This window comes from Pantherophis guttatus, chromosome 1, assembly GCF_059756535.1.
Source record: "Pantherophis guttatus breed Tessera chromosome 1, ASM5975653v1, whole genome shotgun sequence".
Lineage (NCBI taxonomy): Eukaryota > Metazoa > Chordata > Lepidosauria > Squamata > Colubridae > Pantherophis > Pantherophis guttatus.
This window is the reverse complement of record NC_142063.1, coordinates 135289442-135433620: the sequence shown is the minus strand read 5'-3', so window position 1 is coordinate 135433620 and position 144179 is coordinate 135289442. Positions and strand designations below refer to the sequence as shown.

Sequence of the window (144179 nt, the reverse complement as noted above, 5' to 3'; positions counted from 1 at the left end):
ATGTTCTGTTGTATTTCTAAGATATGCCAGAACACATCTCTATTCTAAATAGTATTGTGAGAATTGTTTGTAAATGCTTGACCTTACATTATCCCAGAGCATTTGTCTATATGTTAGAGATAAGAAAATAATTGGCAGTCCTACAAAGGCAGTGATTTTGAAACTGCACTAAGAAATGGTTCAGACAAGCCAACCAATAGCTAACATTGAGCAATCAGCACAATAAAGTTATGAAAATGCTGAGAAGGGAGGGGAGGGGAGGGGAGGGGAGGGGAGAGGAGGGAGGGAGGGAGGGAGGAAGGAAGGAAGAAGGAAGGAAGGAAGGAAGGAAGGAAGGAAGGAAGGAAGGAAGGAATCTGGGTTTAATGCTTCGCTCAGTTTTCAGTAACCAAGATATTCAAGTGATTCCTGAATTATGAGTCTGCTGAGAGAAAGGGGGAAATGTCTGACTTCCTGGAGGATTTGAGAGAGGCATGAAACCATTCCAGAGATTGAGGGGAAAGAGGAGGGCGAGGGCTTCATTTCCCTTCTGCCCATGCTCCTGGGGGCTGCCCAGGCCTTTGGACAGGCTGACATGACAAGGGGGAGACAGGTGCAGGGCTTGCAATAGCTCCTCTGAGAGGCAGCTCCACCTCTCTTGCCTTATTTACAGAGCTACCATCTGCTCGATCTAAAAGGAGCAACCATTCAAAAAATGACCCTGCTGCTGGAGGGGAGTTGGTAGAGCAACGGCTGCTGATGCTAACAGGAGCAAGGTGGCAGCTGCTGGGCATAAAAGTGATGGAGCTGAAGGGCTGCCGGCTTGACCATGAAGTCGAGCGGGGGTGCTGCATCCGATCTGGAGGAGCTGGAGAGTGGCAGCAGCGAGAGCAGCTCCGGCCATTCCCTGCCTGGCACCGGGGCCCAAAGCAAACGCAAACGCAAGAGCCCTCGGCTGAGTGGTCACAACAAGCAGAGGCAGGCAGCCAATGCTCGGGAAAGGGACAGAACCCACAGCGTAAACAGTGCTTTCAGCGCCCTCCGCACACTCATCCCAACCGAGCCTGCAGACCGTAAGCTGTCCAAGATCGAAACCCTGCGCCTGGCCTCGAGCTACATCTCGCACCTGGCGAATATGCTGCTCCTACAGCAGCAGCAGCAGCAGCAGCAACAATCCAGTGGGAACTTGGCTGAGGAGGCCTTGCTTGTGAGGCAGCCCTGCCTGCAGTATCAACCTCTCCTGCAAGGAAGCCCTGCCTCAGGGAGCCCAAGATCCATCTGCACCTTCTGTCTGAGCAGCCAGAGGAGACTGGTAAGGTTGGCATGCAGAAATGGCCACTGCGCTACCACCTCGAGTCTAGAAGGTGGCAGTGTTTAAGCATCCTTGCCCCATATTTTAATTCAACTTGCTTGATTCAGATTCTGTGCTTTTGCACAGGCAGAAAAGGGGTACCTACATGAAACAGATGGGAAGGTAGAACTTAATCTTTGTATTAGCAGCATGCCAAATATCATATCACAGACAAACCTTCTTTTAAGTGTCTTGGGGTGCCTTCTCATTCTCGAAAAGGGAGTGCTTCTGACCTCTTTTTAAAAACAGGTAAGGGTTTGTTTTTTTTCATGCCTTGCATATAGAAATGAATGAACAAAAGCTGCATTTGCTTTGTTTTGTAGCTGGAAAAGTAACCTTTATTATTATGTTTTTCCTTTTTATAAGCAATCCTTAGATTGTTCAGGACTTTGAGTAGTATTCTTTTACTGTATTTCTCACAGAGACTGTTTTATCTTACCCTCCCCATTTCAGGGTTTACATTAAACAAACAAAACTAAAACAGCAAACTTAGCCTTGAGAATGAACATGACTGACTGAAGGTATAAGTAAAGATCTGCAAGTAAGACTAACCAGCTTCAATAGATATCTAGATAGATTAGAGAGAGGGGGGAGGGAGGGAGGGAGGGAGGGAGGGAGGGAGGGAGGGAGAGAGAGAGAGAGAGATGGAAATAGGTGGGTGGATATAGATAGACAATAGAGAGACAGACAGACAGACAGACAGGGATGGATGGATGGATGGATGGATGGATGGATGGATGGATGGATGGATGGAAGTAAGTAGGTGGGTGGGTGGGTAGATGGATGGATGGAGATAGATAGATAGATAGATAGATAGATAGATAGATAGATAGATAGATAGATGGATGGATGATAGATACATATATATATAGATATATCATTTCCATATCGATATATCTAATCTTTCTGTCTGTGTGTGTACGTGTCCACAACACTGGTGTGATCTCCTCTGTCTCTGATAGAGCAAGGGAAATATTCATTGGCCATGGGCAACAGAGATGAAAAAAACATAAATGTATGTGTTTATGTATCCTGCTGTTTAATAATGGATGCTTTTGGTCCTATTTGCAGCACAGAGAATGGGACAAACACCTGTCACTTTAAAAATTTTATGGATGTTGATTCAGATGAGCTACTTGTGTAAATGCTGGACTGGTTACAGAACAGCTCTAGGTAATGGCTTGGCACTCGTGTCATAATATTCGTGTTGAAATTGTGCAGTTATTTGAACCTCATTTTGAAAGGCAGGGGCAAAATAGTAACCACAATTTGCACTTGGTTTTCCCTTGCAGCAGACCAGTTCCAAGGGCCTTTTTGCAGATGAAATTGAACACGGTGAGGAAAGTTGCACCTGGCGTGGCAGCTATTTTCGTGCAAGAAATGCTAACCCTAAGCAGCCGATGCCTCCCAAACTGATGTCACATGATGGAACTTGAGCTTCCCAACATCCAGCATCTCCTTATTGTGGAGATTTCAAGTGCATCAGAACTTCTAACCACAACTGAACACACCAAGGAATGGCATTTTTCTCTTTTTCTTTTTTCTCAAGGGCTCCCTTGAAGCCCAAAGGTTTCCACTGAGATGGAAGGTCTGTACCCAAATTGTAGCAAGAATGAATACGAGGTCCCAGTTTATCCAATTTCAATGCGAAAATGATGCTCCCTTAGTTCGCTCTTCTGATCCTAGGAAACAATTAGTTCCTGTTTAAGCATATAATCCTGTTCTCTCTAGCTACCATGTTTCCCCGAAAATAAGACCAGGTCTTATATTTATTTTTGCTCCAAAAGACGCATTAGGGTTTATTTTGGGGGAAATATGGTACTAAATGCATCCATTTGGCTGACAATCTTAACTGGGGCTTATTTGGGGGGTAGGGCTTATATTACAAGCATCCTGAAAAAAATCATACTAGGATTTATTTTCCGGTTGACTCTTATTTTCAGGGAAAACAGGGTAAGTAGTCCAAACATCTCTGGAAAGCATCAGGTTGGAAAAGTCTGCCCGAGCCAGTCACTGTGTTACAATGTGGGGCTTCCAATGCCAAAAAAAAAAACAAAACCCAGTGTCTTTTCTTGTTATGGGAGATCACAAACTCAGAGTATTGTCACATGATGAAAATGGAGCATGATTTTCTTTAGATTAACTGTGAGTCATATACAGGTAGCCCTTGATTTACAATAGTTTGTTTAGTGAACGTGCGAAGTTACAACAGCACTGAAAAAGTGACTTATGACCCTTTTTAACACTTACAACCAGTGGGTGCAATCCAATTTTTTTTTACTACCTGTTCTGTGGGTGTGGTTTGGTGGGCGTGATGTGGTTTGGTGGGCGTGATGTGGTTTGGTGGGTGTGGCTTGGTGGGCGTGGCAGGGGAAGGATACTGCAAAATCCCCATTCCCACCCCACTCCTGGGGGAAGGATATTGCAAAGTCTCCATTCCCACCCCGCTCTGGGGCCAGCCAGAGGTGATATTTGCCAGTTCTCCAAACTACTCAAAATTTCTGCCACCGGTTCTCCAGAACCTGTCAGAACCTGCTGGATTTCACCCCTGCTTACAACCATTTCCAGCATCTCTACAATTACATGATCAAAATTCAGATGCTTGTCAACTGGCTCCTATTTATGATGGTAGCAGTTTCCCGGGGTCTTGCGATCACCTTTTGTGACTTTCTGACAGGCAAAGTTAATGGGGAAGCTAGATTCACTTAAAAACCAGGTTGCTAATTGTACAATTGTGGTGAGAAAGGTCGTAAAACAAGGCAAAATTCACTTAACAACCATTTCACTTAGCAACACAAAATTTGGGTTCAATTCTGGTCCTTAGTCAAGGACTTCCTGTGCATTCAGATTGTTATCTAAGAGACAAAGAACTGCATTGTAAAGTAGTGGAGAAAGGAAAGTAAACTGCTTTTGGACAGCATAACTTAGAAAATTATTTGCTTTTTAGAGTTAGGGTTATATGATACACTGGTCATGGTGATCAGAAGAAACCTTCTCCCTTCTCTCTTCTCAAGCCTTGTCCTTTGGGAAATATTACATAATAAGGTTTCCTCTCCCCCCCCCCCCATTAATGGTAGGAGAAACTGGATATATAATGACTCCATGGCTAGTTCTGAGCAACTACTTGACCCATATACAAAATTTGGCATGAAGACCTGAAGATCAGTAGCAGACATAACATCCAGGATTGACACAGATATATTTGAAAAGCGAGAGCTGTTTCGTGAAGCTGAGACATGATGTTGAGGTCTTCCTTATAGAGATATCATAGTAGCGAAACTATAAACAAAGCTGATATTGCAGTATCCAATTGGGTCAGTCACCAGGACCAGAGGTGCAGTCTTCTGAGTTTTCAGACTCAAGCTGGAGCCCATCCTCAGGGAACTTCTCTCTAGTAGACACACCTGAGGATGGGTTCCAGCATGAGTCTGAAAGCTCAGAAGACTAAACCTCTGGTCCCAGAGACTGACCCAGATTAGATCCCACAACAGTATCCTGAGACACATATATTTGCCTTCATTCGTGAAAGTTGATGTTGTCCAAGTGCTTTGCAAGACACTCTATCCTTTCTTTCTTTCCTTTCCTTTCCTCTCCTTCTCCTTTATGGGAATAAAGGAGACCATCTCCTTTATTGGCCACCTCTTTGATGTTATCTCAGCGAGGCTGAGGCTTCAATTATAGGAGCGGTGTTTTTTCATTATCAGCAGCAGAATGAGAAGATACGGGTTCCCTCTACCTAAGAGATAGATTATTTATGCAAATTAGATTACCCGTGTTTCCCCAAAAATAAGACCGGATCTTATATTAAATTTTTCTCCAAAAGACACATTAGGTCTTATTTTCTGGTTAGGTCTTATTTTGGGGGAAATACAGTACTAAATGCATCCATCTGGCTGGCAATCTTAACTGGGGCTTATTTTGGGGGTAGGGCTTATATTACGAGCATCCTGAAAAATCATGCTAGGACTTATTTTCTGGTTGGGTCTTATTTTTGGAAAAACAGGGTATTTATTGGCTTGTATATTGAACCTTTCCAGGGCTAGGAGAAAATTCTGGAAATTAGCCATACAAGAATAAAGTGTGACAATTTCTAATAGCAATTCTCCCTCCGCCCCTTCCCCGCCCCCCCAAAAAACCTGTAGTGCCTTACACTTGGGTCTCTACGATAATTGTTCCAGGGGATGGAGCAAAGTATATGCATTTATGATACTTGCTGTGTCCTAGGGTCAGGTGATCCCATTTGCGACCTTCCCAGCTGACATCTGACAAGCAAAGTCAATGAGGAAAGCCAGATTCACTTAACAACCACGTGGTTCACTTAACAACTGGGGAGATTTGCTTAATATCCATGGCAAAAATGTTGTAAAATCGGGTGTGACCCACTTAACAACTGTCTTGCTTAGCAATGGAAATTGTGGTCTCAATTGTAGTTATAAGTTGAGGACTACCTGTATAATATCCAGCCAGGTTCCCCCTTTCTTCCCTTTTGAAGTTCCTATTAAAATCCTTTACATTGTCCATTCAAAAGCTCTGTCACAGTTTGTATGGCTCCAGCCCTATATAAGAAGAGATCTCTGCTCTTACCCATTCTTTACATCAGCTTGGCTACCTTGTGCCCACCGTAGCACTGCAGTAGGAAAGAGGTGAGGATGAATCCATTGCAGGTGAGCCAACAATGTTCTCATTATCCTTCAGAGATGGGCATCTATGCTGCTAATCCCCATGCCATTCTGGTAGTGGAAGAGGTCAGAGCTTCTCCCCCCTCCCCCCCTGTAATGCAACCCCAGCTCTTTACCCCTTTCCCACCCTGATAAAAAGCCACTGACTTTGATAGCCTTCTTCTCTAGGAGATATTTTATATGAGGGAAATATTTAAATTTTGATACTTGTCTCCATATGCATGATGACATGTCCAGGCCAGGAATGGATAAATTAATGAAATGGAATTCTAATAGCCTTTTTAAAAGGCCCTGGTTCCTCTCTAATATATGGGCACTTCACTCTTACAGCTGATTTATGCATTTCTAGCAGCTTATATATCAAATATTAAGTTATTGCTTCTACAGATTTTCCATTACTTGTGGCAGGAGCAATATGTGCACCTTTTTGAGTCTCGGCCACAGATGCTATGGAAAGCCTCCCTCCAATAGGTCAGCCTACAAAAAGGCATATAAATTTAGTAAATAAATAAATAAAATAACTAGGCACCTTCATACTGAAATGAGCCAAGCATGTCAGAGTCCGCCTTGCAACAAAGCTAGCTTTAGCCATAAAGTTGAGCCCAAGACTTGTATCACAGATTCCTTGACAAACTGGCTTATGAAGTAGCTCTTGTGGAAGATGTCTTTTTCCAGAAAGTCCAGTTGCCTTTTGAAAAAAGCACCTTTGGGTCTTATGAAAGATATAGCCCAGGGGTCAGCAACCCGTGGCTCTGGAGCTGCAGATGGCTCTTTCATCCCTCTGCTGCGGCTCCCTGTTGCTGGTCAGCTCCACAATTGATAAAGCTTTTGGTTAGGACAGGTAGAGGAAAAAGGATGCCGTGCTAGGAGGAGACTCTATGGTGGGAGAACCGATTTCCGGTCAGCAGAGGATAAAGGACGCTGTGCTAGGAGACTATGATGGGGGTCGGCTCCAGAATTGAATGGGGGCTTCCATTTAGGACCTTTGTGGCTCTTTGAGTTAAACACTCAAAGGTTGCCGACCCCTGATATAGCCAGACAGGAGCAGGCTCCTAGATTTGAAATTGGAGAAGGGCTATGCGGTGGGTCACGATTCTTGAAAGAATGTAGGATCTTTCTAAATTAGTTCATCATTGAAGTGTGGAGCCGAAAAAGTTCCCAGGGACTCTTTATTATTGCTCCTAGGTTTCTCCCACATGGTCACTATACATTATATTTGATGTCATCGCTTTACTGCTTGTTGTGTAGGCCTGCACTCTTCGTTTTGAATTAGACTAAATCTGTAAAATAGGTTTTACGTTTTCAAATACAGGCAGAATAAACCAAAATAAAGTGGAAATTATTAGAGAAGAGAGTTGTGAAATGAGCCTCTGAATATATGTAGGGCATGTGTACACATAGAGCAGTGATGTTTGGATTCCTTTAATATATTTCAACACCTAGTTTCTTACTTCAGTCAAAATTAACAATCCCCCAATTACAGTTTCACAGCATTTGTTAATTTTTAATTTTCTCAATCAATACTTTACAAGTGGATTCTTGTAAAAGTAATATGCTGTAACATATATTTAAAAATCTAATTGAATATTTATTGGTCCTGTTTCCAAGGAACAATATAAAAGAGAAAGAGATTATTTTTTAAGTTTTAACAACAACAACAAAAAAAAAAACCGAAGCGAATAACATGCATTCAAATTTCTCTGACTATTTCCATCATTATATTAAATAAACTACCAATCTTGAAAACTATATCTATATATGATTTATATGCATTAATAAAGCTTGAATTCAGACAAATTACACATCTCAGCAAGCTACAAAGATGCCAGAATAACAACATACATCCACACATACGCAATTACTCAACTGAGAATAGAATAGAATAGAATAGAATAGAATAGAATAGAATAGGATAGGATAGGATAGGATAGAATAGAATAGAATAGAATAGAATAGAATAGAATAGAATAGAATAGAATAGAATAGAATAGAATAGAATAGAATAGAATAGAATAGAATTCTTTATGGGTGTGATTGGACACACACCAGTTTTGTGTCCCAAATACGCAGTCATGGCATTTGTGTGATATTGTCACACCATAGCTCCCTGAGCCATAGATGATCATGATGACACCCTAATTTTTATTTCAGAAAGTTAGTTATTTCTCCCCCTCCACCATCCTTCATGCTTTGCTGGACATGTAGCTGCCTTATGTGATACTCAGCAAGTTTGTTCACCACCACACAATGTAACTTGTATGATGTCTGCATACTTATGATGAAGTCACTTAGAATTGGTGGACAAGAGTAGACCTGCTCTGTTTAGCTTTCTACTTAGGGGGACAGATTTCTGATCTAGCAAATGTTCTTTCTCCTGAGACTAGACTAGAAGTTGAATATACTATCTAAGATGTGCAAAGAACCAAAAAGAACATGGACAAACTGGCATGGACATACCTCTATTTGTTATTCAGCAGGATCTAAGCCAAAAATAATTTTGATATCTGCAAGTCACCACAATGAGAACAAAGAAAAATAGCTGTTATATGGAACATACTTTTGCCTACCAATTCATACAATCAAATTCTGGTCAAATATCTCTTTTTCATATGTGTATATGGGAGTAGTTTTCAACATCATAGGGTGATCATAATGTGAGAGATTAGGACTCTTATATGTTTAGAAACTCTCCTTGATCATTATGAAATAGGACATGTGAGGGAATATATTAAGGCATAACCTAGTTCTATTTCCTTCACCTTTAATCTTAACATGGTGAGCTCAAAGGCAGAAAGGATGAAGGTGGAGTATACGTTCTTATCTTGCTTCCAAGCTTCCTATTATCATGTCTTACAAGGGTGACAATTTTGAAAGAAAACAGTTGTTCTGTAGATGTAAATGGCATTCTGTTCAAAAGTGGCAAAGGTTACAGGTTTGGCTTCAGTTTGCCTTGGTAAAATGCTTTTTGACGGGGATGTCATACCATCCTCCTCACCAAGGAAGAGAAATGATCCCATGAGGTGCTTCACATGAGGTAACTATCCTATAGTTGGAAGAGGCTTTCCCATCTGTCGCAGATGGCGACTGTGAGGCAAAATAATAATAATAATAATAATAATAATAATAATAATAATAATAATAATAATAATTTTATTTCTATACCGCCTTCTCCCGAAGGACTCAGGGCGGTGTACAGCCTAATTAAAAACAGAATAAACATCAATTTAAAATAATTTAAAAATATTAAATAAATTTGGCTTAATTTAAAACCCCAAAAATTTAAAACATCCAATTTAAAATTATATTGCTAACCCAGCCTGGCGGAACAATAGGGTCTTGAGTGCGCAGCGAAATACCCGGAGGTCAGAAATCTTACGAATATAAATATAGCTTGTTTGCTATGCATTAAAGGGAGGGTGGGGGTACACATTATTTTGTGTTCCATTTTCGGTGCAGTGATCTAACTGAATCACCTAACAGATCACCCTTTTAGAAACCTTTGCCATTTATTTTATTTATTTATTTTGTCGCATTTCTATGCCGCCCCACTCCCAAGGGACTCAGCGGTTTACCACAGAGAATAAAACAATGCAACAATATCCCATACAAAAGTTACAAAAAGACATTAAAACATTAAAATGTTAAAACGCCATCCTATTGGTAAGGCTAAAATAAGATTTTACAGTTACTGGAATACGCGTTGCTTGACTCGGTCTGAAAATGAGGAGCCTTTAATTACAATACATTTTGGTCTTTCACATGTTCTCAGCATTTATAAATAGGGGCAATAATGTCTTGTTAGTTACAATCTTCCAAAGAAACAATGCCTGTACTTTAAAATTCTCTCTTCTGTGATTCAACTTTATTCTGATAATTGCTGGTAAAAATGAAATGTTCTCATGGCTTCCACAATGCAGGGAGAAAAAAAGTTTACTCTAATCTTGAAAACAAAAATAAATAACATATTCTTCTCGGGTGGGTATAGGAATTTTTTTAAAGACAAAGCAAGAGAGTTTTATTAATTAAAATCCCCCCCCCCGGGTTTAGGAGATGATATTTTTAAAAAGGTAAGAAGTTAGAGGAAGTATGAGGCAACTTTCTCAAAGCATGTATTGGTCACCATGAATTTTAAATCTACATTGAACATATTTAAACATATTTTATAATTCGCTGTTCTACGTAATGGAGGGTAGATGTTGTAGTGGTATAGAATGTGTGTGGGTTTTATCAAAAAGGAAGTCACATACAAAGTCTTCCAGCTCTCAGTTTGAATATGGAGGTCTGTTATCTAAGAGAATAACATTTTAGGATATCTTCCTGCATCACAGCTTTGCTGTAATGAATGAAGCCATACAACACAATGTTGTCTTGAACAAGAGAAAATCTAAAGGATTATGTCCTCTAGTGCTTGTCTTCACCTAGGTGCTATCATTTTAAACTTCCTTCAGTGAACATATAAAAACAGAATTGAACATCCTCTTATAAATAGACATAACAGAGTATATTGTGTTCTGAGGAAGTAAGTGTATTAATTTTCACACCTACCCTCCTTTTTCATCTATTTTTATTTATTTTAGACCTCATTTGAAAGCACATTGGAGCCAATTAACCAAGAATGTTTATGAATAATATGTTATTACAATATTATCCTGGATCCTACCAATTAGAAAAAAGGACTGTGTTTTTAATATGCTCTATAAATTTTCAAACATACTACATGATTTCTTTGTCATTGTTAAGTGAATTACTTGTATCACGCCTCAATGAAAACCTCTAGCATTTACTATACTTTTAGCATTAATTATAAAACCTGCATTAAAAATCAAATTTGTTTGTATTCTAATTTGATAATGTATCTTAAAATAAAATGTATTTTTGTAACATAGATTAATATTAAAGTCATTTTTAAGACTGGTTTTTTCCGCATATTCACTTTGATGTTGGAAACATTTTATTAGCTAGAATTCAGAGAGTGAAGTACTGTGGTTCTGTATGTTACTATCGTTACTATCTACTGGAAGAAAGGAAAAAAATGATTCACAAAATCTCCTTATTCCCACAGAAGGTTTTGGGGGCAGCAGGAAGGAAGGTCTCTTTGGTTTCATGCGTCGAGTAGAGTTGTTGAGAATAATATTTGAAGATCTTCAAGTCCTCTTTGCATTTCCCTGAAGGAAAACAAATAATTGTGGGAAATGTTCTTGCAAGTTAGAAAAGTTACACTAATGGATTTATGAAGAAGACCATAACATAATGGATTATCAGCAGTACAGGTAATCCTCAATTTATGATCACCATTGAAGCCAAAATTTCTGTTACTAAGTGAGATAGCTGTTAAGTGAGTTTTGCCCCATTTTTCAACCTTACTTTCTTTCTTTCTTAAGTGAATTACTGCAGTTGTTAAGTGTAACATGGTTAATAACATGGTTGTTAAGTGAATCCGGCTTCCCCATTGACTTTGTTTGTCAGAAGGTCACAAAAGGTGATCACATGGCCCCAGGACACTGCAACTGTCATGAGTTGGTTGCCAAGGATCTGAATTTTGATCATGTGATCCCTGCAACCATTGTAAGTGTAAAAAACAGTCATAAGTCACTTCTTCAGCGCCATTATAATTTTGAATGGTCTCTACATGAACTGTTGTAAAGTGACCTGTATGTAACCTGTATTTTCCTTACTGTCTGCACCTAGGGTGGACACACCTATACACCTTTGGTACCTTACTAACATCCAAGTTTAAGGACAGGTTTCTTTCAGTCCTCATAACCAAACCTACCAGATAGGAATTGCTAGGGAAATCCACTTGTGTTCTGCAGGAAAATCCATCTAAGAGATCACTCTTATTAGGGGTCATATATTAAGGTCTCATATATTGCGTTAGAAATAGATAAAAAAAAAAAAGAAAAAAGAAATAGATTCCAATGGCGGGGGGTTGGGGGGGAACCCACACTGATAGGCTACAACCCATTGTTCAATTTGCATCTGAGCAATGTTTTGAGATTCTTTTCTCCCTGAAGTGAGAATGGCCTTCCTTCTTTCAGAAATACCAGTAAGTTAAAATCATTCTCTTTTGTCAAGCATTTTGACAAAAGGTGATAGGGATGTATTGTCCTTGTTGGGTGAACTTTTAATGCTTTCAGGTGTTAAATCCAATTTTTTTTAATGGAGAAGTTTTATTATTTTGATTGAGGTGACAGGCATTTCAAAGGATGCCAAACAAATAAATAAGTAAAATTCAGCATGAAGCACCAAGACCAGTGGTGGTTTGCTACCGGTTCGCCCAGGATCGGGTGAACCGGTAGCGGCGGCGGGAGGCTCCGCCCATCTGCCCGGGCACTCCTGCACATGCACAGAAGCATTGTGCGCATTCGCAAGTGTGCGCACACAAGCAAACCAGTAGCAAACTAAATTGAAACCCTAAATTGAAACTGACCAAGGCCATATGGGATATCCTTGAAACAGTTAAAGGTTGATATTGTAATCACTAAGAGTTGAACATAGCCTGATATTCCTTATCACTAAAGTCAAAATTTTAGGTGGGGGGGATAAGTCACTAAAAATGTGAGAGAATAGAGCCATGATCCAAGCATCCTATCCTTCCTCAGATGGTTTAAATTATATTTTGTAAGCACATGTCCTTCCATATTCACTTAACTTGTTGGATGCATTTTTTTCCTGGTCAACACAACTGTGTGCCCCAATATTCTCTATTCTTCTGCCCACGATTGCTCTCATAGGCCAACCTTTTCAAGCCATGCACCCTGACACATTAACCAAAAGGCTGCACTTATTGAGCTGGCCTAATAAAGAACAATGATGTCAAATGAAAACATTTGCCTGAGGAAAAGGCCAGGCAGTTTTCAGATGAGATGGGATGAGGCAGCTGTGGCTCCACCTGAAAGAGGACTTTGAAGATGAGCTTTCTGAGGAGAGAAACGTAATGTCCAGAATGAGGAGCAGCAAAGGCACATGGGCACGGAGCCAATAAAACAAATGCAAAACCCTCCAGGCATCAGGAAGCATTTTCTAAATGGATGGAGGCATCGATAGCAGACTCATGAAAAATGCTCTTTATCTATATGGATTTGTATATGTATATGCTGTCTCATTTTCTCAAGGAGGGACACACACACACACACACAAATACAAGAACTCTTAATTTATAGAACATGACCTTCATCGGGACTAAACTTAAACCTGTAGTTAAGCAACTATCTACCATCAAAAAGTTGCTGTTACACTTTAGAGTCATAACTACTTCTCATCTTTTTACTTACTGAAATCAAAAGGAGTAATTTTTTTTCATCCGGCTAATTGCTAGCAGGGAATTGTTATCTGGATTACAGTCACAGAAAACAACTATTTACAATATAGGTAGTCCTCAATTTACAGCCATAATGGACCCCAAAGTTTCTGTTGCTGAGACAGTTGCTAAATGAATTTTGCCCCATTTTACTACCTTCCTTCTGCAATTGTTAAGTGAACCACTGCAGTTGTTAAGTTGTTAAGTTTCCCCATTGATTTTGTTTGTCAGAAGGTCACAGAAGGTCATGGTGGATCCCATGACCCCAGGACACAGCAACCGTCATAAATATGAGCCAGTTGCCAAGTTCCCAAATTTTGATCACATGACCATGCTGCAATGGTTGTAAATGTGAAAAACGGTCATAAACCACTTTTTCCCAGTACCGTTGTAACTTCGAACGGTCACTAAATGAACTGTTGTAAGGTGAGGACTATCTGTACAGTAATGCCTCAGCTCTGCATCCTGAAGTCCTGATAGAAGTTATTCTCCTCTCTTTTTAGGCTTAATTTAAAGAAAAACTCAATACAATATAAGCAAGCAATGAATATGTAACATATACTTTTGGTCCCTTCTTTCAGCCCCAGAAAGGGGTGAATGAAGAGATTGTGATAGGCAAGAACAAGAGAGAGGATGTTATTTTGTTACATTTTCTTGTATTTCTCTTTAACCACTTGTTTTCTGAAATTTGAAGACATGTATAGATGCTATGGAAACGAGTAGGTCAGAAAGTAATTTTTTTTTTTTAGTTTACATACAAAGATTTTAACCTGGCTAAGAAAAAATACCCTAAAGTAAGAAAAAAGTTTTCCACAATAAATTAAAAATAAAATAAAACATAAATAATGCAATAAGGATCTCTAAAATAGCCATAGCGGTTTACTGAATTATAATTCATTATAATACATTAATTGCTAAATTACACTTACAAGTGCAATGAATATTCCATTGGATTTTTGCATTTTCCATTGGAAATCAAGCTGGATTTTTAAATCTCCAGATTAGTATACATTATTGATATGGATTTGTGAGGGTTTTGTTTATTGACACGCAATCCTTTTTGAAGTTGCTATCACCTTTTTTTAGTGTAATATCCCGGACTTTGGGATGAACAATGGACTGTAGTAGAACTATTGGTGTCTAAATTTAACATAGAAAATGTTTATATTCCTTTTTCCTGTTGCTTTAATAAAATAGGCACAATCCAGCACAAATTGCATATTAAATGAACAATAAATTAAATGAAAGAAGATTAATCCAAATTTTTACAATTATTACATTTGGATTGCATCATAGTTTCATTCTTTCCATAAACAAAGTCTATCTCTATAGATTGAGAATTAAGTTAATTATAAGCTATGATTTAAACATTTACTTCTATCAACTTAGATGTTGACCTTCAGGAATTTAATTATAAACCTGTAGTCATCTAGCAATTAGGTCAAATAAGAACTGCAGGAGCCTTTCACATTCACTGCATGGGTAATATACCAATATACTTGGCTGGCCTAATAATTGTTTTTATTCTTCTAGTTTTTTATAGTTAATTTTAATGAACATGAATACTGCAATTAAAGAGATGGAAAACTGAAGTATTGGTTTTTATTAACTAAACTCTTGTACTATTTGGTAGTTCCTTCTCAATAAGTGGCTTCGTTAATCTATTTCTGTTTTGGGCTTCCTAATATTGATATTGTTTATTTTTTCTAATAGGTCAGGTTGTATCTGTTGTAACTCCCAACTAGATAGTGCTCCCTTCTACACAAGCGTAAGCCTGCAAAGGTCAGAAGTTAAGTCCAACATTTTGTTCAAGTATGGAGAGGTATAAATAGAGGGTAAAATGATCGTTCTGCATGAACAGGTGATGTGTGTTAGCCTTGAGGGCATTACGGATGGGACATATACAAACCCACAACAGTTGATTGATATATTAATAAAAACATAAAAAAATGACATGGGGATATTAGAACTCTACAGATTTTATCAAACAGTTTGTGACATATTACAAAATGCCATAAAATATTTTCTATGGTCAACTTCTAATGTTTGAGCCCTACAGCTCAACCTGGGCTATTTTTAAGACAGATACATCTCTGTCTATCTCCCTAAATTTTTAAGAACTTTAGCAGGGTAAGAAGTACATTAGAGGTTCTGCCATTGCTGAAGGTATTGAGGAATCTGGTGAGGAAATAACTCTGAAATGAGGATCTGATATGGGTCATGTATTGTCTGGTTTCCATTCAGACTCAGACTGTAGATTTAAATATGTTTCTTTGCTTCAATATGTTTGCTTTTCCTTTCCTTTTCTCCAAAGTCTTGTGGTGCACTATGGTCAGAAGCAGGTAGGTCTTTCTATAGGTAGTCCTCGACTTATACCATTGAACCCAAAATTTCCATTGCTAAGCAAGGGAATTTTGCCCCAGTTTATGACCTGTCTTGCCACAGTCGTTAAATGAATCACTGCAATTGTTAATAACACAATTGTTAAGTGAATCTGGTTTCCCCACTAAATTTGTTCGTCAGAAGGTCGCAAAAGATCACATGACTCCAGGATGCTGCAATCCAGTGGTGGTATTCAGCCGGTTCTATCCAGTTCGGGCGAACCAGTAGGGGCGACTACAGGATTCCCCGCCCACCCACACGGACATCATGACATCTGATTTTTCCACGTTTTTGAGGTTCTGCACATGTGCGTGTGAACCAGTAAGGAAGGTAAGTGAATACCACCCCTGCTTTAATCATTATAAATATGACTCAATTGCCAAGCATTCAAATTTTGATCACATGACCATGGAGATGCCGCTACGGTCGTAAGTGTGAAAAATGGTCACTTTTTTCAGTGCTATTATTACTTTGAACGGTCACTAAAAAAATGGTTGTAATTCGAGGATTACCTGTATTTAGATGAAGCTTCCCTTTCCTTTTGCTTCTGCAATTGCAAAGTACTTATTTGAATGGCTGCTGTTTTTGCCATAAATTAAAATGAATGTGGAATGAGAATCAGAGACAAGCAAATTATACAGAAATAGATGCAAGCTGGTGGGAGAGAGAAACGTTACAGGACAGTGAGACTTTTTGAAGACCCAGGATGTACAAAAGGTGACATATTCCTTTCTTCGTCTGCTTCATTCTGTCTGTAGCTCGGTCCCCAATCAACACTTTTAGACATGATGTTCTTCAAAATTCTCCAGGAGGCACTCATTCTCCTTTCTCATTGTGCTTCTGCTATTCTGAAGTGCCTTGGAGACAAATACCAACTGTAAGCCATCATTCTGGTCTGAGGATCCAATCTGTTGCCTTTACACTGAATTCCCTGCCTAGCGTAGCTCTCTCTACTTCTGTCGGAAGGTGAATGTGTGGGAGAAAATCAAACAAAAGAAGCTGTTGATTTCCATGTTTATTGAATGCAAGAACGTGTCTCCTGGGGAGCTGCACAAGAAAGCAAAAACTGCACAAAAGATGCCGTTTGCAGGCCAACTCAGTCTTGGGAGAGGAAAATGAGTATAATAAGCCAGGAATTGGGAGGATGCATAACATCTAGTAGAAGAGATTTTATTAATCACTCAGTATACTTGAGGGGCTAAATTGTAATAATCTGCAATATAATCATGATCAACAGTATAAAAAGAGCCTTGGTAGTACAGTGGTCTAAAGCACCCTGTTATTAAGACCAGCTGCCTGCAATTACTGCAGGTTCGAATCTTGCCAGGCTCAAGGTTGACTCAGCCTTCCATCCTTTCTAAGGTAGGTAAATTGAGGACCCAGTTGTGGGGCAATAAGCTGACTTTGTATAAATATACAAAAGGATGAAGGCTATTGCTTAGCACATTGTAAGCCGCCCTGAGTCTCCGGAGAAGGGCGGCATATAAATCAAATTTAAAAAAAAACAAAAACAAGAGGAATGCCTAATTACTTAAAATTGCACAATGTTTATAAATCAACCACATCCTAGTTTCTTAAGTGAATGTACGTGCAAAGCTAGACAACATAGAATTGTTCAGTATAAAGTACCATAGGCTTTTGAGAACATACCAACATGGTTTCAAATGCTTTCGTTTAATAACTGAAAAGATCGATCTGGAAACCCCATAAAGAGGAGACAGTGACAAGACAAGTGTCTTGAGTGCTTTGTGAGATCAATTACCCATGCATTTCTCTAAGTCTCCTTTCAAATCATCTAAGCCACTAGCTGTCATCACATCATGAGCCCTGAATTCCTTTTATCTCTCGTGCTTACTGGCAATACATCAGATACTGGATTCATGTCCTGTTTCAAAGGATTCCCTTAACCACAAAGGGGTTGATGTGTTGTTAGTAGAAACCGAGGTATGTTTACTGAAGCCAGCTCTCTTTGCGGAAAGAACACTGGGGAAATGGCCCATTCCTGCATCAACATCTGAGTGATTACATCAAGGTTTTTGATGGCGCAAGACTGGGCCTGCCTTTAGCCCAATCCAAATTTTTGTTTTAAAGCACAGCTCTGCTGGGGCACACATAAATGCAACAATGGGTGAGGGTGAGAACTTCCTTGACATTATGCTATGTCACTGACTGGAAACAAGAAGGGAAGAGAGAGAGAGAGGGGGGGGGGAGAGCACAGGCTTCCTATTGGTAGAGCAAATGTAAAAGTGTATTCTTCATTACCTACACAGGAAGAAAAGCCATTTAAAGCAAAATCTTTTGTGCCAAAGAGCGAAGAGCAAATGGAAAGTGTAAGCATTTTCTAAAAAAACTTCTACTTTGTACATTCTTGCACTAAATAATGACTTTTCAAGCATACTATTTGAATTATCTCAGAAAGCAGCCAATTCCGGCTGACTAAGAGAATTTCTACAAGAATGCAAGAGAGCTTTTTCTGTGTGTGTGTTTAAGTAGGCTACCTTTGTCCATTACCAGTCCCACACAAAATAGCTTTTATTGAAACAACCATTACATAAAATAGCATTTTAGTAGGATTTTTTCAAAAGAAAAAAAATTATTGTAAGTCAAATAGGTAAGAAGTTGAGTGGATGACAACCAATATTTCCTTATGAGTGTGTGTGTGTGTGTGTGTGTGTGTGTGTGTGTAAGATAGCACTTCACATGCACGAATAGCTTGGTGCCCATCCCCTGACACTTTAATTTCATAGTGTATAGAAAATACAGATATTTGGAAGCTGGATTTTTAAAGACAAAGAGTGAGATAACAGGCAAGTTCCTTTGCATGGCTTTTTACTGTAAATGAAAGGCATATACTTGAAAGGGCACTTAACATGATCAAATATCTGTTGGCAATTCTAAATTGCTCTCCAGAAAACAGGAGTTTGCATTAGTCAATGTTTAAAGACGCTCTCTCTTGCTCTCACTATCTTTTTAAAACTTGTATGCTAATCCAATAATTTTTGTCATTTTCAAATACAATTGCTACTTATTAAAATATTCACACTTACTATACATTTTGAAAGCCATGTATCTGAATATACTGCAGAACTGCAGAAAAAACAATTGCTACCAACCTGCCTTCCATTGAGGACCTGTATATTGCACAAGTCAAAAGAGGGCTGTGAAAATATTTACAGACCCCTCACATCCTGGACATAAACTGTTTCAACTCCTACCCTCAAAACGACGCCATAGAGCACTGCACACTAGAACAACTAGACACAAGAACACTTTTTTCCCGAACGCCATCACTCTGCTAAACAAATAATTCCCTCAACATTGTCAAACTACTTATTAAGTCTGCATTACTATTAATCTTCTCATCGTTCCTATCACCCATCTCCTCCCACTTATGACTGTATGACTGTAACCTTGTTGCTGGTATCCTTAAGATTTATATTGACTGTTTCCCTATGACTATCATTAAGTGATGTACCTTATGATTCTTGACGAATATATCTTTTCTTTTATGTACACCGAGAGCTATGCACCAAGACAAATTTGTTGTGTGTCCAGTCACACTTGGCCAATAAAGAATTCTCTTCTATTCTATTCTATTCTACTTAAGATTCTAAAGTTTTACTGATAATTCGATAAGGGTTTTGGGAAAAACTGAGTTTGTTAAGGGAAAATAATCCTTTATATTATACAAATGTTATGATCTTCTTTAAGAGAAGCATACAAGTATGTATGCAAGAAGCTGATTTATATGTCTTTATCACTGATCCTTTGCAGATACACATATTTTGAACAACTACAATTATAGTTTTCTTTCTTTTTTTTTTCTTTTTATAACAGCAGGTATGTCACTCTGGCACATGGAGTGGGAAATCCTTTAATCATCTCATCTGGTAGTAAAAATCCAAAATCAACAAATCAAATATTTAAACATCCAAAATGGATCTCCAGAAATGGTTCTACTCTTTGCCTAATGACAAGACATTATTGTTCCCATAGGCATGATGAGCTTTTCCAACAAAAGTTTGAAAAAGAAAAAAAAATGAAAAATATCAGGAAAGGAATGGACCTCCATTTTTTTAAAAAAAGTACACACCCATTTTCTTCTGGTAGTGCCGGTTTTAAGGAACTAATTGCAGAATCTAAAACATGACTGTGAAATAATAGAGCAAATCCATGATTTTATCCTTAAGCAAACTGAAAATAATTTCCCAAAATTTTCAAATGGAATTCAAATGCACGCTACAGTGCCTGATCGTATTTTACAGAAAGTGGAATAGGTTTTTGAAAGACATAATGGAAGCTCGAGGTGCATTTAAAGAGAAAATAGAGTTCTATTCTAGCTAAAATGGGTTTATAACTATGATTATAATAGCAATCCTTATTTTAACCATGAGCGACTCTCCCATGCTTTGAATGTTGAGTTTTCAGGAATATCTCAAGTCCATTTTTTCCTTCCATTTCTTTTTTCTCACTGTTTTGTTATAGAACATCTTCCCTATTACTACCTGCCATTCACTACTTTTCACAGTGATAAAGCAATTCTGTCTATCAGCATTTTACAAGAGCAAAAATTGTTAAATGATTGGAGAGAGGAAGAAGGAGGGAGAGGGAGAGGAAGGGAGAAAGGAGAGAGAGAGAGAGAGGGAGGGAGGGAGGGGGAGAGGGAGATCAAATATGATCAGTTTTGCTTTTTTCTTCTTCTCCAGAAAAAGTTTATTTTTATTTATATGCATTGCAAATATTTCTAAGTTGCAGCCTTTTCACTGTAAGTTGCAGTAATAGATCATCACCAGGGGTGGGTTCTACTTACCTTTACTACCGGTTTGCAACGGGATCACATGCACGCGATCGCTTCGCTTGTATGAGCACCTTGTTTCTGTGCATGCACAGATTGCTGATGACGATCTGTGCATGTGCAACCAGTCTGAACCGGGGCCAACCCACTACTGATCACCACCCAATTTTAGGTAGTTAAAAAGAGAAGAGATCTTTTACAAATTATTTAAGAATAGCCAGACCTTATATCCCTATAAACTTAAAGAAAGCAAGTGAACAGGAATATCACCACTAAAACCCTTCTTCTAATATCTCACAACTGCAGAGTTAGAGGCAGGGTTGTGAAAATTGTTGTAAACCAAAGGCAGGTGTATTATATAAGAGCTCCATGGCTTAGGACCTGGGTACTTATGGGACCGCCTGCTGCCACCAGTAGCCTTTCACTGGCCAGTACGCTCTCATAGAGAGGGGCTCCTTAGGGTGCTGTCGGCCAAACAGTGTCGACTGGCAGCCCCCAGGGGAAGAGCCTTCTCTGTGGGGGCACCTGCTATCTGGAATGAGCTCCCCCCGGAGATACGGAGGATCCCGGATTTACGCACCTTCCGCCGCGCCCTCAAGACCTTTCCAACAGGCTGGCCTGGCCTAACCTCCCATTTTTAATTGTAAATTTTAAATTTGTCTAAAACTTTAGGGGGTTTTAATCTGTTCCGGGCCAAACTTATTTAATTAGGTTTTTATACTGTTTTTAAATTTTGAAATCTGTGTGTTTTATCTTTTGGCTGCTCACCACCCTAAGTCCTTCGGGAGTAGGGTGGTATATAAATCTAAAATAAATAAATTTTTAGATATTTTAAATATATAAAATATTTTTAAAAATATAAAAATATTTTTATTTTTATAAAATAAAAATAAAAAAAATAAAAAATAAGAGTATCCTAATCAATTAAGAGTGAAAAATCAATGTTTCAAATTGGGGCAAACCTTGCATATCTAGTTCTCTCTGCATGCTGTGTTGTGTGCATCTGTGCACACATGTGTTCTATATACATTTTTCAGGCAGCTTTCTTCAAAAGCTTCTTGCAAGTTTTGCACCCAGAAATATCATTGGAAACACCTACCGGTACTTCAGAGGACTTCGCCCAGCATGGATTCAATGGGCACAGCCACAGAATATATGGCTTGAACTGTTAATAAGGCAACTTTCTACACAATTACATGTCTAGGTGGGAATTTACTCATAGAGTTCTACATAGGGGGCTAGAAACGGACAAATATGTATTTCTTCTATTGGCATTCCTTTTCTTAGAAAGCTGGTGTAGCAATGATCGATGCCATCACTTTTACAGTGATTTCACGGACTCATAACACCTTACCTGATTAAATATCCCAGAAACTCTTATCTCTTTTATGTACAACTACTTTTGTCGGATCAGTATGATTCAGTTTTTTTCTTAACGTAGCTATGTTTTGTTACACTGTCTGTAAAATTAGGCAGACCATAGTCACTGATGATTTCACGATCACCAGTGAAATATCATATTGAAAGGTATTATTATGCCTTGTTCTGTTCTGTTTTGCTTTATTTTAATGTTTAATTTTTTATGCTGGTCTGTGACTAATAAAGGCTGAATTGAAAAGATGAATTGAATTTACAGTGATTTCCAGCAAAACTACATCAGAATTAAAAGTACAGGAAACCATAACATACATACTTGCACTAATCTGGGATAAAGTCATACCACTTATCAAAGGAAGAAACAAAATAGTATTAAAATCCCATCCTAAGTTTAGACTGGAGATAATAAACCAAAAGCTACCATTGCTTAGTTTTTACAATGTAATGTGATATGTTTTTATCTTGCAAATTCCGCTTGAGCTAAATGATGTTTATTGCCAGATAAACATTATCAGCCTTCTTATGGATTATATATTTAAACATATGATTTTTATATTATTTTTAAACATGTTTTGTTTTTACTGTAAAATTTGGATGAAGTTTTCTGTAATTTTACCTTCATTATATATACCATACTGAGAAAAATAACATACCTTTCCTTACAAACAATCATCATTTTAATTCAAAACGAAGTCTTTGTTTTTTCTTTGTCATGCCTAAACAGTATACTGTGTTGCCGAGTTTTCAAACTTCTAATTCGTATTATATATACCATCACATAAATTTTGATATGAAAATGTACCAGTAGATGGCAGTATAAAGCTATTATTTTACTAGTTATTGTTAAAATTATCTGGCACTGGAAAACAAACAGGTGAGGAAAAAAATACTCATGGCAATAGTTTGGGGATTTACACCTGGCATGACTTCATATTGTTTAGTTGAAGTTTTCTGAAAATAAAGAAGCAGAGTATGTTGTTATATGGGCAATTCACAAAGAGTGGTGAAAACTTAATAATTCAAATCTAACCAAGGATCTAAGGATTATTATGATAGCATCTATGGAGATAGGCTCAAATACTTTGCCCACCTAATGAGAAGGAAGGACTCACTGGAGAAGAGCCTAATTCTGGGAACGATTGAGGGCAAAAGAAGAAGGGGACGACAGAAGGAGGTGGCTGGATGGAGTCACTGAAGCAGTAGGCGTGAGTTTAAATGGACTCCAGAGGATGGTAGAGGACAGGAAGGCCTGGAGGAACATTGTCCATGGAGTTGGGATGGGTCAGACACGACTTTGCAACTAACAGCAACAAAAATGGAGATAGGCAGTCCCAAGCAGGGTATCTCTTTGTAAAATTAGGGTGTTCAGGTCCAATAAATTCAAATTTTCCAAGTCTTTTAGATATTGTTACTAGGGCTCTAGTCACATATTGTAGAAAGTTAGCTCCCCTCCCCCCAGAAGAATGAAATATTTTGAGGAATATTAAAAAGGCAGAATATTATGAGAATAAAATGAGAAATGGAGAAACATTTTTTTTTAGAGGCAGGAAGCAGCCCCAGTCTCCCTGCCCCCAAACAGAAACTGAGGAGGCAGCTTTTAGAAATGCAGATTTGGTGATCCATTCAAGATAGGATATTTTGAAACTCCCTGTAGCAAAGTCTGAACAAAGGTAGAATGGTAGGATTAGGCCTTCACTCAAGATCCAAAACAGGATGAAAGCCATTAAACCACAATAGGAACTGCCCAACACCCTCTCAGAACACAAGCCCCTTCATTGCACCATCCCAGAGCTGTCCAAACTTCACTTGGGAGCTCAGAGGCTGACTCAGAGGCTGACCAGATTAGCTCAGTCAAGCACCTAGGATTTGTATTTCCTGTTTTGCCTATAGAGCCAGTTATGACCCCTACATAACCCCTACATGATTCCCATAGGAATCTGACAACAACCAATAGAATGCATGTTCTTGCACAGGAACAGTAAGCTCAAATACAAAGCCCCAAAGCCACCTGTTACATATTGGTTCTGTTAATAGCAGCCTCTAGTGGCCGGGCTGGTTGCCGTATTAATTACTGATTGGTTGAAACAATGACAGCTCAGGGTATAAAAGGAGCTGTCAAGCACGGGAGTTGTTGCTATGCATGTTACAAGTAATAAACACAGGGTTCTTGTTATGGACGCCTCGCCTCAGTTCTGTCGGTGATCTCAGAATATACCACCACCCTCTCTCAATTCCATTTGGTCAGCTGCCCAGAACCACAAACCTGCTTCACCAATAAACCATCTTTTCAGTCAGCCTCCATGTTTCCAGTGTCTTTCTCCCAGCTTGGAATGGAACTAGATGGATATTTGACTCCTCAGTATAAAAGTGTTTAATTTTGATCTGCAAGTCCTAATACATTACAATTTTTTTCCAATCGCTTTTCCTCAATCCTAGCATCACCCATTATAGCAACATCAATGAACCAGACTTTCCTCTTTTCCATAATTGTTATAGCAGGAATGTTATGAACCAGGGTACCTATCTGGATTTTAAATCTTATAAAATCTAAGTCATCTTATTTTCAAAAATCTTTTCAACTTCGCATCATGTGATGTATCGTGACGTTGTTTGCCTTTGCGGAACTGGGGTGGGTGTGGCCTGTGAGTGATGCATCCGGCCCAAGGGCCGCCAGTTTGACACCCCTGGTCTAAGTGGTTCTTCCTACATTCAAATTCACACACTGTCAAAATTGCAATCTGATGAATAATTTTTGCAACTAGCTGCCAAAATGCTGCTTATAGTCAGTTTGTGAAAATTTACTGCAGTCATTGATTAAATGATTAATATTTTTTCTCATCCTTTTCATACCAAAAGCAACATTTACTATTGTTTGTTATGTGATGAATTTTTGCTTTCTTGCAATTAGTCATCAAAGCTTGAGCTGGTAAAGTAAAGTCTTCAGTTTTTTTCTTTAACACTCCTAATCATAACAAACACTATGTGAGGGGTTTTTAAATCTTCTTTTCCTTCTATATTCTTCAAGTATTGACCATGCATTGGCTTATTTTTACAATTAACAAATCAGTTTGTAATTGCTTCTTTTCTATATTTGTCTTTTACCTTTGCTGTTTTCAAGAGCTCTCCTTGATTGACCCAAAGGCAATGATGGGATTCAGCCGGTTTGGGCCAGTTCGGGCGAATTGGTAGTTAAATTGCTGGCTGGCCCCGCCCTGCCCCACCCCATCCAGGAGTTTTGGATTTTGGCTCCCAGGTAAGTGCAGGGAGGCCTACTAGGCCCAAAACGAGGCGTGAGGGGTACGGTGCACATCCCCGTGGACCGTTTTTGCTCCCAGGAGGCTTCAGGGAGGCCTACTAGACCCAAAATGGGGTGCAGGTGGTGAGGTCCCCCTGCGGCCCATTTTCACTCCCAGGAGTCTGCAGGGAGGCCTACTAGGCCCAAAACGGGGCATGGGAGTATGGCACGACTCCCCCCCGCCTGTTTTTGCTCCAGGATGCTGCAGGGAGGCCTACTAGGCCCAGAACAGGGTGTGGGGGTGCAGCACTTCCCCCTGCAGCCTGTTTTTGCTCCCAGGGCAGTGCAGGAGGCCAAGTGCTGCACACCCACTGGCCATGCCCACCCAGCCAGTCATTAGGGCAGAGAAGCGGTTGTTAAATTATTTGAATCCCACCATTGCCCAAAGGTTCTTTTTCAAAAGGCAACTGGACTTTGTTTTTCCTTGAAGACATTTCACTTCTTATCCAAGAAGCTTTTTCAGTTCTTCTCTTCTCCTCAGAACTGAAGAAGCTTCTTCGATGAGAACTGAAACATCTTCAAGGAAAAACACAGTCGAGTTGCCTTTTGAAAAAGCACCTTAGGAAAAGCAATAACCTGGATAACTGAAAATCTCCATAGACATTTCCTTGACTGTCTATTTTCAGCAAGGATTCTCATTTTTTGTTTTAATGTAATCATTCAGGCCATGCTTTCCTTCATCCACAGTTTGATTCACCTGTAAGAGTCATCTACCCTCTTTAGGTCTTGGCAAGCGCAACTGATTGATGTAGCTTTTGGGGTATAGAGCATGCATGGTATATTGTCATTAATTTTCTTGTCTTTTGATCCAAGTTATCAACTCCTATATGGATTTAATCAACTATTCCAGCTGTATAATGTATAATGGGGACTGTCCAGATATTGATTGCTTTGATGATGTTTCCACCACTTTGCTTTCGTTTAAAAATGTTTCAATCTCATCTAATATATTTGGCAGTAGTGCTTTTTTTGACTTGGTTCTTTAATAAATCAGAAGGTTCCAAAACTTCCAAATATTTGTATATTTACAGATATTCTTCTGGTACTACTATTTTAACAAATCTTTATTATCAAACTCTATTCCATGGTCTTCAACAATTTTGCCTGCCTTTATGGCTATAGCTATATACTTGTCAATGCCAAATTGTATCCCAATCTCTTTGCTGAATTCTGTTGTGCTTTTAATCAAGGAATCTACTTTGTTTTTCCAAATAGTTTTAAATCATTCATATAGAGAAAATGCAAAAAAAAAAAAAATACTCCTGTTTTAGCCAATTCATATCCACAGTTTGTCTTGTTCAAAATTGTTGTCAAAGGGATCACTGATAGCATAAAAGGTAAAGGTCACCTTGAAAAAAATCCACCTTTAATTTCAATTTCTCCTGACTCTTCCCCATTTGCCATCCAAAAGTTCATTTGCCAGAACTTCATTTAAGTATTCATAAATTGCCAAATGATAATTCAAAAACTTTCAAGATATTTCTCAGGCCAGCTATGTGGAACAGAATTGAATGCCCTTTGATAGTCCGTCCAAGACATAAACAAATTTGTTCTTTCTTTTTAATTCTTCAAAACCAACTTATCAATCAATAACTGGTCCTTCGTTCTCCTTGAATGTTTGCAGCATCCTTTATGTTCTATAGGGAGTAACTTGGTTCTTTTTAAAAAGCTATAAATTTAATTTCCAATTATGCCTGTAAGTAGCTTGCATGTTGTTGGCAAACAGGTTATGGGTCTGTAGCTTCAAGGCTCATTTCCCTTCTTTTTGTCCTTCTGAATTAGGAATGTCCTTCCAGGTGTTACCCATTCTTCATTTTCCAAAATGCTTCCAAAAATCTGTTCATCTGGTCTGCCAGTCTCAAATGTAGACTTGTTCGTGATTTTAGCCAGAATCCATGGAATCCAACAGGAGCACTCTGGTTTTTGACCTTCTTTGACTGCTTTCATAGCTTTTTCTCAGTAATCCTAATGTCTTCCAGGCTGGGAATTGTTGTGTTTTCAACTTGCTTGATCCATGTTCCATTTCTTTTGTAACTCCTGATGTTTTCCTATACACATGTCCAGAATGTTAAAGAATTGTTTCCAGTTTGCTATAAATTGCAAATTCTGCTGAAATTGAAGGTCCCTTCCAACTCTTTTATTTTGTTAAAGCTGCCTTTTGCAATTGACCGATGGTAATTGTGTCAATGCCAATGTGTTCAAGTGTTCCTCAAGGTGTTTTGGGATTGCACCCAAGGTGCCTATTACTATTGGTGCTATCTTTGCTTTCTTCTGCAAATTGTTACTATTATTTATTGCAGTTTTCAATACACTTTGTGTGCAACTCCAGGTCTAATTTATCTCAATATAGAAAGCTTCAGATTTGAAGACCTTGCAATGTAGTAAAAGGACTTGATCTTTTAAAGGCAATAAGATGGACCTGAAATAAAATGCTACAATATGGGATATACTATTTGAAGGAGAAAATTAAGTAAGAAACAGCTTGGCCTAACAAAATGGTGTAGGGTCTCCTGCTTGAGGGGGGTGGGTTGGACTAGATGACCTACAATGTCCCTTCCAACTCTGTTAATCTGTAATCTGTAAAATAGCTTTGAAGAAGTTTTAATGTTTACCAAAATACTTTTAAAACAATACAAGAATCAAATAGCTCACTAAGAAACTGAAGTTTCCGACTCAGGCACTAGTTACTTGGAAAAAAAATCAGCCCAAGGATTGCTAACTAAGCAATGCCAGAAGCTAAAAACATAGGGTTGCTAGGAGGATTGGTGAGAACCAGCTTGGCATAGTGGTTAAGGCATCAGGCCAGAAACCAGGAGATGGGGTGTTCTAGCCCCACCTTAGACACGAAGCCAGCTTTGGGCCAATCTGCCTTCCATCTCTCTCTCAACCTTGCCAAGAAAATTGCAAGAATTAGTCCAAAGAGTTGCCAGGAGTCAACACTGACTTGAAGGTGTGCATGTATATACACACACCATAGTGTGTGTACATACATGCCCTTGAAGTGATGTCCCGGTGCCTGGAGGCCATACGGATCTGGATGGGGAGGAACAGGCTCAGGCTCAACCCATCCAAGACTGAGTGGCTGTGGTTTCCGACGTCCCGATATAGTCAGCTGGTGCCATCGCTGACTATTGGGGGTGAATCATTGGCCCCCACGGAAAGGGCTTGCAACTTGGGCGTCCTCCTGGATTCATGGCTGTCTTTAGAAGAGCACTTGATGGCCGTGACCGGGAGGATTTTTCATCAGGTCCGCCTGATCCGCCAGTTGCGTCCCTTTCTAGATCGGGACTCTCTACACACAGTCACTCATGTCCTCGTCACCTCTCGTCTGGACTATTGTAACGCTCTCTACATGGGGCTCCCCTTGAGGTGCACTCGGAGGCTCCAACTGGCGCAGAGTGCGGCCACGCGGGTGGTTATGGGAGCAACGTGGAGCTCCCATGTAACACCTCTCCCGCGCGAGCTGCACTGGCTCCCAGTGGTCTTCCGAGTGCGCTTCAAAGTTCTGGTTATCACCTTTAAAGCACTCCATGGCTTAGGACCTGGTTATCTACAGGACCGCCTGCTACCACCAATAGCTTCCCACCGGCCAGTACGCTCCCATAGAGAGGGGCTCCTCTGGGTGCCGTCGGCCAAACAATGTCGACTGGCGGCCCCTAGGGGGAGAGCCTTCTCTGTGGGGGCACCTACGATCTGGAACGAGCTCCCCCCGGAGATACGGAGGATCCGGATCTGTGCACCTTCCGTCGCGCGCTTAAAACGTTTTTCTTTCATCAAGCTGGCCTGGCCTAAATCTTCTCCCCTTTTAAATATAAATTTTAAATACAAATTTTAATCTGTTTAAATTATGGGGTATTTTAAATTCAGCCAAATTATTTAATTCGTTTTTAATCTATTTTAAATTTTTGTTTCTCTGTGTTTTATCTTCTGGCTGTTCACCGCCCTGAGTCCTTCGGGAGAAGGGCGGTATAGAAATTTAATAAAATAAAATAAATAAATAAATAAATAGTGGGTTCTGTTGCCAAGGCTCAGGAAGATTATGTGGTCTCAACTCATAAATCAGCCCCGGAGATTTTTCCCCTTCATATTCAGAATCCCAATTAGTCAGCCAAGAAGTTTCATTTTACTCTCCTTTCCTTTCTTGCAATTTTGATCTTCCCTCAGTCAATAAGCATTCTACAGCCAATGAACTGCTCCTGGTTTCCTCTACATCTTCAAATCTTAGGGTTGAAGCTGGCTGGGTTTCACCTTAATCTTAAACCAACTCTGGAAAACCAAAGTCCCTGGTGGTAGATAGGTTAGCAAAAGTTCCATAACATTTTAAAGAAGAAGGAAAGTCAAGAAGGAAGGATGAACTGCTCTGAACACAGAAAAATGTTCTGCCGAGGTCAAGGGTTTCCCTCTCTCTCTCCCTCTCCCTCTCCCTCTCTCTCTCTCTCTCTCTCTCTCCCCCCCCCCTCCAGTAGCCTGATTGTCAGTGGCAGTTGCAGGGAAAGAAAAAGGGAAAGTTTAAATTCCTTAGAATTGTTTGCCAACTGCCATGTACATGTCAAAAGGAAAAAAAAGTACAAAAGGAGTTAGACAGAAGGAAAGGGGTTTTCTTGTAGGTTTGAGAGAAGTTGCTGGAATGAGAGGTGATCAGACATGGAGCAGAAGAGGCAACAGCTGGGAGAACCAGGAGCCAGAGGTCTTATGGCCAGGGAGGAGAAATAGAAAAAAAGCCTGAGGCAGCTGAAGCCAAGGAAGAAACTTGCAAAAAGAGCCAGCAGAAAAGAAAATGCAAAAACGTGGATGGTGGAGCACAAACTCTGTGTGGTCTGGGTGCTGGAGAACTGGGCAAGAATGTGTTAAGGAGAGAAGCAGTTGTGTGCCTGGGTCTGTGCAGAAGAAAAATAAGGATGATCAGAGGCAAAAATTAGCAGCTAAGCATTCGTCGTATAAAGGAGTAGACATTTAAGTCATTTAGTTCAATTTTGTTATGGTATAACAATGGTATACTGTAGTTAGAACCTATTAGCATTTGGTGACAATTGAGATAGATGATAAATAGTAGAGAGGTAGAGAGATGAAAGAAATAGAGATGATAGACAGATATAAAGGATAGACATAGATAGATGATATAGATAGAGGACAGAAAAATATAAATAGAAAATCTCACTTGTAGTTTTTGCACTTGTTTTGAAAATGTACAGTAATTTGCACTAAGCTTGTCTAGCAATAGTATTGCCAGCACTATATTCACCTGTTAATGGTGTGGGTGGATAGGTGAGTGCGTGGCTTTCTCCCTATCACTCCTATCATTTAACAGTCAAAAATGCCTCATTTTCTGTTTCTCACTTCTCATCATCTTTCACATCATGGAAAACATGTCTGAGCAGAGCAAAGAATAACACCAGTACTCAAAGCATTCTCAAGATAATGGCTGCCATAACAAGGCCAGAACAGATTGGCATTAAAATTCAAGAAACAAAGCAGAAGAGGTGCCAGGCGGGAGATTTGCTAGTAGCATGACATCATTTTATTAGGCTGCCATCTGAACTGCTGTAGTGGCCATTAAATCCCAAGTTGCCTCTGATCATCATCATTTGACTGATGATGCCAACATTACTACAATTCCATCATCAAGGTATTGGATGGCCTTTTTTTTTTTTTTTTAAATTTGATTTATATGCCACCCTTCTCCGGAGATTCAGGGCAGCTTACAATGTGTTAAGCAATAGCCTTCATACTTTTGTATATTTATACAAAGTCAGCTTATTGCCCCCACAAACTGGGTCCTCATTTTACTTACCTTAGAAAGGATGGAAGGCTGAGTCAACCTTGAGCCTTGGAGAGATTCGAACCAGCAGTAAATTGCAGGCAGCTGTGTTAATAACAGGGTGCGTAGACCACTGTACTATCAAGGCCTTGATGACAAGTGACCCAGAGCTGCCCTCCTAAAACCATCTTCCTCCCTGTTGATTTGGACTCAACAGGGGAATCCTCCAACAACTCTGTACCTCATTTCTCACCACTGCTGCAGAGCCCTACAACACCAGCATGCAATTCAGAAGGCAATTGAAGAACCACTATATCAGAGGTATCCAACCTTGAAGACATGTGTACTACAATTCCTAGAATTCCCCAGCCAGCATGGAGAATTCTGGGAGTTTGAAGTCCACAGATCTTAAAGTTGCCAAGGTTGGACATCCTTGCTTCAAATCAGGGGTGTCGAACTCGCAGCCTGCAGGCTGGATTTAATTTAATTTAATTTAATTTCCAATTTATATACCGCCCTTCTCCCTGAGGACTCAGGGCGGTGTACAGCCAAGATAAAAAACATAGGATACAAATATTAAAACATTTAAAAATATATATAAATTTTGGCCCGAAAGTTAAGAATCACAAACTAATTAAAAGAATTTAAAAATTTTAAAATTTTAAAAATTTCTTCTTAGGCCAACCCGGCTTGTTGAAAAAGATGGGTTTTCAGGATGCGTCATGCACTGGTCATGCCCATACCCAGTTTGGCGAAGGGGAAAAAAATCACAATACGTCACATAACGATGCTGTGACGGTGCGAGTTTGACACCCCTGCTTTAAATCCTTCTCAGTTCACCACAATAGTCATCACCAGCCCATTTAGTTCCAATCTCCTCTGGCCCATCTCCCAACAATCACAACAGCCTTGGTGCCATTCTGAGAACAACAGGAGAAACAAAAACATCACTTTTCTCATTTCAGCTGGTTGCAAAGGATTTTGTAACCCAAAATTTGTGTCTGATTGTGCTTTCCTCCTGCCTTCCAATTCATTTTTTTCTTTTACGTCACATTTTTATATCTCTTTGAAAATAATATTTTTAAGTTTTTCTGCAATCTTTGAGGCTGAAGAAATCAATAAAAATGCTTTCAAATTAGCAAAATTTTGCCCATAGATATGCATTCCCATCTTTCTCCACCTATATCCCATCTACTTTATCTGTGCTAAGTATTCCACACTAAGCATTACAGCAAATACCACATTCACAATGGTCTTTTCCCAGTTTTAGTTTTCAGAACTCCTAAGGAAAGGTGACATATTGCTTTCTCCGGCTTCTAATAATATGTAATAAACTGCAAGTCAGCTATCTCACCCAAATGTTCACGTTTTCCTTTTCTAAAGCTTCCTGCCTATTCAAGTCTTCATTTTCTGGTTTTTTGTTTTTTTTTAAATCTCAGATTCTCTAGGACTCCAAAAGGTAAAAATAATAAAAAAAAAAATCTTTCTGAAGTTCACATTTTAAAACAGAGGTGAAGGAGTAGCAGCAGGCATTTGAATAATAGCCCATTTAAATGCTCTTAAGTGTCCAAAAAGAAACATGCCAGATTTCTCCAGCTGTTACTTAAGGTAAATGCCAAGTTTCTATCATCACCCATCCTAGCTCTGTTCAATCTTTGCAGCAGAGTTCAGGGTTGCTTGTTCGTTTTTTTTTTTTTTTTTAATATCTTTGGATCTCCTTCCTTAAAACTGTTTTCTGCCTCTTGACAAAATAAGTAGATAAAAATCTCATTCAAAATCCAATTAAAAATCCCATAGAACTCTGAAAGTATTTTTCTTTTAATTTGGGAAGTCATTCTGCAAGACTGCTACAAATCTGCTTATGCAGCTATAATAGGAAAGGTAAATCTCCTTTGAGTCAAATTCAGCTATTGCTGATCTCATGGACACATCCATGTAGCTTTCTTTGAAACAATCTAGAAATGTTTTCCAATTTCCTTTCTTCTGAGATTTTTTTTTTTTAAATTTCCCAGGCTAATCTAAAACCCTGAGAAACGATGAACTATTAAAGCTGTAAATCTCTTACAAAATTCAGATGAATGTTAAGCATAAATTAGTATATGCTAAGTTAATTACCTCAGTGACAGATGACACAATCTTTTTCCAGTCCAACAACTTGTTCTGTATCTGGAAACTTTGATATGCTCATCTCATTATTGTGTATACAAGTTGTTTCGTATATACCTTAAGACTGGAAATTATTCAATAAATGCATCTTGAATGTATATATATAGTCTAGATCAGGGCTATCAAACTCACAGCCCATGGCCCGGATGCGTCACGCACAGGCCATGCCCATACCCGGTTTAGTGAAGGGGGAAAAAGTCACGATATGTCACATGATGCCACTGTGATGATGTGAGTTTGACACCTGTGGTCTACATAGTGGTAGCTCAAATACTGCAATGAATGGTGAAATACATGCATCCAATAACTGACATTGATTTATTAATCCTTGTTTCAAAGTAAATCCCAAATTCTTAGAAAAATTGTTAAAACCCCAGCCAATTTCAATTTATGAACACAATATAAAGTTTTTTAAGACTATAAGCAAACCGTTGCTGCTATTGCTTATAAATTTGATAAGCTGATAGCCACGTGATTCACTTGGTCAGTACCTTCCTGGTTAGATCTTGCTTCAGTAATAATATCAGCTTTCTGAGACCCATACCTACATTTCCTAACAGTGATAGCAATTGACCAATGGAACAGCTTGCCTTCAGATGTTGTGTAAGTTTCAACACTGGAGATTTTTAAAAAGCGACTGGAGAGGCATTTGTCTCAAATGGTATAGGGCAGGAACTTCAACTCCCAGAATTCCTGAGACAGCGAAGTTGGCTCAGGAATTCTGGGAGTTGAAGTCCACAAGTTGTGGACTGCGCGAGCTGCACTGGCTCCCGGTGGTCTTCCGGGTGCGCTTCAAGGTGTTGGTTCTCACCTTTAAAGCGCTCCATGGCTTAGAGCCAGGGTATTTACGAGACCGCCTTCTGCTACCGATAACCTCCCACCGGCCAATACACTCTCACAGAAAGGGCCTCCTCAGGGTGCCGTTGGTCAAGCAATGTCGGCTGGCGGCCCCCAGGGCGAGAGCCTTCTCTGTGGGAGCACCCACCCTCTGGAACGAGCTACCTCCCGGAATATGGCTGATCCCGGATCTCCGCACTTTCCGTAAGGCCCTGAAGACATTTTTATTTCAGCAAGCCGGCCTGGCCTGAATAGGTTTTATGGGTTAGTTTTTTAATTGTATAGCTTGGGGTTTTAAATTGGGAGGCCGATTAATTTAATTTATTTTTAGTTATCTTAACTTTTATATTGTATGTTATTTTAATTTTCGGCTGTTCACCACCCTGAATCCCTTCAGGGAGAAGGGCGGGATATAAATTCAAATAATAATAATAATAATAATAATAATAATAATAATAATAATAATTCCTAGGTCCTTGGTTAGGACTCGAGCTGCTGAGCTATTAACCAGCCTCAAAGGCTGTGAATCTCACTAAAGATTAACCAAATAATAATAATAATAATAATAATAATAATAATAATAATAATAAAAGAGCCACATTTGCCCACCCCTGGTATAGGGTCATCTTGTGCAGGGGGTTAGACTAGAAGACCTCAAAAGTCCCTTCTGGCTCTATTCTGATTGATTGATTGATTGATTTTTTTTTAGTGACTTGCAATTTCTGGTGAGTGTGCTGTTCAGTACCACTTGTATGACTTTGTAGGAGTTTTCAAAAAGCATAAAAATATAATGTTCTAAATATTTATTAGAATAGAATAGAATCATAGGCCTGGCAGGGACCTTGGAAGTTTTCTCATCCAAACCCCTGCCCAAGGCAGGAGTCCTTATACCATCCCATATAAATGGTTGTCCACCCTCCAAAGCACCTGAGGGCAATGGATGGAAACTAATCAAGGAGAGAAGCAACCAGAACTAAGGAGGAATTTCCTAACAGTGAGAACAATTAATCAGTGGAACAATTTGCCTTCAGAAGTTGTGAGTGCTCCAACACTGGACATTTTTCAGAAGAGGTCGGATAGACATTTGTCCAAAATGGTATAGGGTCTCCTGCTTGAGCAGGGGGTTGGACTAGAAGGTCTTCAAGGTCCTTTCCAACTCTGTTATTCTGAATATGATTTTCAACATGATTACTGTTGATGTAGCTATACTGTCTTACTGAAGCAGGGAGCCCTGGTGGCGCAGCAGACTAAAGCACTGTTATTAACATCAGCTGCCTGCAATTACTGCAAGTTCAAATCTCTCCAAGGCTCAAGGTTGACTCAGCCTTCCACCCTTTCTAAGGTAGGTAAAATGAGGACCCAGTTTGTGGGGGCAATAAGCTGACTTTGTATAAAATATACAAAAGTATGAAGGCTATTGCTTAACGCATTGTAAGCCGCCCTGAGTCTCTGGAGAAGGGCGGCATATAAATCAAATCCCCCCCCCCAAAAAAATCAAATGAAATTATTTAAAGGCTGTTTTCCCAGGCCTGGTACACTTTAGATGTGCTGAACCTCAGTTCCCATAATTTTCCATAAATCTGGAGTACACCAGGTAAGGAAGAATTCATGATGGGTTATTGTATTAGCATAATTAGGAATTTTTAAACCAAAGATTTTCATGTCTTACCCTTAAATTGCTTGCTCCCTTTAAACAGCAATGGCCACATTTTAATATGCTAAACTTTGTTCTTTCAAGTGAAAAGCAGTCAATTATAAAATATGCCTCACAAAGGCAGCGACTGAATAGGAGCCTAAACAGCCTCCAACAAATTTAGCATCTGCAAACCTGCATTATGGGCTGTAATTCTTTCATCTTGTATCTTTAGCTTTACCTATAGAAAATTAGCAGAACATATTGGACTGATGATAAAAGTTTCCTAATTACATTCCAATAACTAGAAGTTTTGCATTGATTGATTTTACTACAATGTGAAATCAATTACGAATTTAAAGAAATAACAAGGAAACTTCTATCTTGTTCTCACAATAGCTATTTCTTTTCCGCTTTTTGTGTCACATCAGGATAAGTGGATTTACTGGATTTGGGATGCAACAGTCTCGATCAGGGCTGTCAAACTCCCAGCCTGTGAGCCGGATGCATCACGTGCTGGCCACACTCACACCCAGTTTAGCGGAGAGGAAAAAAGTCCTGATATGTCACATGATGCCACTGTGACAACATAAGTTTGACACACCCTGGTCTAGATGATCAGTAAATGACAGGAAAGTGATGGAAAACAAACAATGTCTTTGCAGCCATCTAGTGGTCACCCAGATTTCTTCCACCCATATCCTATTCTCTGATCTGCCTAATCTCTAGTTTTAGGAGCCAAGTTTTAGGAATTGATTTATCAATTGGTCAATCTTTCATTTCTGCAGTAAAGCATCTGACATTTTAGTAGCCATGTTATATTCTGGCTCATGTTTAATTTGTGACCTGCTAGAACTCTCAGCTCCTTTTCATATGTACAGGTAGTCCTCGACTTACACTGTCAATTGAGCCCAAAATTTCTATTGCTAAGCGAGACATTTGTTAAGTGAATTTTTCCCCATGTTACGATCTTTCTTGCCACATTTGTTAAGTGAATCAGTGCAGTTATTAAGTTAGTAACACAGTTGTTAAGTGAATCCGTCTTCTCTATAGACTTTGCTTGTCAGAAGGTCGCAAAAGATGATCACTTGACCATGAGAAATCCGCAGTGGTCATAAGTGTGGAAAATGGTCATGAGTCACTTCTTTCAATGTCATTGTAACTTTGAACATTCCCAAATGAACTGTTGTAAGTCGAGGGCTACCTGTATTACTATCAGGCTAGATTTTTTTCTATCCAATATTTCTATCCAAAACCTTATAACTCAAGGTTTTGTTTTTGTTTTTTTCCTTTCCAACTGCAGGATTTTTCCTACAGTTGAATGATGAATTTCATCCTGTTCATTTCAGACTGGTCTAAAACTTTTTTCAACCTTCTCTTTCTCTTCAAAAGCATTAGCTACTCCTCTTTGGATTTGACATGAAAGGAACATAGATGTAGGTATTATCGATAAACATGGGGAGTCCTTATTGCAGATCTCATCAGGGAAGTACCGGGAATTTGTGACAGTATTTAAATCGATGCTGCTTTATCTTATTGATCACACTAAATATGATTGCAGCTCCTTAAAAAGTTCAATCTAGCAGCACAGGTAAGACGAGACTAGTAGGTATAAATGATTGTAAAGGTTCTTGTTCTTGACTTTGTAGGAGTTTTCAAAAAGCATAAAAATATAATGTTCTAAATATTTATTAGAATAGAATAGAACCATAGGCCTGGCAGGAACATTGGAAGTCTTCTCATCCAAACCCCTGCCCAAGGCAGGAGTCCTTATAGTATACCATCAAATGGTTGTCCAATCTCTTCTTAAAATCCTTCTGCAATGGAAGACCCCCATACAGTTGTATGAGAGGCAACTGTTTGACAAGTTGAAACAAAGAGGCATGAAACTGATTAATTGGTGGGTGTGCCAGGAACTTCCTCTTTATTTCCAGGTTGGGACTCCCTTTGAGGAGCTTCCACCCATTGCTTCTTGCTCTGCCCTCAGGTACTATGGAAAATAAATTGGTGCCCTCTTTCCTGTGACAACCCTTCAAGTGGAAGACAGCTATCATGTTTCTCCTAAGCCTTTCTTCCTTAGGCTAAACATACTTAGTACCTTTAGCCGCTCATCCGTACCCTTTATCATCTTTATTGCTCTTCTCTCCACTGTTTCTAGCGCCACAGCATCTTTTTCTGTATCGTGGTGACCAGAACTGGATGCAGTATTCCAAGTGTGGCCTCGCTAGGGCAGTTTACAGCAATACTATCACTTCCTGTGATCTTAATGCTGTCCCCCTGTTGATGCAGCCAACAGTATAAATGATTGTAAATGTTCTTGTTTTTAATTTGCTCCATTATTGCTTACTTTCCATGACTTTTCATTTTTATAAATGCAACTATTTTTCCAAACATTAATCACCACTTCCGACTTCCTCACAGCTTTCTGCACTCCTGTATAGCATCATTCTTCCCCCATTCTCCCCTTGCTGAATTTGGTAGTAAAGGAGTGGTGGGATTCAAATTTTTTTACTACCGGTTTTGTGGGCGTGGCTTGGTGAGTGTGGCATTGCTTGGTGGGCATGGCTTGGTGAGCGTGGCAAGGGAAGGATACTGTAAAATCTCCATTCCCACCCCACTCCAGGGGAAGGTTACTGCAAAATTCCCATTTCCTCCCAATCAGCTGGGACTCAGGAGGCAGAGAATAGATGGGGGTGGGGCCACTCAGAGGTGGTATTTACCGGTTCTCTGAACTACTCAAAATTTCCACTACCAGTTCTCCAGAACAGATCAGAACCTGCTGAATACCACCTCTGTAATAAAGATATTTGACCACCTGAAGAAAGGTGGTTAACAATTCAATTAACTAAGCAAAGTCAGCAGGATTAATGCTTTTTTTATTCTTCCTATTCTCCTCTCACCATTAAAATTTTCCAAAAGAAACTCAAGGAAAAAGATGTAATTTAAAATGGACACAAATATTAATATTGGGATATCTAACTCATATTAGAATCTCCCATTTTGATAGCCAGATTCCTATCCCCAGAGAGGAAAATCCATTCCCAACTTGCTGCCTAAATCTAGATCAGACACATTGTTTTGCAATGGTCACAAATGTTTCTCTGATGATTATAGACAATTTTCTTGGTATAAACTTTCATGGCCAGTATCTTCTGGTAGTCTTGAGCTGCAAGGTTGAATGCTTGTAGTCTATAGAAAAGACTTCCTGGCATTCTGCTGGCAACTGTGGCCATTACAGACATTATCAGTGCCACTTCAGAGAGGATTTTATACTTTCATAAACAGAAATACTGTTTGTAACAGGTGGCACTTAGCTATCCTTGGCTGATTCTCCTTACCTGGCAAACTAAAAAAAAGACTAAGAAACTTTGGATGTGGTTAATAGTTGGAAGAGAAACTGTCAGAAAGTTCCAGAAGAGTAAGCTAAACTGGAATGGAAAACAATGGAAACCACTTCAAATTATTATCAAAAAAATAACATTGGCATATCTATGTCTTATCAGGTTTGGGACTGACGCTAGGGACCTTTTAATCTTCGTTTTTTTACATTTTATTTACAGACATAATACCCATAACTGCACTATATTTTTAGAGAACTATATACAGTATATAGCTATAGAAAATAAAACTTTTAAATAATGACGCTTATACATATTATATATCAAAAATCCCTCATAAAATGAGAGAATGCCTGGTAGAAATTTAAATACCCAATATGGTCAGAGTTTGACTAGTGCTGCATTTTCCATAAACAATATTTTAAAATATTATTTTTTTCCCAGATGTTATTTTTAAAGAGTTTTCTTACAGAAACATAACTTGAAGGAAATATTTGCTTTGATAAAGTTTTAGAAATAGGGTTTTTAAAATAACCTTTTTTGTTTCTATTTCTTTTATTTTTCAACGTCAAAAAGTTTAAATAGTTTTACTTAACACAAGTAGATGCATCTGCAGTGATTTATCAGTAGGGTATGAAGTGCAACTTTCAAGTACTTTAATTCTGCCAGTTTGCATGTTACCTTTTATATTAATTAATTCTCTGTATATAATAGTATCAAAGTGCTTATCGTGACTTTTGATGAACGATAGAAGGAGAATATTTAAACCCAGCAGGTAGCAGTAAAAACCATGCCATTTAAAAATATCTTCTTGATTTTTGCAGTCAAACCAAACTGTTAATTTGTAACTTCCCTGCTGGTAAACTACATCATTAGAAGCTTATATGCTCCTGTGTGAATGAAAACTTAATTGGCTCCCAGTATTGTAGCTAAAAAAACCCTGCAAAATGAAGGTTCCAACTTTTATGATGAGAGAACTTTTATTTTCTACTGTCCAGAAACTGTCTGAGAGTTAGTCAGCTGTTTTAGTTGTCATCTGTTGGTTGCTGGGGACCTGAAAAAACAAAACAGAAAACAGTTTACAGACACATAGTCTCCTTGATACTGAAACTGGATCTGAAATCCCAACATTTATTAGAAAATGGCTTAGAAGTCAGCCATTCCTGTTTTAAATCTGCTAAAAACAGTGTCAAAAGCTGCTCAGAATTACTTTGAGGTAAGATAGGTGGCCTATAAAATTTTATAAATAAATAAATAAAACACAAAAATTGAAGCAGAAGGTCCAACTGTCAACAGTCACAGAATAACACAACCAGAGTAGTGCATTTTGGCAATTCCCTGCTTAGTCTAGGAATCCAAATTAAGTCCTCCTTCCAAGGTAGCTCGAAGTTTGATATACTGTGGAACTGCTCTTAGCAATTTAGCAACTTTCTTTCTAACATCCATGTAGAACAGGGCTGTCAAACTCGTGGACCGCGGGCCGGATGCGTCACATGTTGGCCATGCCCATGCCCAGTTTAGGGAAAGGGGGAAAAGTCCCAATACATTACGTGACTCTGCCGTGACGACGCAAGTTTGACACCCCTGATGTAGAACTTGCCTTCTTGTAACTTCCATCCATTACTCTTATCTCCATTTTGGAAGAGATTCGAACCTTCACCTGTGTCACATTTTTTAGGGTTAGAGTTAGGTTTCTAATCCTAAATCTCCTTGCCCCAAGGAATGATAGTCAATAGTACTTGAATATGAGGAAAATATTTTTTTTTCATTGTGCAAAGTGCTCAAGGGAAGTCAACTAGTAATGATGGACAGATTGTTAGGTCCTAGGGATCCTGTTCTTTTCAATCCAATCTGCATATTGGTCTTCTTTTGATTCTAAAATTGATTTTAGAATCAATATTAAGTTTCAGCTGAGTGTTCATTGCCTGACTCTCTTTATATTCTCCTTTCATGATCATAGAAAGACTCTGAATGCATTGATTACCATTATTGCAGCCATTACATTCTTACTTAGGATCCTTTTCTAACCACTTTGCCTAAAGCTAGGTCAGCACCGGTAGAAAACTTGTGTTTTCAAAGGGTTTAATTTGCCAATAAAGGGGTGTCTGGCTGCAATTTTTATTTGTTTCCAGATTTCAAGCCACGCTATTTTTGTCCTTCCACAAGTCTTTAAGTACCATCCTAAATATGTATAAGTTCTAAAAAAAATTTAAAATACCAGTAATAACTGGATGTCATAGAAAAGAAAACAATGTTTTACACAAAAACTGCATTTGAATTTTAAAATTCTACATGTAGGAGATAGATACCTTCAACAAGAATCTGCTGGGTATGCTATAAAATATTGTATAGTGAAGCGTTATTTGGTGATCCAGTCAATTATTGTTTTGTCCCTTCTAACAGCAATTCCAATGACATTTCATTCCATTCCTCTTGCCACTCATCTTTTAGTGCCTTCCTTAAAGCCAATTAATATAGAACAGTGTTCCCTGAACTATTTTGGGTTTCCCACTAGTCCCTCTGCCCATTTATGTATTTTTCTCCTACTTATATATCTCAATGTTTCAAATCTGTGGATACGAAAAAATTGAAATTGATGTATAGGCTCCAAATCATTTTCTTTCTTTTTCTTTTTCTTTTTTTTGCAGCTCCTAAGTGTACAAAAAGGGACACGTTGACTCAGTGGCTAAGACGCTAAGCTTGTCGATCGAAAGTTCGGCAGTTCAGCGGTTTGAATCCCTAGTGCCGCATAACGGGGTGAGCTCCCGTTACTTGTCCCAGCTTCTGCCAACCTAGCAGTTCAAAAGCACATAAAAAATGCAACTAGAAAAATAGGGACCACCTTTGGTGGGAAGGTAACAGCGTTCTGTGCACCTTTGGCATTTAGTCATGCCAGCCACATGACCACTTCGGACGTCTTCAGACGGCGCTGGCTCTTTGGCTTTGAAACAGAGATGAGCACCACCCCCTAGAGTCGGGAATGACTAGCACATATGTGTGAGGGGAACCTTTACCTTTAAGTGTATAAAGATTCCATATTTTACCAGCAATCTTAGAAGAAATGGGGTCAAAGATTTCCACAAGATGCTGGCCTAGAAACCAGGAGACTGTGAATTCTAGTCCCACTTTAGCCATGAAAGTCAGCTGGGTGCCTTTCGGCCAGTCATTCTCTTTCAGTCCAATCCATCTCACAGGGTTCTTGAATTGTTGTTGGAAAAATAGGAGGAGGGAGGTGACATTGGATTTGTTCACCACGAGTTAAAATAAGGCAAGATAAAAATCTAATGAATACATAAATACATACATGCTATGGACAGCACAGCAAATATATAAATCAAAATAACAATAAAAACTTATTCAAAAATTGAGGCTAAACCTCTGAAAATCACAAACCTTTGGTGATATCTCAAAGTTTCTCAAGACATCCACCTGCCAACATAAAGAAATAATATTTTCCAAAGTCTGATTTCCCTAAATGATTGGTTATTCCTGGACTAGAGTACTTTTCAGTAGCGCAAAATAATATTCATGTGTTGCACATTGGAGAATAAAATATACAATCTCTAAATGGAATAAATTGCATTACAGTGTTGTTGTTGTGTCTTTTAATAGCAGTTGATGGAAAAAGGATGTCTTTATACAGATGTTGTATAATTTATATAAAAGTGTATTTGAGGGTAAAATTATTAAAAATTAATAGTACTGCGCAATCAACATCTTGTACTATGAGAGATAAATATTAAAGAACTTTACGTGTATTTTGAAAGTCTAAAGTTAATCTTTGAAAGCATGATTTTAAATCTAAACATTGATCTCTAGTATGACAAATTTAATTTTGTTTAAATTAAAAATAATCAGGTTTATTAAAATACTTTTTTTTCATTCATAAATCTCAACTCCTTTTTCTAAAAAAAAAATCAATGATTGGAATTCAAACTGCGTTCAATTCACAGCACAAAAAAAGTATATTTTAAAAAGATTCTCCAACTAAATGCCTCACCTATTTTTAGCCTATATACATTTCCTTTCTAATTGCATAATATGCTATAAATCTTGCCTGCTGTTATGGAAGCAGCAATTTATCAACAATAAGCTGGTAGTTTTTGCTCTATATTATACAATTCTTCTCTTGGGCAGTAGATAGCGCTCAAGCTATTTGGATATAGGAGATGGAGGAATTACGTACTGTTCATTTGCAGTTGGAGTTCTATCAGTCACAGTTATTTGTTCTTAGGAGATCTAAGGACAGAATGTTATTGTAAATTGTTTTGGTAAAAGAAACACATTATTACATTTACCTTATATGATTTTACAATCACTTTTTTCTATTACTGCTGAAATAGATTATTTCATTATAGACTCAATTAATATACAAAATTGCAACAAGTTAAATTTGGCAATTCAGAGAAAAGTTTAGACAATGTATCATAGTATTAAGATTACACATAACGCACATGCACACGCACACGCACACACAAACAAACAAAATACAGGTTAATGACTGCAATTAGGATGAGCAATTCAGTTGCTAAGCGACACAGTCATAAATTGAAAAATCACTTGATTGCAACTCACAACAGCAGGTCTGGCAATTCCGTTTACAGTTGTTACACAAATTGCATATGGTCATTAAGCACAATGTCATATGACCAGAGTTTGTGACTTCCTGCCAGCTCCCTCTGACTTTAGTTGTTGGAAACCAGCAGTGAAGCTTGCATATGGAGATCATGTGACCACAGGACACTGCAATATTGTAATTGTGAGCTTGTAATTGCCAAGCACCTGAATCCTGATCACCATGAATATGGGAACGTTGTTGTGACGGCTGCAATTTTGAGGAGTGGTCATCAGTCTCCTCATTCAGTGCTGTTGTAACTTTGAACAGCAAGTGAACAAGTGGTCACTAACTGAGAAACACCAGCACCATAATCTGTCAATAGAGCCTCAAACTTGAGAATTGATAATTAGAGAGTCTGAATAAGAAGGACAAATGATAATACACTCAGCCTTCCATCTTTCTGAGGTGGGTAAAATGAGGACCCAGATTGTTGGGGGCAATAGGCTGATTCTGTAAACCACTTAGAGAGGGCACTGTGGAGCGGTATATAAGTCTAAGTGCTATTGCTAAATCCCTAAGGTGTAGTGTGGAACTGGCAGGAGGAGAAGGAGAAGGAGAAGGAGAAGGAGGGGAGGAGAGGGAGAGGAGAGAGAAGGAGAAGAGGAGAGAGGAGGAGAGGAGAGGAGAGGGAGAGGGAGAGGGAGAGGAGAGCAGAGCAGAGGGAGAAGAGAGAGAAGGAGGAGAGGAGAGGAGAGGAGAGGAGAGGAGAGAGGGGAGAAGAAGGAGGAAGAGAAGGAGAAGGAAGGGAGGGGAGGGAGAGGGAGGAGGAGGAAAACTAGGAGGAGGAAAAAGGGAAGGAGGAGGAGAAGGAGAGGAGAGAAGGAGGGGGAAGGGGAAGGGAGAGAAGGAAGGAGGGGAGAGGGAGAGGAGTAGGAAAGAGAAAGGAAGAGGAAGAGAAGGTGGAGGGAAGAAACATAAAGCAACTTATTAATGCATTTATGTATGAATTTATTTATGTTTTATATTTGTATAGCCACCCATCTCACATAAAAGGGACTTTGGGGAGTGAACGACTATTTAACAAATTAATATTTAACAACATTAATCATAACTATTATTAAACAATACTTTTACACTAATTCTCACGGATCAAAAAGAGACCAGGACACTTAGCCACATTGTTTTGTAAAATAATTCAATTCAATTTAGTTCTCCCTAATGGTTATTTTATCCTATACGTCACCTTTTCTCCTTCATTTCTCTTCCCTGTGCTATCATTTATTTAAACAAATTTCCCTCTTCAGAAAGTATGCATGCAATAATGGATTTATAATATTTTGAAATGGTATTGAACTCTTGGCAGTTTGTAAAACAAATCACTGCCTAGCCCTAGCCCATTTTGGGAATTGTTTTTTTTTTCTTGACTCTCATAGCATCTAACTCTGACTCTACCTATTTATAAAATATCTCAGAGGATTTTGTTTTGACCATCTGATGAGGTGGGCATAATATACACAAGCATACGTGAAAATAACTTAGTTTTCAGAAGGGCCATAGGATGGTTTATTGTTGTTGAAAGGGGTGGGTGGGGAGATGAATTATTTTAAGGTGTAGGTCACATTTTAATGGTGGGGGGGCACAGAACCTGTTATTGCATTTGTATTCTCCATTCATCCAAAGAGCTAAAAGTGCTATAGAAAATCTCTACTCTTTCTTATTCATATAATGACAAAAGTTGGACCGACCATTATACCACACTGTAATTGTAGGTGTTCATCAGTCTCACAAATCTACTGCTATGGTTCTTTGTTTCCGGATATGTTTGACATTTTTCTAGCACTAACTATTGTCCTCTATTGACAAGATTCATAAACACTTTGGTAGTAATTTGCACTTTATATTTTTTTTAAAAAAACACCACTCAATTCCTCTTTCAAAATGAATTTAACACTTATTATTATGGGTCAAGGATAATTTCTTTTAAGTAGCATCTCATGTATCAATTGCTATATAACTAATCTTCTAACAGCATATCTGAATCTTACATTTTTCTAATAATGTTCTAATGTAGCAGGATATAATGTGACAGCTACATTTTAGTCTTAATAGTTCTATTGGTATTCATGCTATTCTATTGTTGTTACTTAACTGTTTTAGAGCTGCCCCTATTTATTTATTCAGCACTATTATGTCTTTATATGGTCATATTTTGAGTTGTCACATGCTAGCAAAAATATTTTAGATAGTGGGTCTCTTTTGATACTTATACATTTTTATCTTTATTGTTGTATTGCCTTGCTTTATTATTATTAGTTCAATTATACATGCAACCTTGGAAGGCCTTTATGACATAGATCCAGGTTGCCTGAGGAACCGTCTCATCCCAATGGGATTGGATCGCCTCACTCGCTCCAGCAGAAGGAATATGCTGAGGACCCCATCGGCCAAAGAATTTTGTACTATGGCTTCTGCCCTTTGGGACATTATGCCCCTTGAGGTGAGATCTTCCCCACTTCCTTGGACTTTTGAAAAGGCCTGAAAATCTAGTTCTGCCCTAAAATTAGGAGAATATCACACCTCAATCCCATCTTTGTATTGGTCCTGTAGGAGATGCCCAGTCTGAGCCCAAGGAAGGGGTCAAGTACATCATCAGTCTCGAGTCCCTGCACACCCAAGAGATCTAAGTCCAGCCCACCTTGAATTTTGTGGTCTCTTATCTATTGCTTTGACCATTAGTAGTTCAGATTCTTGTAGAGTATTAGAATACAATAATCCTGCATTCATTTGAACCGCCTTGATTCCTGATTTATTGCACCTGAGAAGTTCCTTTTATCTAATTTTGATTAATTGTAATGTTTAATTCTTAGTGCTGAAGGTTTTAATATATATTTATGTGTATGTTTAGATGGCTGTAAGCCGGCCAGAAGTCACCAGGATGGAGAAGTCTTAACTACCATACAGCAAGTCATATACCTCACTGCAGTTTTGATATATAAAACCAGCCTTCCATGAATCTTTCTTACTATCCATAAGTCCTAATAAGAAAATTTCCAGTTTCATCTGAAAATTAATTTTTAAAACTCTGCACCACCATATCTATTTGTATCCAGTATCCACTTTTGCACAAATCCACCATGCATTATAAAAATTTCCCTTTATGTTTTTCACATTTCCAAAAGTGATTAAAAGTATCTTTATACAACCTGGACAATTTGTCTGGTGACATATACTAATGGTATATCATTTTAAAAAGTTTTCCTTTAAATAATAAGACAATGTGAATTTCAGTCTTTTTAACCACATTCTTTCCCATTCATTCATTTAAATATTATAACTAAAATTGTTGGCCCATTTACCATACATTCTTTAACTTACTCTTTCACTTTCAAATCTTGACAAAAGATTTTACATTTTAGTAACATGTTCATCATTTGTACATAATTCATTTTTAAATTCCATTTTATCATATTTTATTCCTGGTACTTTTTTATCTATATTAAATCTGTGCATATGAGAACCTAAATCTGTAGTTGATTCTTCTTTTGATTTCATCTTAAGTACCCCATTATCTTTTGCTAAGAAATCTTTAGGTTATCTATATGGTTTTGCTCATTGCTTCTCTTCCGTAAAATGCTTCTTGAGATGAGGCCAACAAAGGCATTTTCAGGCACAGCCTAGGTTTACAACTATTCCATATTCATAATACAGCATTCCTAATATAATGATTTTTAAAATCTAAATTTACTTTAATTATATAATACCATAAGTAACCGTAACACCCAAACTTCAAACCATGACCTTCTAAATTTACAGTAAGACTCTCTTATTTCTTAACAGGCATTCCTTCATCCAAACCAAACCGCAGGAAGCAGAACAGAATGTAAAATCCAATAGTACCAGTCGTCTTCCCATTATTCCCTTTGTTAAAGAAAGATGACCAGTGATTTTCATTGCTGAGGTACATGCTATTTAATTAATTCCCAGGAACTCAGAACAAATCCCCCCCCCCCCCCGGGAGAACAGAAAAACCATAGCTCTTGGACCTATTTGTTTGAAAAGTTTGAAATCCAGATTCTTACTGTGCTTTTTGGTGCAAGCTAATTTTTTTTTAAGTCTTGACCTTTTTCAGTTAAGTATGTTATAGGCTGTCAGAACACTAATCAGATTGTCCAGTTAAACTGCTGCTCTGATGTCCTCTTTAGCATTTAATTAAGCAGTGTCCAACCTCTGGCTTTACGGACCAGCTGGAGAAGAGAACATGCATTCATCGGTCGCACAAATAGAGCTGTGCACATGCTCGCCCATCCGCTGCATGTACAAGTGAGGCAATGCACATGAACTCACCTGCTGCTTCCGCGGCCCAGTTCTGAATGCGCCATGGCCCAGTAGTGGGCCGCAGCCTAGGGTTTGGGGACCCCTCATTTAATTGGTTGTACTTCAAAGTGATTTAAGAAGTGGGGTTTGGTGTCCTTTAAAAGATTCTGCTGAGGTTGCAGATCTGATCTCAATTTATCTTTCAGATATTCTTACTCACAAGCAATGGTGGTATTCAGCTGGTTTTGTCCGGATTGTGCAAACTGGTAGCGGTGACTGCAGGAGGCTCCGCCTACCCACCTGGATGTAATGTGCGACTACTGCACGTGCGCAGAAGGCCACACACGCTCACTTTTGTGAAACGGTAGAGAAGGTAATCCCACCTCTGCTCACAAGGTGCCTGCAGAATCCTTTCAGATACTGCAGACTTCCTCATGAAGACAGGAAGAGCACAAGTGCGCCATCTCTTCGTCTTCTCCTTGCTCCTGCAAAGCCCCACTAAATTGGGCACCTGACCCAATCCTGATTCCATCCTCAGTGTAGTTGCCACACTTTCAGAGACGTACATTCTGCAATTTCCTCACTGGAAGTCAGTATCTACACCTATATGAAGATTTCTGAAAATAATATATCACTTTTACAGGTATCTGGATTACTTTGTGCTTCTCAAGATTATTGGCCTTCCTTTCCAAACAGTTTGTTCTTATTATTCTTAATTTTTTACAACAGTAAACTGCTTTTACAAGATAAAAATGCTTTCATTTTTCACACATTACATAATTAACATTTTAAATTCACTTCCATAAAGTACAACTCTTGGCTTAGTCAGATTTTGAAAACCAAAATGTAATAATTTTAACCATACTCTTTAGTGAAGTTCCTTGTTATACTTCATGGGAAAGAAAGTTGGTCTTTGAAAAAGCAGGAACAAAGCTTTTGAACTTTTGTATCAGAGAAGACTTTTGAGAGTACTATGGAAAATAAGGCAAACTAATGGATTATTGAACAATTAATTCAGAACTCTCATTCAAGGCACAAATAACTAGTCTCAATAATATTATATTTTAGATACAATACAGTAAGTAAAGAAGGTAATATGGCTCCCTTGTGAAATCCATAGTATCGTGAAAGAGAAGAAAAAGACCTCCAGAACAAATACAGTGCCCCATTAGAAGACCCAAACTTTAAGTTGGGAGACAAATCATCCCAGAGATGATATATGTGGTCATTAAGACATGACACCATGTCTTAGTGGTATATAATCAATTTATCAATTCTTAGTCATGATAGCTTAATAAATTCCAGTCATTTAAACTGAGAAGGTCTATAAGATCTAGATAAATTGGTCTTGCATCTTGCACTCCTGCTTATATAATACTCTTTGAGGTAAGTTTTCTGATTTAGGAAGTGATTCCTTTTTATTTGAATAGCTAATTCTAAAATGTGATACTCCTGAATTAATTTTCACTTCTTTATCCAAGAACTATTTTGGAAGATTCCCTCTTGTCCCAAATATTTTTAGTGTCTCTACAAAAGAATTCACTATAGTCACCTAGGGATTTATCAGGACATGGATATCTCATCCTGATAAATCAAATTTTATCTGTTTAGATTGGTACACTTTACTGGGGAAGTGTGAATGGAGGATAGCTTTGAAGGAAAGAGGAAAAATCTGTTGCCAAGGGCAATGATCAGATAAATGAGGCTTCAACCCAGTGGTTTACAAAATGGTTCATACAGTTCCCCCCACCATTCAGAGGCAGGGAAGCACATTCAGACTTGCAAGATTCTCTTACTATAACTGTTCTAATAAAGTAGCCTTATGTCTATTTCTTAGTTCAGTCTATCTTACAATGCTGATACCCAGGTAGAAATAGCCTACAGTGATCGCTGTTTTGGTAATTGTTAAGTCAGACAATAAGTATCTCTTCTCCACTTTTTATAGAATACTTTTTCAAGAGAATTTTGCAAAGGTTTAAGGTTTCAACGTTGCGCCTACAATATTGTGTTCATTTCCTTGGGATCTATTCTGACTTTACATGGACACAATAAGATTTATTTCTCATTAAATGGTAATTAGTTTTAATTCTGCTAATGATTTTATACTGTATTTTTCCTTTGTAGAATTGTTGAGAATTGTTTTCATGATTTAATTCCTCTTATGGTTATTTGATTAATAATGCATGAAAATATTTAAAGGCTAGTAAAAAAGTTCATATAACAAATACATAAATGAATTTTCAAGAAGCAAGTGAGTATCCATATAGTGCCATTCATTTATACATAATTTTAATCCAATCTGAAAGGGTTATTAGAGTTATTAGGTTTTACATGTTAATTATAAAGTAACATGTTCTATAGTAGCAATGCATATTCTTTTGTACAATCTAAGCCACACACTAGTATTTCTCCTTATAAGGATTTCTGCAGTGTATAATTGCATTAATATGACTGTTGCTAGTTTGTACATAACATTGCTTTATGAAATCCATACAACTGCAATTTTGTAATGTAGCCATTTGAATGAGAAGAGCAGTCTTAGAACCATAGGGCCGAATTAATAATAATAATAATAATAATAATAATAATAATAATAATAATAATAATAATAATAATAATAATTTTATTTCTATACCGCCCTTCTCCCGAAGGACTCAGGGCGGTGTACAGCCTATTTAAAAACACAGACAAAACAATGATATAAAATTTAAAATAATTAAATAAGTGGCTCAAATTTAAAACCCCAATAAATTTAAATTAAGTGCATCATCAGCTTAAAGTTGTTACATTCCCACAAACAGTCCAAGCCCAACCTTTCCTGAAATCTGTTGACCCAAATCTGTTGGCTCAGTGGCTAAGACACTGAGCTTGTCAATCAGAAAGGTCGGCAGTTCGGCGGTTTGAATCCCTAGTACAGGTCTCCTGCGTGAGCAGGGGGTTGGACTAGATGACCTCCCAAGGTCCCTTCCAACTCTGTTACTGTTGTTGTTGTTGTTGGCACCAACTTTGTGCCTGGCACCATCAGTTCTGAGAAAATCAGGGTTCTATACTTAGGATAGAAATCCCTATATCCTTTGATTTACCACAATGGAAATCTACCGATTTCTTTCTTTTTAAAGATTCTGTTCGGGGAATGCCTTTCCTCATTGTTTTATGAACATTCTTATAAACATCTCTCAAGACAGAACTAACTCTTGTGTAATCTAGTTCTATATTAATTCTCTTGTCTAAAGAGTCATGATACATTTCCTTGTATAAACATTTTATGTTTCTCCTCTGATTTTCTCCCTATTTATGCAAGGATTAGAAAGTTATTTAGTCCTTTAGGCATTAAAAAAGGGTCCTAGAAATGAATTGTTGAACAGAAGAAATTGTACATAATTGCTCTAAATGATAAATACTATGTTTAGAACAATTTCAGCACTTCTGTGAGACAATATAAATTGACTGCATGCACTAACAGCTTAATCCATTCTCAATTCTGGATTTAAAAGGATAACTCTGGAAGAAGGGCACAAAATACTGGTTAAGTTCAGATTCCTTATACTATTATAAAAATATTTTGCTAGATGTGGATTAGCTGTGGAAAAGACTACATTCTAATTGAAGAACTATATTGACATTGAATAAATATAAGAGCAATGGGGGGAAAGTAAGATACCTTCTGCAAAAACAAAATGAAACAAACCAGATTCTGATATGAATTATATCTTCTCTATGATAAATAATTCAACTTAGAATGCAGGTAAATAGTCAATTGAACTTTTACTTATGAGGAAGAGTCAAACCGTGAACAGAATTTGGCAAGAGAAGGAATAATAAATGAGAGATGCCAGAAATCACTGAATAACCTAATAAATAGAAAATGGAGGGGGGGGACCCACCTCTGGTAACTCTTGTTGCAACCATTCTATGGTTAAACAATAAGAGCTTGCAATTAAAAATAATAATTTATAGCCTATAGTATCTGTTTGTACATTGCCTTGTTAAGTGAAGTTTTTATCTGAGTAAATGCAGAACAAATAAATTGAAGAAACGATTAGGTCACTTCTGATCAAATAAATCTCACCTACCACTTTATAAAAGCTACTTGATAAATATTTACACTCCTCTTCCAAAAGATTGCCCTTTTCAGTTCTAAATCACTTTCTATATCAATTTTGTAACGCACACACACATGTATGTATGTATGTATGTATGTATGTATGTATGTACCCTGTTTTCCCCAAAGTAAGACATCCCCTGATAATGAGCCTAAGCGGGCTTTTAAGCGCATGGCAATAAGGTCAAGCACTTATTTCAGGGTACAAAAAAAATATAACACAGGGGAAACCCATGTTTTGGGGAAACATGGTATGTACTGTATGTATGTACTGTATGTATGTATGTATGTATTTCAACATATTTCTACATGTTATACTTTTTATAATGTAGAAATTCTATAATAGGTTTTCAGTGTGTGGTGCATGCCTTGGGCTTTCCTTTTCAATGAAGTCACTAGACTATTTTTGTCACTTGTAGTATTTGAATTTATTTACAAATGTACACAATCAGATAAGGTGGACAGTTAGATGGAAAATGTATATTTCTAATAGAAATTGCTAAATTCACTATCTCATTTTCTGATTCTTCCACAGGCAAATATCACAGATGGCAATTAGTCCTGGTAGTAAAGCTCCTATAAGCATGTATATTCAATGTGGACATAGTTTTACTATAGTTTGATCGTTTCTACTACCACATTAATCTTTATGATCCCAGAATGAAGGAAGCAACTTATAAGTCTATAAAAATGCAGCAGGAGAGAATTACACCCTGAAACCAGCCATGGAGGAAGGAGAGCCACTGAAAAAAAAATGCCTGCCACTCCTAAATCTCTACCAATTCAGAAGGATAAATGACTGAGTGTATTGAAGGCCACTGAAAAATCAAGCGGGGTCAGGATCAGGGGTGAAATCCAGCAGGTTCTGACAGGTTCTGGAGAACCGGTAGCGGAAATTTTGAGCAGTTCGGAGAACCGGAAAATACCACCTCTGGCTGGCCCCAGAGTGGGGTGGGAATGGAGATTTTGCAGTATCCTTCCCCTGCCACGCCCACCAAGTCACGCCCACCAAGTCACACCACACCCACCAAGCCACGCCCACAGAACCAGTAATAAAATAATTTGGATTTCACCACTGATCAGGATGGATACCTATCCTAAGGCCAACACAGACCATTAACAAGTGCAATCAATACTGCCTCAAAGCTACAAACAGAATGTGACTGAAAGAAATCCAGATTCCTCAAGGGGTCTTTGGAAGACTGCAAGTCTATGAGTTTCTCAACAAGCTTTCCTAAAAGGAGAAGATTGGAGACTGGGCAAAAAGTATCCAGTACTTTTGAATCTAGTACTAATTTCTTGAAGAGAGGATGAACCATCACTTCCTCCAGAGGAAGCAGAAATATTCTGTCCTTCAAAGAAGCATTCTCCATGACTTGAATTCAAATCCATGCCATCTAAAACATAGAGAAGCAGAACTCAAAATCCCATGTATCCTGTCCACTTTCTTAATACAATACTTAAATAAATTTGGTATTTTTGTTATTGATTAGCATTTTTTAGAAGTTATATAAAAAGCGATTGAACTCAAACTGTCCTCATATTGCTACTAATATTAATTTGTAGTTTATTATATACAGGATATACCAAAAACAGGCACTGTAGGACAATCACAGTATGTTTTCTTAAGGAAATATTTAGAGAAAAATAGCAAGCCATTAACATTTAAGGAAAATTACTTGATACAGTTTCTACAGGACCTGACTTTTGATACTTCTATATTTATTTCTAACTGTCTGTTTCAAATATATCTACATCTAAGTACATGTGAAGTTATGAAGTTATGAATGCTGTTTATTAGAACTGTACCCCACCTTTCCTCGAGGTGGCTTTCATGGAAATGTCCCCTTAAATTTATCCCACAACAACTCTATGAGATAGGATGGGTTGGGAGTGACTGCTCCAATATAATCTAATGATTTGAGGAGGACTTAAATTTGGAACTCCCCAATCCAAGTCTACTGTCTTAATCATTAAACCACAGGGGACATGTATAAAAAAATGGAAAACACAAGTCCCATCCAACATGAGTCCATCATGGTATAAGAACTTATTTTAGAAGATTTCAGTTTATCATGTCTAAAAATGCCAGAATGAAGACTTGTCTAAGACAACACAAGAGATTGATCTCAAAACACAGAGTGGTTCTCAGAACAAGACAGAGTTTACATGTTAACTAGATGAGGCATTTCAATGGAAAAGTTACAAGTCAGAACCCATCAAGCTATGCTGGATATTAGAACAATGGGAGGAAACAGTTGTACTTTGGATCTATCTCACCAAACAAAAGAATAGGCATGATAGACATCTGCCTCAATTTGTCTGGAGCGCACACCTTGTCTGACCAACTAATTTTGAATTGGATAGGTATGCATGTAAAATATATGGTGAAACTATATTTACTGAATTAGTGAAACTTTTAATTCAGAAAGTATGAACAATAGCAATTGTTCATTGTATTTGTTTGTTTCTATGTAACTTGAGTCACTGAATAAATAAGAATTAACAACTTTGGAAGTGTTATGAAGATTCTCTATGTGACAGTGCTATGGTAATACAGTCTGTCTCGCTTCTCCAAAATGACAGACGGTGTGTTATTATACAAATTGCTGTCTAACACGTCCTTGAAAAGAGAAGATGGAAAGAAAAAAGGCATGATCTTTTACAATCTAATTAACAAAATGGAACCTGTGCTAAGGTAAATTTGTCCAGCCAGTCTGTCCTGCTTCATCAGCTCTTACAGCAATCAGGTTTTCTTTCTTTGGGAGCTGAGACATGTATACATATGTCCATTTGCATAAAACCCATAACATAGCTGTCAGAAACAAGGTTAATATGGTAGACAAAATATATTGTGTTTTGGATTATGGAGAAGGAGGACTTTCTTCCTACAACACAACTCTTCTTGTTATAACATATCCCACAGCATGGTCCAAGAAGCCTTGCTGAGTTAAGTCACAGTGAGTCCAAATTTTAAAAGAGACACTGAGAAGCATATAACCACTTAAATCATCTTTTTCATTTCTACTTATGTATGATTTTAGCACTTTATATTTTTCTGCCTCCCTGGATTGCTCACAGGTAGTATGAGGCAGGGAAACGACCTGCTATAAAAAGGCACATAATGGTCTTGAAACACACACGTTCTAATTTCTTTGACATTACTCCTTAGATACGTTTAGGCCTGTGGCCAAAAAGGGAAATCTTGTGTATAGTGGGATAATAAATAACATAATAGGACCAAAATAGAACAAAACATATTAGATTGGATGTTAACCCTAACCTTAACCCTAACCCACTCCTACTCCCAAAGTAGCAAAATGGGACATATTTATTATGTAGAAATATTTTCTTTCCATATTCTCAGAGAAATAAGCCCCAATGTATTTAAAAGATTTGTCAGAGGTGTGCTATGCATGAAGCTTTAATCCTTTCCTTAAGGAAAATAGTCATTCTGTACAGCATTACTAGTAGAATCCATTACTTTTTCACATGTCATGCCAACATGAGCAACACTTCCCAAGAGGAGTCTCGGGAGTGCACACTGATATCAGATAGAGTCGAGGAGCAGCAGGTGACTGGAAGAATGTGCTTCAAATAACAATTGCAATGTTTTCTGACTTATTTGAACAAGGGGATACTGCATCAATGAGTTTTTCTTCCTTCACTCTGTGGCCAGTATTTCCTATGACCTTGGCCAAAGGTTAAGGAAGGAAGAAAAGAAGAGACACAGGAAAAGCACAATGGCCACTCCTTGCAGTTACCTGTATACTATTAAAACTTTTGTGTCTGTTTGATGCTTTGCAACCTTCAACTGGGAGAAATGCTGCCTTGCAGAGCAAAGCTTTGCCAAAAAAGGTAACTCAAGGCACCTTATAGAATGCCGAGTCCCATTAGTCTTGAGGAAATGAAATGTGGGAAAAAAATTTTTTGCTACTTTAGTGCCAATTCCACTGCTATTGTTCAGTGCCTCAGGCAGCAGTGACATGATCCTCATTTTCACCATTCCATGGTAGCTTCCCATAAGTCAATAGGAAATCAGGAAGGAACTGATGTAATTGCTGATCTTCCTACACTCCCTGCCACCTTCTCATTGGCAAAGTCTTTGTCTTGAGGAAGCTTGCAGGAAGAAAGTCAATGGAGGGATGGTCTAATCAATGTGTTGGCAACCCACGGCTCCGGAGCCACATGTGGCTCTTTCACCCCTCTGCTGTTGCTCTCTGTCGCAACAGAGGGATGAAAGTGCTGTTGCCCTGTCATGGCCACCAACAAAGAGGGCTGGGAGAGAATGGCGGGGGTGGATCTTGCGGGGTGGGGGCCATCTCCCAAGCCTGACCTTCCTCCTCCGTTGTTGGCTGGGCCAAGAGAAAGAAGGTGGCGGTGTGGGGAAGATCTCCCCTCCATTGGCCAAGCACCAAGCACCGAGCACAAAAGCCCAGCGTGGGGAAGGGCTGGCCCAGCAGAAGCACCCCCATTGACAAGTTGGGACAGTGGAGAGGCCTGGCCCGGCTCTTGCAGCTGTCCCGCTATTCAGCACCTCCAATACAAGCTGCCACCTTTGAAATGTGCCACCCCTTTGAGGAAGCCGGGCAGCGATTGCTGGGGCTGTGCTTGCTGAGGATGGGGGCAGCGGAGGCATCAGGGCTCTCCCCCACTCCTTGACAAGCCGAGCCTGGAGTAGCATGGAGAGTTGCAGGCCGAGCACCGGAGGGTCAGAAGATGTGCTCCGACATCGCCCCAACACATGTTTCCAGAGCATGCTCCTCTGTCCCGAACTGGGATCGAGTAGGGGGTAGGTGGAAAGGAGCAGGGAACTGGGAGCAGGGTAGGGGAAAAGCCCAGCTGGCTTTCCTTTTGACATGTGGCAGGGAAGACCCAATATCCCCTCCATGGCCTGCCCACTGCTCTTGCAGCGCCTTGCGCAGCACAGTGAAGGTGCACTTCACAATGGGGGAGACTATATTTTCCAGCCACTTTGGACCGAATTGCAGGATGCGTATGCATGCCTGTGTGAGTGTGCAGCTGCTTGGGATGATGCTTGTCTTAAGTGTGTGTGGTGATCTAAGGGAGCAACTTCGTGGCACTGTGATGTAACAGCCTGACTCCTTTTGCAACCCAAGGTTTATTTTTGTATCTTTCCAGAGACAGATAGAATGTGGCCGAATTTCCTTATAGTTATTCCCTGGGTGTGTGGGTTGGAAAGTGGGGTGGGGGATGGGGGAGAGGGAGGGAGGAAGAGAGAGGAAGAGAAAGAAAGAAAGAAAAGAGAGAGAGAGATAAAGAGAAAGAGATGGGAGAGATGAGAGGGAGATAGAGAAAGAGGTAAGAGAAAGATATGAGAGGGAGAGGGAGAGAGGGAGAAAGAGAGACAAAGAGAGAGAAACAGAGAAAGACAGAGATACCTGTTTCCCATAGAAAAGAAAACATGGGGAGCCACAAAACCTGGGTAGGTATGGCTGGGGACATCATGTGACTGGGTGGGAGTGAGTGACGTTGAGTTGGCCACGCCCACCCAGGTTTTGTGGTTCCCAGTGTTTTGTTTTCTGTGGGAAACAGGTCCAAATGGCTCTTTGAGTGTTTAAGGTTGCAGACCCCTGGTTCTAGTCCATCTGCACTCAGTCCCCATTGCCTACTTGATACTTCTCTCACTCCAGCAGCCACTTACCTTCATACCGGGAAGTGAAGGGGAGGGGAGGAAGAGGAAAGAAGAGAGGGGAGGATGGGAGGGAGGGAGGAAAAAAGGAAGATACAGGGAGGGAGGGAGGGAGGAAAATTTCTGATGTTCACTGCCAGCTTCCCACAGTAGGGAAGCCAACAGGAAGATTCGTGGTCATTCTGTTTCCCTGTTGAGGTAAAGAAATATCTCCAAAACAAACATGGGTCATGGCTTGTGTACTGCATTCTAAAAGAGAAAAAAATATGCATGGCCAGTATGTCTTTGTTCAAGGAGGCAGTCATGCTTTATTGAAAAGGACCAACAGGACCTAAATGCTTAATTTTGCAAAACCCACAATGACTGGCTATGCATTGTTGACTACTGATCAACAATGGCAATAGTTGCTTCCTGCATCCAATCTTGCTGCTCCATTGGGAAAACAAGATGTTGGTTGGCCCCTGGATCAACATGACTCATAGGGGTGTACAAAAACATCTGACTCCTAATTGTTTCCCTCTAGGAGCAATCCTTGCTCTCAGCAATAATGCTGAAATGAAGAAAATGTGGAATTACCAAAGGCAAATCTTGTGGGCCATATTCAGCTTCCAGGCTCAAACGTCCAGGCTTAAAACTCTCGCTGCACATTTCTGTCCTTTGAACGTGTACATCTTAACAGTCTACTAGAAGAAGAAAAAAGGAAGCGCCTGAGGATAGGCAATTCTGCTTTAAACTGAGCTAGGGAATTCAATTATATTTCCAAGGTGCCCAGAGCCACCTTTTCTCAAGTCTTGATTCCAGCCCATCCCAGAAAAAGCCTGCGGAGCACAGTCCACAATCAGGGAGCAAAGCTTCCTCACGTCCAAGCTCCGCTTCTAAAGCACGCGCCGAAGGTGGACCAGTCAGACCCAGCTCTGGTTCCTCGCCGCATTTTCCCGCCAAGGGCGAACGAGCCTCTCAGCACCTACTTCCCCCCTTCCCTCTCAGAGAGAGAGAGAGAGAGAGAGAGAGAGAGAATCGTCCAGCACTCACCGCGGCATTGCGCGCGACTCCCCTTCCCCTCCCGCCCTCTCCCGCCTCCCCACGGGGAATCTTCCCAAGCTTTCGCCTTTATAATCCAGACAACCTGCACGCCGCGTCTTTCCTAACTCTGCCTCCCTCCCATTCCCCAGACAGCCAGGCAGCCAGCTCACCACCCACCCCTCCTCTCCAGGGGACGCCAGCGCGAAAGAAAGTCGCACCCTAGCGCCGCCTGACTGCGGTGGAGGAGTCAGCTCGACAGACGGTCGCTTGGGGGTGCGGTGTTCTTTTCTGGCCGGGCCGGCCAGTTTCTTGCTTGCTCGCTCGCTCGCTCGTCCGTCCGCTGCTCCCCTATAGTCTTTCCCTCGCTTTGCGGGCGGGCGTGCGCGCGTGCGGGGCAGGTTCCCGAAGCGGGCGCAAAAAAAAAAAAAGAGAGAGAGAGAGAGAGAGGCGGCTGCTTCGTCGTCGTGGAATGTCCCTGCGCTCTCCGCCCTGCCTTCCGAAGTGGAGATGAGCCACAGCCAAGGCAAAGGACGCCTCTCTTAAAAGACTCCGGAGCCAGGATGATGGTGCACCTGCCGCAGCCTTTCCCTCTGGTTGTGGTGGCGCAGAGTTTCTTCCTCCCGCTCGTAAGTCCACTTTGCCCGGGGGCGACTCCCTGTTCCTCTTCCTCCCCTTTCCCCTCCTCGTTTCGGCACCATCTGCAGAGGCTGCGAAGCGCTGTGGCGTCCGGATTTTGCGGGTGGGGTGGGGGAAAGTCCGAATTTTGCGGTCGCCTCTTTTACCTTGCCGTTTAATGCGAGTTTATAGGCGTTCCGCGTTAAGTTTTGCTACCCGGTCTGGTTGAGTATTAAGGCGAGGACTTTGCCTTGAGAACGGGTCTCGCGGCTGTTCCCCGGCCCTTTCCCCTCGCCGCGAGCGAGCCGGGATCGCCCAATGGGGGGGGGGAGGTTCGGCGGGGTGGCGGGAATCCGGGGCTGAAAACTTTCTTCGACGGCCACGGGAGAGCCGCTCGTTCCTGAGCCGGACTTGGTGATGGTGGGGGGCATTCTCTGAATACCGCGGGCTTTTTCGGTTCGGGAACCGGGCGGTGTGCTTCCTGAGGCTGTGTGTTGAGGGGGCAGCCCTGGCCGCTTTTCCTCCGAGGGAAGCGCTGGGCTTTTGAAGGAGGCAAAAACGGGGGTCCCTTCCGCGTTTTTCACTGGGAACCCCGGAGGAGCACCTGCGTTGTCTGACCTCTGAATATAGTCGGAGTTTGGGGTCTAACGGTTTAGAATGGAGGCGCATTCACGACGGAATTACTGTCACTGTGGCGGCAGGATTTAGAAACTTGGATAGGAGATGACCAACTTTTTATTTTTCAATTATCTCGATGAGTAATGGTTTCCCGGGAAGGAGCTTGCGATTTTCTTTGCCCAATGCTTAGATTGATAAGAGTTAGTTTATTTCTTGAGTGAATGATCTGTAGTGACAAAATCTCTTTTCTGCACAGGAGGGCTCTGGAGTGATAGGTAGTACAGAAAATCTAGGCATTTGGTGATTATGAAGGAAGATTTTGAAAAGTGTTCATATATACAAGCACTTTCTTATTGAAGAATCTTAAAGAGCTAAAGACAACTGGATTTTTTAAAGTTCAGCCTAGAAAATGACTAATATAGATACTGTATTGTTTCCTTTGATATAAGATTTACTGTAAACTTGAACTAGTTCGATTTTAGTTAATTGTTTGGATATTAAAACATCCTTCTGTAATTGTTATTCATGCAAATGGGTGCAATGTGTATTTATAATGATGTGACTGAGTTTAATTGGCTTCAGTGCTTTTAGGAAGCAGCTTTGGGTGGAAGTAAACCATTTTTATACAGCCCAGTCAGGCTAAAGGGACAAGTAAACCAGATTGTAGTCTAAAATAAAGAGAAAAAAACTTTATAACTAAGGTATAGAGAGTCTTGAAGGTGGTTGTAGCATTGTATTTTAGAGAACAAATAAAAAAAAACTTCGGATGTTAAATATATGGCATAGTGTCAAAAGAAGAAACTAGCACTGAAATATCCCCTCTTTCCTAAAGAAAAGCATTAAAAAGTTGTATTGCAATTAAAACTTTTGCTTTAAAAAAAGTCAATGTCCCTTTTCAGGAAAATGTTAACTGCTTGCACGCAGCAGGATGCAAAGTTTTATTTTCATCCCAGCTATATGCAACCTGAAATGGTATGTGTATGGGAGTTTGTGTTACTGTAGTCAATAATGGAATATGTAATAAACCTTGAAGGGATTAAATAGCCTTCTTAAGAGCTGATTCTAATATTACGGTAGGAGTTGATTGATTAGTTTTTGAAAAAGCTTATTTCAAATTCTAATCCCTTTCTAAGACTGTGCTGGTCTTGTAAGATTGTGGGTCTTTTTCTTTCTTTCGCTTTGGTGTTTTATCAGAGCAATGAAATGCAAAGCTGCAGCCTTGCGATAAGGCACATACTTTCTTTCACAGTGGTTTCCTTTTTTAAAAAAATACCCAATAAAACCTGGGTAAATGCTTAGAATAGTTACCAGCTAAACATCACATAGTGGTTAAGGATATGAATGGGAAATAGTGAATGAAGCAGGAAAATGAAATTTCCCTGCAAAAAAATCCAGTGGATACATTAGGGACTGATTAAAATTTCCAGCGGGCATTGGTTTTATTTCATATATGATTGAAGCAGTAATATTTTACTGCTTTACATCCTTTCCCTTGTATATGAGTGGTACATTGAAGAATCAAGACATTTAAAATAGAGAAAATTGTCTTCAGATGGTACTATGTATAAGCTATTTATTAGAACTAGTTCATTTTTATGTTTAGGTAATTTGAATCTCACTGAGGAGCATCCTTTTCTTGTGCACTTTACTTTAATCAGTTGTCATTCAATCCCATATGCGCATTAGGAATTAAGTTCTAATAAACTCTACATCTAGTCCCAAGTAAATGAATGTAGGATTATGTTGCTCTGTCCAACTCTACCATGAGTTATCTGTAGTAAATATATTAGATATCTTTGAATATAGTGAAAATATTGTATTGTCAGATAAATAGCTTTGCATAGATTTTGGTAACTCTTATTAAAAAAATGCACTAGGTTTTTCCCCCAGATGTTTCAGTGATTAAATGTCTTCCAAATATTGTCAGTATTCAAACATATTGTGAAAACTGGCAAATATAAACATAGAAAATAGCCTGCACACGCTAACCAGCATTACCCTAATGAAATAAATGCTATTTAAATAGTAAACTGAAATTTACTTTATTAATATGATTAAGATTTCTATCAGTAATCTTTATCAAGTGCAGAATTAAAAATAGAATGGTTGAATGTAGTATTTTATAGTCAGTAGAACAAATCACAATCCCATTTCATTTTGTGCATTCTATTTAAGTTTGCAATCCTGATTGCTGATTTAACATACCCTGATTTTTTTTACCACAATTAAGTGGCAGTCTTATCCCTTACTGAACATTAACCCTGTTAGTAATTAATTCTGAGGGAAACAGAAGAAACTTTTAAAGAAATTTATATCATATTATGTTGTTGATGTGTCTAAAACACAGAGGCTGTATTTAAAGTAAATAGTAAAACGTGTGCTACAAATTGCATGGAAAAATAAAATTGTACATCTTGCATTTTTCCTCTATGTTGTGAATAGCCACCAAAAGATAATTTTTCATATAAATCGCCATTTGCTAACATGGTAGTCAATATACACCTAGCTATCACCTAAATAGTGACAGAAAGAGATTTGTCCAGAATTAATGTCAGTGACTGCTATTTTTTAAATCTAATATTAATAGTCATTACGTTTCCTTTTGTAACAAAATATTCAGTGCCATGTTAATAACTAGAACACAGGAGCAAGACAATTGAAGTCACTATCTACAGGAAAATATCTTATAAAGGAGATTTTTATGACCCATTCTGCAGTTCTGTTGAAATTGAATCAAGCATGTTTATAATTTTCTTAAAAAACACATTATTTTCTCATTTTCACATTAGTATCTCATTTTCCTACTTATTGTATTTACAAATAAAAAAATATACAAGTGCATATCTCTGGAAAATTAATATTACAAAATGAACTTTAAATAAAGGTTTCTGTTTTTAAAAAATGGCAAGAACAACATTATATGCTACTTCTTGATTTTTCTGTTCAAAGTATATTTTGTTATAAAAATGAATATCAACACGGTTACAATGAATGCAGTTCATTATACTGTAAAGTCCACTAACATTTTAAAATCTTGTATATAATAAAGCTGTGAAAAAGAAACTTATATGTTCTTAAATATTCAGTTCATGGAATGGAACTGCTGATATCTCTATAAAATATAAACATAATTTGGAAATAAGTATTACTTTTCTTTGTTTTGAGTCTTTTCTATAATGAGAAGAAAGGGAGGCTTTGTAAACATTAATATAGTAAATATGCTACTTACTGCTCTCATTTATATTTTATTTGATATTTTGTAATTAAAAACTATTTGTGTTTCAGTTTTGATTTAAAAGGAGAAAGAAATGTGATGCCCAAGATTGATTTTAAAAAAAATATTGCTTTTCTTGTTGTAAATGTAGTTTAGGGTGCTTTATTATTCAGATATTTCTTATCCATACCCAAATATATGCATACATTCATGCAAGAAACACCATTTTATAAAAGGAAAATTAGATGTCTCACGTACAAAAGATTAGCCCAGTATTAACCAAGAACATTTTAAAATAGAATATGAAGAATGTGTTACCTAAATATGGACAAAATATTTAATTGTGTTATTAAGCACTTCTGAGGTGTTAATATTCTGAAGATATTGTGAAGAATTAGAAGGAAGTGTATTTAAAATAGAATTTGACAATTAGCATATATGACAATCCAAAACGCAGTTTTCTGTTCCTAGTCATTTCTCTTAGTCCGTTGCCATCTCTTCTTGTTCCTTGACTACACACAGTTCTTCTATGCTATAATAATCTGCAATTATCCTCCCCAGTTATCACCAGATAGGAATGGCACTATTAATGTTTCCACAGTGCTAATGGAATCTGATATTTGTCTTATATGAAAGAGCTAAAATATTTCAACCATGACAAACAGGTTACCAGAAAAAGATGATTTCTAACATTTTCCCTTAGAAATCATAGAAAGAAGCTCTACCACCCATTCTTTTGGTCCCAGGTTTAGTCAAATCTCATTGTGCCAATCCTAAGTGAAAACTGCTAACATCTTCATTTGTAGGCCTAAATTCTCCTCCTTAGTGGTTTAATGCCAGTATGACAAATATGTAGATGTTTGTTAACCATATATTATTTACAAAAAAAAAAAGTCAACACTCTAAAAAAGAGAGATGGAAAGTGTAATTTTTATTACACTTGACAATATTAAAAAGAAAACCTGACTACTAAAAGGGGAAAAAAATAGTACCATACAGAGAATCCTTGACAGAGATGATGGTAGAAGAGCTCCCTACAAACTAGAATAAAGTCAGAAGTTGCATGAAAATATGATTTACAGTGTCATTAGCTATCTGGAGGAATTCTCTAGGGTAGAAGAAGACTCTGATGAATCTTCCCTTTACCCATCAAATCAAGTCTTTCAGAAGAGAAATTATCAAACTGATATTTGCCAGCACCAGCAGCAACTACTGATCTATAGCTGGAAGCTACACATAGTAAAATCTGTAAATTACGGGTTAGTTAGGACTTTTTCTTCTTGTCATGACTGGGAGCAACAAGTCATGTCTGGAGATGTCAGACAGCCTACAATGCTTTTTTTAAAAAAACAAAAAAACTCCAGAATTATATGGGAAATTGGGATCGAGGAAATTGGAAGAAAAACACACTTTTCCTGCAACATAACTGGCATCCTCATGTAAACTGCTTTAGACAGTCTTTCTTCTGAAAAAGTGAAAAACTGCAAAGTGGTTAAAGATGTGGAAGTCCTATATGCGAGAAAGTATAAAACCACATAAAATAAGCTAAACACTAATTATTCATAGAATGTAAATCTTAGTCCCAACTCCTTAACCACCACCCATATTGCCTCCCTATGGCACATCAACGATTTCATCTTGAAAGACAGGAAGATTATATGGAAAAGAAATGAAAGAAAGAAAATCAGACTTGTGAGTTTTTTTGTTTGTTTTTGGTGAAACTAAGAAAAAAGAGAAGGATCTAACAGAGCTATATGAGGTAGCCTTGTCTTCATTGCAATTGATGAATACAAGTAGTCCTCAACTTACAACTGCAATTGAGCCCAAAATTTATGTTGCTAAATGAGAAATTTGTTCAGTGCCCCATTTTACGACTTTTCTTGCCACGTTTGTTAAGGGAATCGCTGCAATTGTTAAATTAGTAACACAGTTCTTAAGTGAATCTGATTTCCCATTGACTTTGCTTGTCAGAAGGTTGTGAAAGGGGGATCACATGACCCTAGGACACTGCCACCATGCATAAATAATGAGTCAGTTGTCAAGCATCCAAATGCAAATCACATGACCATGGGGATGCGGCAGCAGTCATAAGTGTGAAAAATGGTCATAAATCACTTTTTTCAGTGGCGTAAATTTGAAGGGTCACTAAGTGAATGAGGACTACCTATATATTGTACGTAGGGAACTGTAAATTTGATTATGAGTAGAAGCCTAAAATGCATGTCTGACTTGTGCAGTACTGTGTGAAACTAGAAATTTGTACTGTGGTGATAATTGCATGTTGAGCTCCAGTGAGTGATGATAAAGAATTAGGGACAAATGATGGTGTTTTTTTTTTTTAGGAGATAGGGATATTGCATGATTTTGCATGAATGCAATCTAGGGGGAAAACTTTATTAAATAACAAGAATGGATGGGTAGGGATGAATTCAGAGAATACAGAAAAAGTCATTGAATTATTTGATGACCCAAGAATGAAAGAAAATGATGGTTGGTGATTATTTTAGGAAAAAGGTTCAAATATAAATCTTTCTTTAATACAAATATTAAATAAATGGATGTAAAAGGATAATTAAGTTATTTATGGTGAAAAACCGAGTTATAGTATTTAAACCGAATCTAAATACTGTAACTCCGTTTTTCACCATAAATAACTTAATCAAGTTAAGAGAGGGAGGAAAGAAAAACAAATACTAAAGAGACTCCAGAAGATTGAATGGAATTAAAAATAAGAAAGATGAAAAGATCTGGGATGAAACTGAAGTGAGGAAGTGATGAAAGGACAGTTTTAGAGATTTGTATGGGAATTTTAACAATGTGTCAAAAGTAGAACTGAAACAAATGCTACAAAGATTAGTGCTAAAATTAATAATAAAGTAATGCTAGGGAATACTTAAAAATGGTAATGGTGTGGATGGAGACACTGTAACTAGAGAAATGTTTTAAAATAGATGTAAATTTATGGAAAATAATGTCACGTGTTTGTTTATAACTTTTGGGGTTTTTTGTACCCACTCAGACTCACTATTGTGAAATAGGCAGTCATATGAATTACGTCAATAAATAAATAAATCTATATAGAGTACATTTCTTCATGACAATTAGAAAAATGCCATATTGACCTCTTATATAAGGTGAAAAGTAATAAAAATGCAAAATGTGTATGGGGATTAGTTTGTTAAATGTGCTTGAGAGGTGTTTGACATAATGCTGACCGAAATTGTACAAGAAATTATAGTGAACAATATTTGCTAAATGTAGTGTGACTTTATGTCAAGTAGGAGATATGTTGAGCTGAGTTTTTGCTGGTCAGCAGATCATTGAATGAATAAGTGGAAAACTGTTTTCTGTATGTTTGTTCGTTTAGAGAAGTTTATGATAAAACATGCGATAAAATAAATAAGCTTGGAGTATGTAATATTTTTCATATAGTTGAAAGTTAGTTGCTGAATATGATAAGCAGCTATGATGAAAATTGGGAATGCATAAAAATGGAATGCTTAGCAAAAAGTTCAGCACTCTGCAGTAAAATATGTGGTATCATTGTTTATTCCTTGACTTATGGTACTCCTCGACTTATGAGCAACCATTAGAAGTTACAATGACGCTGTAAAAATGGACTTTCCAACTGTGCTCAAAGTTACTTACATTGCAGTGTCCTCATATGGTCATGTGATCAAAATTGAGGTGCTTGGCAGCCCACTTACAATTACAACCACAGAGGTGCTACAAATCCCCCTCTTGAAATCACTTGAATGAAGCCAATTTTCTATTGTTAGAATGTTGCCTATTGATCAGGGATTTAGGGGTTCCAGGACTTCTTTTTTGTTAACTAACAGGCTCTACAGCCTGTGTGGGCTCCACAGTGAGGCCTTAGCCCAAAGACGACATAGTAAGATCCAATTGAGTCTAATTCTTTTATTTGCTTACACCTGATAGAATCTTGCCAGACTAAAGCTATAACTTTTAAACTTAATAGGGAGATTCCAGAGTGTGGCTATCATGAATCTTTTCCTCCCTCTTCCATCCAGTTCAGGACTGGGCATTCTCTTGTTGTGTTCAGAATGTGCTGTCTCCTCTCTGAGAAACTACAGTGCTACTGCCAATATCCTCCCCCCTCCTCAAAATCAGAATCAGAATAGAGCTGGAAGGGACCTTGAAGGTCTTCTAGTCCGACCCCCTGCCGATCAGCTAGGAGAGGCCAGAACTAGGGGTAGCACCAATGAGAATTCTCCCTGCTTGAGCATCATTGGTCTCCGGGCAGAGTACTTTGGGACTTCACCTGAAGGTGGAGAGATATTTCTGTGGAGAAAGAGAAGCAGAGAAAGTGGGAGGGGGGATTTTGGCCTAAATAACCAACTTGGGCTTCTCTGTGCGAAACTCTCTCCTCCAGTGGGTGAAGTCAAGGGAGACTCTGCCCGGAGACTGATGATGCTGCAGAAGGGACAATTCCCATTGTTCCTCCTTCTTTCTGGACACTCGAAGTTCAAAGAAGCCCCATTCCCAGCTCACAGACCAGCTCTTCCAGTTTCCGGCACTTCTGCACGCACAAAGGTCAGCTGATCATCGCGTGCACATGCGCACCAGAAACCCAGAAGAGGAACTGGCAAAGCTGTGCGTGCCAGACGACAGAGCTTCATGTGCCACTTCGGGCATGTGTGCCATAGATTCGCCATCATGGTCCTATACCATTTCAGACAAGTGACTCTCCAGTATCTTTTTAAAAACCTCCAGTGATGAAGCACCCACAACTTCTGAAGGCAAGCTGTTCCACTGGGTAATTGCCTTCACTGTTAGGATGTTTCTCCTTAATTCCTCTTTCAGCTGCACATTCCATCATGGTATTCCATCAGTGCATCTGTCCTTTTCCATTTTCCACAAAAAGTTACTGCTGAGAGAATTCTAGTCTTTCTTTTAAAAAAATACTTAAAAAAAAACAAATTATTCCACTGTGCATAGGAGTTAAACACTGACACTGCAAAATATTTCTTTTATAAAACTTCGTATGGGGCCGGGTTACTTGTGGGATCATCCCTTTCCACCTATATCTACTCATCCTATTTTCAGAGGAGAGGCATGTTCTGGGTCCCATCTATTAAGGATTCCCATTTGACAGGACCCAGGAAGAGCACATTTTCTGTCATGACACTTGCCCTCTGGAAAGCTTCATTCCTACAGAAATCAAACTTACCCCAACTTTTCCATAAAGTCTTAAAACCTGGTTGTGTTACTGCACCTGAGCCCATGATGTGTAATTGAGCTCATAACCTGATAATATTAACTGCTGATAGGGTTTTTTTTTAAATCTTGGCTGCTATATATATTGTTATTTTGTTGTAAAGATTTTATCTTGTTTTTATTTATTATCCTGTTTCCCCGAAAATAAGACATCCCCTGATAATAAGCCCAATTGGGCTTTTGAGCGCATGCGCTAAAATAAGCCTCCCCCTGAAAATAAGCCCTCCTCGAAAATATTTAAATGCAGAGCTGGAAATCAGGTAAGACGGCATGAGAAGCCCCATCTTGCTCCACGTGCCCCAAAATAATAAGACCTCCCCGAAAATAAGGCCAAGCGCTTATATCGGGGTTCAAAAAAATATAAGACAGGGTCTTATTTTCGGGGAAACACAATATTAGCCACCCAGAGTCATACATTTGGGATAAAAAAGTTGTAGAAATGAATGAACAAGTGAATGATGGTGATACAATGACACAATGGTGTATCATAGATATTGTTATCCATGCAACAATAAATGGGAATTGCATTAACTCTACTCATAAATAATGGGTATTGTATATTGTACTTTTCTCTTAGCCGTTCCCTCTAAGTTTTTGTTATTTAGGACAACCTTTAATGCAGCAGATGGAAGTACTTTTTCCAGTTTTGACATACTTGTGTCTGTTCAAGCAGAGGAGTCACACTTGAGGGAATGTTGCCTCCCTATAAAACAGAATGCAATTACTTTTAAGTATTTTAACATTTCAAAGTTGCCAGCTGTAAACTTCAAAAAGAGTCCTGTTCTGCAACCATAAACCAACTTACTCAAAATATTTGATATAGAATTTGGTAATTTCTGCCCCAGACCTTTTTCTTTTAATATTGAACAGTATAAAAGGTTTTTTAAATTTTTTTAAAAAATTTGTGTATTGTATAAGTTTGTGTATTGTATAATAAAGAAGTAGGGATCAAAATGAAAATGAAATTTAGCTACTTTTTTTCTATTTTTAAATTTAAAATTTCTGAAATACTCTATACTGCAATTAGAAAATACTTATTCAGTGACGCATGAATGGACAGTTATTTAAATACTAAATGTTTGGTATAGTGGTTAAAGCACTATGCTAGAACCTGGGAGACTTAGCTGGATGACCTTGTGCCAGTCACCCTCTCTCAGACTTACAAAATAAGGCAATGGCAACCACTTCCAAAACTCTTGTCAAAAAAGAAAACCTGAAGGGATACGCCCAAACAGCCACCTGGAGTCAACACTCTTGAAGGCATACACACACACTATACAAAAGCAGTCTTAGAGCTAGTACATGTAATTGCTACTCTTTATGAGAAAGCTATTGTGTAATTGTGTGGTTTATTTATTCCTATTAGAAGCTTAATTGGACTATATCATTGATAGCTAACCTTTTTTTTTTTAAATTTGATTTATATGCCGCCCTTCTCCGGAGACTCAGGGCGGCTTACAATGCGTTAAGCAATAGCTTTCATCCTTTTGTATATTTATACAAAGTCATCTTATTGCCCCCACAAACTGGGTCCTCATTTCACCTACCTTAGAAAGGATGGAAGGCTGAGTCAACCTTGAGCCTTGGAGAGATTCGAACCAGCAGTAAATTGCAGGCAGCTGTGTTAATAAGAGGGTGTGTAGACCGCTGTACTATCAAGGCTCTTTTTTGCCATCGCGTGCCAGGAAGGGGGGGCGGGGGAAGTTTGTGCATGTGCCCACACCCATAATTCTATGTGCCCTGCACATGCATGTCCAATCCCCCTCCACCACCGCTCCTGGCACGTGATGGCCCGGTAGGCCTGTTTTTCTTTCTCACCTGGCTCCAGATCCTCTCTATGCATCTGGGGAGGGCGAAAACAGCCTTCCCCACCCCCTTGGAGGCTCTCCAGAGGCCCAAAATGGCCCATTTTCCAACTTTCGGTTGGACAGGAAGTGACTTTTTTTGCTGTCTCCAGAGACTCCTAGAGACCCTAACTCTTCTCCATCCCCACCCCCAGGCCCTCCGGAGGCAGGAAACATCCTGTTCCCTACTTCTGGTGGACCCAGAAGTCTCAAAAAGGAGCTGAGCTGGCGTGCCAGGTGACATGGCTCTATGTGCCACCTGTGGCACACGTGCCATAGGTTCACCATCACGGGACTATATAGCAGTCCAGAACAAGACTAATAACAATTACAAGAATAATGATAATATGGCAACAGTGAGATTGAGTATTATAACCCACACTATATGTTATATTGCATATCCCTAAACAGTTGTGAATTCTGCCTCAGAATTCTAGTCATACTAAAACAATGTATTTGGGAACTACTAGTTTGTAGTAAGTGAAATCGAAATATAGGGCTACAAATTTAAAAAAAATACTAAAAATAGGCGCAAAAGTACAGATTAGTGGACAAGGAATAAAAAAAATATTTATTTCCTTAGGGAAAAATAATTTGTAAAAGAAATGATAATCATCCATTCCTAGTTTCATTAATGGTTAGCTCAAATTCTGCAGAGTGTTGTACTACTGATTGACTAATCAGTTTGGTTCTCCAGAGGTTTGGTTTATAAAATCATCAGTAGAAAATTGATAAATGTAAGAAGGCCTAGAGAGAATAGGAAAGGAGGAAAGGAGCTGATGTAGTTAATTACTTCATGTCTTTTTGTAGAAACAATCCATTAATATGTGAATTGAGAAAAGAAGGGGACTTTTAATATTGAGATAGAGTCATCAGACACATCTGCAAATATTATTAGCCCAAAAAGCAAAGATGTTGCAAGTTATACAGAACTCATTTTGTCAATTGTATAACTGGTATTTTACAGTATCTGTTGATGTCTCCCATATATTCTAATAGTACAGTATAAAGAAGAGAATTTATCTAAGTGAATATTTTCAATTTACAAAATACTAAATTTATATACTGTTTAATCTACCTGGATATCCTCCATTTTTAATTAAATGTGATAACCAAATAGCACAAACTGAGTATATGTAGATTTGAAAAAGAATTTTAACATTACACTAGATTGTCAATCCAGAATCAAAGATTCCTTAGGCTAAAGGCAAATCCAAAATCATGGCAGCTATCAGTAAAATGTTGTAGTCAAATTCTTTTATAAATGTTCTGGTGGCCTTTGGAAATCTGTTACGATTTAATTGTCCCACAGAGCTATTGAGTACAGTTGTTTCCCTGTGTATAATATATAATATAATAGACCATCTTATTATAATTTTTATAATAAGCAAGTTTCTACTACAAATACAGCAAAGCATCATTTTCCAAATCAGTCCCTTGGTCTATCATTTGTTTTTTCACATTCTGTATTTTCTCTATCTTATCAGATAAATTTTGTTTGTCATTCCTTCATTAACATATTTTAGACATAATCTACCCCTAGAAGCAAACATCAATGCTGGCAGTGTAAATAACTAACTTCTGGCTCCATTCTTCAAAGATTTTGTCCAATATTTCTCATGTTACAACATTTGTATCATTATATAAATCCCAGTATAAATCCCATCAGGTTTTGTATGCTTTTTTCCTTAAAATTTTTTTGTTCCCCTCTACAGTCCAATTTCTAAAATCATTTTTTTTCTTATGACTTGCTATTATCAGGATAACCAAAATAAGTCTTATCTCCTATGAAAAACTTTATTTTTTTATAGTTGATTCCAAAAGCATATTGTAAAAGTCAATATTTGAAATTTATCTGGATCCTTAATTCTTTTTATAACTTTCATGGAACAGAATCTTATTTAGTTTTTTGCTGTTTATTCTTTAAATTCATAAGCTTGTAATTACTTTTTCTTTTGTTCAGAATTAAAGATAAACTTACTCAATAAAAACTTCTCAAACTTTTAATTCCAAAGTTCTCTAATAGTTTTAGAATAGCTAATGTACAATTTCCAAATGTGATTATAAGGTGAGGTTTGTGAATGTAGTGTATTTTAAAGTCTCTCCCACAGTTGCAAGCAAGGTAGCTCATCTCACCTTTTTCTACCACTAAAATCCACTTTAATGTTATATAAGACTGTAGTATCTGATAAGAGGAAGAGAGCCTACGGAGTTGCTAGAGCTGCTTAGGAAACGCTCAGACAAGAGATGTGGAACTCCAGTTCCACATCTCTTAACATAATAACAGTCAGAGGAATAATAATAACAGTCAGAGGAAGAAACTTAGTCCCTCAGGCAGGAGGTTTGTGCCTTCAAATTTGCAAGGTACTATTACTGTAATCTTACAGTAAAGTAGAATTAAGTCATCTGGATGTGCTTCTTATCTGGTTTACCTGAGAGTGCTGACATCAATCTTGTAAATCTAAATGTACAACTCTCCCACCATCACTTTTAACTGTTTGATCCATCAGAGCGAGTTGCTCCAAAGTTTATTCCTCTGACCATTAAGCTACTGGGAACTCCTCCTTTCTTGTCTGATTATTTCCTAGGCAGCATCTCTTCCTCTCCTCCCTCAAGATCATCCCCACATACTACCGGTATTACACTTCAGAAAACCACTGCTTCAGTCTCTTTTTGAGGAGCAGCTGTCTGCAGCATATGTGGATGATCTCCTGTCCTCTCCTTATCTGGAAAGGTTCCTTGGTCTTTGCCACAGTTGTCTACTCCATGATACCTCCCCCTGAAGTCACAATACCCTGTATTAGTAAGAAAACAGCACAGAGTCAATTCTTCGCATAGGTCCACTAACTCTGAGCCAAAAGTACATTGAGGAAGCTATGCTAAAAAACCTAAGTAACTGAAAGTACACTAAAAGTAAGAAGTAGCTTAGAAAGAGCAGAAATTAAAGTAATTTAGGGAGAAGAGAAAAATAAATCTAGTTTAAGTCAAAAATGTTCACTGTAGTATTCTCTACCCTTACAAATTATATCTATACATCTTGCTTCTACCACGTCATTCTTTTACATTACTCTTTTGGAGGATCCCATCAACTCCATCCAACCATGACTTCCTTACACCTTTGTATTCAATCCACATTCATTTCTCACCCATTCATTCTGACTTTTTTCTTATTTTATCAGACATATTTTAGTACATTACAACTGCATTCAACTTTTCTGTTTCTCTTGACATAACAAACTCTCACTTTAATGGGCAGAAGTATATTATTATATTCAGCTGTGCATATCTTAACCTTTTCCTTCTATCTTTTGTAAACATTTCACCAAAATTCACAAATATATTTGTTAGAATGTTTGCTATATAAAATATAAATTTCAGTTGATCACTCCATTTACCTTGTCAGACACAGAAACCTTGGCATTTGATGCATTAATTTTCTGAATCATATTTCCCGTTGCATCTGGCAATATATTAGCTGCTTAAAATCATTCGGGTACTCAGCACCATCTTAGAATTAGTATATGTACATTTACTTTATTGTGGCTGAAACAGTATAAATCTACGTGTTAGTTCATTTAAATAAATCAAATTATTTTGAACAGGATGGATTTGATTTAAATCAACTCGATTTAAATCATAATTTTTAAAGAGCAACTGTCATCTCTGCTACTCCTTTGACCCACTGTTAACTCACCGATAGTCCCAGTGTTGCAGAATATACAGCCTCATGCTACATAACTAAGCTCCATTTCATGCTGAATAAACTAAATTATTTATGTATCTTAAATAGAAAACTATCTTATGATAGATTTTTACCCCAAAAGTTTTTTATTAAAATAAATTCAATAAAAATCAAAAAAATCCGATTTAAATCAAAAAAATCTGATTTAAATCAAAAAATCTGATTTTTTTGATTTTTTTAAAAAAAATCATTGATTTTTATCCACCCTGATTTTGAAGATATATCATAAATTTATTAAGCATTCAAACCATTACAATGTTCTGTGGGCCCCTAGAAAAATATTGGCAGCTTGCTGAGCAGCTCTGAACAAAACAGAATTACAGTTTATTTTATTTGTTTATTAAATTTATATGTGCCCATCTCACTCCAAAAAGCAACTCTAGGTAGCTTACAATTAAAATTATAAATATGCAAAATATTAAATAGATTATATACTTTTGTTCTACTATGCTACAAACACAAGACAAAGAAAATGACAAACGTAGTGTAAATTACAACATCACCTTGCAATGTTTTGATAAATCCATCTAGCTGACTTTTTTATTTATTTATTTTTTCCTATCAGCGCCACATGGCAGTTATGCTATCTTTGAGATATGTTTAGTAAATATAAAACATGAGATTTACTGCCCCATTGGTTCCTGTCTGGTTTTGCCCCATTGCCATTCAGAGTTAATTCAGTTTGTTATGCATACTTTATTACAGGGGCACTTTTAAGAGGTTCACTTGTATGGCAGGCATTATGTTATAGGATTGGTAGGGAGGGATGGGTGGCTCAGTGACTAAGATGCTGAGCTTGTCAATTGAAAGGTCGACAGTTCAGTGGTTCGAATCTCTAGTGACGCGTAACGGGGTGAGCTCCCGTTACTTGTCCCAGTTTCTGCCAATTTAGCACTTTGAAAGCACGTAAAAGATGCAAGTAGAAAAAATAGGGACTTTGGTGGGAAGATAACAGTGTTCCATGCGCCTTTGGCGTTTAGTCATGCTGGCCACATGACCACGGAGACATCTTTGGACAGTGCTGGCTCTTCGGCTTTGAAACGGAGATGAGCACTGCCCCCTAGAGTCGGGAACTAGCACATACATGCAAGGGGAACCTTTACCTTTACCTTTAGTGATGTGTATGGAGGGTTACCCATAAAGACATTAAATAAAAGTACATCAAATTCCTTGTTCATTATGGAAAGAGTTGCTATATAGTCCATCTATTCTTTGTGTTTATTACTTACTGGTGTTTTTCATTAATAGTAACCAACCTTGCACTCCATAATACAAAAAGTTTCATAAAATTCAAGTTTATTTACGTTATCATATACTTTCTCTAAATTAACATACGCTACTATTTTTTTTCTCATGCATTTTTCAGTGGCATGCTGAAGTGCAAATTATACATCTACGTGTTCCAGCTCAAGGCAGTGCCGCTGGATTTATCAAATTTTGTGCAATGTCTTTTTTTACACCCTTTCAATTTCTCAAACTCTTCAGGCACATTTAACAAACCTTCATGTGGATTTTCCGTTCACTTCTGTGGGTTTTTTTTTTTCTTTTACTTTCTGTAAGGACATAGTTATGGTATTCTTCCAATTGCCATGGACAGATACACTCTTTGCATACACATTAAGCAAAACATGCAGCCATGTTTTTAAGATTTTCCAGTTATATCACTTCCATCTGCAGCCATTTTTTAAAACTATACTACTCCCATTTCCTTGCAAAACTCCAAAATACCCTTCAAAGAGCCCTTCAGTTCAGTTGTAACCCAAATTGTTGAATCATTTTTTTCTTAATTCCAGTCATGGTTTCAGGCACCATATTTAGATCTATTCACATATATCTTTGCTTGTCAACTTTATATCTGTTTTTCCAAAATTCAGTTTTTATTAAATAATGGTATATTCTACATTCAGAACCTTTCATTGCCCTTTATTGTTCACCATTTTTCATTTTAAGCAATAAATTCAGTCATGCTTTTACCTGCAATCTTTTACTATGTGCATTCATGGATAGATTTATACTTAAACTACATACTTGAAATAGATCTTTTTATAAGAAGATACTTGCCAAATAAGCAGTATTCTCCTTCATTCCTTCAAGAACCTTTTCTATATTCCTTCATCTTATTTCCTCCCATCCATTCATGTCACTTGGTAGAATAACTTTTTTCCATGGATTTTCTTTATTCAGAACATTGGACATTTTTTTTCAGAAGAACTACTTAATTCATTAATTAGCCCCATTGCCATTTATCAGTAACTTAGAAATTTCTATTTTCAATAACAGTCTAGATTATGGGTATCCAACTCTTTGGCTTGCCTGGGTTGCATTGAGTGAAGAGGAATTACCTTGGACCGCATATAAAATATATAATATAATATATAGTGTGTGTGCATGTATATAAAACATTAAACGTTTACAATCTTATGTTTACTAGCTGCCCAAGGCCACATGGGACCCATAGTCTGTGGGCTGGGCACACCTGCCCTGGATGACACTGTCAAGAGTTTGTTGCAGCAATCAAATCCAGAAAGCACACACAGGTAACTGATTCAGCAGGATTCATTAACTTCTCTTTATATATAATAGAACACATGACAATAAATATACAATACCAATGTCTTCCAACGTGGTAGAGAGTACAAGCAAAACCAGGCAGAGGAGAGAACAGTTTTCAGTTTCAGTTCAGAGAGCAAACTAGTTTCAGTTTCAGTTCTCAGCACAGCACTTTGAGCTAAGCACAGTTAAGCCACACCCAGGCTCCTTGCTGTCTCAGCTCCCATTGGCTGACCTTATTACTAAGCCCTATTCATTGGCTGACCTTGATAAGTTTGCACATGTCCAAGATGGCGGTGCCTGCCTGAACCGTGGCTTGAGGATGGTGGCCTATTTGCCTTGTTGGTCCTTTGGGGGGTCGATTTGACAGTCTACAACCCCTGGGCCCGGCTAGAGGAGCTCTTTGCCAGCCGGTTGGGGTCTTTGCCCCCCAGGACATCGCGGCTGAACGAGGATTGTGGCGGTGTCAGTGAGGTTTAGTATGGCAGATGGCGGATCGCTTCGTTTCGCATCATCTGGGCGGCGGCGGCGTTTTTGAGTCAGGGGCTGGAGCGGCAGCAGCGAACGGGTCCCCTGGGGCCATTTGCAACTCGGCGATGCCCCTAGACCTGGGGGTTTCTCCTGGTTGCCGTGGGGACTCCCTGGTGAGCTTTGGGACCCTGCCAGAACTTTTTGTCTGGCAGTGATAGTGGCAATGGCATCGGCGGTTTCGGCTGCAGCTGCAATGGCTGTAATGGCGGCCATCTGATGATGGCGAGGAGGAGAGTGCCCGTGGTTAGCCCTACTGATGTGGTTGATGGGATCAACGTGGCAGACAAACATCTACTGTCCGGGATTGGCTGGGATCTGCATGAGGGCTGCCCAGTTGATGGGTCAGTTCCTCGCAGGCTTTGGGAGGCCCCCGTTTGGATTTTGGGGGCTGGGGGTTGGAGAACATCTTTCTTCCCTATTTTCCATCGTTTCCCCTTTGTACTACGTCTATCTCGGACTGGCTGCCGCTTTTACTGACTTACTGACACCGAGACCTGGCTTATTTCCATCTGAGCCCTTCCCCCTAGCCATTTGGGGGGGATTGTCAAATACGTTGGGATGCCATGTGAGCCAGTGTAATTCTTCCATCTCACCAGCAGAGGGGACTGACCATCAGACCAACCACCGTGAGAGGGTGGTTTTGGACCTTAACCCCTTGGGCTGTGTTTGATATTTTGCATTGGTTCACTACTTCCATCTCACCAGTAGAGGGGACTGACCATCAGACCAATCATTGTGAGAGGGTGGTTGGATTGTATCCCCCTTGAACTGTGTCGACTTGGCAAGAGACTTTGCCCACTGTTGTGAGGGGACAGTGGTCTTGGACCTTGGATTTTGGATGCTCCCATCTTATTTGCTCTCCCCTGGACCTTTTATCTTCCATCTGGACCCTTGAGACATGGTCATTTTATCCTCTTGTGGCAAGATGTATTCGGCAGCTGAGCTTCTTGTTCTGCAAGACTCCCCCCTCTCGCAGGATTGGCTCTCCACTCTATCGAGGGCCTACCTCGATGACGGGTTTTGGAACCCTGAGAGGTGGTATGGGGCGAAGAGGGGGCTGAGGGTTTTTTTAAAATTGTCACTAGCTAATCTTTTAAGGGGTTTTGGGGGGGAGGGTTGTTTGGCGAAGGAGAGGGAGGGTGATTTGTTTAGGGGGGGCAGGCCCGGCACAGGGTCATGTTAGGGGAGGTGCGGAGCGGGGAGTGGAGGGGGTTAGTGTTGGTATGGAGGAGGGCAATTCCATCAGGACTGTCGGTGGGAGGGGCAGATATGGTGGGAGCAGGGGGCCACATCGTGTTGTGGGGGCACGTGCCCGCTGTCTCCAAGCGGTGATGTGCTCCGGCCCCCAATGCTCACCTCTGGGTTGTCCAGAGTCTCAGAGCCCGGGTTTTAGGCTGATGCTGTGCAACGCCAGGTCCATGGTCAACAAAGCCCCCCTCATCTGTGAGCTGATTCAGGAGGGGGGAGCAGACCTGGCGGGTATTACAGAGACCTGGTTGGGCAAGGAGGGGGGGTCCCCCTCATTGAGATGTGCCCACCGGGTTTCCACGCATTTCATCAGCCGAGGGCCCAGGGTAGGGGTGGGGGAGTGGCGGTTATTGTAAAGGAAGGTCTCGATCCTAGGGAGGCCACTGTACCTCAGATAGCCGGATGTGAGTCTCTCCTTGTGAAGTGGGGCCATGGGATGCAGGTGGGCTTGCTGATTGTGTACCTGGCTCCCTGCTGCGTGGCAGCGGCCCTGCCCGAGCTCCTCAACGTCATAACTGGGGTGGTGGTTGATACCCCCAGGCTTTTGGTCATGGGGGATTTCAACCTGCCGTCCATCGGTGAAACGTCAGAGGTGGCTCGGGAGTTCATGGCTTCCATGACAGCCATGGACCTGACCCATTGATTCATGGCCCTACTCACACAGGAGGACACACTCTGGACTTGGTTTTTGTCTCTGGTCAGTGGTTGAATGGTCTAGATACAGGGGATATAGTCATCGAACCCTTGTCATGGTCAGACCATTCTCTCCTTAGACTTGTCTTCCTGACCGCTACACCCCGCCGCAGGGAGGCGGAACCGACTAGGTGGTTCCGATGGATCCTGATAGGTTCCAAATGGAGCTTGGGCCATTCCCTGAGACTCTGGCTCACAACTCGACTGAAGACCTGGTGGCCACCTGGGATAGGGCGGCCGCTGGTGCTTTAGATTGGGTCGTGCCTTTGCGGCCTCTGACCTGGCGCTGAATCGGCCCAGCTCCTTAGTTCGCCGAAGAGCTGAGGGAGATGAAGTGCTGGAAAAGACGCCTAGAGAGTAGTTGGAGGGCTAGTCGTTCTGGATCTGACCGACCACTAGTAAGGTCTTATATCAAGACCTACTTAGTGGCGATAAAAGCGGCAAAGTGTAACTACTTTTCCGCTCTTATCGCGTCGGCAGATAATTGCCCAGCTGCCCTGTTTAGGGTGACCTGCTCCCTTCTCCACCTGGGAGCGCAGGAAGACCCCTTGCAAGGGCATGCTGAGGATTTTGCGTATTATCTGCACGATAAAATCGCTCAGATTCGGGACGGCCTGGACTCTGACTGGGTGGGTTCAGGCAAGGTGTCTGAGGCGGGTCTTGAGAATGTTATCTGAGAGGAGTTTGATCCTGTGACGCCTGAGGACGTGGATAGGATGCTGGGGAGGTTGAACGCAACCACATGTTTATTGGACCTGTGTCCCTCCTGGCTGGTGCTGGCTACCCGGGAGGTTACACGAGGCTGGCTCCAGAGGATTATAATCGCTTCTTTGAGTGAGGGTTTCTTACCTCCTGCCTTGAAAGAGGCGGTGGTGAGGCCCCTCAAGAAGCCCTCTCTGGATCCGGCTGTTTTGGCAAATTACCATCCTGTCTCCAACCTTCGCTTTGTGGCAAAGGTTGTTGAGAGTGTGGTTGCGCGACAGCTCCCACAGTACCTGGATGAAACTGTCTATCTGGATCCGTTCCAGTCCGGCTTCAGGCCTGGGTACAGCACGGAAACGGCATTGGTCGCGTTGGTTGATGATCTCTGGAGGGCTCGGGACAGGGGATGTTCCTCTGTTCTGGTCCTATTAGATCTCTCAGCGGCTTTTGATACCATCGACCATGGTATCATGCTGCGCCGGCTGGAGGGATTGGGAGTGGCACCGTCCTACGGTGGTTCTCCTATCTCTCCGACCGGTCGCAGTCCGTGTTGGCTGGGGGGCAGAGGTCGACCTCGAGGCACCTTGTTTGTGGGGTGCCGCAAGGGTCGGTCCTCTCGCCTCTCCTGTTCAATATTTATGTGAAGCCGCTGGGTGAGATCATCCGTGGATTTGGGGTGCGGTGCCATCTGTACGCTGATGACACTCAGCTGTACATCTCCATCCCAGATCACCCCAACGATGTCCTTGAACTGATGTCCCGGTGCCTGGAGGCCGTGCGGGTCTGGATGGGGAGGAACAGGCTCCGACTCAACCCCTCCAAGACCGAGTGGCTGTGGCTGTGGCTGCCTGCGTCCCAATATAGCCAGCTGGTGCCATCGCTGGCTATTGGGGGCGAGTCATTGGCCCCCACGGAGAGGGCTCGTAACTTGGGCGTCCTCCTGGATGCACGACTGTCTTTAGAAGAGCATATGACGGCCGTGGCCAGGGGGGCTTTTTATCAGGTTCGCCTGATACGCCAGTTGCGTCCCTTTCTGGATTGGGACTCCTTATGCACGGTCACTCACACCCTCGTCACCTCTCGCCTGGACTACTGCAATGCTCTCTACATGGGACTCCCCTTGAGCACCCGGAGGCTCCAGCTGGTCCAGAATGCAGCCACACGGGTAATTATGGGGGCGACATGGCGCTCCCATGTAACACCTCTCCTGCGCGAGCTGCACTGACTCCCGGTGGTCTTCCGGGTGCGCTTCAAGATATTGGTTCTCATCTTTAAAGCGCTCCATGGCTTAGGGCCAGGTATTTACAAGACCACCTTCTGCCACCGATAACCTCCCACCGGCCAATCCGCTCCCACAGAGAGGGTCTCCTCAGGGTGCCGTCGGTCAAGCAATGTCGACTGATGACCCCCAGGGGAAGAGCCTTCTCTGTGGGGGCACCCGCCCTCTGGAACAAGTTACCCCCAGGAATACGACTGATCCTGGATCTCCGTACTTTCCGCCGAGCGTTGAAGACCTTCTTATTTCAGCAAGCCGGGCTGGCTTAAAATTTGAATGGGCTATTTTATGGGTAAAGGGTTTTAAAATTTGGGGAAGCCAAGATGATCTAATTCTGTTTTAATTTATTTTAGTTTTTATATTGTATGTATTTTAATTTTGGCTGTTCACCACCCTGAGTCCTTCGGGAGAAGGGCGGTATACAAATTTAATAAACCTTAACCTTAACCTTAACCTTAACCTTACCATGTCACTGCCAGTCATGAATACACTGATACTAAGTGTTTTCTGATATACATTTTAGTCCTTTATTCATAATTAAACTTACACCTACAGTTTCCTGCCTTTTGACCTTTGGTCAACCAAAGCTTTTACATGCCACTTTTTTAAGAAGGGAAAGAGAGAATAGTCTCGTTGCAAGTTTCCTTAGGTTAAAATCATATGCAGGATTCCCTACTATTAGATAATTATCAGTTAATTTTAGCATTTTTGTGAAAGTATTCCACACCACACAAGTTCAGTTTTATTTCAGACATGCGCAAACCATTTATACCGTCCAGGATCTCATGCATACGCAGATTAAGCGGCCCAGTTTCCTAAGAGGCCACAGACCACTGCAGCCCCAGGGTTGGGGACCCATGAACTAAGAGATGTATACAAATATTGATTCAAGGTAGGAATGACATGGATGTTATTCATACAGCTGACATTATTGAATACATAATGAGCAGAAGTCATAGTGATGTGGAAAGAATGTTCTTATTCTGATTTGCAATGACCCTCTCATAACTCTCATTTTTAGGGAGCCTTTTCAAAATGATATCTGATAAATTTCTATCAGACTAATAAAATCGTCTTACAAGAATCTAAGACGACTTCCAAGTCGTTTTCTGTTTTGTGACTTGTGCTTCTTACTCACGTTCTAATGTTTTTCATGTTACCAATATGTATCTTTTTGCTCCAGATCGAACTCAATATCCATTCCCATAAAATACATAATTCATTTGCATTCTTTATTAATGTTCCTCTTTAATGTATTTTATGGCCATTTTAAGTTACATATTTGTATTATATCCAATGTAATCAATCTGACAAGTTTTTCCAAATAATGTTAGATGTTTCAAGATAATTTTCAATCATCCTGTATGTAAAAAACATTTAATAACTCAGATTAGGGTGAGGGTGCCGTCCGCCAGACAATGTCGGCTGGCGACCCCCAGGGGGAGAGCCTTCTCTGTGGCGGCGCCCACCCTCTGGAACAACCTCCCCCCAGAGATACGTACAATAACAGACCTCCGGATTTTTCGTCGGGCCCTGAAAACCTATTTATTTCAACTAGCTGGGCTGGCTTGAGTTAAATTTTAAATTGATTTTAAATTGGGTTGTTTTAATTTATGGCCAAAATATCTAATTATTTTAAATTGTTTTTAAATTTTGTATGTCCTGTTTTTTACTTTGTCTGTTCACCGCCCTGAGCCCTATTTGGAGAAGGGCGGTATAGAAATTGAAACAAATAAATAAATAAGATATAAAATTCAAAATAATCAATGGTTTAGTGAAGTGAGCTAAAAATTTGGAATGAAATATGACACTTCAACCCTCTTCAATAAGGAAACATATCCAGTTGGATCTGGTTTGGTGTTTTAGGGAACGCTTTTTCTCTCTGTACTAAACTTTCATCAGAGTACTACTAAGTTTGGTTTAAGCAAGTTAAATCTCCTGACCATTTGTTTTGCAAACTGATACAATCAGCGGTCTCTATGCTGTTAGAATGCATGGAAGTCCCTTCCAAGATCTTTTAAAGATCTTCTGGGACTTGTTATTTTAATCCTTGGGTAGACTGATCTGTCACTTCAAACTTGTCAGCTGTGCTTTGTCTAGTAATGGGCGGTTGATAGTACTCTTGATTTTTTGGCAGCAGCTGTTAGAAGTTCATTAGTTATATTCTCAGAGGGGGCAGATGGCTGTAATACTTTCTTTCTTAATTATCTCTTATGTGTTACAATTACAGCAGTTCTGGAATTTATTCAGTTTCCTGCCTATCAAAGCTAGGATGTAAATTTTCAAGTTTTAATTAAATAATTACAAATTTCTATTCCTAGATTGAAAGAGCAAGGTACACGGGAAGAGAGAATAAAAACAAAAACAAACAAGAATACTTGTTTTTTTGAAAATGAATAGCTATCATAACAAATAGGGGTCAGTACGTGTTGAAATTAAATTGCCAGAATATTCTTATATGCAGAAAACTTCAGAAGCACTAACAAATGAATATAATAGGACAACTGTTCATTCATGTAGCTATGAATAAAGGATTTATTCATGTAGCTTCCCTCTTATATGCTGTGCAGATGGCTTTGCAGGGGCAAGGAGCTGAAATGGTATAGAAGGGTAATGCAGATATAGGTAGTCCTTGACTTACGACCACAATTGAGCCCAAAATCTCAGTTGTTAAGTGAGACATTTGTTCAGTGAGTTTTGCTCCGTTTTACAACCTTTCTTGTTAAGTAAACCACTGCAGTCAATAAGTTTGTAGCATGGTTGCTAAGTGAATTCCCCATTGATTTTGCTCGTCAGAAGCATGCAAAAGGTGATCACATGATCTTGGGATACAGCTATGGTCATAAGTATGAACCAGTATGAAGTATGAAGCATCTGAATTTTGATGACATGATCATGGGGATGCTACAAAGGTCGTAAGTGTGAAAATGGTCATAAGTCCCTTTTTTCAGTGCCGTTGTAACTTTGAACCATCACTAAATGAACTGTTGTAGATTGAGGATTACCTGTACCCCCTAGTATCTGTATTTTAGACCCCCGCAAGGAAGGAAAATAGTATTCAGCCAACCTGTACTTTTTGTGAGTTTCAATATTACTGTTGTAGTATCAACTGGCCTTACATGCTTGTGAAGACCCATTGAGTGCTACTTACCTTTAAATCAGTTTTTATTCCTAAAATTTTACTGTACCTGATTTTGATTTGCAACTCTTTCCTGCTTGTTTTACAGCCCATCTTAAAACTATGATGTGTGTTTTGGGCCCTTTGGTTTCTGGTTAGATTGCAATAGAATCAATCTCCAAATCAAGCCTGGAACTCAGGATTGTCTTTGAGCCTAGGCAAGGTCTAAAAATAGTACCTGCTTTCTTCCCTTCCTATGCTTCAGCCATTCTCTCTTATCTTTTTTTTCCAGTCCTTGAAGTAAGACATAAACCTTGATTTAGCATGACATTTGAGGCAAGGAGGTGTCTGCTAAATGCATATGTTTGGTGAATCTGAAATGAATATTTTCATTAACTGACCAAAATTGCTAACAAAAGCACACTAAAGATAAAAAAAAAAATAAAGTAAAAAGAGAACAAAATAAAATATTACAATTTTGGTGAATTCATCAGTGATGATAAAAGTATGCCTAATTTTATAGACAGTATAACAAAATTCAGCTTTACATTCAACGATACATTCACGATCAAAATTCCCCAGGTATTTTTATCAGATAAGGAATGATAAGACAACTTATTGAGTCCTTCTAGAGCAGGGGCATCAAATGGCGTGGGTGTGGCCAACACGTGATGCATCTGGCCACAAGTTTGACAGCCCTGTTCTAGAGGCTACAGTATAGTGCGGCAGAATATGAGATGTAGTTTCAATAGCCCCTTGTCCACAGGGCCACAGTCTCAGCTCATAGGGGATTTCTTTATATCATCCCTCCAAAGCTGCTGTGGGGAGAACACTGAAGCATGCTCAATGGAATTTGGAAACAGCTATATGGGGTAAATATCTCTCTCTAGTTGGAAAAAAGATATTGACAACTGAGAAAAATGTTCTTGGGTAAAGCAGACTGATCCTGTTGGGCTTCCAAGTTTTTGGTATGTTGTTTAAATGTGCTGATCGTGATCTACCATTAGGAACACTTCCCTGGAAAGGTTTTTGTGAGGTTCTCCTGAATTTTGTAATTTTCCTCAACAAGGAAAGAACTCAAACCTGAGGGAAGGAACCAGGGGTGAATTTCAGCAAGTTCTGACAGGTTCTGGAGAACCGGTAGCAGAAATTTTGAGTAGTTCAGAGAACCGGCAAATAGCACCTCTGACTGGCCCCAGAATGAGGTGGGAATGGAGATTTTGCAATACCCTTCCCCCAGGAGGGGGGACGGAATGGGGATTTTGCAGTATCCTTCCTCTGGAGTGGGGTGGGAATAGAGATTTTGCATTATCCTTCCCCTGCCACGCCCACCAAGCCACACCACGCCTACCAAGCCATGCCCACAGAACCGGTAGTAAAAAAATTTGAATTCCACCACTGGAAGGAACAATCAACCAATGTGCTATGATACAAGTCCATGCACCTGTTTTGACCTTAGATGACTCTTCCTCCCTCTTTAATATTTCAATATTTGGAATGCAAGAGGCTACCTGGAATATAGCTTTAGTAATTTAGATTGGTCATTTTCAAGAGAACTAAAGGAAGTGTAAGGTTCTAGATAGGCACCAAAAAGTATTTATTTATTTTATTTATTATTTATTTATTTATTTTATTTCTATACCGCCCTTTTCCCGAAGGACTCAGGGCGGTGTACAGCCTAATTAAAAACACAAAGACAGACAATATTTAAAAATAATTAAAATTATTAAATAATAGGCCCAATTTATAAAACCCCGAATTTAAAAACCCAATTTAAAACCAATTAAAATCATTATATTGATAGCCCAGCCTGGCGGAATTTAACATGGTTTTGAGGGCACAGCGAAATACACGGAGATCAGAGATTTTGCGAATTTCTGGGGGGAGTTCATCCCAAAGGGCAGGGGCTTCCACAGAGAAGGCCCTCCCCCTGGGTGTCGCCAGCCGACATAGTTTGGCTGATGGCACCCTGAGGAGACCCTCTCTGTGGGAGCGAACTGGCCGGTGGGAGGCTACTAGTGGCAGAAGACGGTCTCGAAGGTACCCAGGTCCAATGCCATGGAGCGCTTTAAAGGTGGTAACCAACACCTTGAATCGCACCCGGAAGACCACTGGGAGCCAGTGCAGCTCGCGCAGGAGGGGCGTCACGTGGGCACAACGAGTTGCGCCCATAACCACCCGTGCGGCTGCATTCTGGACTAGCTGGAGCCTCCGGGTGCTTTTCAAGGGGAGCCCCATATAGAGAGCATTGCAGTAGTCCAGTCGGGAGGTGACAAGGGCATGAGTGGCTGTGCATAAGGCGTCGCGGTCCAGAAAGGGCCGCAACTGGTGGATCAGGCAAACCTGATAAAAAGCCCCCCTGGCCACGGCCGTCATATGTTCTTCTAAAGACAGCCGTGCGTCCAGGAGGACGCCCAGATTGCGGGCCTTCTCTGTGGGGGGTAAAGACTCACCCCCAATAGTCAGCAATGGTACCAGCTGACTATATCGTGGTGCCGGTAAACCACAGCCACTCGGTTTTGGAGGGGTTGAGTCTGAGCCTATTTCTCCCTATCCAGACCCGCACGGCCTCCAGACAGCGAGACATCACATCAAGGGCATTGTTGGGGTGGTCTGGGGTGGAGATGTATAGCTGAGTATCATCAGCGTACAGATGGACTCTCACCCCAAAACCACGGATGATCTCACCCAGCGGCTTCACATAAATGTTGAACAGAAGGGGCGAGAGGACCGACCCCTGCGGCACTCCCCATGCAAGGCGTCTCGAAGTCGACCTCTGCCCCCTGTCAACACGAACTGCGAGTGGTCGGAGAGGAAGGAGGAGAACCACTGCAAAACAGTGCCCCCTATTCCTAACCCCCTGAACCGCTGCAGCATGATACCATGGTCGATGGTATCAAAAGAGATCTAATAGGACCAGGACAGAGGAGCAACCCCTGTCCCGAGCCCTCCAGAGATCATCCACCAACCCGACCAATGCCATTTCTGTGCTGTACCCCTGATTGAAGCCTGACTGGTACGGGTCCAGATAGATGGCTTTATCTAGGTGCCCAGGTAGTTGTCGTGCCACCGCACTCTCAACAACCTTCGCCACAAAACGAAGGTTGGAGACCGGACGGTAGTTGGCTAATTCAGCCAGGTCCAGGGAAGGCTTTTTGAGGAGGGGCCTCACCACCGCCTCTTTTAAGGCAGCGGGAAAGGCACCCTCACTCAGAGAAGCAATTATAATCCCCTGGAGTCGTGTAACCTCCCAGGAGGCCAGTACCAACCAGGAGGGACACGGGTCCAATAAACATGTGGTGGCACTAGTCCTACCCAGAACCCTGTCCACATCCTCGGGAACCACAGGATCAAACTCCTCCCAGATAATGTTCTCAAGACCTGCCCTCGTCTCCTCCGCTGGACTCACCCAGTCGGAGTCCAAGCCTTCCCGAATCCGAGCGACTTTATCATGCAGGAATTGCACAAAATCCTCAGCTTGACCCTGCAAGGGATCTTCCTGCACCCCCCCCCCCAAAGAAGGGAGTGGGTCACCCTAAACAAAGCAGCTGGGCGGTTCTCTGCAGATGCGATAAGAGCGGAAAAATAGTTAGATTTCGCCGCTTTTATCGCCACTAGGTAGGTCTTGATATAAGACCTCACCAGTGTCTGGTCGGAATCGGATTGACTAGTCCTCCAAATGCTCTCTAGGCGTCTTTTCCGACGCTTCATCTCTCTCAGCTCCTCGGAGAACCAAGGAGCCAATTGAGACCGGCATTGGGTCAGAGGCCGCAAAGGCACGACGCGGTCCAAAGCCCCGGCGGCCGCCCTCTCCTAGGCGGCCACCAGGTCTTCAGTCGAGTCGTGTGCCAAGGTCTCAGGAAATGGCCCAAGCTCCGTCAGGAACCTTTTGGGATCCATCAGGCGCCTGGGACGGAACCATTTAATCGGTTCCGTCTCCCTGCGGCAGGGGGAAACGTCAGGAAAGTCCAAGCGAAGAAGAGAATGTTTAATGTCTAAATCCCCTCTACCAAGATCATTCAACCACTGACCAGAGATGAAAATCAAGTCCAGAGTGTGTCCCCCTGTGTGAGCCCCCCTTGAACTAATTGGGTCAGGTCCATGGCCGCCATGGAAGCCATGAACTCCCGAGCCACTTCTGACGCCTCACCTGCAGATGGCAGGTTGAAATCCCCCATGACAATAAGTCTGGGGGTATTTTTATTTTATTTTATTTTATTTATATTGGATTTCTATACCGCCCTTCTCCCTGAGGACTCAGGGCGGTGTACAGCCAGATTAAAAAACATGCAGAACAAATATTAAAAACAATTAAAAGATATATAAATTTGGCCCAATTAAAACTCATTTACCAATTAAAAACGTTTAAAACATTTAAAAACAGTTAAAAATTTCATCTTAAGCCAGCCCGGCTTGTTTAAATAAATGGGTTTTAAGGGCGCGACGGAAGGCACTGAGGTCTTGGATTCTCCTTATCTCTGGGGGGAGCTGATTCCAGAGGGTAGGTGCCCCCACAGAGAAGGCTCTCCCCCTGGGGGTCACCAGCCTACATTGTCTGGCTGATGGCACCCCGAGGAGCCCCTCTCTGTGGGAGCGCACGGGTCGATGGGAGGTCGTTGGTAGCAGCAGGCGGTCTCGAAGATAGCTAGGCCCTATGCCATGGAGCGCTTTAAAGGTGATAACCAACACCTTGAAGCGCACCTGGAAGACAACTGGGAGCCAGTGCAGCTCGCGCAGGAGCGGTGTTACATGGGAGCGCCATGCTGCTCCCGTCACTACCCGCGCTGCTGCGTTCTGGACCAGCTGGAGCCTCCGGGTGCTCCTCAAGGGGAGCCCCATGTAGAGAGCGTTGCAATAGTCAAGGCGAGAGGTGACGAGGGCGTGAGTGACTGTGCACAGGGAATCCCGATCAAGAAAGGGCCGCAACTGGCGAATCAGGCGAACCTGACAAAAGGTCCCCCTGGTTACAGCCGTCAGATGTTCCTCCAAGGACAGCTGCATATCCAGGAGGACTCCCAGATTGCGAGCCCTCTCTGTGGGGGCCAATGACTCGCCCCCAATAGTCAGTGATGGAGTCAACTGACTATATCGGGATGCCGGGAGCCACAGCCACTCAGTCTTGGAAGGGTTGAGCCTGAGCCTGTTCCTCCCCATCCAGATCCGTACAGCCTCCAGGCACTGGGACATCACTTCAAGGGCATCGTTGGGGTGGCCTGGGGTGGAGATGTACAGCTGGGTGTCATCAGCGTACTGGTGGTATCTCACCCCAAAGCCACGGATGATCTCACCCAGCGGCTTCACATAAATGTTGAACAGGAGAGGCGAGAGGACCGATCCCTGCGGCACTCCACAAATGAGAGGCCTCGAGGTCGACCTCTGCCCCCCTGCCAACACAAACTGCGACCGGTCGGAGAGAAAGGAGGAGAACCACCGCAACACGGTGCCTCCCACCCCCAACTCTTCCAGCCGGTGCAGCATGATACCATGGTCGATGGTATCAAAAGCCGCTGAGAGGTCTAACAGGACCAGAACAGAGGAACAACCCCTGTCCCGAGCCCTCCAGAGATCATCAACCAACGCGACCAATGCCGTTTCTGTGCTGTGCCCAGACCTGAAACCCGACTGGAACGGATCTAGATAAGATGTTTCCTCCAGGAATTGCGGAAACTGTCGTGCGACCACACTCTCAACAACCTTCGCCATAAAGCGAAGGTTGGAGACAGGACGATAGTTGGCCAATATTGCCGGATCCAGGGATGGCTTCTTGAGGAGAGGCCTCACCACCGCCTCTTTCAAGGCGGTGGGGAAGTAACCCTCACTCAACGAAGCGTTGATAACACCCTGGAGCCAGCCTCGTGTAACCTCCCGGGAAGCCAGTACCAACCAGGAGGGACACGGGTCCAGTAAACATGTGGCCGCACTAAGTCTCCCCAAAATCCTGTCCACATCATCAGGAGTCACAGCATCAAACTCCTCCCAGATAACATTCTCAAGACTATTCCTCGTCACCCTGCCCTGATCTACCCAGTCAGAGTCCAAATCCCCCCGGATCTGGGCGATTTTGTCATACAGGTATTGTCCGAAATCCTCCGCCCTGCCTTCTAAGGGATCCTCCCGCACTCCCGGATGGAGCAGGGCGCGGGTCACCCTAAACAGGGCGGCCAGACGATTCCCTGATGATGCAATAGAGGCGGAAAAGTAGTTAGACTTTGCCGTCTCTATCGCCACTAGGTAGGCCTTAATATGCGACCTTACCAGTGTTCGATCAGATTCAGCGAGACTGGCCCTCCAACCGCTCTCCAGGCGTCTTTTCCGGCGCTTCATTTCCCTCAGCTCCTCAGTAAACCAAGGAGCCGCACGGGATTGGCATCGGGTCAGAGGCCGCAAAGGCACAACTCGGTCCAAGGCCCCACCAGCCACCCGATCCCAGGCGGCTACCAGGTCCTCGGCCGAGTCATGTGCTAGATCCTCAGGAAATGGCCCAAGCTCCGTTTGGAACCTATCAGGATCCATCAGGCGCCTGGGGCGGATCCATCTAATTGGATCCGCCTCCCTGCGGCGAGGGGTCGCGGTTCGAAGATCTAGGCGAAGGAGTGAGTGGTCAGACCATGACAAGGGTTCCATGTCTATATCCCCTATAACAAGACCACTCAACCACTGGCCAGAGACAAAAATCAAATCCAGAGTGTGACCTCCCCTGTGAGTAGGGCCATGAACTAACTGGGTCAGGTCCATGGCCGTCATGGAAGCCATGAACTCCCGAGCCACCTCAGACGTTTCACCGACGGATGGCAAGTTGAAATCACCCATGACTAAAAGCCTGGGTGTATCTACTGCCACCGTGGCTATCACGTCGAGTAGCTCAGGTAGGGCTGTTGCCACGCGGCAGGGAGCCAGGTACGTAAGCAACAAGCCCATCTGAACCCCACGGCCCCACCTCACAAGGAGGGACTCACATCCGGCTATCTGAGGCACAGTGGTCTCCCTCGGACCCAGATCCTCGTTAATAATAACCGCCACCCCCCGCCCCTCCCCTGAGCCCTCGGCTGATGGAATGCTCTGAAGCCTGGTGGGCACATTTCAACCAGAGGGACACCACCCTCCGGGCCCAACCAGGTCTCCGTAATACCCGCCAGGTCCGCTCCTCCCTCTTGTATAAGATCGTGGATGAGGGGGGCCTTATTGACCACGGACCTGGCATTGCACAGCATCAGCCGAAGGCCCAGCTCCTGAGTATCTAAGCCACCTAGTATCCGAGCAGAGCCTTGGGGACCGGGGCAAGCAATTGCTCTCAGACAGCAAGTGCGAGCCCCCAGCACCTGATGTGGTCCCCTGCTCCCGCCATATCTGCCCCTCCCATTCACCATGCCGATGGTACAGCCCTCATAGATATCGTCCCCCATCCCTTTCCCAATCCCTTGTCCGGTGCCCCCCGGATCGTTACCCTGTGCCGGGCACGGCTCTGACCCTGGTGGATTTCCCCCCCAATCCGCCCTAGTCGTCTTCCCAATATCTTTAAAAGAATAATTACAACCCCCTCCCCCAGAACCCCTTAAAATCTTTAAAAATTTCCCTAAAAAGCCCCAAAAATTCTTCCTTGCTCCATGCCATCTCTCCGGACTCCAAAGTCCGTCATCGAGATAGGCCCTCGATAATGTGGGGGGCCAAATCTGCGAGAGGGGAGAATCTCGCAGGGCGAGGAGTTCCGACACCGAGTACATATAGCTATCAGGGGAAACAGTCCAAGGGTGGGGGACCACTGATGTTATAAGCATAGGGAAAATTCCAGTCCATGGTCAGGCTGCCAAGCTCCACTGTCCTCTCACGACAGTGGCTAAGGAGGTGCATATCATTCGACCCCGAAAGTTTCCAGGGTGGCCGTCTCTCACCAGGCCAATCCATGGAGACTTTGATAGAAAGCTCAAGGGTGAGGATAGCCATATTCCGCCTCCTCGGCCCCATGTCCATAGAACCAGTATCCCTCCTGGGATTAGCAGCATCAGGGAATCCAATATCCAGCTCAAAGGAGGTTTAAGTTCGTAAATGTTCGTCAGAGAAGTTCTACATGGTAGGGAATCCAGACAGGCCAGATGGAAATGGGAAAAAATTAGGAGTAGTTCAGCAGGCCAAGATGGATGGGAAGCTATGATCGTAGTAGGCCAATAGGCCAAAACTCAGTCTGAAGGGTATCAACCGCCACCCCGGCAATAACGTCGAGCAGCTCGGGCAGGGTCGCCGCCACGTGGCAGGGAGCCAGGTACGTGGTCAGCAAACCCATCTACCTCCCACGGCCCCACTTCACGAGGAGGGACTCACATCCGGCTATCTGAGGAACAGTGGTCTCCCTCGGACTAAGACTTTCCCTAATAATCGCTGCCACTCCCCCACCCCTCCCCTGAGCCCTTGGCTGGTGAAATGCACAGAAACCTGGTGGGCACATTTCAACGAAGGGAACCCCGCCCTCGTGGCCCAACCAGGTCTCTGTAATACCTGCCAGGTCTGCACCCCCTCCAAAATAAGATCATAAATGAGGGGGGCTTTGTTAACAACTGACCTGGCATTACATAACATCAAAGTACTTGTGCACAAGCATTAGCTGGACATAGCTTCAGTGCTACTGGAAGAGACATTGGTCCTACCTGAACGTTCTTTCTCATGGCGCTGGTAGAGGGAATCCAGGAGTGGGTGTTGCTCTCTCTCTTCTGCCTGGAGGCTGAGCGTGTCATCATTTTTGGGAACGCCTCCCTTGCCTGGTTAGTCCCCAGTTTGGCGAAGGCACAGCAATGATGAGGCTCAGAATCTGTGAAAACATAAGTCCCCCCCCCCAAGACTGTGGACCAGACAGGTGCAGGGTGGGACTGGATTCCCTCCATCAGCGCCATGAAAAAGAACATTCAGGTAGGACCAAGGTTTCTTCTCCATAGCATTGGGTGGAAGGAATCCAGGAGTGGGACTTACCAAAGCCGGGGCATTCTAAGAGCGGGAAGTAGCCTGGTCCCAAGTCACCCTTTCTGTGGGGACCCTCTGGAGAACTCGTCGTCCAAAGGCCGCTTCTGCCGAAGCGAAGGTGTCCAACTTGTAATGACATATGAAGGGGGATGGAGAAGACCAAGTAGCCGCTCGACAGACCTCCTCTATGGAAGCCTGCATCACCCACGCCGCTGTTGTGACTGCACTCCTGGTGGAATGGGCCATCACATTCCGGAGCACTGGCAGGGATTGAAGCTCATACCTTGGCAACGCATGCCCAAATCCACTGTCCCAGAGTCGATGGAGTGACCTTCTGTCCCAGCATTAAAGGCTGGAAAGAAACAAACAGAGGTACTTCGTCCTCCTCAGGGAGGAGATCCGTTTGATTTAAATGCAGAGGGCCTTCCTTACATCCCAGGTGTGCCATTTCTTCTCCAGGATATGTTTTGGCCCTGGACAGAAATTAGGCAGGATCAATTCCTGGGCCCTGTGGAACCAGGAATTCACCTATGGAATGAAGGAGGGGTCCAACCGCAGGACCACTCTGACAGTATGAAAGATGTGTAAGTCTTTCCTCACTGAAGGGGCTGCCAGTTCCGAGATTCATCTGGCTGATGTGATTGCCACCAGGAAGGCCACCTTAAATGTGAGGAATCATAGGCTAGCCAATCTCAGTGGCTCGAAGAGACCCCCAGTGAGGATGTTCAGCACCTTCGTCAGGTCCCAGGTAGGGTACTTGTAGACCACAGCGGGCGCAAGTTAGTGGCACTCCTGAGAAACCTGCGCATATTGGGATGTCGTGTGAGAGACTGCATACTGCCGCATGACAAGACTGAAGACAGTGCTGCCTGTCTCCGAATAGTATTAGGTGTCAAACCCTTGTCCAAGCCTTCCTGGAGAAACTCCAGGATTTGAGCCACTGATCCCGAAGAAGGATCAGTGTTCGTCCTGGAGCACCAAGTGCAAAAGGCCTTCCAGGTAGCATCATACACTCTGTCAGTGGATGGCCTTCTAGAGACCTGAATGGTCTGGATGACCCTGAAGGAGAGGTTGTCTTGTCTCAGGACCCTCTGCTCAATCACCAGACGGTCAGCTGGAGCCACTCTGGATCCGGATGGATCAGTGCGGGAGATCTTGTCCCGAGGTATCCTCTACGGCCTGGCCACCAACAGGTTGACCAGGTCGACAAGCCATGGTCTTCTGGGCCAATGGGGGTCCAACAGCAAAATGTCCACCCTTTCCGTCAATACCTTCCTGATCACTGCTGGAATCAACGGAAGGGGAGGAAAAGCGTACAAAAACCCTTGGAGCCACAGGGTGCGAAGGGCATCGACCCCTTCCGCCCCGGCGATGCAAACCTGCTGAAGAACCTTGGCAATTGTTCATTGCAAAGGGTTGCAAATAGGTCTAGGATTGGGACACCGAAGTGATCTACCAGTTCCTGAAACAGGGAGGGGTGCAGACACCATTCTGACTGATCTACTGTCACTCTACTTAGGCAATCTGCCTGCACATTCTGCACCCCCAATATATGTTCTGCCTGTACGGACAGAAGATGACTCTCTGCCCAGATGCATGGCCTCTTCCATGAGGGACCTGGAATGAGTCCCCCCTTGGCGGTTGATGTGGGCCTTGGTGGCCAGGTTCTCTGTCAAAATCAATACATATTGTCTGGTCACAATACTCTGGAATTGCCTGAGAGCCAGGTATACTGCCCTGAGCTCCAGCCAATTGATATTGTGGCTCAGGTCCATTTGAGTCCACCTGCCCTGAGCTATCAATGACTGGAGATGTGCCACCAGACTGAATAGGCTGGTGTCCATCATGATGGTCAGACGGGAGGGCTCTTTGAACAGGCATCCTCTATCGAGGGCCTGGGACAACCATTATTGGAAGGACTGAAGTACCTTCTGTGGGACCCAGACCCTGAGGTACGAGTTGCTCCTGCATAACCTCTGGTAAGGCAGGAGGAACCATTGTAGGGTCCTGGCATGAAGACATGCCCATGGTACAATGGAAATACAGGACACCATCTTCCCCAGTAGTTGTGACAGGAGAGCCAGAGATACTGTACCTTCTGTCTGGATGTGCCTGGCTAAGGTCCGCAAGCTGTCTTGATGCTCTGGCAAAAGGGAGACCACGCACAGAGAAGTGTCTATGATCACCCCCTGATGGAGCAGTCTGGTTGTCAGAGAAAAATGGTTTTTCTTGGTGTTGATCGAAAAGCCATGGTCCTGTAGTACCTGGATCATTGTCCTCAGGTCCTGTTCTACTTGAAGCTCAGAAGAGGACTGGATTAAGATATTGTCCAGGTAACATTGGACCCTGATTGGTAAAGTCCTTAGGTGGGCTGCTAGGGCAGCCAGCACCTTCGTGAATGCCCGAGGTGCCGATGACAGGCCGAAGGGCAAAGCGTTGTATTAGTAATGTTTGTCTGCATAAGAGAATTGGAAGTACTGCCAATGAGTGGGCAGAATAGGTACATGTAAGTATGCCTCCATCAAGTCTATGGAGGTAAGGAAGTTGCCCCCGCGGATTCTCTCCAGTATTAGCTGGAGTGACTGCATTTTGAATCATTTGTAGGTGAGGTATTGGTTGAGGCATTTTAGATCTAGAATTACCCTCAACCCTCCTGAGTTCTTTGGGACCAGAAATAAGATTGAATAAAATCCCAGCCCCTGCTGGTCCGGAGGGACCGGTTGAATGGCTGATTCTATCAGGCTTCTTTTCACTGTGTTCCGTGACAAAGGACAATGTATAAAGAACTCTGGGGAGGGGGGGTAGAGAGAAACTCTAGAGCTAGGCCCAACCTCACTGTGTTGAGGATCCAGTTGTCCGATGTTGTAGCCTCCCAGTAATGGACATAGAGGCTGAGTCGGCCGCTGATGGGTGGGTCGGCCATGCAGTCACTTGGAGCACCTGTAGGGATGACTTCCTGCCCCACGAAAGGGCCGCTTGCTTAGAAATGCTTCACAGTTCCGAAAGCCCGTTCTGTCAGGCAATCTGTCCTGCCAACTAGGAAACGATCTCTCGGACTGATGGTACTCGAGTCCCGTATCAGGGGCCCGAAAGGGCTGCTTCCTGAAATAGGGGGCTCGGTGCCGGTCCCCCTGCCTGAACATGGTAGGCATGACCTTGCCTCTGTCCTTGATATCAACAAGGATGGGCTCTAATGCCTCCCCGAACAACTTGCTACCCATAAAGGGAGGAAATGCCAGCTTCCATTTATTCTTATTGTTGGCTTGCCAATGGCGGAGCCATAGTAAGTGGCGGGCTGTTACAACAGAAGCGATAGACCGAGATGCAAACTTTGCCGCATTCAAGGTGGCATCAGCTGAAAATTCAGCTGCAGCCACCAACTTATTGGTGTTTTGGTGAAACCTGACATCCTCTGGGGGCGAAGCCAGAGCAGGGAGGCTCAGTTAAAAAAAGAAGCGGAGATGGCAGTCTTTGCCTCCCAGGCCACTGCCTGGTGCACTCTGCGGAGGCTCAATTCTGCCTTCTTACCTTCTTATCTGCCATCTTAAGGCAGTCTGAAGCATCAGTGGGGATGAGGGCAGTAGAATGTAAGGCTGCCACTGGGCTATCTATCTTTGGCGTTTGCAGAACCTGTGAAAGGTCTGTAGCCACATTATACAGTTTTCTCTCCGTCCCAGTTGGAGGAGGCCCTGATCCAGGCTGGGCCCACTGCCTCTGGACAACATCCAAGAAGAGCTTGGGTGATGGAATCACTTCATGCTCCACAGTCAGCTCCAAAAAGAGTGTGTAACCAGAGTCCTTTGTACTGGGATCTGGCTTAGGGACAGGATCAGATCCCAATTTAGTGATGGCCTTAGGCTTGTGGAGCAAAGACTGAAATAAATCAGGCTGAAAAAGGCCAGTGAAAGGTGACAGATCTGGAGCCATCCCTTCATTGCCTGACAAGACCATGAAATCCTCTTCTTCCCCCGAGGAATCCCCACTCTGAATGGAGGGTGCCTGGAAGGAAAGTACCTGGGGTTTCAACCAGGGCCCTTGTGCCAAGGTTGGCAAATGCTGGGGTAAAGGATGCGAAATATCCTGAGGGAGCCCCACAAGGAGGGGAAATATCCTGAGGGAGCCCCAAATATCCTTTTGCTGGAGCCCCACAGCTATCCCCTGCGTAATTGCCTGGGAAATAATTAATTGCAATTGGTCAGAGAAGCCTGACCCAACATCCTCTCCTTGGCAAAGGCCAGCTGCCATTGGCGTAAAGGTCGCCTCTGGTGGTCTTGAACCTGATCTGGGATAATGGACCTCCACAGCTGAATTAGGTATCATTGAGGCTGCAGCAGAAAAAATCTCATTACAAACTGAATCTTCCCTGTCAATAGGAAAATTCAGCTCACCAGTGACATCTGGTGACAAGGCGTGGTAATAAAGAGGCTGTGAGAGGCTTGTATTTTTAAAATTCCCCAAGGGTTCCTCTTCTGAAGGGAGGGGGAGGATGACAGGTCCTACTGAAGGAGGAGTTGCCTCACTCCTCTTATTTGCTGCCTTTTCTGCCTTGGCTAACTCTTTTTCGATGGCCTTTTGACGCCTCTGGACGTCTTTTTCGGCCGCCTTGGTGCCTCTGGTGCTGGCAGCAGTTTTAATCTATTTGCTAGCGGAGGCTCGGCTAGATGAGCTCTGGCTGCAGCTTGGGGAAGGCAGAGGAAACCCCTGAACCTCCCCCTCCTTTAGTACCTTGCTGAAGGAAGGCTCCAGAGATGCCATATTGCCTCATGGCAATGGTAGGCAGACCTCACAGCAGTGGCAGGCAGACCCGGACTGTGTGACAGCTGCTGCGGCTCTACAACTGGCATGCTGAGCCCTCTGACCGCAATCAGTGTGCCCAGGCTAAGCTGGGCAGGAACTGAGGTTCCACAAAGAAGGCAGGCAGACCGCTAAGGGTAACTACTGCCATGGCTTCTTTCTCCCCTTCACGCAAATCACAGTAGCCACAAGCAGTTTGCCCAGGCAAAACTGGGCAGGGACTGACTCCCCTCCGCGATCCCACGGGCAACGCCAAGGGTCTGTGCAAACCAGACCCACCTCCGCTCCTCAGGAGGCTGGCAGGGACCTCGGCTTTGACAGCTGGGATTGGTCAGGATTGGTCAGCTGACATAAGCACGATCTGCTCAAAAAAGAGTCGTCTCACGCTTAGAGGGAATACAGGAGTCGATGTAAAATTCCTCATTAATAAGTGTCTCTTTCTGGCTGAAGACTGAGCCGAACTGGGGACTAACCAAGCAAGGGAGGCGTTTCCAAAAATGATGACATGCTCAGTCTCCAGGCAGAAGAGAGAGATCAACACCCACTCCTGGATTCCCTCCACCCAGCGCCATGGAGAATATGCTGTTCTCCTCTGGTGAAGTGAAAAGATTTAATTGTGGCCACTAGTTTTTGAGTATTTTGTATGAAATCACAATAAATGCTATGTTATTTGCATAATATTGCTGTTTTTTTCATGGATTTGTGTCATTTACCAAATTGAAGAATTGAGTAAGCAACATGACATCATTGTGCAAATGATATAATTACCCAAATTACTTTCATTGATACAGATGACATAAAAAGGGTTGTTTATGTCATGACATAAATTGATGAAGATAATATAAATTTCATTGTCCAAACTGGTTTTTTTTTTAATTGATGATGAAGTCCAAAATAAAAATTAACATTTGTCCATCCAAGTCTACTGCATGGATTGAGATTTTAGAGTACATAAGAAATTTTGAAAAAAAGGTAGAAGAGATGGGATAATATAACTTGCAAATATGCTAGGTCTATTTAATTACATTTGAAAAATATTCTCCCTGCTTTTGTTTTTATGATCAATGAATGCATATGGCTTCATCTACTATAAATACATGTGACTTCCCCATTATCTATTTTGGCCCTTTCCTTAACGATAAAGTGGTTTTGCTCTTCTTTTCAATAATATCTGTATTTTGATCCCCTAATGAGTTAGCAATTTGACTAAATAACTGTCTTGATAGACGTGTGTGTGTGTGTGTGTCTTTCTGTGTTCCCATCATATATAGAAGAAATGGAAATAGTTATGCTGCAGAGTAAGTGTTGAAGCTGGCAATTTCTAGCTTCATCTTTTCTACTGCAAGTTAACATTATGCAGGCATTACACTGTTGATAAGGTAAAATCAAAAGGAAAATAAAATGGCAAAAAGTGGTATTATTATTATTATAGCTTTTTTTTATACAGACATCTTTCATATTAAAAAGAATATATACAATATAAACAGCTTCCATCACCAAGCAAAAGAGAGTTTCCATCACTAGACAAAAGAATTCATGCAGTGCAGACAACCTGTATTTTAAATTATTCTTTTTTATATGGATATTACCTTATTGATTTTCAAAAAAATACTATCTTAAAAGATAAACAAATAAAAAAAAGATTTGAAAAAAAGAAAAAGCTCGGGAATAAAGTGAAAATACAAGAAAGAAGATAAAGAAAGAACACAAAATAGAAAAAGAGTTCAACTCTCTTTAGAAAAAAGAAAACTAAAAATACATCAAACTCTTATTCTAACATTTATCTACATTTTTCCACAATCCCATATAATTCTCCATTTTATAATTCTTCTTTAAAAATAATTTCCACAAGCTATTTTTGGCTGTCTGGTCAGCCTGATGGAAAAGTTTTTTTTTTCTTCAGTTGACCATGTCTTTAAAAAGGAATAAGATCAGGGTCTTTCTAGGGAATATGGAGAAAACAGAAAGGCATTGCAGAAAAGTTCTGCTGTCCTTGATAAAACCAGGATTATGTTTGCACCTTTTAAAAAGTGCCCTATTTTTTTTTCAAGGTTAAATTAAAAATAATTATGTATTCCTTATTGCTTTTTCATATTCACATTTTGATGTGAGTTAATTTGAGCTGCAGATTTAAGGGAAGATACAGAGGGACAGCAAAAGTATTTGGCAAAAAAAGACACATGGAAGATTGGTGTTGCACATGGTAACTGCAACAAGACTATTATAAATACAATGTTGGGAAAATACCAAAATACCTACAATGGAGGAAAGAATTGTGAAGATAGTGGAATTTGCAGAAATGACATTTAAAAGGAAAAAACAAAAAGTACTTTTAGTACTGGAAACCATTTATGGACTTTTTGCTGAAAATGGAAAAAATATATGACAGGAATTAAGCGACAGAGAGGGAAAAGAGGCAATAGGTTGGTTTGTAACTGCTGTAAATAAGATTGAAAGTCAATTCTTTTACTATCTTTCTTTCTAATTTCTTTTTTTATTTGTACTTTTTCTCACCCTTTTTCATATCTGTCTGTGTATACACACACACACATATATGATAGTAATGATAGATAGATAGATAGATAGATAGATAGATAGATAGATAGATAGATAGATAGATAATAGATTCTCCTTTTTATATACCGTATTTTTCGGGCTATAAGACACACCTTAGTTTTTGGGGAGGAAAATAAGAAAAAAGCTGATTGGTGGGTAGATCGGCCTCCCGGAATACCCCCAATCAGCTGTTCCCAGAGGTGAATTTTAGCAACAGGTTCGTTGGTTGTGAGCTCTGTGCCTTGCTTGTTTTTCAGCCTCTAAAACCTCCGTTTGAGAGGCTTTTTTTTTGTAGGCTCCATTTCGGAGGCTTTTTTTCTGAAGCTCCATTTCAGAGGCTGGGTGGGGCTACATTCAGAGTATAAGACGCACCCAGATTTTCACCCTCTTTTTGGGGTGTGTCTTATATTCCGAAAAACACGTTATATTCTTATGTTGATATTTTTATCCATGTAAAAATCATAAATAAAAACTATATATTTAGATAAAGGTAGTTCTTGAGTTATGACCAGTCTTTTAGCATCTGTTTGAAGTTATAACAATGCTGAATGAAGGGACATGACTGGTCCTCAAAATTCTGGCATGTTTGGCAACCAGTTTGACAGTTACAACATCCCATGGTCACCATTTGTAGCCTTCCCTGCCAGCTTCCCAAAAGGAAAATCAGTGAGTTAGCCAGCAGGGAAGGTCATAAGCCACTTGGGTAAGTTTCCACACCCTTTCAGCTTTTCTTTACTCACATGCACCAGGTTCCCTTTCTCCCCCTTACTGGCATGCATGCCATGTCCTCCTTTGCTGGCCTCCTTGTGCTTGCACACATGCAGAGACGCACCAGCACCTTTCTTCATGGGCTGCTGTACACTTGTATACAAATATGCACACATCCTGTTCTCTCTTTCACAGTCTCCCTATGCTCACACTGACAGACTGTCCTGTCCCAGTACACACACACATATATCCACACAAACAGCACAAGTGGAGTAAGTCTATTTATTTCACACAACCAACCCTGAGTCATTCCCCAAGTCCCAGTTCCATGTGAGCGGTCATTTAAAGTCCATTCCAAGCAACCTAGACATAGCGAAGACAATGCTGGCAAATTAAGCCACAGTCTGTCTGCACCTAAGGCATAGTAACAGAGCTGGCAGGATAACAGGCCCATAATGCTCAGGGTTTAAGGCCCAGCCAAGGCAAACACAGTTTTAACGTGTTGAAGGCACAACAAAGGCAACACGACTCCAGCAGGTTCCAGACACAACAAAGGCAACTTGAGTTCAAGGCACAATGATGGCAAATGGTCCCAGTGAGTACAAGGCAATGAGTGAAGAACATTCATAGATGGACGGATTATGAAAGATTGTCTCTGACAACTCCCAGATTCTAAGTGCTGAGGTAAATTAAGCATTGACCAGTGCTCCCCATTAGGAGAGATGAGACTGCACCTCTCAGGCAGGGACGGCAACTCCTCTTCTGCACTAACTGGCTGCAGCTGTGCCTCTGGCTGCTCTTTCTTTCTCAGATTCCTCTGACGTTCCTAGCATGGCTTTGCCCCGACCATCCGATTCTGCCATAGAGCCTTCCATGTCCCCCTTGTGCTCCCCATAGTCTCTGTCAGATGCCCCCAGAGCTTCATCCTCATCATCCAAGCCAGCACCTGAGGGAGCCATCACACACACTCTCTCTCTCACACACACAAGCTCATTCCTTCCTGCACTCACATGCACCCTGCACCTTCCTTCACCAACCTCCCTGAGTTCACACCCTAGCAACAGCCCTCTCCCCCAACTGAAGCACCAGGCCTCCCCTACCTACCTGGAGCATACCTGTACTTCTTATCTGGGATTCCCTCCACTTTCCACTTAACGACCCATGAGTCTTGGTGACAACTGGGACTGCCTAGATTGCTGTCACTAAGTGAAGTGGTCATGTGTCACTGCACTTTATGACTGCATCACTTAGCAACAACAATTTCAATTGCAGTCATAACTTGTTAAACTTTTGCGTCAAGCAAAATTTTTCCACTCCGTCTTAAGTTAATTAGAAAATACAGGCTTTTGAGCATCAATAGTTTCTTTCCATTTTTGTTGTCTCTCTGCTCCCATTTTCTGTTTTTTTTAAAAAATCCAACCTGCAAACTCCTAGAGAACTCAAAAACTCACATTATAAAATTTCAGTTACTCCCCAAAGAAGTATTAACCTTCTCTGACCTTTTTTATTCTTTCTTTCATGGTCGATAGCATTTTTGAAGGTTTCAATTTCTGGAAACACATTAAGCTGCTGAGAGCTTGTTGGTTGTATACATGAATATAGTAAACCTTAATTTCAATTGAACTTCATTTAGTGGACTTCATATATACCAGGCATTATATGCAAACATAAAAACGTACTTGGTTTTAATTTTATATATTTGTAAAAAGGTAAACTATGTACACATAAAATCTTACTACATTCCAGACATTAAGCTTTAAAACAATGATGGTGAACCTTTTAGACACCGAGTGCCCAAACTGCACACGTGTGCATACCCAAACTGAAAGGTGCTCAGACATGGACGTGCATGAACGCATGCATATGTGGACATGCACAAACGTGGACATGTGTGCATGCACAGCAGAGACCCAAATACCAGCTGGCTGGTGGGAGGTGGGGCATCACAACACCGGCAGTGCGGCAAGAGGTAAGATCTTTTTCTTTCATGAGCTTCTATTTCATCGTTTGCAGGGAAACAGAAGCTCATAAAAGAAATGCCACAGAGATCTGACTTGGGATGATGGTGTGCCTGCCAGCAGAGAGGGTTCTGCGTGCCACCTCTGGCACATTTGCCACAGGTTCTCTATCACAGCTTTAGAAGACATCCCTTCCTCACACTAAACAATCCAGTCAAAGGTTTACTGTACTTACATCATATTCTAAAGAGATTTTTTTTTATTTTAAGTCTTAACTGATTAACTGTTCCTGCTGTCTAAACAGAAACCTCATTTGTTCAGTAAAATATGCTTTGCTTATCCAGATTATAAAGATTTAAGAATATTTAAAACTGAGTAGAGAGCACAAGAGCTGATTTAGAACAATTTTAATTTAAACAATTAAACAAAGCTAGGTGACATAGATTAGAAATTATTTAATATATTTATTTCTTGTTAGTTTCTCTCTTATTGCCCACAATTCTTCTGATTACAATCACTTAAAAATTGCTTTATTCTTAAAAGTCCATTTTCTAAATCTTTTTGAGGACTGCCTCTAAGCACAGTGGTGTCTCCTGGGGAGTAAAACATCTGTGAACTTGCAGTTTGGCAGCTATCAGCACTATAGGTTTTTCAGCCAACAGAGCTAACCAACATATAATTACAATTTGAAATTAGTATTTTAATGAACTGATTTTAGTAAAGGTAAAATGAAATCCACGGGTATTAAAGAAATACTCAGGAAGGGAGGACATTAAACAGTAAAACTCAGTAGAAGTGGTCAGCTGATGCCATTTGGAAACAAATGCTAGCTGTGCTTGTTTCAATCAGCAACACAAAAAAACCCTCTAATTTGGGGGCTATCCAGGAAGTTTTGAAGCACTGGCATGTGGATTGGCATTTCCAGAAAAATGAGAATCTTTGGCGCTTCTTAAAAGATAAATAAAAAATGTTTTCAATGCACTGATCAGTAACACTTAGTTCAGTTGCTTTTAAAAAAAAGCTTATACAAAATGCATATAATTTTAAATATTTTTTTAAAAGCAGGAATGAAGAAGGAACAACCATTGGAAGTCTACTTCCAACACTCTACTACAGGAGTCTCCAAATTTGGCAACTTTAAGACTCATGGTCTTCAACTCCCAGAATTGCCCAGCCAGCATGGAATTGTGGGAGTGTCAGATGTAAATGCCTTATTCTCCAATGTGTAAATAATGTATATATGGAACATCAGAGGTTAACTTATTCTTTGGACTTTAATGTATTCATAACTTACCACTCCCATTCCTAACTCCACCCCTTGTATATATAAGGAGCCACCCTCACCATTCTCGTTGCTTCTACCTTGAATATTCAGTGAATATAGAATGCCTATCATAATTAAAAAGAAATATATTTAAAGCTTTAACTTCTATTATCTTTATTGAGTCTGATCCTGAAAATATTGCAACAAGCTGGTAGCAGAGGATGGTTAATTGACTCAATAAGTAATTAAAAATGTCCAAGAAAGATAGGCCCAACACCAGGGCCTACAGCAAAGAAATAGAAACTGATCAAGAGATGATCAACGAATCCACCAATGCGATTTCGAGAGAATCCGAAGAATACACCACTGAAGAAGAAGAACTAATGAGTGAAAATAATGACCAGAAAGAAATCGAAATAGAAAATAACGAACTCAGGTCAGAGATATTAAAGATACTAAAAAGCCAAAAGAATGATGAAAGTCTCATCGCGGACCTCCAGGAGATGCTGAAGAACAGCGGAGCAGCGAGAGAGAAAAACGTCATTAAAGAAAAACCCAAAGATCAAAAAATCGTAAGTGAGATGACTACTGAGAAAATAGTTGTTAAAAAGAAAAGATGTGATCCCGCGCGAAATTTTGAATGGCAGCCATCTTGGTTTCAACGAACTTCAAAAGAGAATGGAGCAGAGCCAATCAAAACGCTCAGTTCAAAATTTCTGGCGCGAAAAACACTATCAGACGAAGAAAGTGAGAAAGAAGTCTCAAACTCTTCAGATGATCCAAAATCAGAAAGTGAAGACGATTTAACAAAATCTCAAGTAAAATCAGCAATGAAAACGCTTTTTGCTGCTTTTGGGCCAAGACTGAAAATTACCAAGACATCTACGAAGAAGCAAGAAATCAAACCGGCGACTCAAGACCTGCACGCTCCCATCCTGACTTCGAAAGCGACGACGCCCGAGCCCAGAGAGCCATGCCGATTTCGCCCTACACCACAGACAAAATCGAATACCAACGCACACAAAAAGAAGAAAAGAACCGTCACCACCACCAGAACCCCAAAAACCGAGCCAGAGACCGACTCATCTGAGGAGGAGCGGATCGAGAGAGCTGAAAGGGAGAGAACCTTCCACGACGCCACCAAAGAAGAAATGAACAACGCGCATGTGCGAAACTACGTAGACGACCCAGAAGGACTTGAACTGGCCAGAGAACCGCGCAGACTCATTGCAAGCATCCCAATGCCGTTCTGTAATTTCCTGCACTTGAGAGATCACGGACTGCCCCAGGTTGTAAGTAATGGACAGAATAATGTAGGTAACTTACCCAGTGACTTCCCAAAACTTAGAATTGATGGCATTAATTTACAAGAGTGGTATCAACAGCTTCAGGTTATTTTCATGAAAGAAAATTTACTATTCTTTATAACTAGCCCTCCAAGAAGACCTTGGACTTTAAAAATAGATTGTTTACATCATAGAGCATTTTTCATAATAATATCTAGCGTGTCTCCTGCAATGTATCATAGCATCAAACCAAACCTAACTGTATCAGAAATAATTCAATGCATGTTTAATCTATTTCACAGCGATAGCGTAGCTACAACCACAAGAATGTCTAAGGATTTCTTTTCCTCTAGAGTAAAACCAGGGGTTTCTATAAGTGAGCATTTGATAAATCTAAACAAAATAAGAGCTGAGCTACAATTGAGGGGGGAAGTGATTTCAGATCAAACAATGAAAAGTGTTATTATCAATTCACTTGATCCATCATGGGATAGCTTTATGTCACACTTAGATACCATTAATTTGGGATATTTATCCATAGAAAGTCTATCTAACAAATTGATAGCAGAAGACAATTCAAGAAAAAATCGATCCAGTAACCAAACAGACCACAAACCTTTTAGGAAAGTAGTCTTTCAAGATAAACATAATGAGGCCTTTAGATGCTACAATTGTGGATCCAGGGAACATAGTAGAAGAGACTGCCCCAAAGTCTCAAGAGAGAGACATAGACCAGAATATAGGAGCAAATATAATTACAGACAATCTTCCACAGATAGACACAAATATAGAAGCCCACCAAATTACAAAGAAGGTAGAGGGGGTAGAGAAAATTCAAAAGAGAGGAAATCTGGGTCACTGAATGGGCTAAATAAACAAGACAGCACCAGAACACAGCAGGATGAGAATAACAATTGGCTTATTGATTCTGGTGCAACAAATCACACCACCAACAACAAAAGTATATTATATTCATTTATAAAAGATAAGTTTGTGATAAAGGTAGCTAATCAAGAAAAGGTTCAAGTACTAGGCAAAGGAAATGTGACCTTGCCTGGTCTAGGGAAAATAGAGGGGGTATTATTAATCCCAGAAATACCTCACAACATACTAAGTGCCATAAAATTAAGCAGAGAATCTGATATCAATATAGTTTTCTCAAAGGGGAAAGCAACTATAGAAAAGAACAAAACAAATGTAGGTACTGTAATGATAAAAGGAGGTCTACCCTATCTGATAACTAAAGAAAGATGTTTACATAACATTGATTCAAATATGGAAGATTGTATTGAAGCAGATGATGAAAATGTCAGTAACAGTGACAATGATGAGTGTAGAATAACTCATGATCACAAAAACACATACAAGGAAAAGAAACCAAAAATAGGTAAACCAATTCATGATGAGTGTGCTCACATCTTACACAGGAAGTTAGGACATGCAAGCTTTCCTGTAGTACAAAAAATGACTGAACACGCAGAAGGTGTCAAAATAAAAAATTGTGAAAATTATTTGGAATGCTCAGTATGTAAGTCCACCAAACTAAAAACCAGTCCCAGACCAAAAAAATCTAACAGATCAACTAACAATATTTTTGATTTGGTACATATGGACTTAGTTGGTCCATTAAGTCCCTCAATTACCTATAGAAAACGTTACTTCCTAACAATAGTGGATGACTACAGCCGATATGGTTTTGTTTACACATTAAAGCACAAGGATGAAACATTTCAGAAATTTAAGGAATTCTACAAACGTATAGAAACACAACATAATATCAGAATAAAGCAAATTATGACAGATAGGGGATGTGAGTTCATGTCTAAAGAATTCTCCCAATGGTTAAAGGATAGAGGAATGTTACATTTCACGTCCAATCCTTTTTCTGCATTTCAAAATGGAGTTGCAGAGAGGAAAAATTCCACACTACAAACCATGATTAGGTGCACATTAGAGGATGCTGGTTTAGGCAAACAATTTTGGTCAGAGGCATTACATTATTCGAATTACACTCAAAATAGAACCTGGTCCAGTATTGTGAATAAGACACCATATGAGGTGATGTACAATAGAAAACCCAAATTATCACACATGCACATATTTGGAGTCACTGCAGACGTACACATACCTAAACAATTGAGGAGAAAGGGAGAAAACGTATCCAGGAGATTAAGATTCATGGGATACGAAACTGGAACCAAAGGGTACAGATTTATTGATAGTAATAACAAATTTATAGTATCCAGAACAGCTGTGTTCCATGAACAGGCCAATTGGTCAAAATTGCACCTTAATGAAATATTTCCTAATAAATGTAAAGATACGATATCTTGCGAGGAAGGAACAACAGAAAATCAAAATATTAACAAAAGTAAGAACAAAACCAAAACTTGGACTAATAGTCAGCATAAAATAAAGACAGACACATTAACAAAAAAGGAAGCTAGATATTTGCATGATAACCATAGCAAGCCTGAAAGAACTATTAGAAACAATAGAAACCAAATACCAAATAAATACAAAGATTACATAATGCATATGAATGGAGAACAAATAACACCTAATACATATGAAGAAATATTGAAACTTCCACATGAAGAAAGAGAAAAATGGGAACTAGCTATGGAAAAAGAGATGGAAAGTTTACAAGGATTAAATGTATTCACACCTGCGATCGCACCTAAGGATAAAACAATTATAGGTACCAGGTGGATTTATAAAATTAAGAACTTAGAAGGAGGCAATACCTTATACAAGGCTAGACTAGTTGCACAAGGCTATGCACAAAAATATCCAGAAGACTATACTGATACATATTCACCCACAGTGAGAACAGAGAGTGTCAAAACAGCCCTTGTAGTAGCATCTGCACTCAATCTGGACGTATTCCAATATGACATACAGACCGCATACTTACATGCAAAATTAGATAAGGAAATATATGTAAGAGCACCACACAGTCAATACACTAATAAGAACGAAATTTGGTTATTAAATAAGAGTCTGTACGGATTAAAGCAATCCGGCAAAAGATGGTACGATTGCTTGGTAAAAGTACTTAAGACCATGGATTTCAACGCCACCACTGCTGATAACTGTTTCTTTGTAAAAAAGAGTAATGATCATATTGAATTTGTATTAATTTACGTGGACGATATTTTATACATTGGAAAGCACAAAGAGAGCAGGGAAATCTTTGTAAATAAGTTAAATGAACACTTCTCACTGAAATCTCTGGGTAAAGTGAATAAATACCTTGGTGTGCAAATTAACAAAACTAAAAGGGGATTCAAACTTACACAGAAAGATAAAATCATCGAACTCCTAAACAAATGTAACTTAAATAATGCTAAAACCTGTGACACCCCTATGCAAACTGATTTTCTTAGAAACACTGATGAATCTTCCCCTGAGTTTAAAGACAACACATTTTACAGATCAGTTATAGGTTCACTCCTTTATATATCTAATTGGACTAGGCCAGATATTGCATTACCTCTCAATCTATTGTCAAGATATGTTAGTAAACCAACCTTGTATCATTGGGAAGCTGTCAAAAGAATTCTAAGATATCTGAAGGGTACATTAGATTTTTGTTTAATGTTGGAACCCAATAATGACAGAGGACCAAAAATTACTTGTTATGCTGATGCAGATTGGGCTGGTGATACATCATGCAGAAAGAGTACTTCTGGTTATGTTTTTCTATTGAATGATTGTCCAGTTTACTGGTATACTGGTAAACAAGAACTAGTAGCCACTTCTACTACAGAAGCGGAATATGTTTGTTTGTCCAAAGCTGCAAATAACCTTGTATGGTTCAATGATCTGATCACTGATGTTTGGAAGAAACCCACCTTACCATTTATTATGCATGAAGACAATAAAGCGGCCATTGAAATATCCAGATCCGATGCAATTGGACAAAGGTCCAGGCATATTGATATAAAGTTTAAGCATGTGAGACAACTGTCTCAAGACGGATTCATTAAAGCAATACATTGCGATACTTCTGAACAATTAGCTGACATATTAACAAAACCCTTACCTTCTAAACAACACAAATATTTAACTTCTAAATTATATGTATTATATTGTCCTGAATCAGAATGTAATTGGTGTTGTGTAACGAACCGGCATTTAGAGGGGGATTTGTCAGATGTAAATGCCTTATTCTCCAATGTGTAAATAATGTATATATGGAACATCAGAGGTTAACTTATTCTTTGGACTTTAATGTATTCATAACTTACCACTCCCATTCCTAACTCCACCCCTTGTATATATAAGGAGCCACCCTCACCATTCTCGTTGCTTCTACCTTGAATATTCAGTGAATATAGAATGCCTATCATAATTAAAAAGAAATATATTTAAAGCTTTAACTTCTATTATCTTTATTGAGTCTGATCCTGAAAATATTGCAACAGGGAGTTGAATTCCACAAGTCTTAAAAGTTGCCAAGTTTGGAGATCTCGGCTCTACTATTACATTTTACCTATCTTCATTTTATGATGAAAAAGCACTCTATGTGATTTCTTCATCGTAGCTTTCTACCGTTTCCCCCAAAATAAGACATCCCTTGATAATAAGCCCAATTGGGTTTCTGAGCACAGGGCAATAAGGCCAAGTGCTTATTCCAGGATTCAAAAAAATATAAGACAGGGTCTTATTTTCGGGGAAACGCAATATGATGGTCTGTCTCAAATGAATCCTGAGTCTAACATAGGATCAGGGATTTTGTTACAGAAGCATAAACACACTGAATAGTACCAAAGTGTATTCATGGATTTTAAAGCTCTATTACAGATTTTGAGCCTTTCCCTTCCAATGGTACTTTCTGTGCAAAAACTCTCGATAAATTTATGCCAAGTAGAAAAAAAAGGAAACTATTGTGAGCAATTATTATATTATATTATTATGTTATTCACCATATTAATATGGTTAGCCAACCAGATGTTTAGACTAGATTTGAAATTTTTGTCCACTTATTGAATCCTTCCTATCCAAGAACTTGGAAAGGCAGATATTGTTTTTCAACAAATGTTACCCACCACTATTTGAATCATTATTACGAGCCTTTGCAAGACCTACAATTTGCTTTTGGAAAATATCATCTACTTGTTCTGGGTTGGCTGGTCAACAGTTGAGTATAGATACTCTCAACAGACAGTGAAGGCAATGTTCTTTATAGCTCCCAATTACATCTGTGCTGAAATTACAGCTTTCAGTCAGGCAATAACTCTGTCAAAATTCCTTCATTCTAATCTTTTGCTTTTGCAAGTAGTATGGAAGATACTTAAAGGTGGTTTTTTTCCCCCCAAAGGGGCTGTTTGTGTGATTTTATTACCTTTGTGAATATATACTTAGAACACGAGTACTCATGGCTTAGTAAATGAGGTGAGAAATCAAGCGCTACCTCCTGCTTATTCAATAGGAAGCTTCTGTAACTATAGTTTATGCAAACTACTGCTAAGTCACCATAACTGGAGCAGGATGGCAAGACATTATTTTTAAATTCCCAAAATGTTAAAGTATTTGCACCTTCATAAACTTCCTGAAGCTAGTCTTCTTTTCCAAATAAACCTTTGTGTTTGTAGAGGTAGTCCTCACCTAGTGACCACATTTGGGGATGTCAATTTGACTGCCATGGTCTCAAAGGACAAAATCACATGGCCATGACAGGCTTATGATTTTACTTCTCCTTCAGTCATTAAGCAAAGCAATGCATTCACTGTGAAAAATCACATGACCCTGACTATCAGCCTTCTCTGTTAACTTTGCAAATTTCACCCACTTTTATCAAAAAGTAAAACAAATGTTATTGTTCATAGGTATCCCAATGTGGAGGCAGAACAAATCATGTTTTCTTAATAAGATTTGCATCAAAGCCAGATGAGTAGCCTGTGAAATTCTTGAAGTTCAATCAAGCTATTTCCAAATGTTCTAATTGGTCTTCATAATAATCACGAAATATTATGTTTTATAAGAGGAAAAACATGGAAATAATTTCAAACCTAAAATGCACTTGATGTTCTCACTGTAATTCTATGCACATCTAGATAGTTTTCAGGCATTGAAATCAGTGCAGTCATTAGTCTTCTGTCAACGAGTTTGTATAATTTGCTGCTACTTACTATAAAATCAGTATTACTTCACTTAAAAGAAAAAGGACACTTTTTTGAGGACCATAATGCTCAGATTTTCAACAGGGAAGATAGATGGTTTGAGAGGGAAATGAAGGAATCTGTTTATCCTAAAGTGGAAAACCTTTCTCTCAAGAGAGGTGGAGGCCTCAGGCCTAACCTGTCCCCCATTTTTTTATGCTGCTCTTTCATCAGTTTTCAAAAAGATCAAGACCACTTCACATGATCACCAGGGAGGCCACATTTAACCACTCACCTAAGAGAAGGATGAGGAGAGTAAATGACCCTTACTGGCTTTCCGGTTACATACCGTATTATTCGGAGTATAAGATGCACTTTCTCTCCCCCCCCCCTTAAGAGGGTGGAAATGTTGGTGCATTTTATACACCAAATACAGCCATTTTTGGCCTTCTGAAACCCCACCCCGCGCATCCCGTTTTTTGCAAAAATGGGGCGTGCAGAGGGTTTAGGAGGCCTGCAGAGTGCTCCTGGGGGCTGCGGAGGGCAAAACCGTGACACGTGGGGCAGGGGTGGTATTCACCTACCTTCACTACCAGTTCACAAATGTGCAGGGCGCACAAATGTGCGCACCCTGCGGGGATGCTCCTGGGGGCCAGGGAGGGCAAAAACTTTTTTTTCTTGTTTACCTCTTCAAAATCTTGGTGTGTCTTATACTCCAGTACATCTTATAGTCTGAAAAATACAGTATATATATATATATATATATATATATATATATATATATATGTATGTATGTATGTATGTATGTATGTATGTATGTATGTATATATATATATATATATGGATGACTGAGAATCTTCATCGACATAAAGAATAAGCTTTGTCATGAGTCAGAAATGAAAATGTAAGCTCAGAAGCAGAATGCATAGAGAAGATAACAAAATGGCAGGCAAACAATATTGAAACTTGGTAGAAGTTATTGGAAAGAGGGTAAGCACAGAAACTTTCAATAGCATTGGAAGGAGATGACACATTTCCCTAAAAGCTTCGAGGATGGGAGGCAGATTCAAGAAATCATGAAAAAAGAATGGAAAATAAATAAATAATATCAAAATCACATGAGATGGTTAAATTCTCACAAAAGTTTGTTGCTATCATCTGTGAAACTTCATGAAACAATACTGGAATTTTAACCAAATAAACAAATTGAATTAGGATTCTGTGTGAGCCATATAGGGATGTTGCAAGGTTAATTTCAGCTGAGCACTGTTGTACTTCACTGGATCATACTTTTATGGTTTTATAACCTTGCTGAGGAAAACAGAAATTTAGTTCTCTCTCTCTTATCTATCTATCTTATCTATCTATCTGTCTGTCTGTCTGTCTGTCTGTCTGTCTACCTATCTACCATCTATCTACCATGTATCACACAGACTATTATATATATTAGTTCTATCTCTCAGCTATCTATTATCTGTCATGTGTGTGTATTTAAATTGAGTTGGAGGACAACGGATTTTTCTCTAGGTTGCTTCTCCCTCATTTTGCACAATTTTTGACTCTTTTTATTAATATTTATGCCATTGTTTTAGATCAGATTCAGGACATTCATACCAGAATTGGAAATCAGAAGAAGGAAAAAATGCAGCTGGAATCTTCTAAAATTATTAGTTAAGGATTTGATGAGTACCCTAAAGTTAAGTGGCACCATTTACTCAAGTCTCCCACAGTTTTGCTGTACGTCTAGAAATTATTCCCAATATACTGACAGATAAGAAAAGGAAAAGAGGGCCCTTTTATATCCATTATCCTGTATAGATTTTATCTGACTTCCATTTATGCTTTCTAGATGTTCTCTCTTCCATCTGTTGGATGGTGTTTTGAGTAACAATTTTTAAAAAGGCCATAAAAGAAAAAAAAAGCTTTTAGGAAAACTGAGCACAATTTATAATTATCTTCCTTTTTCTACCCTCATGTTTAAAGTTGCTACTAACATTTATCAGCTCTGCTACCTTTTCAGAAAATGATATATTACATTGGAAAATATTAATATCTACAATTAGTATATTGATATATAGCTCACTTCTGTCATTCCTCACCCACTTTCTATCATTTTCCTATTATGCTGCTCTGACAATTTCCTAAAGATTCAGAAGATATATGGTTTTGGTAGAAGCTTTATCACTGATTTTTTATGGAGTAGGGTCTGCATTCAGTATTTTTAGCAGAGATTTTGATGTACCTAAGCTTCTAAAGATAGTTGTTTTTAAAGATTTATTTACAAGCAGAATATTTAATGTGCTGCTAAATTTGTTCATGAAAGGGTTCCCTCCCTGCTATTTTCCTGCTTTGAGGTAGCTTGTCATTTTGGTAAACTAAACAGGACAGGACAGAATTAACACAATCCAATTATCTAAACTATTGAACAAGGGATTTTTAGCCACTTTTCATTAGTGAAGTAAAACTGTAAATACCTGAAGGTGCTTTATCAATTTGTAGGTGGGAACCAAAATTTGAAATCTCAAATGCTGTAGGGAGTTGACTCGTGTAACTTATTAGACCTATTTGTAAATTCAAATTCCTACTTGGATTTTGGATATACCTCTACCGAAAACTCAAACACAACGCTATTTTTTTAAAAAAGCCTTTATTAAATTTCAAAAACAAACATTAAAATATAAGCTAACATAAATGGGTTATGATCTGAAAACATTTTTTGGTAAAATCTCTACTTTTACTATCTTTACTTCTTTGAGAGCCATATCATACAAATTCTTGGAAAAGATGTGTTAAAAATAAAGATGTGTTGTGGCCCACTAGCAGCCTGCGTGGATCATGGCTGATCCCGGCGACAAGGAGGCTGGTGTGGGGTTGTGCTAGCAGCCGGCGCAGCCGGCGCTCGCATCGGACAGCGAGGAGACAGAAAAGGATGTGGTGCCAGAGGCAGAGACTCAGCCAGGGCCTTCAGAACCTCCAGAGGCTCCTTCAAGTGGAGAGAGTGAAGTGGAGGAGCCTCTCCTCAATGCTCGAGCACGCAGGGCTGCCAAAAGGCAGGAGTGGCAACTCAGGAGGAGGAGGTCTCCTCGAGAGTAAGGTTTAAGGATAATTGGCCATTTCCTTAGCCTATTTAAGTCGCACGCAGATAGTAATTTCTTGCTGGAAACAACGTGTAATTATTACAGAGCATTTTGGAGAGTGAGTATCTTATTGTATCTTGTTTTCTGGGCTGGATGCCAACCTTTGCCGGACTTTGTTTATTCTTGATATGTTATGACTTTGATAAGGACCCTTGGTGTGTGTCACAATCCTTGGAAATCTGGAGCTGGGGCAGAACAAGATGTGGCCTCCATCTCCACAGCCAACTTTGTGTTCTGTATCTCCTGTTTCATTTTTTTCTAAAATTTGTGTATTGGTTGAAGCTTGTCCTGATCTAGTGGAAACTTGTATCGATGGAAACTATAAGGAAAACACTCTTAAAATTATTACTTCCAAGAAAAGAAGGATGAGAATATGCACCTCTAAAATTTTCACTCAAAAGGATTTAAGTTTAGGATTTAGGTATAAATTAAGCTATTGAATGTGGATAATTTAATTACTCATAAACAATTGAAAAGGTGTCCTCTTTTTTTTAGCAATAAACAATATCTTTTTTGTCAAACCTTTGATGCAGTTCCTGGCATTTCCTGTTTTTAAAAAATAGGTAATAATGATGTTGGAAAGACCCCTTGTGGATATGCCCAGAGGACTTGAGTAATGCCTAACTGCAATATCCTCTGCCATCTTTTTTCAAATAAATCCTAATCTCCAAGCAGAAAAATCAGATGAGTTAGAACATAAAAAAATTGGAGGGGACTTTAGAGGTCTTCTAGTCCAACTGTCATAATTTTCGCCGCTCTCATTGTGTCTGCAGAAAATCACCCAGCATCCTTGTTCCAAGTGACCCGCTCTATTCTTAATCAGGGAGCGAGGGAGGACCCCTTGCAGGGCAGTGCTGAGGATTTTGCTCAATTTCTGCAAGACAAAATCGCTCAGATCCGGATGGGTTTGGACTCTGACTGGGCAGGATCTGGCGAGGAGATGGGAGCAAGTCTTGAAGGCAACATCTGGGTTGACTTTGACCCAGTATCCATAGATGAAGTGAACAGGATTGTTGAAAGATTGGGGGCCTCAACGTGTTTGTTGGACCCGTGTCCCTCCTGGCTTGTTGCGGCAACCAGAGAGGTGACCGGAGACTGGATCCAGGTGATTGTCAACACTACGTTGAGGGATGGGGTCTTCCCGCCACCTTGAAGGAGGCGGTGGTTCGACCCCTTCTCAAGAAGCCTGCCCTGGATCCGGCCTCCCTAAACAACTTTCGTCCCGTTTCCAACCTTCACTTTATAGCGAAGGTTGTTGAGTCCGTGGTGGCACACCAACTTCCTCAATTCTTGGAGGAAATGGATTACCTAGACCCGTACCAATCGGGCTTCAGGTGCGGACACAGCACGGAAACAGCATTGGTCGCCCTGGTGAATGATCTCTGGCAGGCCCGGGACAGGGGTTACTCCTCTTTAAGGAGGAGGCTTAAAGCCCCTTTAAGAGGCTTTTGATACCATCGACCATGGTATCCTATTGCGACGACTCGGGGGGTTGGGGGTGGAGGGCACGGTTCTACAGTGGTTCTCCTCCTACCTCTCGGGCCGTACGCAGTTTGTCTGAGCAGGGGGACAGAGATCCTCCCGGGGCCCCTCATTTGTGGGGTGCCTCAGGGATTGGTTCTCTCCCCCTTGCTCTTTAACATCTATATGAAGCCACTGGGTGAGATCATTCGCAGTTTCGGGGTGAGGTATTTTACATCAGTATGCTGATGATACCCAGCTTTACATCTCCATCCCGGACCAACCCAGGGATGCCCTTTCCGTGATGTCTAAGTGCCTGGAGGCGGTGCGGGTCTGGATGGGTAGGAACAGGCTCAAACTCAACCCCTCCAAGATGGAGTGGCTGTGGATGTCGGCATCCCATGATCTAGTGGCCCCACCACTTTTGATGGGAGGGGAATTGCTTACTCCCTCTGAAAGGGCTCGCAATCTTGGCATCCTCCTGGATTCGCGGCTTGACCATCTGGCGGCCATGACCAGGGGGGCCTTTGCACAGGTTCACCTGGTGCGCCAGTTGCGACCTTTCCTAGCTAGGGATGCCCTCCGTACAGTCACTCATGTTCTCGTTATCTCCCGTCTGGACTACTGCAATGACCTCTACATGGGGCTGTCCTTGTGATGCACCCGGAGGCTCCAGCTGGTCCAGAATGCAGCCGCGCGGGTTGTTACGGGAGCCTCCCATTACTCCTGTGTTACACCTCTCCTGCGTGAGCTGCACTGGCTACTGGTGGTTCTTCGGATCCACTTCAAGGTACTGGTACTTACCTATAAAGCCCTTCATGGCATGGGCCCGGGGTACTTGCAGGACCATGTCCTACCGGCCTCCCACCAACCAGTGTGCTCACATAGGACTGCCCTCTTCCGGGTGCCATCGGCCAGACAATGTCAGCTGGTGGTGCCGAGGACGAGGGTGTTCTCTGTGGGCGCACCGACCCTCTGGAACGAATTACCCACTGGACTCCAGACGGCCCCCCGACCTCCGCTCTTTCTGCGGTGATCTGAAAACATGGCTTTTCCAACAAATCTCCTGATCTGCTGGGAGTTGTTAGTTTTAACCTGTTGGGGATTTTAATTGGATTATTTTAGTGCTAATTTTTATTGTTCTATTGTTTTATTGTTGTGAGCCGCCCCGAGTCCTTCAGGAGAAGGGCAGCATATAAGTATGAATAAACTAAACTAAACTAAACTATGTGCCAGTTATGCCCTTTCCTGGACCAACAATTCATACTCACAGTCACTCATGCCCTAGTCACTTCCTGTCTTGACTATTGCAACAGTCTAGATGGGGATGCCTCTACATGGGGCTGCCCTTGAAGAGCATCCAGAAGCTCCAGTTGGTGCAAAATGCAGCGGCCCACATGGTTTTGTGCAGACCCCGGTGTGCACATGTATCACCTCTCCTGCGGGATCTGCATTGGCTGCCAATTTACCGGGTGCAATTCAAGGTGCTGGTTGTCACCTTTAAAGCCCTTCGTGGCTTGGGACCAGGTTATCTAAGGGACCGTCTCTTACCGGTCACATTTACTCGACCCATCAGAGTGGGGAGGCAGGGAATATTATGGTTCCCATCCCCTAGGGAGATACACCTGGTGGGACCCAGAAGAAGGGCCTTCTCCGTGGTGGCTCCCTCTCTCTTCCCCTAGATATTAGAATGGCCCCCACTCTAACCAGGAAAGAAGGGCAATGCAGTGGTTTCAGTATAGCATCATCATGGATCATGATATCATTGCTGGTGGAGGGGGATACTATTTCTATTTGTCACAACATCTGGGAAGATAGTGTAGACGAAATAAACTACATGTGATTCATTTTGTAAGATGAAGAACATGGAAGTTGTTTTCATTATACCTGGCTATTAATGTGCCTAGGTCCCAGTATGTTTTGGGTCCTGTCAAAGTTTGTCATTGCCTGCCCTTTGACACCAAAATCCATTTTGCCCCAACTTTGTTAGTCTTTTGGAAGGCTTTAGAGATATTGATGTGTTCTCATGCTTGAGGTCTGGGAAATTAGTTGAAACCCATTCATAATCCTGAATATATGATACCTTGTTTTCTGTACCACTACTGCCTTTTTGTATTATGCTATTATATGTTAATTAGCCATATAAAGTTGCTATAGTGAGATGGGCAGTCATATTAAATACATAAATTGTTTTGAGACATTTACCGTGTTTCCCCGAAAATAAGACCCTATCTTATATTTTTTGGATATAAGCGCTTGGCCTTATTGCCATGCGCTCAAAAGCCTGATTGGGCTTATTTTCAGGGGATGTCTTATTTTGGGTGAAACAGGGTACCTATAGAAGGGGAGATAGTGTAAGTGTACATTATATGCCAAGAATATACTTTGAAAGTGTTTTGCTTACCTCTTAACACAGATGCCTTGAGAGAAATAAGGGCTGGGTCATTTTCCAGCCAGACTATACTTTTGGTTTTTGTACTAATGTCACTAAAACTCACTCCAAGTAGAATTTGATACCATATTGGTGTTTATTTAAGGCAAGACAGCATTGTAAACAAAAAAAGAAAAATAAATATATTTGAGTATCTTCTCTCAACATCAGGTGTCAACTTAATTTTGTAATTTGCTTGTGTCATGGGGCAGAAATAGAGGGGAGAAAGCGCTATAAAATATATATTGAAACATTGAAAAATGTAAATTATTGAGGACTCTTAAGTAAAAAGTTAAGGAAAAGCCTTATAGAAACTGAAATATTTTTCACATGCCTTCTAAAGGCTGGAACATAGTAATAAACCAAAGTTGTATGAAGGAAGGATTTTTAATTAAGGAATATGGACAATTCCATGGGAATATTGCTTTGTATTATTTAATTGCAAATAAAACATGTATTTGGATATTATGCAGACACACATAATATACTAGTTTTATATAAGAATACATTGTGATAACAATTACAATCATTTTAATAAGAGATGAAACAGTAATCAAAATATTCTTATACATATTCACAGTTAGATTAACCTAGAATAAGCATTAATTAAATCACAAAACCCATTAATATTTTAAAATAATGTACTTTCCAAATACAATAATTCTGAAAATGCTGCATACATACAAAAAAAAAAGATTAATCCAATACTCATAAAACAGAAAATTAGCCCACTTTTAGGACAAGTTGACTAGTAAAACAATTTAAGTCTGCTGTATTTCACTATTAATCATCTCTCAGTTCAGAGTAGAGGCATTTCTAGTTTTCTGGAAGGATTCAATAATATAGTATCCCTCCTTCATTGCATATCATTTCACTACCAAAGTTTTATGGACCTTATCTCTTACATTTAAATGTGATTGGATAAATATACAATGTATGTTGTCATATAGAAACAATAATAAAATTATACAGAAACAATAAACAAATAATATTTAGTAACTGTTAAGCAATGTTAAGTAAGTATTGTTTAATCCCTGCTCACAGTCGCTCACAGCCCTAGACACCTCCCATATTGATTATTGCAACATGCTCTACATGGAGTTGCCCTTGAAAAGTATCCAGAATTGGTTCAAAATACAGCAATCCCTGTGGTTTTGTGCCGGCCTAGATGTGCACATGTCTCCTGTGGGAGTTGCATTGGCTGCTGATTTGCTTCTGGGTCCAATACAAGGTGCTGATTGTCACCTTCAAAGCTCTACATGGTTTGGGACCAGGTTACTTGAAGGATCATCTTTACCCGGTCACATCTACTAAACCCACTAGATGGGAAGGTAGGGAAGGTTACAGGTCCTCTCTCCTAAAGAGGTACATCTTAGCGGGACCAAGAAGAAGGGCCTTCTCTGTGGTGGCTTCCTCCCTATGGAACATTTTTCCTGTGGAGATAAGATTGCCCCCTGCTTTGACACTGTTTTGCAAGGCCTTGAAGACCTGGCTTTGCCAATAGAACTGGGCAACCCAGAGTGGGATGGAGCCCATCAAGTGGCTTATGGATTGATTGATTGATTGATTGATTGATTGATTGATTGATCGATTGTTGTCACGGGGGTGGGGGGTGGTATTGCATATTATTGTTTTTATATTAGGTTTTTATATTTGTAAGCTGCCTGGAATCACTGAGAGTGAATTGGGCAGCCATATAAATTTTCTTAAATAAATAAATAAATAATTTTACAACATATTTTTTGAAAAAAGAAAGCTTTTTATACTAGTACAATTATACTAGTAAAACTTATCAAAAATTTGTGATGCACTTTGCATGTAAAACTGCTGTGTTTAACATTATGATTCTTAAAATATTCATGAATGAATAATTAACGAGTGCTATCACTTATTCATGAAGTACTTCCAATTTAGATATTTATTTTATTTACAATGTGTATATATAGTCCTCCTGTAAAACAATTCAAGGAGTTATCTGTTTTATAGTAATGCCTTATAATCTAAAATACATGATACAAAAAGAAAACGAATAGTCTCACACATTTACATCATAAGATTATATAAAGAGAAGGTGAAATAGTTCTTAATGAGAGTTTGAGAAGGAAACATAAATAATTTGATTCATTATCAAGCCAGTTGTAGAAAATTCACAGCTCTGACAGTAATAAGAGAGGAATAACTTCTGAATAGAATACAACAAGAATTAGCTCAGTTAATCCGAACATTGTACAATAGCTCAGCAATGTTGTAAACTTTTGTGTACTTTCTTTCTGAAAAGAAAGCAATGATTAAAAAAACCACTGTATTTCTGATTCTTAAATTATTTTCTCTTTCTCTTTTGAAACAGATATTCTGTGATGCTAAGCAAATCATCCAGGCCACAGACTTATTGGACTGGGAGGATAAAGATGCTGCGGATACTTTGGTTGCTAATGTAGTTCATTCTCGGATCATCAATCCTTTACGCCTTTTTGTGAAGCCCTCTCCAACAATGAAACATGGGCGGATGCCATATTCAGACAACACAGACAACTTTTGGGATTGGCTATCCAATATCACTGAAGTTCAGGAATCTCTTGCGCGAACTAAACGCAGACCAATTGTGAAAACTGGAAAGTTTAAAAAAATGTTTGGATGGGGCGACTTCCATTCTAACATCAAAACTGTGAAGTTGAATCTTCTGATAACAGGGAAGATTGTCGATCATGGCAATGGAACCTTTAGTGTTTATTTCCGGCACAATTCAACAGGCCTTGGAAATGTTTCTGTAAGCCTGGTGCCACCTTCCAAGGTGGTGGAATTTGAATCTTCCCCTCAGTCAACTCTAGAGACTAAGGAATCCAAGTCTTTCAACTGCCGAATTGAGTATGAGAAAACTGACAGGGCTAAGAAAACCGCGTTGTGTAACTTTGACCCTTCAAAAATCTGCTACCAAGAGCAGACTCAAAGCCATGTGTCCTGGTTATGTTCTAAACCATTTAAGGTCATCTGTATTTACATTGCTTTCTACAGTGTTGATTACAAACTAGTGCAGAAGGTCTGCCCTGATTACAACTATCACAGTGAGACACCATATTTATCCTCTGGATGATGTACTCTCTCTTCATCAGTGACTGTTATATCAGGAAAAAAAATCTGTCTGAAATTCTAGTTTTAAATTTCTTAAGGCATTGTTCTTAATCAGGTTAACTAAGCAGCTTGCTTCTCCCTAAAGGAAAATTACCACTTGTGGGCTGGTTCACCCATGCATGTTCTTCACTTGGTGACTAGAACATCATGTAGCAACTTGCATATGTCAATGAGCCATCATGATCGAGCACCACGTAACATTTTCATAAGACTTCAGATCTGAGTCCCTATTTGGCCATGCAGTTGTAATTTCATGATGAATCACTGAATGAGTGGACCAGCCTGAAGGGTTTGCTGTTATCATAAATATTTCAATATCCAAAAATCAAAATTTCACTTTTTCACAATACAGTATTTGTATTTAATTTCTCATTGTGTCAGGTCTTATCAAATATTAATAGTATATAGATAAGTGCGAAAAGCCAAATTCTTTGCAAGGAAGAGACACAAATGATCTCTTACTAAGACTTGCTGCAACAGCAGATTCAGCTGGTAGTATTGGAAAAAACATTCTTTGTTAGCATTTTAGGAATGTTAAACTGCCAGTGCCAGCAAATTTGTCAAAGGTAATATTCAGGCTCTCTAACATGTAGAGATGTTATCAAAATGGATTCTGAAAGTAGCTAAACTTTTTTTTTATGAGATTAGGGAGAAACATTCAGAGAAAGAAATCTCTCAGATGTGCTGCCATGAATTTTGCTTAAAACTTAGGCAAAAATTCTATAGGAATTTAAAATTAGAAGAATTTCTATGAGATTTGCATAATTTGTTCGTGAATGAATCATTCACAAGCAATATTCTTTGCTTATTAAATACCTACAACAATTCTAGCTATAATCTGACAAAACTGTGCCCGTTATGTAACAATTGGGTAAATTAGTTGCACACCTCTAAAGCCATGTTTATATCGGTAAAGTACATGTTGTAATAGGAGCAAAGAACTGGATAAAAATGTGTCTGTGGATATGTTGCCCACTATACAGATTTGCAGACATTTTCAAGCTTGAAAAGTAGTAAACACAGGGATTTTGTTTTCAAAATCAGTGGGTAGAAAAAACGGTTAGTTTGATAGGACAGAATTCTACTGAAATGTCCATTTAATGCAAAAATATTGAGAAAATGTGTTCTGTATTGAAACTGCTTTGTCCTCAATCTATTTGTGTAATTCAGAAATTGGGGTCTCTACCAATTTTGCCATTCTGAAAGCTTACTAAAATTAAAATCACAAGGTCTTTAAAGGGGGCTGTTTTCATTCAGTGCAATAAAGTATAACTCTGATTTCATTGAGATAATGAAGCAGGCATGATAATCTCCCTCTCTGCAGTGGAATCATTGAAATACAAATGGAATTTGCTTTTTAGTATCATAAACCCTTGCCAGGACCATTATAGAAAAACCCGTGAAGAGGAAACCTAACATAAAATTATAATGAGATTTTTACCACCTTGCTTTCATTGACTAAATTTCCAGACGACGTACATTTGTTTAATTTTTCAAAGCAGTGAATCTTTTCAAAATGAATCTTTTACATAAGACTTGCTTATGTAAATACTTTCATTTTCCGTTGGATATGAATCAATTGGTTGAAATCAGGTAGCTTCCAGGTGACCTAGGCATTAACTTATCTCAAACCCGGTAGGCTTCATCAATGAGATAGTATCATCTCAATCCTCCAATCACTTTAAAAAAAAATTGTTAAAAATTTTCCAAGAACTATTGCTTCAGAGAAAATTCAATTATATCCATCATTTTTTTCCCCAGCGATAGAAATAGATTCTTTTTTCTCCTTGCGTCTGCCCATTCACAAATCTGTTCCACATTTTCTGGAGCTTAGTTGAAGAGAGAGAAGAAGATACATGGAAATTGTCCCTCTCACTAAAGCTTCTGAGAACTTCATTCTCCTCATCCCCAAGAGAATCGAAATGAAAGAGGCATATAAACTGTGAAACCTTTGTGCGTTTTGGGATTGTCATATGTGATGATATATCACCCAAGTATTTATACAGCAGATTCTAGCATGTCTACCTATAGAAAGAGATAGAAGTTATTTATTGTTGCAACAAAAGTAATAACCAAACATTCTCACATTGCATGAAACCCCCCTCAGCTTCATTTGGGATTCAAAGGTTTTCTGTGCATAGAAGATAGGAGATTGCTCTGTTAGCCACATTCAGAGGCAGCTATGTTTCATTATGCTATGAGTGTAATGCATTTTTTGCAAAATGAATGACAAACTCTTAACAGCTTGATAATAAGATACTCAATAAATTTACCATCATATTTGAGGGATAAGATTAAAGATTCAAAACGGTTTTTGGAATAAATCCAGGATGGCAGTGGCATCTGCAATCAAAGTATGTAAAGTGAAATTTCTGCCTGTGAAGGGAGGGGGGGAAACCCTCTCTGCCCAAAAGATCAAGAACCAGTAAGGAAAGAAAATAGCTGAATGTAAGGACCAGACCATTAGATTTGCTTTTGTTATGATCAGCCCTTTAAGAAGAGGAAAATTGAAATGTAATTTGGCATGTAGTGAGAAAGTAGCCCATTCCATATTATTTGATATTAATATTAGCAGCTATCTCACCTACATGTCTGACACAGAGGGCTTCCTGTCCAGGATCTGGGGGAAATTGACATTTTTCCATGATATTCAGCAAGGAGGAACTCCAGATTGCATTATAAGCACCTCCCAACCAGCATATCCCAGGCATTTATATATCTAGTTGGTTCCTATCTCTATCCACACTGTTCAGCAGGAACATGTTTGCTCAAAATCATTTCGTTAAAAGAAAGAAATGGTCTTAGAAATTTAAGAGTTTGGAAATGTATATGTTTTCATTTATGTGATCAAAAACCTGATCATTTCCCTATTTTGTCTTGAAGAGATTTGCCAAATTAATTTTCCCCCAGCTTTTTCTTCTCAAATAAGAAAATTACTAAACTAAAAATTTAACTAAAACTTCTAGTTCACATTTGTATCATGTGGCCTAGATCTGGCTGTATATAAGCTAGGATTTCTTGCTAAAATTTATGAGTTCGTTATTGGGTGATTTTGTAATTTAGTTGTAAGCTGTTATTTTTGAACTTGTATTTTTACCCAATTCTGTAGCTACTTTAAATACAAATGAGATTGTTTATTGTAGAGTTTGTGGAAATTATACATGTATATATACTTAGAAATGTATGTGTACAAATACAGAATATATGTGTACACATATTTCTATGTAAATAAAGAGAGTTGATTAAATCTGTCATTTGTTTAAAATAGATTTCCTTTTGAAGTACAGTACATTTTCTCAATGTAGATGTCCAAATATATTTGCTTTAGATACAGGAGATTTATAACATCAAAATTTAGACTAGAAGTATGTCTAAACTGATGTGTGAAATTACCCTGATGCCTTACAAAGTATTTATAGAAATAAATGTATGCTAGGAAATTTAATTAAATTTACTACCAACTTAACGAATACAAGCACCCTCATTTTGCAGCCATAGTTGGGGGTAGCAACTCAGTTGTTAAGTGAAACATCACTAAATAAAACTGTAACTGTGCTTATGGTCTTACTTAAGCTTTGCTTTACATACCTGCAAACGCTGTAAATGTGATGATTGATTATAACATTTTTTTCATAACCGTCCTAACTATGAACAGTTGCTAAATGAGGCAGTTACTTAGCAAGGAACACCTAATGCAATCCTATATAGCTGTGATGGCGAACCTATGGCATGTGTGCCAGAGGTGGCACACAGCGCCCTCTCTGTGGGCATGCAAGCCGTCACCCCAGTTCAGCTCTGCTGCACATGCACGCATGCCTCCCATCGGCCAGCTGGGCTTCAGGTCTGCTGCACATGCGCAGGGGCAGGGGAGCGTATGCACGGGGGTGTGCATGTATGTGCAGGAGTGGGGTGCATGCAGGGACACATGCGCATGAGCTATGCATGCATTGCATTTTGGGGGTTCGGGCATGCACACATGCATGCACACGCCTGCACTTTGGGCACTCGGTCCAGAAAAGGTTAGCTGTCACTGCTATATAGAGAAGAAACTGTTAAGTTTAATGAAGATGAATTGGGTTTTTTTCTGCTTTTAATAAAACAGTCCATTATTCTTTGATGCTTTTCACATAATACTTTAAAGGCAATGTATGAAGTACTGTATGGATGTAATGGAAGTAAGCGTAATGACTTGCAAGGATAGACAAGAGCCTGGTGGCGCAGTGGACTAAGTGCTGTTAAAGTAGCACTTAAGTTGCCAGCTGCCTGTAATTACTGCAAGTTCAAATCTCACCAGGCTCAAGGTTGACTCAGCCTTCCATCTTTTCAAGGTAGTTAAAATGAGGACCCGGATTGTGGGGGCAATAAGCTGACTTTGTATAAAAAAAGAACACCGCTGGGGAGGGCCGAAAGCCCTACTAAGCAGGTATATACAAAAGTATGAAGCCTATTGCTTAATGCATTGTAAGCCGTCCTGAGTCTCTGGAGAAGGGCGGCATATACATCGAACTAATAAAATGAATAAATAAATAAAAGTACAGAGAGGTATAGTGAGTACTGTAGTATTGGTCCCAAAGGTGCTTTTTCAAGAGGCAACTGGTTGCCTCTTTAAAAAGCACCTTTTGGACAACTATGACCTGGATGACTAGAATCTCCATAGACTCTAGTATTGGCATAAATTAAACTTAGTTGTGTAGGCTTTTTTAAAAATATCATTAACTTCCAAATAAAAATAGAATACAATTAAAGTACAATTAAAATTTCAAAGAAAACTGATACCACTGCCTGCCATCAAAGCATTTCAGAATAATGATAATGATTAAATTTTATGCCACCCAATTTTCAATGACTCTGGATGACTTGCAACAAGTAGAAAGCACACTATGAAATGAAAATGAAAATTAAGGGAAAAGATGGCAAGGGTGATGAACTGAGGAATCTCACTCTCCCTCAGCGAAGGCCAGAGTGAAGAGCTGGACTTCACAGCTCTTCAAAACAATAGTAGAGTGAGGGCCATCCGGATCTCGGGGAATCATGTTCCAGAGGCAGCCACTTCTGTAAGGAGGCACACTTCTGGGATCCTGAGAGTTGGCATTGTTTAATGGAAGGCATCTGTAGCACGCTAGCCCTGCAGGATTGAATCAGCCAGGCCAATGTTACGAGAGAAAATAAGATGGTCTAAACCAAGGGTTTGTTCGAGGGCTGGATCAACACTCTAATTCTCCACTGGGGGGGAGATGGGAGGGGAGGGAGATGGGGGGCTGGGGGGGAGATGGGACGGACACCTCCTGTAGCACTTTGCTGGCAAAAATGGCACAGGCAGGCGTGCAGCGCCCCAGCCCATTTTTGGCCTGGACAGCCTCCTGCAGCACTTTACCAGCCAAAATGGGGGGCAAAGCACAGCCCCCTGTGGACCGTTTTTGGCCTGGATGGCCTCCTGCAACACTTTATTTTATTTATTGTTTATTTTATTGGTTCGATTTATATGCCGCCCTTCTCCGGAGACTCAGGGCGGCTTACAATGTGTTAAGCAATAGCCTTCATACTTTTGTATATACCTGCTTAGTAGGGCTTTCGGGCCCCCCTAAGCGGTGTCCTTTTTTATACAAAGTCAGCTTATTGCCCCCACAATCCGGGTCCTCATTTTACCCACCTCGAAAGGATGGAAGGCTGAATCAACCTTGAGCCTGGTGAGATTTGAACTTGCAGTAATTGCAGGCAGCTGGTGCTACTTAACAGCACTTTAGTCTGCTGCGCCACCAAGGCTCTTGATATTTTGCACTTTGCCGGCCAAAATGGGGCATCGGGGGCAGCATGCGCCCCCATGTCCCCAGTTTGGCTGCCAGAGGCACCGCGGGCCAGTCCTTTCAGGACTAGCCCTGTGGGCCAGATTTAAGCACCCTGTAGACCGGATCCGGCCCATGGGCCTTGAGTTTGACACCCCTGGTCTAGACAGATCTATGGATCTCAAACAAGGTGGCAGTATCCTTATCTCTGTGCATATGTTGTTCCACAATGTGACCATAACAGAAGATCTGTCTCTGGCCTGGGAACACAGGTTGAACACCAGACTTGCTAATTCTGGTTAAGTATGCAGGCACCAAGACATCTAGAGCTTTAAAAGTTTAAACTAAACCATTGAGTTGGCTGGAATTCTGCTGGTAATTAATGTAGTAAATATGTCAACATATTTAATTTTCTTTCTCTTGTCTCAGATCCTTAATTTCTTTGACTTACCATTTCTTACTTCCTTTCTGCATTTTGCATATCCCAAAAGGGAACATAGGCAGTCCTCGACTTATGACCATAATTGGAACCAGAATTTTGGTTGTGAAGTTGTGAAGTCAAGGCATTCATGTGACCAATCCAATTTTATGACCATTTTTACAGCAGTCTTTAAATCGTGGGTCTAAGTCCGAATTTATTTTACCCAAAAGGCATTTTTTTTTGCCAGAAACTAGCAAAAAGTGCCAAATTGCAGTCACATGACCATGGGATGCTGGAACCAGTCCTACATGTGAGCCAGTTCCCAATAGCTCACGTGCATGATTGGTTCATGCATGAGGCATACAAACCCAAATGTAGTCATATGACCGGGGAGGGAGACATTTTATGACAGCCAGAACTGCTTTACAAGTCATAAAGCACCTTTTCTGAGGCCATTGTAACTCTAAATAGTGGTTAAATGACCATTTGTAAGTCAAGGTTTACCTGTAATGTACTACGGAAGTGGCAAAGAATTTCCCATTTGAAATATCTGTTGGTTTTAAGAAAGGAAAGCACTCTTTATATTACCCAATTACTGCACAAAAACCATTTCCGTGTAGAAGTTAATTGAACACTCCTATATAAATCCAAAATACATTTCTAGCTGTGCAGAGTAATGAATAATTAAAGCATCGTACATATCTGGTAAGAAACATCTGTGTAAAGAGTCTGCAATTGATATTCTGTATCCTAGTAACTTATCATAGGAGAAGGCAGAATTGAAAATGGTGAGGGAATGCAAGAACTCTTCACAGATAACAGAGACTATAAATAAAATCTCAGCCATGGAAATGAAGTAAGCATAAGAAAATTAAAAAAGAAATTAAAATAATCCTGTCCTGATTCTACGTAATATAAGGGAGGAAACTGCAGCAAGCTTTCAAGATATTATTACAATAGTAGGGTTCCAGTTGTCTTTGTGAAAGCTGTTTCTTAACCCAGTCTACCTTGATAAGCTGACCTCTATAGGATGTATTAATATAAAGGTAAAGCTTCCCCTGTCCAGTCGTGCTTGACTCTAGGGGAAAGTGTTTGTCTCCATTTCTTAGCCAAGGAAGCCAGCCTTGTCCAAAGACATTTCCATGATCATGTTACCAGCATGACTATACACCGAACTCTGTTACTTTCCCACCAAAATGGTACCTATTTATCTACTCACGTTTGCATACTTTCAAACTGCTAGGTAGGCAGGAGCTGGGGCGAGTAACAGGAGCTCACCCCATTGCATGGCATTCAGCTCACGAACCCGGGCTGTCAGTTTTCCAGATGACAAGTTCAGCCGCTTAATTTTTAACCTTTCATACATTTTGGGAGAATAATAATTTTCTTCCATATCTGACTTTTGAATGTCATATCAAAGCACTCCAAAAATGGGTAGCAGGACTTGAGTCTATGGCAAATGGTCACTTAGGGCACCAAAGCTCATGTTTGATGAGAGTTGTTCAAAAAAAATTTCAAGAGCCCCAAATTAGGAATGACTAGTCACTAGAGTGATCTTATATTTCTTTTTGCTTAGATGTATCCATAGAGATTATTGTATGATACAGATTATATGTTTCACTGAATCCTGAGTGAAGAGAAGCTGACATCTCTATATGATACAAAGTTAAACATATTTATGCAATTATTAATGCATATTTACTATTTTTGTGCGGTTGCTGGCAGATTCAAAACAGAAAAGAATGAATGTGATAGGTGCTAAAGTTTGGAATGCTTTCAGGAGATACTACAAAGCACTTACTTTGGCCAAAACATTTCCTGTGGCAAATTGTCTTTCTATTCTTTGGACATTTTTACCACTGTCCCTTGTAGAACTCTTCTTGTTCAAAAATATTTTCAGACTTCTTTGCATCCCTGCATGTTTCAAAGCTCCCTGAAGATTTTCAATAATACACAAGTTTGAGGATTGTGAGTTCCATTCTAAAGCTTTTATTCTTTCTTGTGTTTCAAAGTTGATTTGGAAATACTGTATGTTTTGGATTGATGCCTTGGCGAACTATTCAACCTCTTTTCAATTTTGCACAACTTCACAAAAGTAGCAATTACACTATTTGCAGAAACATGTTCTGTTTAATTTTATATTATAGAGGTTACATCAGCTATTTGCCTAAGGATTAATTGAAAAATGTCATTTTGTTAACATTTCCTGTACTAAAAAAATAATCCAAAATTTTATTTTTCTTTGTTCCTTTTGCTCCCTGGCCCCAATCCATTGTATATTGCATGATTTAGTTTAGATTTTTAGTTATCATATCCAAATGTACTGTCTTTAATTACATAGCATCCTTCCTCCTCTAAATTATTAAGAGAAGTGATTTAATTAAATGGCTCTTAGTAGTATTTGGTATTTAATTTCCCATGCTATGGCTAAGATTTCAGTTTTGTTTAATAAATTTTATGTTATTTTAGAAAGGCATAATCCCAAAACCAGAATTCTCCTTATAGAAGCTGTCCATCAAATTTATTTCCACTTGGTATTTATATAGCCTTCAGCTAATATCCCCTGATATTTAGGACCATTATATCTTGATATAAGAGCTTTTGAGGTCTCTCCTTCTGGAAGAGATGGCAAGGAGACAGGCTCTAGCAGTTCAGGACTTTACTTTGAGATTCATTTGCAGAATTAGTTTTTTAAACTTGTCTTTCTATAAGTGTCAATCAATAAAGCTAATCTGCCTTTTATCATAAAAGATGAGAAAGGCACTACATTGACCCATAGTTTATAGAACAACCCAAAATAATGTAGTTCACATACAGTATATCACAGAAGTGAGTACACCCCTTACATTTTGTAAATATTTAAGTATATCTTTTCATGTGACAACATGAAGAAATGACACTTGGCTACAATGTAAAGTAGTGTGTGTACAGCTTGTATAACAGTGTAAATGTTTAGACATTAATGGCTATGTGTTGCGTTATTTTGAGGGGACAGCACATTTACACTCTTATAGAAGGCTGTATACTCACTACTTTACATTGTAGCCAAGTGTCATTTCTTCAGTGTTGTCACATGAAAAGATATGCTTAAATATTTGCAAAATGTGAGGGGGTGTACTCACTTCTGTGATATACTGTATAATGCTAAGCTTGGAGTCCCAACTGGTTTTGGCAGATGGGCATATTTGGGATTTGGGGAGCATGTTATAGGTATTCTTACAAAATGATAGCATGAGCACAGCCAGTCCCACAACCCCATGTATTAGATAGATCCATTTTCCTGTAGAAGAAATTAGTATTGAAATTTCCACCAATTCTTACAATACTTTGCTTTGGACCGTGCTTCTAGGTATCCATGGGGGTTGGAGCAGGGAGGACTGGTGACCAAATATATATTGTGACATTGTGATACCGTCAGTGCCTTTTATGTATTTTAGTGAGAGTTGTAACAAAAATACTAAAGGGCAGGACTTGTACAGTTTATTAGATTTATATCCTGCTTTTGTCTCGTATAATTCAGAATGGCATACATAATGCTCCAGCCCCCTACTTTTTTCATGGCAACAAATCTATGACATGGATTGGGCTGAGAGAGACCGACTGGTTCAAAATTACCCCAGCTGGCTTTCATATTTCATCTTGCTGTAGAACCTTATTATGTGCAAATTCCATTTTTATTTTTAATTTAAAATAAAATTAAATAAAATAAAAGCAAGTGGGAAAGCTGATGAGTGCCAAGGAAATATGAGTTTACATCCAGGTACCTGAGTATACCACTTTAATAGCAATAGCATTTGAGGCTTATATACTCCCCATAGTGCTTTACAGTACTCTCTGGACAATTTAGTATCAGCATATTGTCCTCCAAAATCTAGGTCCTCATTTTATTGACCTCGGAAGGATGGAAGGCTGTATCAATGTTAAGCCCCGTTAGGATCAAACTCCAGGCTGTGGACAGAGTTTGCCTACAATACTAATATTCTAACTATTGCACCACCAAGGCTCCTTTAACACACAAATCTTGGTTTGCAAAGCGCGGTGGTTAGGTTCATATGTCATACTAAGCCAAAGCCAAACTAACAAAAAGCTCAGGTAACCATCTTCATTTTCACATTACCATGTGCTGCATTCTAACAAAGTTGTTTGCTCACACAAACCTGGAACAATCAGCATTTGAGGTTTCTGGGATCTGGGTCAATTATGCGTAATAGGCTTTGATTTATATATACAAATGCAAAATCCTTGGATAACTTCTCTCAACACTCAGACCCTTTCTCTCATTTGATTAACACTGTATCCTTTTTATCAACTGAATCTGCATTTTCACAGTAGTTATCAGGAAAATCCTTACTCCAATGCACACATTAACTCTACAAAAATTAAATGAAACTGAATCACCACAGGGAATATCTGCCTTTTTGTCACTGCTGAATAATTTCTTTCAGCTCAGGCATAGTTTCCTCCCAGAAGAAAAATAACTTGTATTTTTTTTTATACTGCATAACTAATTACAATATGTGTTCCTAGTCCAAGCCTTACTGTCTACATAAAATATCAGTCCGTAATGAAGATAATTGAAAGTATGACTTTCATCAATATTTAATTAGCATTTGGTGCTAACTCATTATTTTGGTACAAATTTGACATCCTGCCGTCCTGCTCGCCACATATCTCATTCCATACAGTTCTTTTATTAGTGTGGCCAAATCAGAACTAGGCACACAGAAACCTTCCCGGAGGCGTAGAGCACAGACTGTTTGAACTATGGAAAATATGACTGACATTTTAATTGAGTCCAGAATGTGATAGCATAATTTACACTCAAAAAAAAAAATACACTCATTTCTTCTTGGGGAAGGAATATCCTTTGTCCAATGAAGATTCTTGAAACACGTGCATATTTTCATAATTATCTCCTTGATTAGCTATTGAAACAACGGATAATTTATACCATTTTTGGATGGCTCAGAGAATTAGGATATAAATACACTGACAGAGATAGCAATCAATAGAAGTCACATATACTGGGCCAACTTGGAGATTAGAGTGGCTGTCAGAGTAAGAATGTTTATTGTAAGAAAAAGGAGGAACCACAGAGTGGAAGGGAAGAACATTAGATATGGACAACATTAAAGAGAGGGATGATAATGCACGCTATATTTATTGGATTGATTTGATTTTTTAACTGTCTTACTTTCAAAGGATTCTAGGTGGTATTCAAGATATGGAAGTAATAAGCCACATAAAATCAACTATTCTGGCACGGAATGGGACCTTTAGGCTCCTACCCTTGGCCTGTAAATACAGTATCTTCCAAAAGCTTCTTGAAAGACTTAGCCTTTAGGAAGCCATAATAGTGGGGACCATCTTGCCTTGGCGATTAGCTGTTCTAGAAGAAGTCTCTGCAGAGAATACCCATCAGCCTTTTCTGGTAAACCCAATAAGACAAGAGGCTCTTCAAAAGTTGTCCTGAATTTATCAGGAATTTATCTAAGAAACATGGTATCTTAGAAAACTAGGCTCTGGTAAATTCTATGCGAAATAAAGCTTGGGCCTCCACAAAGATTTTTACAGAACATTTTAGATAACACTATGTTCTGTGTAGTTTACCTTCGCAAATGTGAAAAAAGTGGAAATATATGTGAAATATTTATAAATCCATTGAAAGGTAAATGTTTCAAAATTCTTCAGATGAAGGAAGTTATATATCTGTCCCAAACCACCCCAAATTCCAGGCAGTGTTGACCATTTCAGTACAGTTTGCCTCCACAAATATAATAACCAGGATGTGATTTCTGGTTAGGTCTATGGTGTCAGCTTCTTTGAGGGAGAGGGTGATGCTTCCAGGCTTGAAAGAGATGTACCACTTCCTTGGATTTAACATATATCTATCATCCTGTCTCTTTTTAGGGAAGGTTGTTGATAAAGCAGTTGGACTGCAGCTGTTAAGAAACCTGAAGGAAGCAGATTATCTCAGCCAGCTTCAGTCAGATTGGTATTCTGTGTGGAGACAACCTTGGATGTGCCTTTGGCAGAGTTGAGCTGGAAGTGGCCATCCATTCTTGGGTTTCTCGACCTATTGATGGCCTTCAAGATCATTGATCATGGTATTTTTCTGGACAAGCTCTGGGTGCTGGGAAATGGGAGTACCTTCTTGCCCCAGATCTCTTCCTTCCTTCAGGACCAGTTCCAGTTGGCATTGGTTGTGAAGAAGAGATTATTCCCTAGGCACACTGTTTTGTGGATTGCCAAGGAGTTCAGTCATCACTCCTTTCTTATTGAATGTCTATGTAAAACCTCTGGGGCAGGTCAGTTTGTGCTTCAATAATCATCGGCCTGTGAATTTGGCTAAATCAATAGGGATGTTTGAACTGCCTCTATTTTACAGTAACTACTTATGTCACTGCTGTATTTTTGCAGCCAGACATTGGAAAAGGGGAGATGACTGTAATTCAACAGAAATATAATTCAATTATAATATGAAGTTTCATAATTCTATTGAAATAAAACTTATACATAGTAACTTATAGATTTTATAACACATAATAATCTTAAATCTTGAGATAATTGTTTGAATTAAAATGTTGGAAATAAGGAACATTGGATTTGAATATTATTTCTGTAGAGTGAGTCTGCACACCATACTGAGTCATGGCTTGTTAAGACACAATTGGCTAAATTCACACATAACTCTAAAATAGTCTTCCTTCATCTGACACTCACCAGATATGTTTGCAAAACATTTCCATTACCCAATTACTATGGGTAATTTCCAGGTTAGACTAGTATTAAAAAAATTACTATGTGTAATTTCCAGGTTAGCTTGCAACCAGCACTCCCCCAGTCAGTTTCTACATCCATATCAAAACAAGCATACCAGTGGTGGGTTCCTCCCGGTTCCGCCAAGCTGGTAGCGGTGACGATATGACATCACCGAACCGGTTCTGCCCGCCACCCCCATCCACCCCCACATTATTCTTACCTTTTATTTGCCCCCCCTCAATCTATTGCTGCCTACTGAGTCTAACTGATGGCTAGAGGGAAAAAAACTGTTTAAACTCTTGCCGAGGGGCTTCAAAGGTCTGCCCTACAGCTGATCAATGTTAAAAGAAAACAAATGAGTAGACCGGTGCCTGCAAAAATAAATGGGTAGATTGGTACAGCTCTGCAAGCAGTTAAAAACCTGGTAGACCAGTACCTCTACTAAATCCTAAATAATTGTCACATGACCATCAAGCCACACCCACAAAATAAGCCACGCCCACAGAACCGGTAGTAAAAAAAATTAGAACCCATCCCTGAAGCATACACCAATCATCTAGCATAAAATGTAGTTTAATGTTTATTTATTAAACCTCCGCAAACAACAAAAGCAGCTGGTAAAAAATGAGACAAAAGACAAAGAAAAGCAGGCAGAGAGAGACATGAACACCCAGTAAGAATTTACACTAATTATAAATCTCTAGCAATATGTCAAAAGACAGGGAACTTTCAAAGACACTGGAAGCAAGACTGTGAATAATGAACATGGAGAGAGAGGGGGAGGCAGGGAGGGAGAGGGAGAGGGGGGGAGAGAGAAAGAGGAGGGGAGAGAGACCCCTTTGATTATTCCAATCTTAAACCTTTTATGTGCAGAATAACCTCAGAATAGGGAGGGATACTGGGACATCAGGTGATTCCTCCTCTATTCTGCACCATAATGGGAACAATTTGGTGGATGAGGAGGATCTATCCAATAACCACTAGTCAAATATAAAACTTGACACTATTTACATTATCCTCAATGTAATGCAACTGCCTGGAAGATATGTAGATGGAGAAAGTGGATTTAAAATACCTTGCTGAAGAAAGAAGTAGCAATGCTGAGTAACTGAATAGTAGTTTTTTTTAAAAAAACTTCTCCATTCCCTCAGCCCCTTTTCTCCATGGCAAATTGCTTTTGAAGTGGCTTCTGGTATATGCTACACTAAACTTGTGGACTCACATTGTTGAATATGATAATGAGGAGGGAAACCTTGGGCAAAGGTCTCCCTCTGGTCCGCCTGTCAGGTGGGAAAACTGGTGGTTTAAATTGATTGGTTCACACTACAGGCGGGAAATTCAAGAGTTCTCAGTGGCTGAGCTGTCAGACAGCTCCCTTTAAAAGAGAGCTGCTGGACAGCCACTTCACTTCTTTGTACTGGTCTACCAAATAAAGAGTTGTTTGTCTTAGCTCAGCGTCCTGCCTCTTCACTCAACCCACACATAACACACATGAAAGAAGTTAAACAAATACATAAGCTGGCATCATACTCCTTGATTTACAACCTTTCTTTTAATGAACATTCGAAGTTTAGTGAAAAAAGTAACTGATGATCATTTTTTACACTTTTTTACACATTGCAGCATCCCCATGGTCACGTGATCAAAATTCAGATACTTGGCAACTAACTCATATTTATGACTGTTGCAATGTCCTGGGGTTATGGGATCACATTTTAAGACCTTCTGACAAGCAAAATCAACGGAGAAGCCAAATTCACTTAACAAACATTTTGCTAACTTTTATTTATTTATTATTATTATTATTATAGATTACCCCTTGGGCCATATCAAAGTGCAGAATTCCAGACACAAATTATTACTAAAGTCTGATTAAAAACAATTTAAAATGAAATAGGATAAAATACAATTTAAAATGAAATTGGAATAAAATACAGTTTAAAATGAAATTGGAATAAAATACAATAATTTAATATATAAATAAAATATGATAAAATTATATTTCAGCGTCACCCCTACAATCTATCCCAGTCCCACATATGCTCTCAACCGAACCATTTTGCTTAAGTACTATGCTGTGTTAAATGTTATTTTCAGATTCTGGCCGCACATAAGGTAAGTTGTTTTGATATGGGGATCCCAATAGGTCATTTGTTTGGTATATAGACCAAGGTACCTGTCTCTCACCCTCTTATACAGGCAACAATCAAATAGGATGTGAGCCAGGTCTTCTACCTCTGCCGTTCCACAAATGCAGAGACATCCATTGTAGAGTATAGAATGGAATCTCTCATATTTGACCATTGTGTCAGGCTGTTCAAATCTCACTCACGTAAATAACTCCCTATGATGTTTTGGCAGTTATAACTTTAAATAGATGTCTATTTGAAAAGTATGTTTGTATTTGCTCAGCCATTTCAAGTTACCCCTTACTAAGGATAGCTATGTCATTTTGTGCTTCTATATCCTTAATTCTTTGGGCAGCTCTTTTTTTAAATCGTTCTCTTGTTACACAAGAGACAGGAAGGCCACAGCTTCTTATAAAATTTGTTAGTTTGGTGATCCAGGAGATTTGTGATTGTGATTTTATCTGCTCTAGTAGACATAACTTGGGGAGTAGTAGACACTACTAGTAGTAGACAATACTAGCAGTAGTAGCAGCTAGTAGACATAACTTGGGGAGTCTATCAGTCTCTATTTCATTGACTTTGTGCCAGTAGTTATATGCTCTAATTTTGGGTAGTGCATGAACTGTATATTTTACTAAGTGAACAACTGCAGCGATTCACTTAACCATTGTGGCAAGGAAGGTTGCAAAATGGGGCAAAATTCACTTAACTGTCTGGCTAAGCAAAAAAAAAATTCTGAGCTCAACTGTGGTCATAACTCGAGGACACCCTGTATGGATGTAACAGGTCTTTCTTATTAAAGTGGGAATGGCACTTCAGAATCTCTGAGAATACAGTAAAAGAATCAGAGGTTTTATCTGTCTGTTCTTCTTTTAAAAAGTGTCTCTGGAGGGACCCTATTCAGGGTCTATTTTTGGGTAACATGGTATGTTTCATCTGACTCTGAGCTCTAAAAACCAGCTCTTAAAAAGAAACAAAAGCATCCATGAAAAAGAATATATAGATTCCTACAGTTTTCTTTTTATTGGTAAGGTTGCTAACCTTTTCTAATCATTGTCTGGAATCTAAAAACAAGGCAGCTCCTGTCTGCAGCTCCAAAATCTTTTTAAAAAATAAAGAAAAATGATGAAAGCAAATAAATTTCGGGACCAGTTCTGGAAGGAGCATAATTCTAATGGTTTGATCAGAACTGGAAAACTTAACTTTAAATGCAACTACTTACCTGCAGCTGTACTTTCACAGAACTGTATTTGAAGTTCAGTGTCCTTCCTAGCAGGTAACTTCATATAGTTGCTTATTCTTTGACTAAGGGATGAGGACTGGAATTTCTCCTTGCAGTGATGTTGGTTTTTCTCTGATCTTGCCTTCTGACAGGAGCCAGAATATGCTGCCTTTCAGTCATACAGCCCCAAGGCATAAGAACAGTAAAAGAAGCAAGATTCAAGGATTATTTAGGTCCCTCAGTGCTATTGAAGGTGATTAAACTTCATGTTTTCAGGTTCCAAAGCAGCTAAGTGCCATATGGGAAGAAAGAGACTATAAATCTAAAAAATGATTGGAGCTACATATGACATAAAATTGGGTGGGATAGTTGGTACTTTAGAAGATGTAAAAGTCAAAACATTTTTGATAGATTTGATAGATTACTTTTCAGCACCCAGCTAGGACCTTATTCCCCCCTTACCCCACTTAAAAGGGTTCAATCCAAATTTCTAAGGACTTACTTGCCTCCTGCATTCCAAATGCTAAGTTCTTAATGTAAGAAAAATACTGTATAGAAAACAGAAGTTGATAAATACTTGGCTTGATAATAGTATGAATGAAAAAGTTTTGTAATTGTAGAAGATCACAAATTAAATTGAGTCATCAGTAGGAAGTGGCTGCAAAAAAGGGCCAACACAGCTTTAGACTGCAGCATTAGATGTATAATCTAAGTCACAGAATGGAAGAGTTCCACTCTGTTTCATATTGGTCAGATTCCCTATTGTAAAGTCCATTTGGATTTGCAAATGAAGGATTCTGATAGACCACAGCTTGGACAAGGAAAGACAATGAGGATTAGAAATTTAGTTTTACTAAATTTAGTTTTACTAAAAGAAACTAAAAGAACTGAAAATATTTGGACTTCAGAAGAAAAAACAGATGGTTAGGTGGGTTAGGTGGGAGAGAGAACAACAACGATGCTCACTTGACTGATATCACATAAGGAAAGAACAGTTCCTATATACAAAAGTGCAGGATATGGAATAACTGTCTTAAACTATAGGTTTAATATTAAACTATAGGTTTAATATTAAGAAAAGCTTTCTAACAGTAACCACTGCTGGAAAATAGAGATGGAGATGGAGAGAGGGAAAAAGAGAGCGAGAGATAAGAAAAGATAGACAGATGAAAGATACAGTGCATTCAGAAAGTATTCAGACCCCCTTCACTTTTCTCAATTTTGATATGCTGCAGCCTGACTCTACAGTTGTTGAAGTTCATTTTTTTCCTCATTAATCTACACTCAATACCCCATAATGACAAAATGAAAACAGAAGTTTAGAAATGTTTGTAAATTTATTAAAAAGAAAAAAAAACTGAAATATCACATTGGCGTAAGTATTCAGACCCTTTGCAACAATACTTGAAATTTAGCTCAGGTGCCTCCCATTTCTCTTGATCGTTGCAGACATGTTTCTACACTTTGATTGGAGCTGGCCAAGTAAATTAAATTGACTGGACTTTATTTAGAAAGGCACACACCTCTGTATAGGTCTTACAGCTGACAATGCATACTGTACAGAGCAAAAGCCATGGAGGTCAAAGGAACTTCCTTTGTAAGTCGAGGACTACCTGTATTATGACTGTATTTTGTTTCTTCATTACTAGTATTATAATTACCTATTTTGTAACTTTGAGAAGGCATTGGCTGTTTTTCAGCGAGATAGATATTTCAAAGGTATGGTCATTTTCCCTTCCTTCATTTGGATGTATAGTATTTAAGCAGGATTTTTTTAGTGTGGGTTCCTGCTTTGAGTAAGGAGTCAGTCTCTTTAAAAAGAAAGATCTTAAAGAGGGGAGAGCAGGAACCTTCAAACATTAGCATCTTGCATGTAAAATATATGTTGTTTCTAATCTGTGGTTGCAATTTGGGCATGTTCAGTATAAATTAACCATTTTGGTTTAGTGGTTGAGCACCAGGTTAGAAGCAGAAGTATGTGAATTCTAGTTGTACTTTAGGCATGAAAGTCAGCTGGGTAACTTTGAGCAAGTCCCTCTCTCTCTTAGCCCAACTTATCTCACAAGATTGTTGTTGTGGGAAAAGATAGGAGGAAGGAGTATTAGGCATGTTTGCTGCTGTAAGAGATGACCAGGCTGAGCCTGGGGGAGGGGTCAAATGCGTCATCAGTCTTGAGTCCCTTCATGTCCACAAGACATCTAAGTCCAGCCCACCTTGAATTCCATTGATTCTTATCTATTGCCAACTCGTTTTGATCATTAGTAGTTCCAATTCTTGTACAGAGTGTTAGCATGCAATAAATCTGTAGTTATTTGAACTGCCTGATTTTCTACACTCGACAGCTGCCTTGAGTTATTTGTAAAATAATAATGGTGGATATTAAATCTTTTTAAAAAATAGTCCATGCAAATTAACACCAATCCATTTTTTTGTCATCTGACATCACTGACTTCAGTTCTTGCCAACCCAACAATGTAGTCTGCAGCTTCTTTTTAATAATGTATTATGAGCACAGATCAGTGTTGACATGCAAAACTATTTACACAGGCAGCTATATGTCTCTTCCCAATACCCTGACACCTCTATTTTGATGAACCTGTACTTGAAGCTATGGATTACTGTCCAGAGCCATTATGTTCCATTGGAATACATATCTTGCTCAGCTGTTTTCACCAGGATGTCATCAGGCCTACTTTCTTTCTATAGTGAACCTACCTATCAAAAAGGACTTTCCGCTTTATCTTTTTTTCCCATTAACTGTCCTTCTCTCACTAATTTCCAGTCTTCCTACAGCACAATGCTGGTTTAAATAGGAGGCAAAATGGGGTGGGGTGGGAGGAGTGTACATTTTGTAGAACTATTGTGAGAAAATAATTTCATGCTCTATTTGCCATTCACAAGTGCTCAGTGGAGTGTTCAATTTGCATTCTTTGCAACACACATCACAAATAAATTTGATTTTTGCGGTTTGGAAGCATGAAGTCAGGTAGCATTAGCAAAATTACACACACCGGCTCTCATAATTGCTCTCCTTGTACAGCAATGGCAAAGTCTGTCCATGCAGAGCTGATAGCATTCCTATTGTTGGCACAATTCAGCTGATGGAAATGATTTCTTTCTCTGCCCAGTCTCCAGACCAGATCTGTTGTCTTTCCAATGAAGAATGAAAGGTGACAATTTTTTTAAAAAAAATACCAAACAGCATGTACACTTATATAAAGGAGTATCTTGACAAATACTCTTGAGTTAATAGCAATAGCACTCAAGACTTATATACCGCTTCATAGCTCACACTAAGCGGTTTACAGAGTCAGCATATTGTCCCCAACAATCTGGGTCCTCATTTTACCAACCTTGGAAGGATGGAAGGCTGAGCCTGTGAGATTCAGCATAATTAGCTTGCAATACTGCATTCTAACCACTGTGCCACTAGGCTCATGTTTTAATCTTAAAACTATCTAGAAGGATCAGCCTCCTTGATGTTCCATCCAGCTTCTAGCATAAATTCTGTCTATTCACTGGTTGGAATAAAAAGACCTGTAAAGTGGCTTCAGTTTGATCAGTTACCTGTGGCTCGATTCTACAATCACACTGAGAACACTCATTACACAGTCAGCCAGATATTCAGACTGGATTTGGCATGTTTGTCCATCTGTCAAATTCTTCCTAAGAACCTGGAATAGGCAGATGTGAACGTTTAATGGTGCCATAGATATCGTCGCAGGATGTAAGCTGTTCCGAGTAAAGGCATCTTTTGCAATTGACTGGTGATTCTGTCAATGTTGACAGTGCTCAAGTGGTGCTCCAGATATTTTGGGATTGCATCAAAGGCACCTATTAATATTGGCACTACCTTTGCTTTCTTTTGCACAGTTGTTCTATTCTGTTTGCAGATCTTTATATTTTGTTATCTTCTTTCTCTTTTATTCTAATTATTATCCTGGATTTTCTATTACCAAAATGCAAAAAGTGCACTCTAAAAATTTAGCAGTGCAGTTGAGAGATTTTGGAAGGCTCACAAAAGAGGGTGGGAGTTACATATTGGTTTAGGGTTATGGTTCATGACCATAAAATGAAATTTTGAAATAATTATTGGTATTTACATGGCCCACTTAGCCTCACACAGCTGATCTAAAAGCAAAACAAAACAAAACACCTAAGTAGACTTAGATCTGGTTGTTTCTTGGATAGGAGACCACAAGGAGGGCCTATAGCAATAGGGTAGGCTAGGAGGAAACACGAAAAATCCTAGAAGAGAGCAATGGCACATCCCTTCTATAATGTTATGAAAAGAATGACATGTAACTGTACAAAAAGTCACCGGGAATAAAACTCAATTTGAGTGAGAGTTAATTTTACCTCAGAACAAAAACAGAGGTTTGAGAGAAGTGGGACAAATAATGCAGCTCTGAGTTTTGGCTTCAAAAGATACATGAGGAATGGATGATTTTTAATGGAGAGAGAGAGATTGTAATGGGGAAAAAACTGGAAAAATAGAATAGCCCCTTCCACTCCTGCAGTGCATTGCTAAATTTCACTCCAAATCCATAACAAACATATGGATAAAGTTCTCTGGGGTGGAGATAATTTATAGTCACAAGTTCCCATTTACTGCCATAAAGAAATGAACTCACTTAGTGGGTGAGTCCCTTATAATAAGCTATTAAAGAGGTTCAATAGGTTCAATCCCAAATAAGCTGCTCATCAAGTGAACAGATTTACCTGAGGGAAAAGGTTGGGTTTGAAAATCCTGTGGATTTATCAGTAATGAACATTATCTGGGAAATGTGCATTTCAACCATTTATCCAACCAAGGAAGTTTGACTCGCCCTGACAACAAATCTGCATATTTTGATACGCCTGAGCTTGAATATGCAAATTAAAAGAATGTATTAATTATCATTAGGCCTTCCTTCACAAAAACACTAGACCTAATTAGAGAAATAATTTGGGAAAATTGAACTACATGACAGGAGAAAAAAAAATAAGATTCATCAAGTTTCAATTCTCTAATTCTGTCAGCTTGTCAAAAGTAGGATCCTGTTATTAATCCTGGAAATAGTTTCTCTCTCTCTTCTCCTGTAATATAGTTTAAATGCCCTTTAAATAGTTGCTTTCAAAACTTGGGAGGGTCTTCTTTTTGTTTTTAGTGGTTAAAGAGGTTATTCTAAGCACCCCCCCCCCAAAAAAAAACTATCCTAATTTTTTTCCCTGGATGTCTTTCCAGAATTGAAAGCGCTTCTTTGAGACTTTGGATTGTTCTATTCAGAAAGCCCAACATGGCCACTAGTATTCTCAGAATGCCCTTAACATTCTTGAAAAATGCCACAGATCTCTGCTGGGAGAATTCCTGCTTTAAAGCATGCTACCCATGAATTTTGCATGAACAAATAATGCCTTGGACCCACAATCACCCTTCAAGAAATGGAAGGCTGTCTACCATTCACTGAAGACAGGCCCAAGCCGAGATGACATAGTGAAAATCCAATCGAGTTCCAGTCTTTGTTTAAACCAGGAGTCTCCAACCTTAGCAATTTTAACACTTGTGGACTTCAACTCCCAGAATCCCACAGCCAGCCATGCTGGCTAACGCACAGAATTTTGCCAAACTAACACCATTTAGAACCAATTTGGCTTAGTGGTTAAGGCACCAGGCTAGAAACTGATAGGCCGTGAGACATGAAAGCTAATCGCTTTCTCTCAGACCAACCCACCAAATTTTTGTTCTGGGGAAAATAAAAAGATGGAGCATTAGGTATGTTGGCCACCTTGAGGTATTTATAAAAATAAGGTGGGATATATATATATAGATATATAAATATGCATATATGTTTATGTACATGTATATACACACATATATACACACAATTGAACCCAGCCTTTCTGAGGAAGCTGCTGCTCTTTATGGTAAAAGGGTCTCTTCCTGCAGGTACAGAAGGAAGCATGGAAATAAAACCTTTTCCTAACACCAGAGTGGAATTTTGTCAACCTTTTTTGTAACCTATAACAAATCACGTGATGAATCAGTGGCTGATTCATAAGATGCTATGCCGGCTTGCTTTGGGTTATCTTTATGCTGAACATTTCAGCATAAAATTTCAATATAGATAAATAAAAAATCAACAATGGTGATTTAATTCCTTGTGAAGGGGT

At 40.1% G+C, this 144179-nt stretch overlaps 2 protein-coding genes across 3 annotated transcripts; both read left to right on the top strand.

Moving 5' to 3' along the window:
* The first annotated feature begins 670 nt into the window (after nt 1–670).
* LOC117674667 (transcription factor 15-like) lies at nt 671–10923 on the top strand. Of its 2 annotated transcripts, XM_087881814.1 has the most exons (3): nt 688–1291; nt 2402–2503; nt 2623–2852. In XM_087881814.1, exons 1-2 carry the CDS (start codon nt 809–811, stop codon nt 2432–2434), a joined length of 516 nt encoding a protein of 171 aa, XP_087737940.1. In that variant the 5' UTR covers nt 688–808; the 3' UTR covers nt 2435–2503; nt 2623–2852. The 2 variants fall into 2 exon arrangements, with proteins under 2 accessions (XP_034288693.1, XP_087737940.1); XM_034432802.2 differs by lacking the exon at nt 2402–2503 and having other exon boundaries at nt 671–1291; nt 2623–10923.
* A 47724-nt stretch (nt 10924–58647) lies between these two features.
* NXPH2 (neurexophilin 2) lies at nt 58648–124961 on the top strand. The gene is made up of 2 exons (XM_034424460.2): nt 58648–59166; nt 120928–124961. Exons 1-2 carry the CDS (start codon nt 59101–59103, stop codon nt 121669–121671), a joined length of 810 nt encoding a protein of 269 aa, XP_034280351.1. The 5' UTR covers nt 58648–59100; the 3' UTR covers nt 121672–124961.
* Nucleotides 124962–144179: the final 19218 nt, after the last annotated feature.

Excerpts from the sequence above, each read along its gene's own strand:
- LOC117674667 (XM_034432802.2), top strand. The coding sequence starts at position 809 with ATGAAGTCGAGCGGGGGTGCTGCATCCGATCTGGAGGAGCTGGAGAGT. Across the intron at positions 1,292-2,622 it reads TGAGCAGCCAGAGGAGACTG|CAGACCAGTTCCAAGGGCCT; the intron begins GTAAGGTTGGCA and ends TTTCCCTTGCAG.
- NXPH2 (XM_034424460.2), top strand. The coding sequence starts at position 59,101 with ATGATGGTGCACCTGCCGCAGCCTTTCCCTCTGGTTGTGGTGGCGCAG. Across the intron at positions 59,167-120,927 it reads AGAGTTTCTTCCTCCCGCTC|ATATTCTGTGATGCTAAGCA; the intron begins GTAAGTCCACTT and ends CTTTTGAAACAG.